The sequence below is a fragment of the Peromyscus californicus genome, unplaced genomic scaffold (genome assembly GCF_007827085.1).
Source record: "Peromyscus californicus insignis strain IS unplaced genomic scaffold, ASM782708v3 Scaffold_19__1_contigs__length_69161282, whole genome shotgun sequence".
Taxonomy (NCBI): domain Eukaryota; kingdom Metazoa; phylum Chordata; class Mammalia; order Rodentia; family Cricetidae; genus Peromyscus; species Peromyscus californicus.
Genome location: NW_026294491.1, coordinates 6,526,933 through 6,668,585, shown reverse-complemented (window position 1 = coordinate 6,668,585; position 141,653 = coordinate 6,526,933). Strand labels below are relative to the sequence as shown.

Below are 141,653 nucleotides of genomic sequence, written 5' to 3'. Positions count from 1 at the left end.
GACTGGAGGGGAATCTCCCAGCATCTGTGTCCCCCTGGTGATAAAGCACAGCACTCTTTCTCAGGCTCACAGCCAATCAGATGGCAAATTTGGGAAGTTATCTGTGCCAACCCTTTGTTAGTTTTTCTAGTGGTTTATCTGCCTTTTTCTTGTTGATTTGTAGTGGTTTCTTTTTTATATTCCGTGTTTATCCCAAGATGTCATCTAACCTTCTTCAATTATTTGTGCAAATGAGTATATCAGATCCCAGGAGGCAGCGGGGAAGCGGGTAAGTTCCCCTTAGCGGAAAGCTGAATCTGAAGGAGTCTGTGAATCAGCTGTCATGGCTTGTCTTCATTCACACTACCATGCTTTTCTTAAAAATCGGTGGGGAACATGGATGATCAGAAATGATACATTGAGGGTGGCCTTAATAAACTGGGTGAGGCAGGATGGCAGGGAAGGCTATCACAGTGTTGTTGAGGACTGTGAAGTTGATTATGAGCAAACCTAAGTGTGAGCATTGGCCACCCCACTTCTGGGTATGTCATTGTGGACCAACAAGACTTTCTAAGCATCCCTTCTCTCTTTCAGGATCAGAGAGAAATACTCAAGCTGGTGAGATGGTTCTGTGGGTAAAGCTGCCTGCTCTAAGCCGGAAGACCAGGACCAACATGGTGGAAGGAGAGAGCCGACTCCCACGTGCTTGCTAAGGTGTGGGCACATGGCCATACATGCATGTTCAAACACAAATAAATATCATTATAGCTATCTTTAAAAATGATGAATCTCGCCGGGCGGTGGTGGCGCACGCCTTTAGTCCCAGCACTTGGGAGGCAGAGCCAGGCAGATCTCTGTGAGTTTGAGGCCAGCCTGGACTACCAAGTGAGTTCCAGGAAAGGCGCAAAGCTACACAGAGAAACCCTGTCTCGAAAAACCAAAAAAAAAAAAAAAAAAAAAAAAAAATGATGAATCTCCATCTCATCTGAGGTTAGACAAGGTGATGGGGCTTAATATTCATGCAAATGTCAGATACCTCTTGAGTTTGAGAAAACCCCACGAGTCTAGCTTAATGTGGCAGTGGATCAATAAGTATGCATTGTTGAGCACCTAATGTATACCAAGTGAGCAATCAAGGGGTAAAAAACTGATGTAAGACAGTCTGGATTCAAAGGCCCCTTGTGCCACCCGCTAGGGCCACGGTAGGCATAGTACCTTATCTATAAAGAACTAGAATAGTGCCTGACCACACAGGGCGGGTGTGAGAACGCAGGGCAGTCATTTATGCAAAGACCTCACCTTAGTTCCATTTCTGTTGCTGTAACAAAAATACGATAAAAAGAAGCTTGTGGGAGAAAGGGGCTTTTTATCTGCTGGCATTTCCAGATTACAGTCCACCATGGAGGGAAAGTCAAGCCAGGAACTTCAAACAGCCAGTCATATCACAGTCGAGGGCAGAGAGAAATAAATGCAGACGGGCTCCCTTGTGGCTCGCTTGTGCTCAGCTCCATTTTTCTACTCTTGACAGTTCAGGACCCCCCTGCTTAGGGAATGGTGCTGCCCACAGTGGGCTGGGTCTTCCTATATCAATTCAGACAACCTCCCACCGACATGCCCGGAGGCCAACCCGATGTATATCATCCCTCATTGAGACTCTTACCAGGGACTCTCAGTTGTTTCAAATTGACAATTAAAACGAAGTATAACAGCCCCAGCGGAGGTGATGGCATATGCTTTTAATCCCAGCGCTCAGGAGGCAGAGGCAGGCGGATCTCAGTGAGTTCGAGACTAGCCTGATCTACAAAACGAGTTCCAGGACAGCCAGGGGTACATAGAGAAACCCTGTCTCAAACAAACAAAAAACAAAAAACCTAAGTATAATGGACTCATGCTAGGCTCACAGAAGGCACACACATGTTAACTGATATGTTATGAGGAGGCTTGTGTGAATGCATATACATATTTCATATTACATTTTCAACTTTGTAAGGTGATGTTAATGCTGGCTCCACTTAGAAAATAAGGAAATAGGTTGTGCATACTGCCAAGACCACATGTCCGTGTAAGTAGCAGAGCCAGACTTGTACCCAGACCCCCATGGATATGTTGCAACCTAGCATAGCTAATCCAACTGCCGCCAGGTTCGTATGTGTCCAGCTTATTTTTAAGAACACCGGGAAAACCCTTATCAGAAACCGTCCTACATTTCTCAGGGGTTAGAGGGTCAAGAGAGGCCTGAATCTTTTGATACCGTGACAGATAGAGTGGGTATACATGGCCTGGCATGAAGGAAGGGGGCTGCTAAGAGTGAGGGCAGTGAGCACTGAGCCCTGAGCTGCAGACCCATCAGGAGCCCCACACCAGAGGCCCTCTGGAGTCCCAGGACCCACAGCCTGGGATGGCCCTTGGGCTTTCTGTAATGAGCCTGCCATACGGTTGGACAGAGACTTATGACTTCTGGTGTCTGGGCCGCCTCCTCCCGCTTGTCCTCCCTGGTTATTTATCACATTTGTCCCTCTGGAGAGGCAGGGCCATCGCTTACACTGTCCAGAACGGGGAATGCAATAAAGCTGGTTCTACGCAAGTCCTGAGCCCTGCCCTCCCCACACCAGTGGTTCGTCTGGTGGGGGTGGGGCAGGGCCCCGCGGCAATGTTGACCCCCCCCCCACCCGTTCAGCTTCCCTGGAGATCTCTGGCAGGACCGCCACGCACAGTGACAAATGTCACTCACCTTGCCAAGCTACCATAGCACAAGCAGAGTCACATACAGCATCCCAACATCCACTCATTCAATTACCTCTTACACCACCCGCCCCCCAGCCATCAAACTGTTCCAGTATCACCCCTGGGAAGGTAATGTCAGGCTGAATGAATATATTCCTAATCATAAAATCCCAAAGTCAAGATGCCTTGAAATCTGAAACAGTTTGAGTGATGACATAATGGTGTGAAGTGGAAAACTCTACACCTGACCTCGTGTGACAGGTCCCAGTCAAAACACAGGTGCTCTAAAGATATTGTCTAAAATTATACTGTCAGCCTGGGTGCCTAAGGCGTACATGAAACACTAATGAATTACATGTTTAGACTTGGGTCTCCTTCCCAAGATATCTCATGAATCTTTAAAAATAATTAGATTTGTTATTATTTCTAGGTATATGAGTTTTTTGCTTGCATGTATGTCTGTGTACCACGTGCACGCCTGACGCTCATGGAGGTCAAAAGAGGGCGGCAGACCCTCTGGAACTGGAGTTATGGATGACTGCAAACCACCACGCGGGTGCTGGGACTCGAACCCTGGTCCTCTGCAAGAGCATCCAGTGCTCTTAACCACTGAGCCATCTCTCTAGCCCCCATATTGTTCCTTTTAGTTTAGCTTGCAGAAACAGGAGAATGAGAGTTGTCACAGCTGGTCTGCCTCTTGTGTCATCTCTCAGAGGCTCCTGGAGAAAGCAGGGTCCTTCTCCCATGACTCCCCTTGGTTCCTTGGCTGATGGCATCATCGGGAGAGCTTGGCTCTAGACAGGCCTGACCTTGGACTTGTCTGTACCATTCACATCTCCCCAGGGTCTTAGTGGTGTCATTGCATAAAAATGGGAATAGTTCAGATCATCTTCATGAGGTCACAGGAGGGAAATGTGTTGCGTGCGTCTTGTAGGCAGTAGGTGCTTCGTAAGCATCACATAGAACAGTTACCAACAATACTGTTATTCTCTAGCCTCCTTGCCTCTGCCTAGAGAACTTGCCTCCTTCCATCCTGGTCCCCTAGCCCAGGACAGTAGCTTCTGTCTTTATCTCCCCTGCCTGACCCAGTTTCTGTGAAAACCGGAGATGCTCACGGGGTGGAGATGACAGTCACATCTACAGGTCTCCCCGTCCTATTAGGGACAACATCAGTGTAAACATTAGTTATTCACAAACCCAATTACATTTTGATTGCTCTGACCCAAGTGAGATTGGGGTTGCTCTCAATCCACATTTCTCTTTTGGCACAGGCTTCCTAAGGTTCGGAGAGACGAAAACAACCCCCCTCCCTCCCTCCCTTCCCTCCCCTCGGCTGGACCCTGGCAGGAGTCTTTTCCAGACTTCATTTCTTCTCTTTCCCAGTTCCCAGATGCAGCCATTCCTGGGCACTCTGCCATTCAAGGGGAACGGATCTTGGTTAGAGTGAAGTGAGAACTTCCATCAGGGAACCAGGGAGGAAGGGACTGAATACGGGGGATTTCGAGTCTTTACCCAATTAAGGAGACCTGGAGGAGCTCCCTGCTTTTGGAGCACAGCTGGAGGGCTAGCCTGCATTTGGAGTGCAGGTGGAGGGCTAGCCTCCCCCTCGCCAGAGACTCAGTTCTAGTCTGTGCCTCTACTAAACCACGTTCAACTTCAATTTCCCTGAGAAGCCGCTTCTCCCCAAATCTTTCCCGGTAAGTCTTTGCTCCCACAATTCCTCTCTCTCTTTCACTCCAGTCCATCAGCACCCTCACCCTTCCCACTGCAGCCCCTGTGTTAGTCCCTTCTCTCGATGCTATAACCAAGTAGCTGACAAGAAGCAATTTAAGAGGGAGGGTTTAAGCTGGGCATGGTGGTCCGTGCCTTCAATCCTAGCACTCGGGAGGAGAGACAGGTGGACCTCTGAGTTCGAGGCCAGCCTGGTCTACAGGGTGGGTTCCAGGACAGCCAGGGCTACAGAGTGAAACCCTGTCCCAAAAAACAACAAAACAACAACAACAAAAAAGGAGGGTTTATTTTGGCACACAGCGTAAAGGGATAGATCCTGGCAGGAAGGGATAAAGGCAGAGACATGAGGCAGCTGGTGTCACACATCTGTGGCCAGGAAGAAGAGAGTAGGCAGGAAATGGAGCGAATCTATAAAACCTCAATGCCCTCCCCCTCCCTCTGACAAGGCTCTAACTCCTAAAGGCACCATAACCTTCCCCACATTTGGAGACCAAGTATTCGAACTTGTGAGCCTATGGGGGACATTTTACATTCGAACCACCACACCCACTCTGGGCCCAGGCACCGCCATCTTCTGCCTCCATGTCTACAGCTGACTCCTAACCGACCTCCTCGCTCCTCATAGCTCACTCCCATGGAGCCTCTGCCACCTTTTTGCAGTGTGCCCAACCAGCGCTCAGACGCGGCTGCAAAGGCTGGCCGTGGTGGCACACCCCTGTTATCTCAGCACGTGGGAACTGGAAACAGGAGGATCTGGAATTTGAGGCCAGCCTGGGCTATGTAGTAAGACCTTGACCCCAAAACAAAACAAACTAACAAAGCCAGGGGCTGGAGAGGTGGCTCAGCAGTTAAGAACACTTGTTCTTGCAGAGGCCCGGGGTTCAGTTTCCAGCACCCACATGGAAGCCAACAATTGCCTGTAACTCTAGGTAATCTGATGCCTCTTCTGACTTCTGTGGGCACAAGACATAGTACACAGACATACATGCAGGTAAACACTCATGCAGGTAAACTATATAAATTGAAAAAAAAAAAACTAAAACAAAATCTAAAACCATCTCCATGGGTTCCTGTTTCTCCCAAAGTGAAAGATGAAGTCCTTAAGATGACGCTGAGGGGCCTTGGCGAGGTGGGTCATTGGTTAAGAGAACTGGAGTTTTGTGGGAGCCCGTTTTCAGGTTCCTCGTGGCTTTACCCAGCATGTCCTCATAGAGGATGATTAGGACCACGGGCCTGAGTGCAGGTGTCTGGGATGGTCTGCACTTGGCTGTGCTGGGGGAGGAGGTCTTTTGCGCCACTCCTTGGCGTCTCTATAAAAACCCTGGGGCAGAGCCAGTCGGGGGCCATTGGAAAAGGTTCCAGGCCCTCTCGAGGCTATCCTTTATTTTCTATCTGTTTATCTCCGTAATATAAATCCTTCTGTCTAATATTTCCTGCTGCTCACACTCAAGAAAACTCTGGGGACCTGTGGGGTTGGTGGGTAAATGCCCCACAGAGTTTGGTTCTCCATGTCATTTGATATGTATCGGTTCAGTTTATATGCATCAGTGTTTTGTCTGCATGTATGTATGTGCACCATGTGCATGTAGTACTGGGGGAGGCCAGAAGAGGGCATTAGACCTCCCTGGAGCTGGAGTTACAGTTGGTTTTGAGCCACCATGTATGTGCTGGGAATCAAATCTGGGTCCTCTTAGAAAACCAGTCACTGAACCCCCTGCCAGGCCCATAAAATAAATCTTTATAGTCACTTAATAAAAGTCTATCAGGCTGGCCTTGAGCTCTACGTAGCCAAGGACGACCTTGGACTTCAGAATCTCCTGCCGCTGCCTCTTGATTGCTGGGATTACAGAGGAGTACCGCCACAGGTGTTTTACGTGGCGCTAGGGAAGGAACCCAGGGCTCGGTGGATGCAAGGCGAGCACTGTGAACTGAGCCACACGTCCTGCCCTCTGTCACTTTTGCCATCACTCACAAGGCTCTAGTTCACGGGGACTCAGGCACTGTCTCGTCTCTGGCTTCCCTCGGCCCTTGATGCTTTCTTCCAGATGTCCACGTTGTTTTACTCACCTGCTTCACATCTCTGCTCAAACGTCACTTTACCAAAGAGGCCATCTCTACTTGCCAGAACCCAGAAGACAACAGATGGCACTCCCAAATCCAGATCCTTTGATGAGCAGTTAGAATTAGATTAGATCGTGCAGTTAGAATCTCTGGGAACCATGGGGACAGTGCTGGGACCCCCAGGCTATTAATGGCAGCATTATGAGGAGAGCTGTGACCATCCGAGGCCAGACTGGGTAGGCAGAGGCAGCTGTTACAGCATCTAAGATGCAGGAAAAAAAAAAAAACAAAATAAAACTGCACGATGCTGGTTCAAGACCAGCCTTGGCTAGATGAGAGGCTATCTCAAAAATAAGAAGGGCTTGGGGTTCAAGAGATGGCTCAGCAGTTAAGAACACTTACTGCTCTTATAGACTTGAGTCCAGTTCCCAGTACCCATGTTTGGCAGCTCACAAATGCATGTAACCCCAGCTCTAGGAGATCCAACACCCTCTTCTGGCCTCTGAGAGCACTTCACTTATGTGCACATACGCATACACAGACATACGTGCATATACATTAGTACAAATAAATCTTTAAAAAAATAAATAAAATGGGGAAGGTGTTATGTGGAAAGGACAGCCCGGGGGCTGAGAACGTTGAGAACCAGTTGCAGTCAGCCCACATCCTCTCTTGTCTCTGCTCTTCTTGAAGTCTCCACCCACTGACCAGACTCACAGAAGTCAAAAGTCAGGGGGTTCAGGTGACGCTTTGCCTGCAAAGCAGCGTCCTAGAACACAGATCTGGGTGAAGCAAGGCGTGAAGGTTCAAGGAGAGGGTGCCCTTGTCACCTAGTGCCCCGGAGTATTTCGGTCACCACCTGACTCCACACCCATCTGCCTTTCCTGCCTGTTTTTCTGTTTCCCATTTACCATCTTTTAAAGTGCCCAACATTTTTTTCCCTCATCCTCCACTGTATTGTGAGTCCTACAAGAACCAGATTTTATCTCTTTAGTCTACAGATGCATCTTTGGTGCCCAGCCCAGAGCCCGGTGTACTATAATAAATATGTGACAAACTGAGTCACCGTTCCAAGGTGGGCAGTGGGGGAGAGCCAAGAGAGCATGAATGTGTCATGAGGTTGCTTCCTACAGCTGAGGTCTCTGGGCTTGGCCCTGGAAATTGCCATCTGTAATGGAGAAAGAATGCATTTGTTGTTCGGGTAATTGGTAGTAACTGATGGTAATTTCGAGTAATTAAACACTAATTAATTCAATGAGTCAGTAATGTATTTATTTATGGTCTCCGTGTTTGTTCCCTTATAAATATTGGTGTTACTTTTGTCAGGCAATTAAAATCCACTGGTGGGGACTGGCTGAGGTCCCAGGAGAGTCTGGAAGCTTGGCCTGGCCTGAGCCAAGAATGAGTCACGGAGGGCCTGGAGAGATGGCTGAGCAGTTAAGAGTACTCACTGTCCTTGCGGAGGGCCTGGGTTTGGTTCTCAGCACCCACAGGGACTCACAACTGCCTGTAACTCCCATTACAGGAGATCTGACGCCTTCTTCTGGCATCTCTGGGCACCTGCAAGCATGTGGTAATCACACACACACACACACACACACACACACACACACACACACACACAGAATCTTTTTTTTTTTATTTTTCGAGACAGGGTTTCTCTGTGTAGTTTTGGTGCCTGTCCTGGATCTCGCTCTGTAGACCAGGCTGGCCTCGAACTCACAGAGATCTGCCTGGCTCTGCTTCCTGAGCGCTGGTATCAAAGGCATGTGCCACCACTGCCCGGCTCACACACAACCTTTTAAAGAGAAAAAAAAAAGGGTGAACAAGGGAGTGATGGAACCAAGGTGACACAGTGTTGGGTATGCACTGGGGGTGCTGAGGAGTCCTGTGTGCGTGTTAGGCTGGTGCAGGTTTGGGGCTGGGGTGTAAGATGCTCATTCACAAAACCCTAGCCTCCACTTCCTCATTCATGGCCCTCCCCAATTCAAAAGCACTGTTTTTAGGTTGATCATACAGGAAGTCTGTGGGGGACACCAGGGATGGGGGGGCTCTTTGACTTCTCTTCTATTTGAGGTCTGATCCCTTTGGCACATGACCAGACAGATCTTGATGGATCTAAGACGGAGTAAGAAAGGGAAGGGGGACCCTGGGAGCCAGAGCAGGCTGAGGACCTGTGGATGCAGGAGGGGCAAGGCCCAGACTTTGGATTCTTGATGACTTTGAATCAAGGAGGAACAAGTCTCCAGGTCCCCTAGAGAGGCTGACACGGAAGGACAGACCCACCCCACCCTTAGGAGGTCCCAACCTTCTGTCTAGGTCCCCAGTTCACATTCCCTCAGTACCCACGAGTCTTAGGATTTCTCAGTGGCTGCAGTGGGTGGGTGGCCTCTGTCTTCTGGATTCTCCTCGCCCCAAACTACCATTCCCCTTGTGCTTTGTCACGGTTACTCTTCTGCTGCTGTGATATAATATCCCGACAAAAACAACTTAAGGGAGAAAGGGTTTGCTTTGCCTCCTGCTTCCAGGGACACAATGGAAGGATGTCCACGATGGCAGGACAGCAGGAGCCCGAGGCAGCTGGTGACATCGTGTCTGCAGTCAGGAAGCGAGGAACAAGGAGTTCTTGTGCTCACTTTCTCCTTTAAAAAAATTGTATGTATTAGGGACTGGAGGGCCAGCTCAGTGCTTAAGAGTGCTTGTGGCGGCCGGGCGGTGGTGGCGCACGCCTTTAATCCCAGCACTCGGGAGGCAGAGGCAGGCGGATCTCTGTAAATTCGAGGCCAGCCTGGGCTACAGAATGAGTTTCAGGAAAGGTGCAAAGCTACACAGAAAAACCCTGTCTCAAAAAACCAAAATAAAACAAAAAAAGAGTGCTTGTGGCTCTTTCAGAGGACCTGAGTTCGGTTCCCAGCACCCACATCAGGCAGTTCACAGCAGCCTGTAACTCCAGCTCCAAGGAACCCAACACCTCTGGTCTCTAAGGGAACTGGCATACCGATATACAGACACACATAGACCTGATTAAAAATAAAAAATAAATCTTTCAAACATTTTTAATAATTCTTTGAGAATTTCATAGCATGTATTTTGATCATATTCACTATTCACCCCCACTCCTTCCCTTGAATTCTGCTGGATCCACCCCCCCCCCACACACACCGCTTTTCCCTCCCTGAAACTTTGTCTCCTCTTTTTTTTTTTTTCTGAGACGGTGTTTTTCTGTGTAGTTTTGTTGCCTGTCCTGGATCTCGCTCCTTAGACCAGGCTGGCCTCGAACTCACAGAGATCTGCCTGGCTCTGCCTCCCAGCTTGTCTCCTCTTTTTAAAATAGTCCATTAATTCCAGTCTGTGCTGCCTGTGTACTCCTGGGTATGGGGACATTTACTGGAGGGAGCATAGTCAACCTACCAGGAGTCAAGACCCTTTAAGAAAACTGACTCCAGGCCGGGCGGTGGTGGCGCACGCCTTTAATCCCAGCACTTGGGAGGCAGAGCCAGGCGGATCTCTGTGAGTTCGAGGCCAGCCTGGTCTCCAAAGCGAGTTCCAGGAAAGGCGCAAAGCTACACAGAGAAACCCTGTCTCGAAAAACCAAAAAAAAAAAAAAAAAAAAAAAAGAAAACTGACTCTAACCCCCACCCCCACCCCCATTCCTGTAGCTGTTGACGCTCCATAGCGCCTCACGTAGGGGGTGAGGGCTTGAGAATCCCTCCCACTCCGTGCTAGAATGCTGACTGGCTCAGTTTTGTATAGCTCTCGGTCAGGCAGCCACAGGTGCTGTGAGCTCTTGAGGGCGGCGGCGGTCCTGTCATGTTTCCCTCTGGTCCTCCCCGACCTCTGACAGGACCTCTTCCTCGGAGATGGTCCCTGAGCCTTAGGAAAGGGGTGTGATACAGGTGTGTCCCTTGGTGTCTGGACACTCGACGGCCACTTATTCTCTGCACTTTGGACACTTACGTCTTCCTATAGAGTCCAGGATCCCAGCCCAGGGAATAGTGCCACCCACAGTGGGGACATCTTCCCACCTCAATTAACCTAAATGAGACAGTCCCTCACAGCCATGTCCAGAAGCCATAGGTATTTCTAGATGTCACCAAACTGACGCTTGAGATGAACCGAGGCAGGAGGAGAGCTTCTGACTGGTGTTCTCCAGAACTATCCTTTCCCCGTGCGGCAGTTCCAAAGTGGCCACAGGGAGGCATGGGGCATGGGGTTTGGACTCAGATGGCATGGTTGTGATGAGCTGGGGATTTCCGTGACACCTCTGAACCTGTTCACTTTTACCTGTCTGCGCTGTAGCGCTGTCACAACCCCGAAAACAGGCCCAAGCACATGAAGCCCTCCGTCTGTGCGGCTAGCAGGTAGGAACTGTTCTGCACTGTTACTAAAATGACGAATGTGGGTGCCTGGCCCAACTGTGACTCACTTTCTCCCCCCGGTTTTTCCTTGTCTTTTCCTTTTTTCTTTTTATTTAAATAGTTTATTTACAAGCCGGGAGGTGGTGGCGCACGCCTTTAATCCCAGCACTCGGGAGGCAGAGGCAGGTGGATCTCTGTGAGTCCGAGGTCAGCCTGGGCTACCAAGCGAGTTCCAGGAAAGGCGCAAAGCTACACAGAGAAACCCTGTCTTGAGAAAAAAAAAAAATTTATTTATTTCATTTTATGTGTGTATGTGTTTTGTTCGAGTATGTGTATATGCACCACATGTCTGCCTGGTGCCCTCAGAGGTCAGAGGAGGGCGTGCAACCCCCCTGGAACTGGAGTTATAATGGTTGTGAGCAGCCATGTGGGTGCTGGGAACCGAACCTGGGTCCTCTGCAAGAGCAGCTGGTGCTCTTAACCGCTGAGCCACCTCCCCATCCTGCCAGTCTCACCCATTTTAACTTCAGAGATTCTTCTTCCTCCACGGGTCCAGACCAGCCGTGGGAATTTTCCCTCCATGGACTCCAAAGGCTTCCCCGCTTCTCTCCTTCAGCACATAAAGGGGTTATCTTTTCCTCGAGGTGTCCAGCTGTCGGCAGGGAATTCTGTCTGCACTGTCTCCCCAGCCTCCGCTAGGATAAACACAGGGTAACCTCCTCTTGCATGTCCCAGCGGCCTCTGGCCCATGTGCTCATCTCTCTGTCCCTGTCTTCCTGCCCTTCATTCTGTTGCCTTGTCTCCCATCTCTCCCCCTCTCTCTCTCCCTTTGTTCTTTCTGTCTCCCTTAATTAGCGACACTCAGGGACTGAGGTGTTTTTATTATGTTTTATTTATTGAATGGCTTTACTGTTTCCTGTTCTTAATTTAAAAGGCAGATCGATAAAATGCTTTATATTCCCTGCTCAAAACAAAGCTAAGTCAAGTTGTTTTTTTTTTTTCTTTCATCCATGCGGCTCTTCCTTGTGTCTTTCTTTCTCCCCAGGAAGAAAAGATTCCTCATCTCTGTTCTTGTCATCGACAAGAGCATTTAATTCATTGGCTCCATTCATCCCCCGTTAATTATTCAGTAAGTAGTGATTATGTGCCCGGCACTGTGCTGGACCCAGGAACCCCAGAGATAATTCAAAGCCATGTCCCTGCCCTCCAGAGACTCCTGGCTAGCTGGGGAAGCTGGACACCAACATGTGACAGAGAATGCTCCAGGTGCCATGTTAATGTGTGATGATAATGTATGTAGTGTTACATGCAGCCCAGGGAGGGAGTGGGAAGGCTTCTGGGGGGAGGCAAATTGGGCCAAGAATCAAAGGCAACTGTTTTTTTGTTGTTGTTTTTGTTTTTTGTTTTTTTTTTTTCCTTTTTCAAGACAGGGTTTCTCTGTGTAGTTTTGGTGCCTGTCCTGGATCTCGCTCTGTAGACCAGGCTGGCCTTGAACTGTGTCTTGATGCAGGCTCACAGAGGCAGACCGACCCTAGGACAATGAGATGTGTGCAAGCCGTTGACTTAGGCGGGTCTCCGGGGACTACGGTAACAAGTGTCAGTTCCCTTCTCGCTGCTGTGGCGAGACCCCTGAGACAGACCACTTGGAGGAAGAAAGATTCACCACTCCGTTTCCGAGAGTCAGTCCGCAGGTGGCTGACTCCACGTTGCTGGGCCTGTGCTGAGGCAGAATGTCACGGTGGAGGCGTGTGATGAAACAGACGGCCTCGTGCCGTGGTGGCCAGGGAGCAGAAGGAGAAACAGGAAGGAGCCAGGACCGAGATTCCCCCCCTCAAAGGCACACCCTCAGCGGCACTTCAGTCTAATGAGCCCCCCCCCACAGCTGCACCCCTCCCAATAGTCTTTTCAATTTTTAAAAACGTTTCAATTAGTTGATTTACTTATTGTGTGTATGGACGGGGTGCGCGTGTGGACGGGGTGCGCGTGTGGAGGTTAGAGGACATCTTGTGGGAGCTGAATCTCCCCATCTGCCATGTGGCTGCCCGGGGATCAAACTCAGGTTGTCAGGCTTTGCCGCAAGCCCCCTTGCCTGCTGAGCCATCTCACTGGCCCGCTCTGTTCAACTTCAAATCGGCCAATGGATTAAAGTACTGGTTAGGGCAGAGCCTCACAGACCCCCAGAGGTGTGCTGTGGTAATTGCCTCTGTGTCTCTCAGGCCAGTCTCAGGAATCAAGACTAACAATCGTGGGGAAAGGCAGAAGAGAAGGCCTGGTAGGATGAAGTTAGCAGAGCAGGTCATGCCTGCGGAGAGCTGGGCTTCATCCCCTCTGGAGGTCTGGGGGAGCCTGCAGAGCATGCATTAGAGTTGTCCCAAGTAGTCAGAGAGGTAGCTGTCACCTGTCACCCATCATTGGTGATGCTACCAAAGAGATGGGGTGCCCCCACAGCTCTGGCCCGCCACGCAGACGGCCAGAGAGCCTTCATGCAGAGAAATGAGGGGTCTGGTGGTTTGGCGTGCACCAAAGTAACCAGAATGAAGGAATGCCTGTGGTCACCAACACCTCTGCTCCCACAGGCGTTGAGAAAAGGGAGGAATGTTCCAGATAGAACTCTAGAGAGTGCCCCTTGCAGTTTCAGGAGGTCCCAAAATTCAAGTTCAGGAGACTTGACTCACTCATTTATAGAAAAATGATAAAACACCTTCTCCACTCATCCGAGGTGATGTGCAGGGAGCCCCTGCTCGCCCAGGGCCCTGCAGAACAGAGCCCCATTCAGCCCGTTCTTTGAATCCCTCAACCGCACCTCCTGCCAGCCTATGCGGGGCTATTTATGATGTCCTGTCGATATCTGTCTTGGCGCGGGAGCGTGGAGGGGACGGATGGAGCCTGGGGTCCTATCCATCAGTCACTTGGCCGCAATCTCTAAAGAGATTTTAATTGTGAGCTCAGATTTACTCCAGCCATCAGCTGCGCCCGCCCGCCTCTTTACCAGCGAGAGCAGGGCCTGCAGGCCCGCTGCGCTTTGCCAAACGCACGTCTTTGTAGCAACGCTGAGGAAATATTTGCTGCAGTGAAACAGTGTGCCCTGTGGAAAGCAATCGCCCTAAATCGCCCCCTGACAGCCGCCCGGGCTCCTTGCTGCACATAACTACTTTCTTTCCTGCCTTCCACCCTGCTCCCTGCCACCAGGGACAGTGGCCTCTAACCTGGGGGAAGTTGAGGCAGGGGCCACAGCGCGCCCTCTCCCAGACCATGAGGTAGAGAGGATTACAGTACACGAGGAAGCAGGATGGTGGGGGTGGGGGGGAAGACCCGGTGGAGTGAGGCAGGCCAAAAGGCAATACCCTACGGCCCATTTACAGCTGGGGTCGGTGCCCAGAGAAAGGGACATCCACCTAACCTGTGTGGCTGGTTAGGCTTTGCTGATTTGGGAGTTGCCAGAAGGTTTGGTCTTTGGACCTCCCCGGCATCGGCATCCTATTTTCCAGGGACTAGGAACCCCTTCGCTGCAGGGCTGTCTCTGGGGACACCACCATCTGCTTCTAGTGTGTGCCTCCCAGTGGCTCCTCTCCTAGATCTCTCTCTCTCTCTCTCTCTCTCTCTCTCTCTCTCTCTCTCTCACTCCCCCCCCCCGTGTGTGTGTGTGTGTGTGTGTGTGTGTGTGTGTGTGTGTGTGTGTGTGTGTTGAGCATGCTCAAAATACATAATATGATGTTCTCAGAGAATTAATAAAAACAATATTTTAAACAATGCTTATCCTGATAAGAGGAAAGGAGGGAAATGGGGAAGGGGAAGAAAAGGAGAAGGAAGAGGAGGGGGAAGTAAGGAAGGGAAAGAAGGAGAGAGAGGAGGTAGATTTGGAAGAGGGGGGGAGGGAGGAGGAAGATGAGAGAGAGAGGGAGGGAGAGAATAGAAGGAGGGGAAAGAGGAAGAGGAGGAGAAGAAGGGATAGGAGAGGGAAAGAGGAGAAGAGGAGGAGGGGAGGAAGGCGAGGAGGAGGGGGAGGAAGGAGAAGAGGAGGGGGAGGAGAGGGGAGGAAGGAGAGGAGGAGGGGGAAGAGAGAGGAGGGGGGAAGAGAGGGGAGGAAGGAGAGGAGAGAGGGGTGGAGAGGGAGGAAGGAGAGGACTTCCCAATCTGTGAGGTCATTCAAATGAGAGCCTCCCATTCTGCCTCCAAAGCTCACAACTTGCCCGGCCCCAAAGGTCCCATTTGGCCTAAACACACACTCTCTTGGCCCCAGCAGGCCTGTTTGTGAAATTCATCCTACCTGGCCACAAGAGCTGGTGCTGCTGATAACAAAACTCTGGAAATGGATCTTTTAGTAGGGGCACCGCTCCCTTGGTTGGACATCCCCCACTACCACCACCAAAGAGCAGGGGACACCATGCATAGGAGCAATAGGGTTGGTGGGAGATTGAGGCCTGAGCATGGGGACCCTGTGTACCCAGCTGTGGAGGGGGTGGTCCACAGGTCTCTGCTACTCTCCTGAGGGGTCAGAGACCACCAAACCCTCTCCCCATAGCTTTGCCAAATTAGGCCACTAGGAGAGAAGTGGCTGTCCCTCCCTCCCTCCTTGTCCCCTGGCTTCTGCAGTGCCGGCCAGCCCCCCCCCCCCGTCCCCTCCCCCCCCATTCAGCGGCATCTGTTGGGCTGAGTGGGCAGTCGGAATGCTGTTGAGCAGGCTCCAGTCCCAGATGGGTTTCACCGCCACACAGGTCAACCATCTGAGAGAGAGGAAGTCGGTAGGTGCACACAAGGGGTTGGGGAGCACCCATGAGGCCTCTCCACACTGGGCTTGTGAGGGTGGAGACCTCTGAGATCACCTCCCTTCAGTTCCCTCATGTGAGGAGGAGGGGAGCCAGTGAGGAGGGGTATCGGAGAGGGCCAGGTGGACTCCTCCCTCTCCTTATCTCTTACTTCCCTGCTTCCGAGCCTGTCTTAATGACCATACCAGACTGTGCCTGCAGCCTTCTCTGTGGAAGGGTAGATGCCCACCCTACCCCACCCCCGCCTTTCCTTCTCCATCAGACCTGGCCTCCTGAAGGCCGGAGCCCACAGAACCCACAGAACCCACATTCTCTGGTAGATGGGGATACACCTCGCCCCTGCAAAGGCTGGAAAAGCACAACCCCTCTGTCACCCTGCCTGGGCCCGGCTTCCTTCAGTGGCCTGGACACCCAGCTGTGGCCTCAGGGACGACTTGTAGGGAGTAGGAAAGTAGGGGGTTGGGCAAGAAGAGGTCGCTTGTCACTGCCCTCAGTCTCCAGCCAGATAGCCTGCCTCACCTTCCCCAGGTTGTTTACCTTGGCCCGCTCCCTCTGCCCTGCTCTCCCAGCCGATCTGATTGCCGTAATTAGTTAATCAGTAACTGGCATAATTTCCCCCTGATTAATGCAGGAATAATCACCCGCCAGGGCTGCCAGCAATTTGCTTATCAGAGTCACTTTGAAACAGCTTTGAAAATGAACGATTGGCACCTTCCTCAGGGTTAAAATTAGAGTCGGGGAGGCCGCCCTCTGCCGTGGGCGGCTGGGAGTGGCAGGCTGGGCTGGCAGGGGAGCCTCCACCCCAATGTCTGGGGCAATTGGCGTGGGTGACTACTACACTTCTGTGTCTGGCTGATCCCAAATGGGTGCTGAAGGGAGGGGAATATGGGTGCTGGTGCAGCACCCCAGGACAGGGGAGACAGGTTGGGGTGCTGTGGCTGCCTCTGGAATGAAGCTGGCCCACTGGGATCCGGACAGAGGCCTTGGACAGCACAGGACAGGGGGACATGCTTTACATAGTAGAGTAGTAATAATAACAGCATCCACAATAGCAAACCAGTCACATTCAATTTATTTATTCGTGTTTTTGTGGTTCTGGGGATGAAACCCAGGGCCTTGCATAATACCCGTAAGCCATACATATACACATCCTCAGTAGAGAAACTACTCCATTCTTTATATGCGTTATCTCATTTAATCTGTGCGAGATGAAACTATCCACAGAGTGAGCTCAGCTACTGAACCAGTATCTGACTCTCTCTTTTTCATAATTTTACTTTTAATTAAGGAAAATTTCCCACGTGGGCAGAGAGCATTGGGATAATGAGCTCCTGTGAGCTCAGCGCCCACTTTCTCCACATCACCACCCCATGTCCTCCCCATCTGGTTCCACCTGCTCCACCCTCTGCTCTTGTCAGTGCTGGTGTCTAAGTCTTTAAACCAGCCCTGATACAGCAGTGTTCTCCCTGTAAAATGAGGTGCAGTAATCAGAGGCTCTGCCTCTTGGGGTTCTCGGGGAGTTTAATGAGATCCTTTGTGGAGGTGTGAGGTAGATATCCTGTATCATTATTTTCAGAGTGGAAGGTAGTTTGGTTGGGTGTTGAAATCTGTGGGGTCCAGAGGAGAAGCATCAGATAGAGTTGGGGAATGAAGGAGGGTCGTGGTCCGCTGGTCTGTGCGCCAGTCAGTTGAGTCGGAACACACACACACACACACACACACACACACACACACACACACACACACACACACACATACACAGAGTTACCAAGTAGGTTTATTACTCACAGACAAGCAGCAGGGGTAAAAGAGGCCTGGCCTTATGGGGAGCTGGTCCCCCAAGACTCAGGAAAGCTGCCCGGAGGGATAGTCTCCTCTATGCATGGCTTACCTGCAGGGTAACAGGGGGGCCCTGGGAAATAGACTGCAGGGATAATACTCCATGGGCTAGAGCCTTGATGGACATCTGCCCCTGGGAGGACCTAGAAGAGAACTCACACTGTGCTGGGAGACTACAGAGGTGAGAAGGGAAGCTTTGCCCAGACCACAGGGCACGCGGGCTGCTGCGACTGGGTGGGTTAAACAACCAATTGTAACAAGTCAAGCATTACCACTAAGTAGTGTGGGGCCTGACCCTTTGCACTTGCGTGTCTACATACACGTGTGTGTGTGTGTGTGTGTGTGTGTGTGTGTGTGTGTACACGCACATGGCCTCACTCCTGACTTGCAAACGAGCTGTTTTGTGCACTCGGGCCATAGCAGGAGGATGCAGGCACGTGTCCTGCACGCATGCATTCTTGAGAGCTACAAGGAAGAAAGTGTGGCAGAGACTGGGTGGATCGAGGGGTGTATGAGGATCTTGCTGGTGCAAGCTTACACGCCGAAGTCTTGCAGGAATGGGGCGCAAGGCTGGTGTGATTGTTTTGTTTTATTTGGATTGACCCCGGGGCATCATTCATTCACCACTGCTGACTGTTGGATTAACTTTTCCGAGGGAGGCGGGAACAAATGTCTGCTCACCCCAGACATTTGTTCTGTGAATGGGTGACCAAGCCAAAAAGACCAAAGCAATAACCACACCACAGTTCAGCATGGCGAGCCAATGAGATCACAGGTGACCCCGAAACAGCTGCACCGTCAGGAAGTCCCACCCCAACATGCAGGACTTTCCCCATAGCTGCATAGATGGAATGTGCCCCTACTTCAATTAACCTCCCACACTCTGTATCAAGACCCCAGGGCACATGCAGCGAGGGCTGAATTGCAGCTGGGAGGGAGGTCCACGCACAAGGTATAGGAAGACACAGTTGGAATCCCAGATACCGGCGGCCTAACAACACACCCTCCCTCGCTAGCCCTGCTGCCGAGGGAAGGCAACAGACCAGAATTTGAGGGTCTCTTGTGGGTCGTCAAATTGCTTTAAGATGGGGATGGCTGCTACACTCAGAAGACAACCCGGCCCCTGGGTATTGGTCTTTCCCCTCTATGTGAATCGCCTGGGGACCTACATGTGGGTTCTGAAGGGATGGGGGGGCGGGCCAGTGTTCCTGAAGCTGAGCAGAGGCTCCACGGTTGCTGTTTGGCTCCCGGCCTCTGTTTCCAGTTTTCTTCCATCTGCTTGCAGAGCTGGGGCTCTTGTTCAAATTTCGAAAGGTCTTATCATAAAAAACCCGGAGCCAGAAACTGGGGTAAATATTGAAAGATCAGAGAGGCAAAGGAACAAGCCACGTCTTACCTCTAGGACTCCTCAGCCTGAAAAGCTTTCCTCAGACGAAACACTTTAGTTCCTGTCTCCTCACGCCTTGTATACCTTACTCCGCCCACCCATATCATTTCCTGTCTCAACTTTCCTAGTGCTGGGATTAAAGGCGTGTGACTCCCAAGTATTGGGATTAAAGGTGTGTGCCACCACTGCCTGGCTCTGTTTCTCTCCTAGACTGAGTCAATCTCATGCAGTCCAGGGTAGCTTTGAACTCACAGAGATCCAGACGGATCTCTGCCTCCTGAGTGCTAGGATTAAAGGTGTGTGCCACCCCTGCCTGGCCTCTATGTTTTATCTAGTGGCTTCTTCTGTTCTCTGATCTTCAGGCAAATTTATTAGGGTACAAAATATATCACCACATGGGACAAAACACAGGCAGGTGACAAGGGACCCCGAAGGAGTTCTCATTTTCTCACAGCCTTAAGTTTGTGAGAAGCTCTAAAATCACCCAAGTACCCTGCCTGAGCTGGGAGTGCAGGGGCTTCTGCACGCTCAGAGCTGCAGGGGGCGCTGCTGAGTGAGTTGGGAGGAGAAAACCAAAACAAAACAAAAACCCAAAGGACAGAGGCTCTGGCCCTGACCACAAGGTTCTCACCGCCTGGTGGGGATGGGAGGAATTAAACAATGATGTAGAACAAGACAAGCATTGCCAAGAAGTGATGCGCTTTCGAACATATCAGAGCCCTGACCTGGCCTGCTGGGGCCCGGGCCGTCCGCACATGCACGCTGATGCATACACGTGGCCTCACGCTCCTGGCTTGCAAATGAGCGGTCCTGTGCGCACATTGTCAAGGAACACCTGTCATAGAGAAGTCTTTGTTAGGGTGAGAAATAATGAGAAGTTAATTTAGAAAGATTTCTGTCAAAGAGGTGAGACTGTGTGACTAGCGGCATTAAAAAAAAATCATTTAAACGCCACAAAAGAATTTAAAAATGGACTTTAGTATGAAAAGAATTAAGCTCTTTGTGTTCAACTGCTCCCATCGGCCAATTTCCCGGGAGTAGATGGGGCGCCCCACCCCCACCGTGGGGCGATGTCACTTTTGGTGTGTGGCGCTGGTCTGGCCTGCTCCCACGGTTTGCAACCAACTCCTGCCTTCCTGAAGCTCTGTCTTCAGGTGCTGGCAGGTTCATCTCCTGCCTTTTGGGCTCCTCCTTCGTCTCCTCCACCAGCTGCTTCTTCTGTCTCCTCTCTTAGCTGCTGGCGCCCCTGACACTGAACCCACTGCTTACTTCTCCCGTGAACTCCTTCATTCTCTTGGCTTCTTGTTTGCGTGTTCATTTTTCTCCCTGCCTGGGTCTATCTTTTTTTCAGACCGTCTCATGTAGGCCAGGCCAAACTCACTGAGTAACTGAGGCTGGCCCTGAACTCCTGATCCACACGCCTCTGCCTCCCAAGGGCTGGGGTCACAGGTGTGGGCCACCATGCCTGACTTCCCTCCTAGGCTTTTTATCACCGGCTTCCAAACCATTGCTCTCTCCATCCGTTCTCCCCCGCCAAAGGATTCCTGGCTGCCGTTCTCCGTGGGTCCCGGACACCTTCCTCAAGGTTCCCTTGCGGGAAATTCTAATTCAATTTGTCTTTTTCAATTTGTCAGTCTTCTTCTGCAGATTGAATTATCCTTCTTTGATCTCTACACCTTCATCGGGTACCACCATTATCTTAGAACTTCAATCCAGAAATGTGGCCCCCACACACCCTGTGATTCCAAGGGCTTCCAGCTCCCGACTGGCTCTGCCTCTCCCACATCCTAAATACACCATAACCCTGCTGGTCTCTCACATCCTGAATACACCATGACCCTGCTGGATCCTCATCCCCTGCAGGATCTCTGTCTCTCCGGGTCCCCTACCTATCTATCTTCCAAATCCTGATCCGGGATCTTAAGTCCAGACAACTCAGGAGTGCTCCATGATGGGTTTCAGCCAGCTCCCTCCTTCTCTCCTGAGCCATCTACCTAACCATTGCTGGGGAAGCTGGGGGACAGAGGGGTGCAAGTACCTGCTCCTCAGTACTTGGGAACATGGTCCTCACCACTCATCTCTACCTACTTTATTTATTTATTTACTTATTTGTTTATTTATTTATTTATTTGCGCTTTACTGCTGAGCCACACCGCTGTCCCTACCCAGTTTTATTAGGTGGTATTAGTTTGGGCTTCAATACTAGAGATTCCACATCATGGTAACTTAAAGAAGATGTTGTTTCTTATCCATGTGGATGTCCAGCTGGAGCTCTCATACTTAAAATCCTTAGGGCCCAGGATCATTTTAGTTTACTCCTTTGTCTACTGATGTTCATGGTCCAGGATGCTAGCTGGGGCTCCAGCTGTTACCTCTGTGTTCTAAGTATTAAAGAGGACAGGGCACGCACAGCCTTTTCAAGACATCTGTCTGGAGTTCCGTGATGCATTTCCTCTTGAATGCTGCTGGCCAGCTGCAAGGAGGAGGTGTGACGTTTCATCTTTGTGCTGAGCTGCGTACCTGGTTGAAAACCCCGCTTGTAGTAGTAGTCAAGAAGGGGAGAGGGTTTTGTGGGGGGATATCTAGAAGTATCTGACGCCATCTGACAGTGGCCCACTCAAACGTCTCTTCCTTCAAGTGCCTTCTCAGGTCCCCAGCCAGTTCTTCCCAGGTTCTCACTGGCAGTATTAATTAACCACAGCCGGTGCTGGTTGCTTCCTCCGGGACTCTAAGGCCCTGGGAGATGTGTCACAACCCTGAGCTGCCCTGTGGCTGATCACTTGTAGGGCAGAAAATGTGGTGCTGGTGGAAGTGACCCAGCCCTTGACCACCCAGGTCCTTCCTCCATGGCTAGCAGGGCTCTGCAGCCTTGGCAGCTCCTGGCTGCTACCACATAAGGATCTGTCCCTTGTGTCTGACCCCTTGGTTTGATTTAATAGCACTGTATTGAAGTATAATTTACACATCACTTTTTTTTTTTTTTTGAGACAGGGTCTCACTATGTAGAGCAGACTGGCTTGGAACTCAGAGATCCGCTTCCTTAGCTGTCCTTGGACTTACTATGTAGTTTGGGTAGGCTTACCTTGAGCTTGTGGCAATCCTCCTGCCTCAGCTTCCCAAGTGTTGGGATTTCATCTGTGAGGTCACATAGCCAACTCTTACTATACTTAGCTCTTACTTATCTCTGTGTGTGTGAGAGAGAGAGGGAGAGAGAAGGGGAGGGAGAGGGGGAAGGCCTCATGTAGCCCTGTTTTCCCTCAAGCTCCTTATGAAGCTGAGGAAGACCTTGAACTTCTTATCCTTGCCCCTCCATGCTAGGATTACAAAATCTTGCACCGCCAAACTCAGTTTGTGACGTGTTGGGGATTGAACCCAAGGCTTCAGCACACCAGGCACTAATTTACATATCTTAAGTTTTGCTAATCATATCTAAGCTCAATGGATTTTTTAATAAATGTTCTACTTAGCCACTCCTCTGAGCCTGAGAGAACTGTCTCCTTCCCTGCAGAGGTAACCACGGTTCATTCCCTGCAGAGGTAACCACCGTTCATTCCCTGCATTCACCTGGATCTTACTGATGCTTACATATTAACAGCATGGATAGCTGGTTGCTTGGGGGTGTGAAGGAAACAGGAACTGGGATGGGGAAGCATCTCCCTCTCTCAGTTCTGAGTCTTCCCCAGCTTTCTACGTGTCAGTCAAACCTGTCTGTAAGTCCCTCTAACTCACTCAGCTTCCTCCAGCCCCAGGGCCTTTGCACTGGGCATTCTATCTTCCAGGCTCGCTGGGCCTCCCCACAAGACCCCAGGCCTCCCCGTGACCTTCAGATCTCAGTTCAAACATTGCTTCTTTGTGAGGCCGCGCCTAATCCCACCTGAGCGTCCTCCCGTCCCACGGAACCTGGGACTCTGCCTGTGAAACAGCCATCCCACCTGTGTTTGCACAATCCCTGCTGTGGTGGGTGCACTCGAGGGCAGCCCCTCAAGGGGTCATGCCCATGCAGAACCCCTCGTTAATGGTGAGACCCTTTCCCCCCACACCCCCGATGGTGTCAGCAGATTATGTTAAACAGGAAGACTCTAATGAAGGTTCACAGCCAGTCAACTTCGAATCAATCAAAGAAGACGGCTCAGAAGGCTCTCAGAGAAGAGCCAAGTTCCTTTCTCAGCACCCACATTCCGATGCTTGGAACCACCTGTCACTCCCACTGCGGCAGATTCGATGTCCTCTTCTGGCCTCCTCAGGCCCCTGAGGGAGGTGCACATGTTGTATACATGCACATACCCATGTGTGTGCACACAATTAAAAATAAATAACTAGGTGTGGTGGCTCACACCTGTGATCCCAGCCCTCAGAAGGCAGTGGGGGGGGGGGGGGCGGGGGGGGGGGCAGGCAGATCTCTGTGGGTTCCAGGACAGCCTGGTCTACATTAGTGAGTTTCAGGACAGCCAGAGCTACATCGTGAGACCCTGTCTTAAAAATATATAAATGCGCCGGGCGGTGGTGGCGCACGCCTTTAATCCCAGCACTCGGGAGGCAGAGCCAGGCGGATCTCTGTGAGTTCGAGGCCAGCCTGGGCTACCAAGTGAGTTCCAGGAGAGTCGCAAAGCTACACAGAGAAACCCTGTCTCGAAAAACCAAAAAACAAAACAAAACAAAAAAATATATATATAAATGCATCTATCCCTTGGAGAGCCTGACTTAACTCAGAGAAAAGACTCTGAAAGAGGAGCTGAGACCTTCTTGGAGGCCCATGACTTTTCTGCTAGCCTGGAAGCAAGTCTTCAAGCAAGGAAACGGATTCTGACAGGATTGAGTGGCCATGTGGGGCTCTGAACAGAGGACCTAGAAACTCTGAACATAGAAACTAACATGAGGAACACAGGTTGCTTTTAAGCATCCAAGTATAGGGCCATTTGTTATGCAGCAATGGGTAGCTAATACATCAACCTGACCTTACCTTTAGACTCAGAGCTTCTTAAGGGCTATTCCTTTCATATTTTTTTTTTTGATTGTTTTGAAACAGGGTCTCATTTAGCCCAAACTGGCCTCAGATTCCCTGTGTAGCTGAGTGACCTTGAACTCCTGATATTTCTAAATCTATCTTCCAAGAGTGAGGATTTCAGGTATGCACTACTACATCCAGTTTTATCTCGTTTTTTAGCAGTGCCACTTATTTATTAGCATGTGTGCACACAGCTGCCTTGGCGCACATAGGGTGTTCAGAGGACAACTTGCAGGAGTTGCTTCTCCCTTGCTACCGTAGGGGTCCAGTGATCAAACCCAGGGCATTAGGTTTGGTAGCAGACACCCTTACCCACTGTGCCATCTTGTTGCTGCTTTATGTTTTTTTCTAAGACATTCTGCAGGTGCCTGAAACTGAAGATAGTGCCCAAAATCTATGTATTGTGTGCTTTTCTTCTGTATACATAATTATGATAAAGTATAATTCATAAATCGGGACTGGTAAGAGATTAATAATAACTAAAAACACAAGTTATAACAATATAATAAAAACACTTAAAATTGCATTGGTTTTAGAATTTTCCAATAATATCTTTTAAAAAACTTTCTCTGTGTGTGTGTTTGTGTGTGTGTCTGTGTGTGTGTGTCTGTGTGAGTTTATATGTACCATGTGTATGCAGGAATCCACAGAGGCCAGAAGAGCGCATCAGACCCCCAGAACTGGAATTATAAGTAGTTATGTAAGTGCCGTAATCCAAACCACAGTCCTTTGCAAGAGCAGTAAGTGCTATTAACCCCTGAGCCACCTCCTCAGCCCCACACTTAATATCTTTAGGTACCACAGAAAGTGAAATTGCATGCAGGGGAGGAGGGCCACAGTTTCTCAAGCTCTGGCACCAGATAATCCACTCCATGTCCATCCACCTTTTCTATTCCATGCGGATCTTTGAGATGACTCAGTTCTTAAGAGCATGTACCACTCTTGCCCAGGACCTGAGTTCATGTCCCAGCACCCATGTTGGGTGGCTTACAACTGCCTGTAACTCTAATTCCCAGGGTTCCAATCCCTCTTCTGAACTCTGTGGGCGTCTGCACTCAAATGTGCACATAACTCCCACACACATATGGCCGTGATTAAAATTTTTTTCAATATTTTAAAAATCTTAGAAACTTGTCTTCACAAACATTATCAAAAGAATTCAGCACGTTAATATTGACCATGAATGTGACTCCACCTGATGCTTCTGAGGGGTTGCTGTGTTTCTGTGAACATTTAACATACCTAACGATGCTATGGTGCCCCTTCTGTGAACATTTAACATATCTAACGATGCTATGGTGCCCCAGTGCATATACCTCTGCTCATAGTTTGGGAACCATGGACCTGGTGGGTACATGGAGGGGACACAAGAAGTGAGCATTACCTGAGTGAGTGACAGAAGTGACCGTGCTGGGAAGAGAGCCCAGAGAGAAATGGAAAATGTGGAGGGGAGGGGCCCCCTCCCCCTCCCCTGGCACAGGGACTCTACTGAGCTGCCAGAGAGCATCCAATCAGAAACTGGATGCCACTCCAGATGTCTCAAACAGGAGGAATATAAGACAGACAGCTGGTCGGACAAGGGATGGTGAGATAGCTCGGGCTGGTGGGAGGAAACTGCTAGTCTGTCCCCTTAGACTGTAGAGACAGAGGCAGGAAGTTATTCTATACCCCAAGGTGACTGCAATCACCATCTCTAGGGAGAAGGGAGGACGAAGGTCAGAAAAGGGCCTGAAATCAAACCAGCCCTTGAGAAGGCATGAAGGACCTGGCTATGAGGCAGAGACCAGACGGGGAAGGGCACCTCATCTAGACCCTTTTTGCCTGACTTAGGGCCATGTGGGTATCCTTGGGACCATGTGGGCATCATTCTGGGAAGCTCTGGCTTGTCCTTCAGTGTGTGTGTGTAGGATGATGACGACACCCTGTGTGCTCCCGGACACCAGAAAGACTCTTTGCAACTGGTCATGAGACCAGGCTCAAAGTACAGAGCTTTGGGGATGGGGCCGGCTGTCAGCTGGAAGCATGGCCTCAGGTCACTCTCCCACTCTGAGTCTGGTCCCCACATGCAAAGGACCCACAAGACCCCCTTATTCCTCTGACCTTGACTGTCCTCCAGTGTACCACTAAAGCAGATGCTGGGAATGGGGATGTGTGGCTTGGTTGGTGGAGGGCTTGCCTGGCCTGCACAAAGCCCTGGGTTCAATCTTCAGCATCGCCTAAACTGGGCACAGTGGTGCCTGCCTGTGATATCAGCACTCAAGAGGTGGAGGAAAAGGGGGGGGGGGCAGAAGTTCAAGGTCACTCTTGAGTATGTAGCAAATTCAGGCCAGCTTGGCCACCTACATGAGATCCTGGGTAAAAGCAAAACAAAACAAAACACTTCAAGAAAAAAAATCTGAATGTTGAAACAGGCCACAAGGGTAACTCTTGGGTAGGTGGGAAGGTGGGACCTCAGGGCTGGAGAGATGGCTCAGCAGCTAAGAGCACTGGTTGCTCTTGCAGAGAACCTGGGTTCAGTTCTCAGCACCCACATGTCAGCTCAGAACTGTCTGTAATTCCAGTTTTGGGGGTATGATGCCTTTTTCTAAGCCCTGTGGGAACCAGGCACACACTTGGTACATGTACATGCATGCAGGTGCACATGCATCCACACACACACACAAAATAGAAATAATAAATACTTTAAAAAAGAAAAGAAAAGCCAGGCAGTAGTGGCACACTCCTTTAATCCCAGCACTCGGGAGGCAGAAGCAGACAGATCTCTGTGAGTTCAAGGCCAGCCTGGTCTACACAGTGAGTTCCAGGACAGCCAGGGCTGTTACACAAAGAAACCCTGTCTCAAAAAAGAAAAAAAAAAAAAAGGTGGGGCCAGATTCCATCTACTCAGGGTCTATAGGCACCTGTCAATCAAGCTCCTGTTTTTATTTTTGTATGTATATATGTGTGTGTGTGTGTGTTGTGTGTGACTACAGCCCCTCAACCTGAAAGCCTCGTTTTGGTCACTTCTCACCCGGTAATTTGGTCACAGTAACATGAACAGTGACAGCATTAGAAAACTTTCGCATAGACTCCCAGGTCAACAGAATACAAACATGTGCTCCAGGCATTGGGTTCTCAGCACGGTGCCAACCTTGATTCCTCTGTGCCCCTGTTTTTTCCTTTCCCCTAGTGGACAGACAGTTTACTTAATAATCAAACTGATTTACACAAGCAGAGAGCTTGTTCCAGCATAGGGTCACTTTGGCTCCATGTGGCCTTGGGATAGTAGTGGTTGCCCCTTGTAAATGAATTTCTAAACAGTTTTACTAAATAAGAAACACAGAGCCAAATACAGGGGTGCAAGCCGTAGAGATCAGAGCAATAGCCACCAACTAACCTTAGCTTACCACCTCGCTGTAGCTTCCCAAGAGAGCTTCTTCCTGTCTACCTGTCTTCCTGTTCTGCCTTCTCATTGGCTCTAAGTCCAGCCACATCACTTCCTCATCACTGCCTGTCTATACAGATCTCCAGGTCTCTATGGTTGGTACTGGGATTAAAGGCGTGTGCCACCACACTTGGCTGTGTCCTTGACCACACAGAGTCCTGACCACAGACTCTGCCTGCCATGTGATCGGATTAAGGGCATGTGCCACCACCATCTGACTTCTGTTTAATGGCTGGCTATGACCTCTGATCTGCAGGCAAATTTTATTTATTAACATACAAATAAAATATCACATTTCAGCACAAATAAAATATCACCACAGCCCCTCTCTGTTCTGTAGTGAAGACCAGGTCATGACCCCTGCCCAATGACCTCCCATAAGATACTGACCATGGGCCTCCTCTAGGAATGGCCATGTGTTGACTGGAGATGGTGAAGGCGGCAGGTGGTAACTATATAACAGAGCATGGGTAGATGGGGGTGTGTCTGGTACATCTCGTGGATGGGCCTGGATGCTGCGCTGGTGGGATGCGATGGATGTGGTGTGGAGAGCGAGGTGTGTGGAGGTGCGTGGCGCTCCTGTGTGGAATGGCAACCTGATAGCTTCCCCTGTGTCTCCTTCCCACTGGCTGCCCACGTCTCATACATACCAAGTTCTTACCACATCAAGAATTCATAATCATCCCAAAATATTCAATGGGGATATGAAATATTTACACACAAGGCACCAGACGATGAAACGAGTGTGTCCCCGGCCCTGACAGAAACCTCTCTCCTGCAGGGACAGGACGGTGGTCTCCCTCAGAGCGCTGGGCTCCTGGGGCAGGCTTCGGTGTAAGGTGCGGGGACAGCATTAGCTCTCAGCCTCCTCCCTGCTCCCCATATGGGAGCCTGGCGGGGGGTGGGGGGGGCAGGTTAGCCTCAGATTGGCAGGGGACATCTGCGAGAGTGACAGGAACCCAGGGGCTTCTTATCCATCACTGGAAACTCAAATCCACTGCTCCCCCTACCCCAAGTGTTTTGGGGAAACTCGTCTGCCTGCTTGCTTGCCGCCCCCCCCCCCCACCACCAAGGACCTTACTATCATCATTTAAAAACTTACATTCAAAAGCTCTTCTTTGCAAGGCAGGCATGGTAGCACATGCCTGCAGTCCCGACACACACACATGGAGGATCCCATGTCCAAAGGCAGCTGTAGTGAGTTCAAGACCAGTCTAAGCTACATAGAGAGGTCCTGGCAGCATCCTTCTCTCCCTTAAAAAAAAAAAAAAAAAAGGGAGGAGAGGGCAAGAAAGTAAGCAGTCCCTGGCTTTAAAATGGCTCCACAGCCGGGCGGTGGTGGCGCACGCCTTTAATCCTAGCACTCGGGAGGCAGAGCCAGGCGGATCTCTGTGAGTTCGAGGCCAGCCTGGTCTCCAAAGTGAGTTCCAGGAGAGGCGCAAAGCTACACAGAGAAACCCTGTCTCGAAAAACCAAAAAAAAAAAAATAAATAAATAAAATGGCTCCACATTCCACCCACCAACCCTGCTCGGCTTGGCATCCCCGCAGCTTGCTCAAAGGTCACCTTTGCCCATCCCCCCGGCAGCCTGGGTCTCCAGTGTCTGCAGACCCCAGCTCTGTCAGCACACTGGGACACACCAGAGCACAGATGGGCCCCCAAGCAGCCCTAATGGCCTCGTCTGTCTAATTAGCATGCAATTAGCCTAATGCATATTTTAACATCACATCAGAGTTGCTCATCAATCATCCCCCAGCCAGGCATAGACGGACAGACAGACAGTTGGCCTGCAGAGCTGGGAGGAAAAAGATCTTGCTGGTGACTTTTTGGGGGGCCTGTCCCCACTCCCAAGGAGCTACAGGGCGGCCTGGGGGCCGTGCCAAGTCAAAAGATCAAAAGTCTTTCCTTCTCGCTCCCATGGCAGGAAAGAGATGCCCAGGTCTGTTTCTCGGCTGCAGCTTAACTGCCACTTGGGCTAGCAGAATTGGCTGCATCTTCCTGCTAGTTAAAGCAGCTGCCCAGGACACCATCAGGCTGGGAATCCCTTGATGACAGACTCTCTTTTCTCCACCTTTCCCAGGATTCCCAGCTCAGGACTATGATCCCAGACAGAAAGAGCACTGGTCTAGGAGTCACTGAATACATGTGTCACACAGAGTAGAGAAGATGGAGGCTTAAAAACTGAAGGTGTGATCCAGTGCAGGCCCACTGTGGGCTAGCTGGGTGACCCTGAGACGCTGTCTCAATCTCTCTTGAGCCTCCATTTTCTCAAATGCAAAGGAGTTCTCTCTGTCTCCTTTATGGGGTGGGTAGAGAATTCGTTAGTTGGCATTATACTCGCCCACTCTGCCTTCAGTTCTCAGGCTCCTTCTTGGACTCTGGCCACTTGGCTGCTGGTGCCAAGACAACCCTTGACACCAGAGCTGAGTAGAGGCCTAAGGAGGGTAGAAGGGCTTTGTGAGGAGAAGTGGGGTGCAGTCACGAGTGGGAGAGGGAGAGCCTTCCTCCTCCATGGGGATGGAGTGGAATGTGACATTGTTCCCACCAGACCCTGAGCGGCAGAACACAGAGGCGCCTAAATATTTCATGGTCAAATTCATCAATAATGGAGACCGAGACTAAATTACATAACTGTCACCTTTCTGTTAAATAATATTTTCTGCAGGGGGGCTGGGAGGGGGCCAGGGAGGCCTTTATTGCAAGTCATGAATGATTTAAGAAGCAAATAAAGGGGATCTGGAAGAGAAGACAGGGACTTCTAGAATCATCTAACACATTGCCCTGCCGTGGGGGACAGCTGGACAGACTTGGAGTACAGGTGGAGAGGGTCCTGGCATCTCCACAGAGTGTGTTAGACAGACCTCTGTCACTGTAACAAAACACTGGAGATAAATCAATGTAGAAAGAGGGAAGCGGAAACCTGGAGACGTAGCTTGGCTGGTAGAGTGTCTGCCTAGCAGAAAGCCGTGGATTCCATGTCCCCACTGCCAGAACCTGGATGTGGTGGCACATGCCTGTGACCCCAGCTCTCGAGAGGACCAGAACTTCAAGGTTATCCTCTACTACATAGTTTGGGGCCATCCTAGGCTACATAAAATCTTGTCTCAAACAGAAAATAACAAACCCAAAGTAAACAAAGAGGGCTAGTGGAATTGTTTAGCAGCAAGTAGAATGGTCTGAGTCAAACTCCTAGGACCCAAACAAAGGAGAAAGGAGAAAATCGAAGCCACAAAGCTGTCCTCTGGTTTCTACACATGTGCTTTGGCACATACTTGCCCCACCCTCAACATCATACACACACACACACACACACACGCACACACACACACACACACACACAAAGCCAAAATAAATTTAAATTTTTGTTTGTTTGTTTTTGAGACAAGATTTCTCTGTGTATCCCTGGGTGTACTGGAACAGGCTCTGCAGACTAGGCTGTCCTCAAACTCAGATCCTCCTGCCTCTGCCTCCCAAGTGCTGGGATTAAATGTGTATCACTACCAACTAGCTTATAAATTTTACTTTTTTTTTTTTGGTTTTTTTTTGTTTTTTTTTTTTTTTTGTTTTTTTTTTTGGTTTTTTTTTTTTTTTTTTTTGGTTTTTCGAGACAGGGTTTCTCTGTGTAGCTTTGCGCCTTTCCTGGAACTCGCTTTGGAGACCAGGCTGGCCTCGAACTCACAGAGATCCACCTGGCTCTGCCTCCCGAGTGCTGGGATTAAAGGCATGCGCCACCACCGCCCGGCTTTTTTTTTTTTTTTTTATGGTTTTTTTGGTTTTTTGAGACACGGTTTCTCTGTGTAGTTTTGGTGCCTGTCCTGGATCTTGCTCTGCAGACCAGGCTAGCCTCAAACTCGCAGAGATCCGCCTGGTTCTGCCTCCCGAGTGCTGGGATCAAAGGCGTGTGCTACCACCACCCCACAAACTTTACATTTTTTTTTTTTTAGAAAAGAAAGAAAGAAAACCTGATATGGTGATCCATTCTTGTAATCCCAGCTCTTGAGAGGCTGAGGCAGGGGAATTGCTGCAATAGTGTCTTCAACCTGAGCTACATACTGAGTTCCAACTATATAGTAAGACTTTGCATCAAAAGTAAGAAAAGGGTCTAGGGAGTTGGCTCAGTGTTTAAGAGCACTGGTTGCAGAGGACCCGAGTTTGATTCTCAGCATCCACACAGAAACTCTCTAACTCCAGTTCCAGGGGATCAGATGCTCTTTTCTGGCTTATATAGGTATCAGGCATCCATGTGGTACACATACATACACGTAAGCAGAACACCCATGTACATACAATAATAAAATAAGTAAATCTAAAAGAATTTTAAATGTAAAAAAATAGGAGAATAGCTTCATTTAGGGTGACAGTTTGTGACTTGCAGGTGGCTGGCCCCAGAGTGTGCACAGTAGAAGCAGCCGATCACTTCATGGCAGCCAGTGCTGGGAGAGGATGGGGTTCCACTATCCGCTTCTACAGTGTGTCCCCAGCAACTGGAGGCCTTTTGCTTTATTTTGTTTTGTTTTGTTTTTTTCAAGACAAGGTTTCTCTGTGTAGTTTTGGTGCCTGTCCTGGAGCTTGCTCTGCAGACCAGGCTGGCCTTGAACTCACAGAGATCCAACTGCCTCTGCTTCCCCAGTGCTGGGGTTAAAGGCACGCACCACCACCGCCTGGCTTTATTTATTTGTGTGTTTGTTTAATTTCATGTGCATTGGTGTTTTGCTTGCATGTATATCTGTGTGAGGGTGTCAGATCCTCTAGAACTAGAGTTACAGACAGCCGTGATCTGTCGTGTGGGTGTTGGGAATTGAACCTGGATCCTCTGGAAGAACAGCCAGTGCTCTTAACTGCTGAGCATTCTCGCTGGAGGCCTTGAAATAGGTCCCACCTCCTGAAGGTTCCACTGCCTCCAGAGAGGCCCGGGTCTCTTGTCTATGCGCCTTAAGAACAGTCCAGAGTCCATCCACAGCAGGTGGGCTTTGGAAGCAGCCGTGATTGGAGGGTAAAATGTCCTCCCTAGGCCCGTGTGTTGGAACAATTAGCCTCCAGATGGTGGCGCTGTTCGTGGAGGCTGTGGAACCTTTGGGAAGTGAGGCCCGCCCGGCTGGAGGAAGTGGGTCACTGTGGGCAGATCTTGAGGCTTTGGAACAGAACCCCACTTCTGTTCTCTCCCTTTTTCCTGATGGCCGATGCAATGCAAACAGAGGTCTCCCACAGCGGCCGCCACGCCTTCCCTGCGACCATATTCCTTCACACCGAGCCGAAAGAAACCTTTGCTCGGTATTTTATCACAGCGATGAGCAAAGTCACTTAATATATGGACGTACCTCCCATAACAGGTTTGAGCGGAGAGCGCATCGACCTTCAGTCTGCATGGTCGAGCTGTCCATTTTACATGGGGAGAAAGATACCCAGGAGACAGCCAGAGACCAGGGCACCAGCTTCCTATCCCACCGAGGGGTGCTGTATGTGGGGAGGCTCCCCCCAAAGGGCACCTTGGGCGGGTTTGTCTCCTGTAACCTGGGGCTGTCAAGGGCAGGACTTTTTTCATCAGTGAGCTCCCCCCTTGTAACACCCCTCCTCAGCCTCCCCGCCCCGCCACCTCCATCCCTCCTCCATCAGACCCACAACTCCGGGGAGTCCGCAACAGTGTGGTATGGTCCTATTAGGGACTCCTGGAAGGCTGGTGTCCGTTCCACCAATCACAGTGGGGGCCCAAGAGGCCAGAACCACATCTCCTCTGTCAGGATGTCACTAAGGGCATCTTGAGGTCTAGACTGCAAGTCTGTGACACCTGAGGGAGGCGCCCAAGACCTACGGCACCTCACCTCCGTCTGGAAGGGATGCGGAGAGTGTGGCCGGGGCTCACTGTGGCTCCCAGGCTTCACAGCGGGTGAGCCCTCCCCTCCCGGGGAAGGAGTCTCTGTGGGCGTGTGTGCAAACTCACCCTGCACCGTCAGCCCATGTGGGAAGGGTGAGGGTTGGGAGTGCTGTGCCCGCTAAGTGTATAATTACACGGTACTTGGGGTAATTTCCCTGTTCCTCAAGAAGCGCACGTTGGCCCTGATTTTCCTATCTGCAGATTGTAAGCTCGTAATTAGTAGCAAATTACCCACACAAGTGACAAATTTTTGTGCTTTCAAGTAAACAGACAAAATACCCACAGTTCATAAATTGCCTCTCGGTGCAGCAGGCACCTGGCTCCTGGCAATGCCCAGCCTGCCCACACATGGCAGAGAAGAGGCCGGAGTCAGTGAGAGGTGCCTGGCTACAGAGAGAGGGGAGAAGGCGGCTGGTTCTTCTTTACACCTGACCCTTCCAGTTTGCAGACCAACAGGACGCCAGCAGGTGTCATGGTCCCTGGCAAGGGCTGGGGACGCTAGGGTGTCGGCCTCAGCCTCAGTATTAAGTGGGTGCCTGTAACCCATCTGTCGCTCTGAATTTCATTGGTGTTCGCCCAGCTAGTCCCGCCTCTCTGGGTATCACAGACCGACTGACCCTCTTACAGGTTTTTGCTTTGTTTTGTTTAAGGCAGGGTCTCATGTAGCCCAGGTTGGCCTCAAACTTGCTGTGTAGCTGAGGCTGGCCTTGAACTCTAAATGCTCTTTGCCTTCACCTCCCAATGCTGGGATTACAGGCGTACACCACCACACCAGCTTTATTACAGGTCTTTGAATATTAGTCTTTTTTTGAGTATTATTCTTAGCCCACTCTGGGCCACGGGCCTTTGGAAGTCTGTCGGCGCCTCTGGATTCCACGTCAGTTGACAGAGTCCTTGCGTGACATGCACAAAGCCCCGAGTCCGTCCCCAGCACTTCATAAACTGAGCAAGACGGTGCGTGTCTGTCATCCCAGCGCTTGGGAGGTGGAGGCAGGAGGAACAGAAGTTCAAAGTCATCCTTGGCTATACAGCAAGTTTGAGGCCAGCCTGAACTACATGAGGCGATGTCTCAAAAATATACAAAAAAAAAAAAAAAAAAAAAAGAATAGACAGGCAGACAAACAAACAAATAAGAAAAACAAAACCCAGGCAGTTTGGAGTTCAAATCTTGGCTCCACTCTGTTTCAGCTGTGTGACCCTGAGAATCTGCTAACTTCTCTGTGCCCAATTCCTTATAGCAGTGGTTCTCAACCTGTGGGTTGTGACCCCGGGGTGTGTGTGTCAAATATCCGATCTCCTACAGATCAGATATTTACAGTATGATCCAAAGCAGTAGCAAAATTACAGTTAGGAGATAGCAATGAAATAATTTTATGGTTGGGGGGGGTCACCACAACATGAGGAACTGTATTAAAGGGTCGCAGCATCAGGAAGGTTGAGAACCGCTGCCTGATGGGTTACTGTCTTACACAGGGTTGTAAGGATTAGACGACATGATGTGCGCACACTTCTTATCAGTCCCTTGCACACAGCAAGTGCTCAACGGACGCTGTGATTCATTTATCACTGTTAATCCTCAGTGGGTGTGAGTCAGTTCTTAATCCCCGCGCTTGTCTTCTGCGGCGCGTGCGTGCGTGCGTGCGTGCGTGCGTGCGTGCGTGCGTGCGTGCGTGCGTGCGGTCATGGCTCCCACAGCCCGTGTTTGACAAGCACTCCTTCAACAAACACCGACGGTCCCTGTTCCCCTGGAGTTCCCTAGTGCCATCTGAATGTACGGTGTCCCTCCCCTCCTGGCTCACACGTGCTCTGCCACCCTGCCTGACCCCAGGGTCATTATTTTCAAAATGGGAGCTCTGGCTCCGTCAGGCTGACAAGTGGTAATATTGTGACATGCTGTCACTGGTTCTGTTGTGTGTGGAAATCTGCTCCATTGATGGGTCCTAACGAAGCACACCTCGTCACCGCTGTACATGCTCCCATCTCACGGGACTCTGAGCTAGCTTTTACATCCTGCTTTAACTGAGACTGGGGCGGGAGTCTTGTGGCAATTCCCGCCTGGGTCTTCGGAAGGCCTGGCAGCCTGGTGAGCTGTGGCTGGCTGGCTGTGGTACCAACTGGCCAGAGCCAATTGGTACATCTGAAGGAATTTTATGGACTGACTGATAATGAGTTGGTAGCTCACAAGGAGTCTTTTGTGTTCTTTTTGTTTTTATTTTTGGAGACAGGGTTTCTCTGTGCAGCCCTGCCTGTCCTGGAACTTACTTTGTAGACCAGCCTGGCCTCGAACCCACAGAGATCCGCCGGCCTATACTTCCTGAGTGCTGGGATTAAAGGCATGTGCCACCACCACCACCACCATCACCACCACCACCACCACCACCACGTGGCCCTTGTTGTTGTTTTTGAGATAGGGTCTCATGTAGCTTAAGTTTGCCTCCAATTCACTGTGTAGCCAAGGCTGGCCTTGAACCCCTGACCCTCCGAATCTCTGCCTTTGGAATGAGCCTTGATAAGAGAATTTATACCATAGAAACTGGCAAATACTCCAAACCAAAGGCTCCTCCTTCTTTTCCTCCATTGTTTGTTACTCAGTCTCTCTCTAGCCCCAGCTGACCCGGAACACACTCGATAGCCCACGCCAACTTCAAATTCACAGAGATCTTCCTCTCTGAGCCATTACAGGAGTGAGCTGCCATACCCAGCTCTTTTTCTTTTCTTTCCCGAAAGGCCCATCACCCCTGCTAGTAGCTCCCACTTTGAGTTCCAGTGAGGCTGACCCACCATCTGAACAGTTCTGTGCTAACCTTTCCTCTGCTGTGGAAAAGGTCTTCAGCAAAGACCCTGCCCCCACCCCTGTGGAGAGCCCAGGGCACAGAGAGAGGGCCCTGGGATTCCCAAGGCCACAACTAGGAATCCAGCTATCTGAAGTGAACCTTTCCAGCTGGCTGTAACCCAGTGGTCCTCCTACCCGGGGCGTCACCTGGGAAAGAAACATCCATAGACACTGAGCCCCAGGAGTCAGCTCATCCTTGCTGTAATCCTGCAGGGTTATGATTCAACTAAAACACTCTTGGTTTAAACCAGGAAGTTTGGGGCACGTTGTTGTATCACAGCAACAGATAATTGAACCAACTGTCCCATGTCCCTAAGACAAAGAACCAGACAGCCCCCTGCCACCCTGCTTTCTTCATTTTGTGACCTTCCGTACCTTTCTGTAGTTCCTGAGGGTCCAGGAAGCCCAAAGAAAGGTTGCCCTGAACAGGACAGTGTGGCTTGTCCCGGAGCCACGCCTGTCTTGCAGAGATCCCAGGCAGCATCCAGCTCACCCTCCTCCACAGGACACACAAGGTGAAGGGATGTGGAGCGTGGGCTTCCACTGGGGATCTGAGACAGGCGCAGAGTCCCCTCCCTTCCCTGTTGACATTTGCAAAGGACTAAATTAGGAGACAGGTAAATGCTATTCTTTTCTTCTCCCAGGGACCAGCGAAGAGGGGGGGCAGGCTCTCATGATTCTGACTGCTTGAAGCTTAGTAAGTGTGTTAGGGTCCAGGATGATGCCAGCATCGCGGGGCATTGGACTGTTACCCTCAGCCAACACTACTAGGGTTGGTGTGGGGCAATGACCCTCAGCCTAAACCGGCATCCCAAACAGGCATCCCAGTGTTTGGATAAACCCGAGGCCCCCTGTCTCAGGCGTCATTACCCATCAGTGATCAGTGTTTCTAATTCTCTGGTGGAGCCTCATTTGGGAATGGGGACATGGAATTCCTGAGGATTCCTGGAAATTTCTGTTGTACATTATTGTGTATTTCTTTCCACCGCACTGTTTTTAAATAATGATGCGTGACTGTAAATAATAAACAGTCCGTCAAGTAATGTTCAAAATCTCAGAGCTCGTTTTTTTTTTTTAGAAGACATAATATAAAATGCATGGACTGTTATTACTAAGAGCCACTCTATTTTCACAAGATTATATATTTTAATAAAATATAAGGTAGTTCTCTACCTGGTGTAGATGTTGGACAAGCAAAAGCATCAGAATAAGGAAACATAAAAATCACAACTAATAGCTGGGAGTGATGGTGCACGCCTCTCTGTGTAGCCCAGGCTATCCTGAAACTCTCTTTGTAGACCAGGCTGGCCTCGAACTCACATAGATACTACTGCCTGCTTCTGCCTCTTGAGTGCTAAAATTCACACCAGGCTAATGATTATTTTTTTTATTGTAAAACGAAAACTTTAAAATCCACAGAGCACTCACTAGCTGGCCTGGCGGTCACGATCTTCGTTTTGAAACAAATATTCCAAACATGGAAAGCAAAAATTGTGGTGGTGGCTCGGGGTGGCGTGGTGGGATGGGTAGTGGGGGTGGCGTTGACCTCGCGGAAAGGACCAAGCCTGTGTCTGTGAGCACCTTTAATGTGGGAATCCGGATACTCAAGACTCTTCCCAAACGATGAAGCTCTTTGTCTGTCAGCGAAGGTCTCATTTCTGTCACTAAAATTGATGCTGCTTCTGTTCATTCACATATTGAATCCACTTCTGAGTTTGCAGCCGAGAATTCCACAACATTCCCAGTTTTTTCTCTTTGCATTTCGTTCATAGTTAATATTCAATCACCGGAAAAAAGGCAGCGCCCGTGACAGGATGGTATTTGAAGAATGGTAACATTTGGGTCTCCCCGCAAGGTTAGCAGTACTATGCATACAAAAATTGCCAATTTAGGGGCTTATTCTGCTTCTAAAACTTATTTCTTGAAATATTGCCCACAGGATCTGCATAATGTATGCTATGCAAATAAACTTATTAATATTTATTTTATTTGGAAGATTGACTCGCCGTCGGCAGTAGACGGGGCCCACAAACACGCACTGATATAAAGCAAGGGTGGTAAGGAGGGCCCCCGATGAAATGGCCACTTCCTCCCCCCAGGGACTCTTGTCCCCCAAATTCCCGGAATATCGCATTAACCTTCAACTCCGTGTTTCCAGGATTCTGTCTCCTGTTTTCAACTTGACAGAAAAGGATTCCTTTGAATTGTAAACATTCCTGTGTGGATTGTGAGGCCCAAGTCCTCGAGAACTTTTAATACCTCTCCTTGGTTTTCAGAATTTGGGGGATTTGAGATTGAGGAAGAGATAACTTCCTGAGCAATGCATTGCAGCATTGGGATAATTAGGGTGGTGGTTAAGAGAGCCATGGGGGCAGGAAACGTTCAGGGAGCTCCCTTGGGGGCAGGAAATGTTCAGGGAGCTTCCTTGTGTTTCTAGGTCTGTAGCATGGCTTCAGGATGTGGATTTCCTCTGGGGAGAGTGAATTCAGCATGCCTGTCTCCCGACAGGAAGGGTGGCGGTGGTCCAGGACCGGGAAAGGTAGCCAAGAGAAGGTGAGACTCAGGGAGAAGACCCTCTGACGTCAATGGTGCCCCTGTTCCCACCTAGACTGCTAGGCTCACCTAAAACGACACTGTTTCTCAAGGACTTGTTTTAGCCTGTTTACCTTCTTCTCCGTGACCTCTGGGGCATCCATGAGCTTGGCTGCCCTGTATTGGAGAACCCTAAGGTCAGGTTTCAGTCTAGACCTGCGATGGCCCATCTTCATGGTCAGGTGGAGTGGCTTTAGAGACACCTAGGAGACACACCTGCTGCATGTCTGAGAGGGTGTTTCTAGAGAGGCTTAACTAAGTCAGGAAGACCCACGGAAGAGTCAGAGGTGCCGTCCCATGAGCTAGGGTCCTGAGCTGAATAAAAAAGGGAAAAAGAGGAACCCAGCTGGGCACCGAATCTAGCTTCCTGGTGGCAGATGCAGTAAAGCCAGTCACCTGACAGTTCCGCTACCATGATGGTCTGTATCCCCTCAAACTGCAAGCCAAAACAAATCCTTCCTTCCTTAAGTTGCTTGGTCAAGTACAAGTTGTTTTTGTTGTTGGTGGTGGTTTTTTGTTTTGTTTTGTTTTTTTTTTTTTTTTTTCTTGCTTTTCGAGACAGGGTTTCTCCGTGTAGTTTTGGTGCCTGTCCTGGAACTCACTCTGTAGACCAGGCTGGCCTTGAACTCACAGAAATCCACCTGCCTCTGCCTCCCGAGTACTGGGATTAAAGGCGCGCGCCACCACTGCCCGGCTTGGTCAAGTATTTTGTCACAACAAGGAGGAAAGTGCTAACACGTGGAGCGAAGGTTAGTGGGAGACTTCGGCAACCCCCAAGGGGCAAAGCCATCCGAGGCTCAGCCTTCCCCAGACCAAAGGTTAAAATTGCCCTGCCGGAGGAAGAGCTGACGAGCTGCGGTACTTATGAAGATAAACGGGACAGAGGATGAAAGGACAGGTAAATGACAATTACCGACCCGCAGTCTGCGGCGGAAATGAGAACTATTGGGCGCACCCGCCTTGCACTCCTGGCCTTCCTGTGGGGATTTATCTATTTTAATGAAGTTTCCTTTGCCCCCTCCCCCACACCTGGTCCTCACTGCTCATTGTGCTCATATGGGGATGCTTTTGACGGCCATCTTTAGAACCTACTACATAGATTATAGGATGAGAGATGCGACCATGGTGGATTAAGGAGAGAATGAACTTCCTTTGTCATCCTGCGGCAGTGACCTGCAGGGATTTGGCTGGTTCCTTTTGGGGAAAAGGAAGAGGAGATTTTCACCAGGAGGGAAATTGTATTATGTCAGGTAGCAGCAGGTGGTGGTGGTGGTGGTGGTGATGGTGGTGGTGGTGATGGTGGTGGTGGTGATGGTGGTAGTGGTGGTAGTGGTGGTGGTGATGGTGGTAGTGGTGTGGTGGTGATGGTGGTAGTGGTGTGGTGGTGGTGTGGTGGTGGTGATGGTGGTGGTGGTGGTGATGGTGGTGGTGGTGGTGGTGGTGGTGGTGTGGTGGTGGTGATGGTGGTAGTGGTGGTGGTGATGGTGGTAGTGGTGGTGGTGGTGGTGGTGGTCATGACAGGCAAGTTGAAGAATGGACTATAGGGGCTGAAGGTGTGGCTCAGCGGTTAGAAGCCCTTGCTGCTCTCTCTGAGGACCTGGGTTCAGTTCCCAGCTCCCACATGGCAGCTCACTCCAGTTCCAAGAAACCCAATGCCTTCTTCTGGCCTCCACAGGTACTTTCTCTGCTTCTCAAATGTTGAGGTTACAGGTATGAGTTACCATGGCTGGCCTCTGCCTAGGTCTTCTAAAAAAAAGTATTTAATTTGGTTTTATGAATATGAGTGTTCTGTCTGCATGTATGTCTGTGTACCAAGTGTATGCCTGGTGCCCTCAGAGGCCAAAAGAAGGCATCAGATGCCCTGGAACTGGAGTTACAGACAGTTGTGAGCCACCATGTGGGTGCTGGGAACTGAACCCAGATCCTCTGCAAGAGCAGCCAGTGCTGGTAACCATGGAGCCATCTCTCCAGCCTCTCTGCCTAGGACTTTAAAACACTCTTCCTTTATGGAGAACCCCCATGTGCTTTATTTGTCTGCTTGGACACCAAGTTCCCTGTCCAGATGGCCACACACGCTCTTTCAGGATGGGGATGGACCTTGTTCTTGGGCCTGTCTTCCAAGGGAAGACATCGGACTGATAAAAGGAGAAGGTCCATGCTGGCTCACCCTTTCAGGTCACGCTCAGCTGGTTCCATTGTTTCTGGGCCTGTGATGGAGTTGAACACCACAGAGGGGACTGTGTGGTAAAGCAAAGCAGTTTACCTCAAGGCGGACAGGAAGCCAAGAGACAAACCCAAGAAAAGACCTGGGCAAGATAGAGCCCCCAAGGACAGCAGCCCCAAGTGACCTGCTTCCTCCACTTAGACCCTGCTTCCTACAGTTTCTAGCACCTTCCAAAACAGTACCACCAACCGAGAAACAAGGCTTCAACACATGAACCTGTGGGGTGTTTTGTTTTGGCTTTGTTTTTCTAAGACAGGGTTTTTCTGTGTAGCCCGGACTGTCCTGGAACTCACTCTGTAGACCAGGCTGGCCTTGAACCCAGAGATCCACCTGCCTCTGCCTCCTGAGTGCTTTGGTTAAAGACATGCACTGCCACCCTGACAAGCCTGAGGGATATTTTATATTCAAACCACAGCGTGTTGTTGCTGCCTCCCAAAGGCTCCTATCTACTTCATCATGCAAAATCGGTTTCGCTCATCTCCAACGGGCCCCCAGATTTGAACTGTTCCAACATCGCTCCAAAGTTCAAGTCCAAAGTCTCCGTTGAGATTCAAGGCCAACTCTTTGTGGGAGCCTTTGTTACGCGTGAAATGAAACAGAGGCGGAGAGACGGTGCCTCGGTTAAGAGCACTGATTGCTTTTGCAGAGGGCTCAGATTGGCTCCCAGCACCTATCCCGGGCAGCCCGCAACTGTCTGCAACGCCAGTTCCAGGGCCTCTGAAGCCCCCTTCTGTGGGCACTTCATGTACACTGCGTGCACAGATACATGGAAGAAAAACACTCACACACATAAAATAAAAATAAACAAATAAAATTTCAAAATCAAGTTCTGTTCTTCTATGAACAAAAGCACAGAGTAAACCTATTCTTTTATTTATTTTTTTTTTTTTAGACAGAGTCTCACTATGTAAGCCTTGGTTGACCTGGAACTGGCTATGTAGACCAAGCTGGCTTTGAACTCAGAGATCTGCCTGCCTCTGCCTCCTGAGTGTGAAATTAAAGGCATGCACCGCACACCTGGTTATGTTCCCAGCACCTCTTCAAACAGCACCCCCAGCTGGGGACCAGGGCCAGGACACATAGCCTGTGAGGGACATTTCATTAAAACTATAACAATAAGCAGGGTGGTGGTAGCGCACACGTTTAATCCCAGCACTTGGGAGGCAGAGCCAGGCGGATCTCTGTGAGTTTGAGGCCAGCCTGGTCTACAGAGTGAGATCCAGGACAGGCACCAAAACAACACCGAGAAACCCTGTCTCGAAAAAACAAAACAAAACAAAAAACAAAAGAAAAAAACCATAACAACAAAGTCTATTTATTAAAATGTAAACAAGAAATCTACAATGACATTGTAGTTCCAGAAGATTCTCTGTAAGAATCCTGTTTGTGCTTCTAAATTCTGTTACATCTTGCTATTCAGGCATCATGATTAGAACAGATTTCAATGCATTTTATTTCATAGATTGCTGGCTCTAGAACCATAAACTATGTATTTTTAGCACGTGAGATTCCATTTGCATTCTTGCCCTGCGTCTTGCCAGTGTCAGGAACTAGCCCCAGTGTGTGGGACTCAGTGGCATTAGCATGTGTCTAGTTGCAGGTGGAGAAGGCTGCCTGGTCTAGTTCTCATTTGGACACAGCTCCTACCTGGGACATTTCTAGGCCTTAACCTCTGGTTTCCCCAGAGACTCCACACATTACCTAATCCCCCTTGTGAATTCCTCTGTTGTGTCTGTGTGTTTGTTAGTGGGTAGTCATATGTGTGTGGGTGCAAAATACATGTTCATCTGGGTGTGTGCATTTGTGCATGTAGGGACACGTGGAGGCCAGAGGTCAACGTCTGGCATCTTCTCAAGGATGGCTTTCCATATTATTTTGAGACAGTGTCTCTCAGAGCCTGGGGTCCCACTGAATCTGGCTAGACTGGCTAGAACTGGGCTAGACTGGCTGGAACCAGGCTAGGCTGGCTGGCCAGTGAGTTCCAGGCATCTGTCTGTCTATGCCTCAACAGAGCTGGGATTTCAGGCCCATGTTGCCAAGTCCGGAGTTTTTATATGCTTGCTGGGGAGTCAAACTCAGTACCTCATGCTTGTGTGGCCCAGCACTTAACCAGCTGAGCCATCTCCCCGGTGCCTGTGGATTCCTCTTCTGCAGAAAGCAGCAGCCGCAGTGATCTCTGTTGCTGGCAGCTTAGCGAGCCTGATCAAACTCAACTGGCTCCAGGTTATCTCATTGGAGTCAGTTCAGCGCACACTGAGTCCTTGCCCCATGGCCGGCTGGCTCGCAGGCAACAGTGAGACAGAGATGGACCAGACGGATTCATATTATGAGATAATCGTAGCTGACGCTGCTGGGCATGGTGGCCAATGCCTGTCATCACAGAGCTTGGGAAGTGGAGGTAGAGAGATGAGGAGGAGCTCAAGGTCTTTCTTGGCTACATAGGGGTTTGAGGCCAGCCTGGCCTACACAAGACGAAATGAAACAAAATGGTAGGACTGTAGCAATGGCTCAGCCGTTAGAAGATTTGCCTCCCAAGCGTGAGGACCGGGACCTGGAAGTGCAGAACCCATGTAAACACCACAGGAGTATGGTGGCCCACCTCAGAAGATGGAGACAGGATCTTCAGCGCTTGCTGACTAAGGAGTTTGGCTGTATGAGCTAGCTCTGGGTTTGATTGAGAGATCCTGATTCAATGAATGACGTGGCTGAGTACAGGCACACATGCACGCATACATGCATACCGCAGATACAAGAAAAAAATTAAATAAATACCCCTGAGGCTGGAGAGATGGTTCAGAGGGTTAGGGCACTGGCTGCTCCTCCAGAGGACCTGGGTCCGGTTCCCAGCCCTCACATGGTGGCTCACAGCCATCTCTAACTCCAGTTCCAGGGGACTCAACACCCTCTTCCAGTCGCCATAGGCACCAGGTATGCATATGGTGCACATACGTACATGTAGGCAAAGCACTTATACTCATGAAATAAAAATAAAGAATAAATCTTTAAAAAATAAAAGCCAATAGATTAAAAAAGAGAACTATTAGCTGACATTTAATGAGCACACGTACTGAGACAGACATTATGTTGTAAACCCCAACTCCCCCCCACCCCAATATTTTGGTTCTCACAACCACTTCTTGTGGTAATTGCTGTCGTTGACCTCACGTTGGGGACAGGGAAATCAAGACTCAGAGAAGGTTAAGTAACCTGAGACACACAGCAGGCCTCTGACTACAATGAGGAGATGATCCTGTGCACTATGGAACTGGTTGGCCAGAGGCAGGGCGGGGCACTTCAGACTGTGGAATATGTTCCCAAAGGACCAGAGGCACTAGGTTACACAGACAGAGTGGCCTGTGGCAGTGTAGGGGCAGGGAGGGGAGAGCAGGAAGGCAGGGCCCAGACCTCACCCTCCTCATCACCAAGCACTGAACTGAGCTCTGGCGCACTGAGCCTGAGAAGCCGAACTTGATCCTGGAGGCTGTGGAGCCATGAAGGGATTTTCAGTGGATTTACAATTCGGAAATCTCTTGCATGTTTGCAGGGTGTGTGGGCTGGAAGGAGGACGGTATTGGGAGGCCTTTATGTAATCCAGGTGAGAAACGAGCAGGGCCAGGGTGAAACCCCGCTCGTGGGAAGAGGAAATGGACGGAGGACCGGAGATGGGAGAGGGAGGCAGAGAGCCGCAGGCCTGGGCCGTGCATACTAAGAGGAAGGGAAGCACTCTGGGTGAGGTCCCCTGAGTCTGCCTGGGAGGTGGGGGTGCTGCTGAGCCTAGGCTGAGATGAGAGCTACAGGAGAAAGAATGAGGCTGTGTTCTAAGCAGCGAGGTGGCAGCCCCGGGGAGCTGGGCTGAAGATACAGCTAATGATGGCGGACAATTACGAAGGCAGGCAGCAGAAAGGGCGACCTCCCAGGGATGCAGGAAGATTAAATGAATTAATACACACAGTGGGCTGAGAATCGCGCCTCTCACAAAGCAAGCATGCTAAAAGAATTTGCTATTAATTTTACTATTGTTAGCCTTGTTTCTCAGTGCAGGAAACTGGGGCAGAGTGCTCGTGGAGCTGGTCAGGATCACGCGGCCACAGGACAGCTACAGTCTCACCCAGGGCACTGTCCTGGCCCCACACCATGCTGCCTGCAGCAAACGGAGTGTGGAGAGTGACCAGAGATTGGGAGGGGGTAGCTCACACAGGGGGAGCAGGAAAGGGGTCAAGAGAGAGGCCAAGAGAAACCCTTCTTTCGCTAAAGTGTGTGTCCTGTAGGCCTCTCTGGAGCCCAGATTTCAGCTACATACACTGCTCATCCCTGAAGTTTAAGAGATAAACTCGGGGCTGGAGAGATGGCTCAGAGGTTAAGAGCACTGGCTGTGCTTCCAGAGGTCCTGAGTTCAATTCCCAGCAACCACATGGTGGCTCACAACCTTCTGTAGTGAGATCTGGTGCCCTTTTCTGGTGTACATACATACATGCACACAAAGCAAAAACACTGTATACATAATAAATAAATAAATAAATCTTAAAAAAAAAAAGAGAGATAAACTCACCATCTTCTTGCCTCCTACCCATGAGCCTCTGCTTCAATCATTCTGGAAGGGTCAAGGTCCTGGCATAAGTCTGAGAGACCTTGGACACAGGAGCGAGGCTGAGCACCCAGGACTGAGATGTAAGGGTAGACATGGTACCAGTCTGTTTGTTTGTTTCTCTTGAGACAGAGGCTCATGCATCCCAGGCTGACCTCCAACTCAATAAAGAGTGACCTTCAACTTCTGATCTTCCACCTCCTGGCATGCACCACCACGGTGCATGGGGATGCAAGCCAGAGCTTTTCGAACTTTAGGCAGGTGCCCTACCAACTGAGTTACATGCCAGCCCCGCAGCGTGGTCCCTGTTATGTGCTGGAATGAAGACTCAGTGAGGCAACACTGATGGCGGCCGGCCGGGCTGGGGGCCGGGGGGTAGGGTGAACCCAACGTGGCAGCCTTGAAACTCCAAAGCAGAATGCCTCGGTTTGGGTTCGGCGTCCCCCTGGAAAGTCCCTTAGAACCCGTTTCCTCCTTGTGAGACTGGACCCCCGAATCGCTGCCTTTGCAGGGCTCCCGTGATTAAATGACAGGATGTGATGCTCCTTCGAGGGCTGTAGGGAGGGTGCGCGTGTCTCCAAACAGCGCTCTGTCACAATCCTGTTGCTTCCACCTCTGGAGGTGGCTGGTGACAGACTGGGAAAAGAGCGTGGGGGAAGCTGTCTGGGACTCGTGGGCAGCTCAGTGGCTTGGCAGACAAGCGGAGCGAGGTCAGTGTGGCTGCACTGAAGAGGAGCGGGCGTGGGCTGGCTCATCAGACCCAGGTGGGGACTGTCGAGGCTGATGGACTGTGACCTCCTCCATGCTTATCCTGGAGAATGCCTGCTGGTGTGTTGCTCAGGAGGGCTGCGGGGTGGGGGTGGGGGTGGGAGTGAGGGGGGGGGGCGTTGGGGCATGCCTGAGTGCAAGCATGTGGTGCGAGGGAGAGTGTGTATGTGTTTGTGCACCAGTGCATGTGTGCATATACCCAGCTTGGCTCCACACTCAAAAGGACACCCCCAGAGAGGTGGTAGGTAGGATGACTTCTCTGAGAAGCAAGCCTCTCCAGTGGGTGACTTTTCTGCTGACCTCCTCTTCCGAGCAGTGGGGATAATTGGAGTGCTTGCAGTGTTTGGTTTGTTTGGGTGTCAATGCACATGTGCACGTGTGTCCGGTGCCAGCCAGCCAGCCACCCACGGAGCAACCACGGGTCAGTGGTTGTTTACCAAGGTGTGCCCTGGTGGTATTGAGATCGGCCGGATGGTGGCCTCTTGGCTGCTCCTTCTGCACGTGGCAGCCCCCCTTGCCCCCCCCCCCCCCCCCCCCCCCCCCCCGTGGATCAGAATTTACTTTGAGAAGGGAAGGTGATGAGTGAGGGACTGGGAGAAGAAGGGAGAGGAGAGGCGCTGTGATGTCTCAACATGCCCTGGCTCAATAAACAGCCCCCCGGAGAGGCCCACTCTTGTCGTATCGATGTCATCCTCCAAAAGCCAGCTTCCTGCCACAGCTGTGACTGGAGAGCTGTGCACTTTGACCCTGATGTGATTTGTGTGTGTTGTGTGTGACAGTCCTCTGAGCTAAGCACAGGGAGTTCAGTTATGCCTGTTTGCAAAAGACTGTCCCAGCGGGGCCTGCTGACTGTTCACACACACACCCCAGGGTCACAAGGGTCACAAGGCCCTCACCCGTGGATCTAGCACCCCATACCACCTGTTGTATGCAGTTCTGCCTAATTGAACATGGCCTGGAGAGGAGCTAGAGTACCTAGACCAGGGAAGATTAGGGGACTGTCCTTCAATGCCCCATTCTTAGGGTACATCCATCCTGATGACCTTTGACATGATGTAATCATGTAGGTAGTCTCCACAGAGTTTATACTGGAGAATCACTCAATAGTTACACACACACACACACACACACACACACACACACACACACACACACACCTCATTTTAAGTACATTTATGATTTTGTGTTGGGTCACATTCGCAGCTATCCCATGGGCCGCCAGTTGGACGTGTCTGGTAGAAGTCTCTTGGGGCTCTGGGTGGGTCAAAGAGAGGGTAAATGTGATCTCCACCTAGACTGGGTCCCTCCTATGGGGCTAGCATCCCAGGACCCATGCAGGCATGTTGTGGTAAGTTTAACAACAGGCTTTCTCGGGGAAGGGTCCCCTTGCTATCCCGGTGTGTAGGGTTGTGTCAAGAAGCCCGCCAGTTTGGGAGGGGATATGCTAGTTTAAGGACACAATTGTGGTGGCATCTCTATAAGCTGTAAAAGCTGGGGTCAGCTAGTACCTGGTGCATCGCAGGCCTTCAAGCACAACCTGTTTAAATGAATAAGTGAATGGACAGATAACAAATGAATAAGCACGTGAGCGAACTAACGAATGAATGAATGATGAGCTGGCTGGCTAGGAGCTGAGTCAAGAGGCTTGCTGCAGGTTGGGCTGCTGTTGTTGAGGGACAGAGCAAGGAGACAGAAACCTCAGAAATCAGGACCCGGCTGACCCAAGGGGTCCCAGCCCCAGCTTCCCCAGCTTCCCCAGCTCTGGCCACGGCTTAGCGTTCTCTCCTAAATAACCCGGGTGCTGATGAATGCAGGGTTGGGACAAAAACCGTATTAATGAATTACTGGAAATACCAAGCCCTGCTCCAGGCCAGAGAAGCAGCAAACACAGAGGGGTGCTGCCAGGAGGCAGGGGGAGGGGGGGGGTCTCTGAAGAGTGAGAAAGAGAATTTAAATGTTCCCTTCGCTGTTGGAGAGCTTCAGTTCACACAGACTGAGGGAATCCCTCACAGCCTGAACGGGTTGGGGCCAAGCTACCTCAGGACCATTGCTCTTGCAATTGCCCCTAGACACCCCCCAACTCCCCCCACCATCCTCCCCACCCCCACCCCGTCACACCCTCACTTTGCCTTGACTGAAGGCCGCTTCCTCTTTGATACCTTCCCTGATGACCTTGCCTAACATGACATTGTTCTCCGCTCCCACCCTCCCACCCTCTATTTTAATAATTTCTAGATTTTTCTAGAAGCAGACCCAGATGAAAATTTGAAAGTGAACAGGATTTGTTGGCTCTAGGAAATAGTTAAAAGGGGGGGAGTGAGGAAGGCACGGGCAATGAGTTGCCACTGTGGGGGGTGTTGAGCTCAGGAACACTTTCTCAGAGACACCTTCCAGAGGGTCGAGGGAACTAGGAGGGTAGGCCCTAGGCTCTGTGAGTCAAAGGTTAGGAGCCGGTTCCTAAGGAACGTCTTCCTGGTGAGAACGGTGTGGCTGGAGCTAATGAGAAAACTCAGTGGGTAAAGGAGTGTGACACTAATCCTGAGTTTGACCCCCATGATGGGATGGAGAGGGAAGTGACTCCTGAAGGTGTCCTCTGACCTCCACGTGCACATTGTGTGGCATGTGTTCCTAAAACACACACACACACACACACACACACACACACACACACACACACACACCCCACATCTAAATAAAAAATATATAAATATAAAGAATGACATAGTTTTGAGATCAGAACCAGTCATTCAGGAAGTAGGTCTTTGGGTACAGCACTTCCGGTCTCTCTGACTCCTCCCCCCTAGGTTTCCTCCAATCACTGTCCTGAGCCAGGGCATTCTATACCCGGAAGTCCGGCTTGTGCTGGTTTGGCTTAGCCCACAGAGGCCTGCAAAGCCCCCTTCAGGGAAGAGCATTCTCCCAGGACCTTTGCTGGAGTGTTGGGCTTTCCTGCCTCAGCTGGAGTAACCAGCGCTTTAGGCGTTGTTGCGTGAGCAGCAGAATGCCCCACAGGTGGGGTAGGGGGCGACTGGGGGTCTTCTGGTGTGCGGAGAGGCGCTTGGGCACACTGATCTGAGATGAACCCACCTCTGCTTGTCCGCAGTGCTGGATGATGGGGAAGCGTGCAGACGCAGGAACTAAGTAGCCAGACCCTCCCTGGGTCTGCAGGCCACTTGCGGTCATGAGGATGCCGTGGTGGGTGCCTCTCAATGTGCGTCCAGGGCAGTGCAGCCTGACATAACCTTCAGGAGCCACGGTGACAAGACTCGGGCACATGGCAACACAAGGCTTCTTTTCCTGGACCCTAGAGAATCAAACATAACGAAGGCTGGTTTCTCAGCATTGCGGCGATTGGAGACTTGGGATCCGAATTTATTTGACTTGGAAAAATAAAACAGGATGACATTTATTGCAGGAGGATGTGGCGGTGTAAATTCAAGCCCACTCCAGTGCAGGAGGCCCTTGGGGCCTCTAGGAGGAAGGGTCTGGGTTGAAAGGCTCGCCCTGGCCAAGTGGGAGGTGGGGGGTGGGGGTGGGGGAGCAGGGAGGCCGCTAGGGAGACAGCCGAGGGATGTAATGTTTTGTTTTGTTTTTAATGTTCTTGAAAAACAACATTTCTTTATTTCTGATTGTAAAAATAACACAGGCTGCTTGTGGAAAATTGGGGAGTAACCATAATACATGAAGTCAGAGTTGCAAATCACCCCTAATTCCATCACCCACGATAGTCATTAAAACAGTATTATCCAACCTTCTCATCTTTATTCCATGCCCAGCTCTTCCCATAATTGAGGCCATATTAATATTATTTATATAATTTATATTCCATCTACAGAGGACAGCGGATCCCTGAGCTCTACGCAGTAAACAAATGAGAAGCCCGCACACACAGTCCCTTGCCCATCCACACTCACGTCTTAATTTGCAGGGCGGTGGAGCGCAGAAGGGGAAAAAATGACAGGTCCCCACCCTGCCAACAAACAGAATGGTGACCCCGAAGTAGCGGCCTCACACCCTCCATGCCTCAAAGTCAGAATCTGTACCTCACAGCATTTTGAGGAGGGTCATATAGCAGTGCCCTTTCATAACTCTCACGGCGCTATCCAGCCACGGTGGAGCAAGAACAATCTGCATAGCTTTGGCATTTGATTTGCTATATGACTTTTAAGACTTCTTCTTCTTCTCCTCCTCCTCCTCCTCCTCCTCTTCCTCCTCCTCCTTCAGTTTTTTTGAGACACGGTTTCTCTGTAAAGCAGTCCTAGCTGTCCTGGAACTCACTCTGTAGACCAGGCTGGCCTCTAACTCACAGAGATCCACCTGCCTCTGCCTCCCAAGTGCTGGGGTTAAAGGCGTGCGCCACTGGAGAGGTGGCTTGCTGGTTAAGAGCACTGGCTACTTTTCCAGAGGACCTGGGTTCAGTTTCCAGCGGCTCACAACACTCTGTAACTCCAGTTCCAGGGGATCAAATGTCTTCTTTTGGCTATGTTATCACCAGGCATGCCTGTAGTGCACTTACATCCATGCAGGCAACACACACACATAAAATGAAATCTATCAAGCCATCTTTTTAAAAAGACCTCAGTGAAACGGAGAAAAGGCATTCAGTAGTCTCTGGTTTGAATGCCAGCTTTGCAGCATGATGACTATCTGTGCGGCACCGGGGCTGTGACTAAATGTCTCTGTTCCTCAGTATCCTCATCTCCCAAGCAGTTGAGGAAGGGGGTCTGTGGAGGCAAGTGGTTTTTAGTCTGGGCTGTGAAATTTTAAACCACAGCCTCGCCTCCCCAGAAAGCCCCGGAGTAGAGGGATGAAAAGGACGTGTAATAAACAGGCTGGATTATCTTCAAAGGATTGAGAGGTTGGTCCTTTCCATCCCTGCAGCCATGCCTGAATCCTGATGCTGCGCCATCCCCTCGCTGGTAGGCTCTGGAGGTCCCCGTAAGAGCCAAACAATGAGACTAGTTAATCAAAAGGACAGCGAATCCCCTGGGCTCTGGGTTTTCTGAACTGCTTGCCCTGTGGCGGCGGGTGTGGGGGAGACCCCAGCATTTGCAACCCTCCCTGGATGCTCAGAGCAATCAGAATACATCCTGTGGAGTCACCGGACAGGCCAGGGTAACCAGGGGGAGGGGCACAGGCCCACATGGCCCTAGGGTTGGTGTAGGGTGGAGAGAGGAAGAGAAATAAGGCCCTACATAGGGTGATGCCAGCCCGGGGTCACATCAGAGCAGAGGGAGCAGGGCCCATACTCTCAATGCTCAGTGGGGCCGGAGATGGCTCTGGTCCTGTGGAATCTGTGTGAATGGTGCCCCCTGCAGGAAATGCCATACCTTCCCCCTCACCGTGTGTGTGTGTGTGTGTGTGTGTGTGTGTGTGTGTGTGTGTGTGTGTGTGTGTGTGTGTGTGTCCCTCCACATTGATGCAAATTTCCATGTCTCCCAACCCCATACTCACATCACAAACGAGTCATGGCCTGCCTGGCCTACAGAGATAGTTCAAGGCTAGCCTGGACCACTTTAGAAGATCCTGTCTTGAAATAAGGAAAAAAGGGCCTGGGTGTGGCTCAGCAGGAGACTGCTTGCACAGTGTGAGTGAGACCCCCGGGGTTCAGTTGTGTATGTGTGTGTTGCGGGAGGGGGGTGGTGAGGAGGGATGTTGGTGACAAAAACGATTGGTAGAAGGTTAAACCGAAAGAAGCTAGGAGAACTCAGGGCCTGTCCTTGAGCCCCCAGGCTATGACCTCAGCTTCACTGGTCCCCTTCCTGGGCCGTCTCTGCAAGCTGGGGAACATTTGATCCTGCTTCTGGCAGAGCCTGCTGGGAGAGTGAGAAAAGCCAGCTCAGCGGAACAGGATACTTCCACTGGGGCCCCAGCAGCCAGAGGACAGCCTACTCTAAGCCTACTCTAGCAGGAAGAGCACCTGGCCTGACCTCTGGCCCAGCCACATCTCAGAAGCAGGAGGCAATGGGGACACTGTCTACAACCTGCTTCTACAGGGACTTCCTGTGGCCACCTGCCCCTCACCTGGTTGCTTCCTTTCTCCAAGAATCAGCCCCCAGGCTGCATGTGACTCAGATCTATCTTCTGAAAACCTGGGCATTTGCATTTGCCCGTAATCCAGCTATCGACGGGGTGATTCAGGCCTCATCCAAAGCCAATTTTTGTTGGTCAGTGTGGTCAGCTTGGCTCACGAGCACACAGGTGACTGCTGGGTGTTCAGCCATGCCCTGGGTGCTGTGAATGCCCCCCCCCCCCATGAGCAGGACATATAGAAGGTATATAGGTCAAGACACTGACGCCTGTTCTAGGCCAGGGACACGGGTGACATCTGAGACTGAGTGGCAGCTGGGACTCCAGAAGTAGCTGATCTGCAGATGCCGGGCAGTCCCGGGGGCTGAGGTGGCTCCCCTGGAAAGGCTATTGGAGGTGTCTTGCCTGAGTGGAGCCTGGCACCACAGAGAGAACGGGTTCTCTTCCCTGTGTATGTTACCAGCTGCCAGCGTCAAAGACTCGCCATCAAACAGGCCCAGTTCCCAGGAGCCTCGAGAGACATTGGCATTGAGAGGAAATGTCCAAATAACACACCAGACTGCTTTCCTGGGGTGCTAAAACTGGGAAGCTGTTGCCAGCCAGGCAGAGGGGGCAAGAAGCAATCTTGCATTAGGAGCATAGAGTCAGACACCAGTCTAGGGCCTTTCCCTTTACTGTTAGGGTCCATCTCTAAATCTGTATTTGTATTCATTTCTATCTACACCAGGATCGGAACCCATCTCCCCTCGCAGGCAAGGGACAGGGCCCAGGGTTGTGTCTCTTCCCTCAGACCTAGGCTCCCTGTGGACAGGTTGTGTCTCCTCAGATGGGGCTCCCTGTGGACAGGTTTTGCCCCCCTCAGACTGGGCTTCCCTGGGGACTGGCCAAGTCTCCACTTGCTGCTGCCTTCTGGGCTGTCCACTATGATACAGGTAAGAAACTGGACTGACTAAATTGTTCAGTTCTTCCACCCGCTGTCTGCCCTGACCTGCTCAGTGGGGACGCAGAGCCTGGCATCCCACTGTCCCCTTATGCCCGCTCAGAGTACGGAGACCATCTATTTTTTAAAGTCGGTGTTAAAACAAAATTACTTCCGATCTCCTGAGCCATCAGTTCAAAAGAGGTTAAACAAAGCCTCCCCTGTTCCAACAAGAGTGCGAGCGAAGCGGGGCTGGGACCGCGCAGGTGACTCTCCGGTGGGAAATGGTGTGTTTTAGATGGCAGGCCTCGGCCACAGCTCACAGGCCTTGGAGTCTGATGCTGTGGGGAACTTCAAGAAGTGGCCCAGCAACATTGATGTATAGCAGAAAATTCTGGAGAGAGAGGAAGGTCACACCGTGAGGCGGGGTGCAATCACGGCACGGTGGTAAGCTAGTCAGGGAGTAGTAGCTCATGGCCTCATTGGTCACATCTGTAAAACGGGCAGGCCACTTGTCTTACCTGACAAGAAGAAGGTGAGGATAAAACAGTATAGTCTATGTGGAATTCACTGGAAAGTTCAAACGTGAGGGAGCTGTCTCAGGGTTTCTAGTGCTGTGACCAAAAGCAACTTGGGGAAGAAAAGGTTTTTTTCATCTTCCTCTTCCACCTCATAGTCCATCATTGAAGGAAGTTGGGCAGGAACTCAAGGCAGGAGCCTGGAGGCAGGAACTGAAGCACTGTTCTTCCAGGGTCTCTGCTTTAGTTCCTGCCGTGAGTTCCTGCCCGCTTGTACTCCAGAGGGGTAAGAGTCTATCATGGTAGAGAGGTGTGGTAGCAGCAGCAGGTGTGACGATGGTGGCCAGAGCAGGGAGCTGAGAGATCTGAGTGAACTGGAAGAGACTGAAGCCTTTTTTTTTTTTTTTTTTTTTTTTTTTGGTTTTTCCAGACAGGATTTCTCTCTGTACCTTTGGAGCCTGTCCTGGATCTCGCTCTGTAGACCAGGCTGGCCTTGAACTCACAGAGATCTGCCTGCCTCTGCCTCTCGAGTCCTCACCTTCACTGACACACCTCTTGCAGCAAGGCCACACCTCCTCAACCTTCTCAAACAGCGCATCAACTGGGAACCTATTATTCAAATACGCGATTCCGTAGGAGACCTTCTCATCCAAACCCCTACAACCCTCTTCGGTCTCAGGGCTCCTCCCCGCTTAGCTTCTCAGTTGCTCTGGTGGCTCCCTCACCACACGGGACCTTTGCGCTGGCTCTCTCATCCTGGCAGTACTCTTCTCCACAGATATTTGTGTGATTCAGTTCTTCGACTCTACTGTCATGGCTCCAGCATTGATAAGAATCTAGATTCTTTCTCTGATCATCCAGCCCTCGTGCTTCCTATGCCTCTCTCTAGCTTTAGCATCCTCCTTGTTATCTAAACACTAGAGATTTTCCTTATGTGTGTGGCTTATTGTGTGTCTCTTTACACCTCCACAAAGAAGATATTTGGGGGCTGGAGAGATGGCTCAGCAGTTAAGAGCACGGTTCTTCCAGAGGTCCTGAGTTCAATTCCCAGTAACCACATGGTGGCTCACAACCATCTGTAGTGAGATCTGGTGCCCTCTTCTGGCCTGCAGGGACACATGCAGACAGCACACTGTATGCATAATAAATAAATAAATCTTAAAAAAAAGGTGTTTTGTCGTTTTTTAAAAAAGTTTCACAAGCTGGGCAGTGGTGGCACACGCCTTTAATCCCAACGCTCAGGAAGCAGAGGCAGGAGGATCTCTGTGAGTTCGATGCCAGCCTGGTCTACAGAGCAAATTCCAGAACAGCCAGGGCTACACAGAGAAACCCTGTCTTGAAAAATCAAAAATAAGAATAATTTTTTTTTTTACATGAGTGCTGGGTTTATGGTGTGTGTGTGTCAGGGCAGCTTTTGGGAGTCGGTTCTCTCCTTCCACTGTGTGAGTCCTGGGGATGGCACTTAGGTCTTCAGGCTTGGTAGCAGGCACCTTTACCTGGTGAACCATCTCACTGGCTGCAGAAGGGATCTTGTCTCTGTCTATACTGGGTCCACAGCACCCAGGGCAGCCAGTGGTGCACATAAAGATGAGTGTGTTCATGGGAAACCTGCATTCTGTCAGCGGGGCCTACCTGGGTGTAGAGGGGACAGGGAGTGAGTGGCAGGTTGACAGCCTTGGTGACAAAATTTGGTAGGTTTCCCCCTCGCTGAGACTGTCATGGGAAGATTGCATTGTCCTTAGTCTTGAGCTGTACAATTTATAACAGAAGTTAACTGCTTACTAATTAGCAGCTGGAACCATTAATTGGCTATTTGTTAGAGCTCGAATTAATAAACTGGTCTTTCAGCAGGGTCATAACTCTCCCCGTTCCTTGCCCCCCTCCCAGCCAGCCTCCTCCCCGTGACCAGAACTCAGGCTGCTGTGTGATCCAATCAATACCTGCCACCGTATGATTTTCAGACGCAATCTACCTCGCAAGGCGACGACACCATCGGGGCCAGGCCGAGTCTCCCTTCACTCCCCCTCTCTTCCCTTCCAGGCTCTGACTCACAGGAGGAGAGCAAGAGGCTGGAAGAGATGGAGGGCTGTCTAGCAACAGTGAGGTCATTAGAGCCTGCAGCTAGCTGCCCTGGCTGAGCCCTGCCCTGGGAGCCTGCGTCCCTGGCCCATCTTAGTCACACAACCAGCATTAGCTAGTTCTGGGTACTTGCTGGAGCCCAACTGCTGTGCTTTCTCCGAGAGAAAGGAAGGAGGGCTTTCTTCAACAAGGAGTGACGGTGGGCCCCAAGTAGCCTGCCACACTCTGATCCTAGGCTCCATGGCTCCCCTCGGGGGTTCCCAAAGATCGTGGGGGTCTAGCTCTCATGCCCCACACTCTTCGCAGCCCCACATGGGGTCTAGAGCGCTGTTCTGGTGCGTGTAGAGAACAGGAGCTGCTTCTCATGAAAATGTGGTGAGTCGCCTCTGGGCTTGCGTACCTGCGGGTAGGTAGCTAGCTCAGGGGAAAAGAGCTAGGCCCTTCAGCCTGGCTACTTACCTCGGGAGCCTCTGACCATTGAGCAGCTTGTGAGACAGGCCAGACAGGGCCTGTCACGTGACACGAAGCCTCTGCCCCTGTGGCAGGTACCCAGTTCTCTCAACCACTCTGCTGGGTAGGGATCCCACCTACTTGACAACTGGGGAGATCGAGGCCCAGACAGATTAGGGCTGGAACACAAGACTGACGGCATTTTGCTTTCTCTGGGGTTGCCTGCCGCTGTCAGTTCTGGGGCTCGGTCCCAGGCAGCAGGCCTGGAACACTGGGGGAGGAAATGGCTGAGCTGACAGGCGTTCATGAACAGACTGTCGAGGTGTTTACACTACACACAGCGAGTATTCACAAGTGGATTAGCACAGCAAATGTTCAATCCCAGCCTGCCAGGCTCCGGACTTCTGCTCCCCCTCCCTCCCCAACCCTCCTCCATCACAAGGCCTCTTTCTTCTCCAGGGCCGGTGTGTGTTCAGACAATATCTCGGTCCTCTCTGCTATGCCAAAGAGGAGCAATTTGATGCTGTTTGGGGTTGGGGTGGCTAACTGGAAAAGAAGACAACAGCTTCCCAGAATAGGCAAAGCCAGGGAGAGCCTGAGTCATCGGGATGACTCCCTGGGAGCTTCCTGGGGGGTTCTGGAAGCTTTCCAATAATGGCAACACCACAGTAAACCGAGTTACTCACCGCCACCCTCTCAGTTGGTACCCACTTCCCTTTCAGACCGGTGGGAGAGGTGGGTGGGAAGACATTGGATATCTATGGAGCAGATCATTCAGACTGGTGGGAGAGGTGGGTGGGAAGACACTGGATATCTATAGAGCAGATCATGCATTGTTTCCTTTGGGTTAATAGGAGGCTGTGAGTAGAGGGGATGGCTTGTGGAAGGTTGCTTTGGGCTGCTGGATCTAGCCCATGGTGGGCATCATTCATTCGTTCAGTCAACAAAGCTCCAGTTGCTGAGTTGGGCTTGGACACCCTTCACTGAACCTTGGACCCCCACAGTAGAAGGAGGGAAGAAATGAAGAGCGCAGGAACAAGTGTGGACAGCCTGGATGAATCAAAAGGAAGCTGAGAAAGGGTAGGCTGATGGCGCCCCTCCCCACCTACCAGACGCCTCATGCTCTCCACTACTCCTTAGCAGGTCAGGTCTGCCCAGGAGGGCCAGAGGAGAAAGATCCCGGTGGAAAATGGATTTGGAGGAGGGGTTTATTATTAATTTTTTTTTAATTTATGTGTGAATTTAAACGCCAGAGAATCAACTCTTTGGGTGAACAGGTCTTTGAGTTTGGACAGATGCCTGGAGTCATGGATCCACCATCGCAGCAGATCCTGAACAGGATCCAATCTCCGAGCTTGTTAGCTGCGGCGGGTGTCGCGCTCCCACGGGTCGCTCTAGTAGAATCCCTGCGCTCACGCAGATAAATAACGGCAGCGACAGGTGGAACAGGTGAGATTAGCAGGACCCGGGTGGGAGGACGCGATCGGAGGCGCCGGGGAGGTGGCGCGCCTCGCTCCCCAGCCCACGCCCCTCCCCAAGGGCGTCTGGAAGGAACTACGTCTTGGTCGCGGTTTCGAGGAGGGCCGGGTTGAGGTGACGGGGAGACCCGGAGTGCTGGACTCAGGGCCCGGCTTGGCTGCGGGAAGGGCGAGCACCCTTAGCGCCCTTGGCCACGCCTGAAGTCCCGCGGGGAGACAGGGCGCCAGAGAAGCGGGCTAAAGGAGGCACTTGGTGTCCCCGTGGCACTGGGGTCTTGCTGGCAAACCTGTTGGCAACCTGTGGGCCAGGGCTAGGACGCGAGCTGCAAGCGCGTCCTCCTCAGCGGCTCTAGCAGTGGCTCGGCGCCCGACCCGGGGAGAGGCCGAGGCGGCTTGGAAAGGGGCCGGGGCTCTGCCAGGGGCGGGTGGTGGTGGAGGTGGCGGGATTCCCAAGCCGAGCCGACATCCCTGCAGAGCGACAGCAGGCAACCGGCTCTCGCGCCAGCACTGGTCTAGGAGAAAGCAGACGTCTCGGCCTTTCCCTCCGATCCTAGGCTCCAGTCCCGCCTTCTCCAAAGTACAAAACATTCCTAAGTGCCCAGTGCCCTGCAGGCTTGGGTCCCCGCAACGAGCCGCCCGTGCCCGGCCCGCGAGCGTGCGGCGACCGTTTGCACCCGGCCCGGGCTTTGCCAGCCTGGGCTGTGCAAGGGCGGGCGGAGAGCGTGTGCGAGTGCGCGGCTGCAGAGCCCGCGCCGAACCCACGTTCCCGCTACTGTCCTCGGGATAGATGGATCCGTTGCTGCTTTCTGACATTTTTCTGCCAGGGGGCTGGTGGGGGAGGCGGAGATAGCGAGAGAGGGAGAGAGGGATGGGGGCAGGAGAGAAGGAGAGAGAGAGAGAGAGAGAGAGAGAGAGAGAGAGAGAGAGAGAGAGAGAGAGAGAGAGAGAGAGAGAGAGAGAGAGAGAGAGAGAGAGAGAGAGAGAGACTGCTTCCCCCCAGCCCTGTTTTGTTTTCTCTAATTGGTCCTGGGGGAAGCAAGGAAATTGGACAGAGGCTGGGCCGGGCGAGCTGGGCTGCCTTTAATTGGCTCCTTTTTTTAACTGGAGGGGAATCAAACAGGAGAGCGAGCGACAAAGGGTGGGAGAGCGAGAGACCGATCGCGGAGATGGGAGGAGGGAGAGAGGGAGGAGGGAGAGAGGGAGGCGGGGTGGTGGTGGTGGTGGGGAGGAGGAGGTGGAGGAAGCGCGGAATGAAAAGCTCGGAGGGACCAGAAAGCAGCACAGCGAAGCCCAAGTTGCCGAGCGAGCGGAGCGCTCTCGCGGCCCCGGAGCCCGAGTGGCCGCCGTGCCCGGGAGCCCGGCCCGGCCCCGCCCGCTTGGGCCCCCTCGGGCCCAGGCCCCCGGGAGGGGGGCGGGGACGCCCAACTTGGGGCGCGGCGCAGCCCCGCTCTCCCGAGATCGCAGAGCCCGGGAGCGCCACGGCCGCAGCCAGACGGCGGGAGCGGAGCACGGAGACAGGAGGCGGCCGGCGGCTCCCGAGCTGCTGCCCCGGCCTCGGCAAGAGCGCGAATTATTTTCAAAGGACTCAAACTTTCCTCCTTCCCCTGCTGGCTGCGGTCCCTCTTGCTTTGGAATCGTTCTCCGGATTCCCGCGGGGGCGCCGGGACGCGATCGCCTCCCTCGGATTCCTCGGCGGCGGCTCAGCCAACTTCGTGGACCCGGGGACCCGGAGTGCTCGCCCCGGGGCCGAATCCGGTCCTCGCTGCTCCCGCTCTCGACAAGACCGGGACCCCGGGCGCCCCAGCCTCCGGAAAGGGCGCCTAGCCCCGCTCCCGTGGGTCTGGCTGCCGAGCCCTCCGCACCCACTGCAGGACTGGAGCCAGCGGGTTAACCTCCCGGCCTGGCTCCACCGAGGGGCGTCCCCTGGGCGGGGAACGACAAGTTTGTCAGGCATCGGTGGCCTGTTGGATCCGAGCGCGGCCGCCGCAGCAGAGAGGTCCCCCGCGCTCAGCACCCTCGGCAGACAGCCCTGGGGACCCGGGGCTGCTAGGTGGCCGAGCTTTCAGGACCAGGGAGCTGGCTGCTGCGCCCGGTGCGCAGAGGCACCAGGGTCTGGGCCAGCGCCCCCAGCGTCCCCACCCGGGCAGCCGCCCTGTGGGAAGAGGACAGAGCCCAGTTGCCTCCTGCTCAGACTCCTGCTCTCGGTCGCTGCGCTCTCTGTCGCGTCTCAGGGAAAAGGAGGGAAGGCAGAGGGCATCGCGGTGCCCCGGCGGATGCGCCCCCCCGCCGCCTTTCAGGCTGCGCCGCCTCGCGGGGATGAAGCACTGGCCGTGAAGATGGAGGTGACCTGCCTTCTACTTCTGGCGCTGATCCCCTTCCAGTGTCGGGGACAAGGAGTCTACGGTAAGAGCCCGCGTCCAGCTCCACCCTGGCGGAGCCGCGCGGAAACTTTGCAAGATCTTGCTCAAAGTGCGCGCTGCCGGGCCTTGGTGAAGCCCTGGGCTTGCACTCTGGAGTAGATGACCGCGTCCCCGCCCTCACCCGGGCGCCAGGAGACCGAGCAGCCTGCTCCCGAGCCCAGGAGCCGGTCCTAGGGTATGGCATGAAGCTGGGGGTGCCAGGGTGAGGTCTCGGCTTTCTGAAACCTTGCCAGGGGCTGGAGTGATCTGGAAGTCTTGGGAGAATCCAATGGGCTCGGGAGACCCGGAAAGAGCCCAAGCTCTGGGCTGGAGCAGCGGTTTCCACCGAATCTTCTTCCTTCCCTGGCTCAGCCTCCCGAGTGGAAGCAAGCGATCCGGAGTTGTGCGCGGCTGGCTGGCGGGCGAGATGCTCGCCAGCACCGCGGCCGGGCGGCTGGCTCGCATTCCCGGCAGTGGCCACGGCTCGGCCGCCTCTTCTCGCTTCTTAACGGTCTGAGCCGATGCTGGGCATCCCCTAGCCCAGGCGCCTACCGTTCACAGCATCCCTTTTCAGACCTCTCCCGAGCCAGCTCTTGCTCTCCCTGGTTCCCAACCTCAGAACCCCAGCCCTAGCTTCCTTCTGCCTGCTTGCACACACAGACACGTTCAGTCACCGTCCTCAGGAAACGCAAACACCGCTAGCACCCATCCGGCTACGTGTCTAAACTCTGCCTCCCGCCACGCAGCTCTACTCCCGCATCACCAAGCCAACGCTCCGTAGCGCCAAGGGGTATTCTGGCCACATTTTCTCCACTTCATGCCGTGGGTTTTCCCAGCGAAGGCTCCTTGGTTCAATACTACCCAGCCAGGGTCGTCCTCCCAACGTGCACCGCACAGAGAGTCAATTCCTAGAGCCTATGGCCCTGACTTTGCCTTCTCCTGACCGCAGGGTCGGCTTTGTAGTTACTTTTTAATGATGTGTGGCTGGGGAGGGGGGCGCAGGATTCTCCCTCTTTCTCTGGGGCCAAGAATCTAATTATTCCCTTTGAGAGTGGAGGGAGTTGGACCTGTACTGTGTGGGTGACAGAGTCCATGTCCCCCCGACTACTCGCTTTAGGTCCTGGGTCTCTGCCTGTTCCTGGCAAGAGAAAGAAGCGTCCTGGGGAGCGGGTATCTGGAAAGTATACATCCCTGGGCTCCAAGAGCTAGCTGGCTTGGGCTTAATTCCCTGGTGAGGCCAGCCCAGGCATCCAGCCAAACTCCTTTTCTTAATTAGTTTGTGTGTCTCTTACTGCCTGGCCCCTGGCATAGGCCAGACAAGGCAGCCAGGAGGGAGGGCTGCTGCAAGAGGCGGGGTTGTATGTATTGTGGGGGGGAGGGTATGAAACGGGTCCTCCCTGTCTAGGACAGAGGAAGATACCAGAGGCCTCAGAGTTCTCCTTTCTCCAGCATCACCAAAGATACCGGCAGCTTAGCCTCGGCTCCCTTGAAGGGAGTACCCCCAAACGGTCTACTGCAACCTGCTCACACACCCTCTTGAGGTCTCAGCCTACTACCACCAGCCCCTTCCTCCGGCGCTCTGACGACCCCATCTCATGGCTATCTGGTTTGGGGTTCTCCATGAAGTCTTTCTTCATCGGGGTGGCCCCATGTGCATTTAAGGAAAGTTCTCCGGGCCTGCGTAGGAGCCCCGACAATGGGGACAGAGGTCAGGGAACACAGGCCGTGGTCTCTGGAGACCTGTCCTTTCCCTTCTCTGCGCCCTCCCCTTTTCTTTAGTTTCTCCCATCTCTCACGTGCCCCGGTCCCAGCTGCTCTTGTTACAAATCAAAGAAAGGTAGGTCCACTGGGTCCACCCTTGGCTCTTCAGTGGCGTTCTTTGCATCTGCTTTTTGGAGAGCTTGGCTCCAGGGGGGGAGGCTGGGCTGCAGGGAGATTGCTGCTGCGTGGGAAATCTTCTTGGAGTTGGATGGGAAGCAGGAGAAAGGGAAGCTGGGGGGACACTGTGCCTCGTGGTGTTCCAGGCACTGGCGACACCCCCAGCAGGGTTGGGACTGGCCCAAGAAGCAGGGTGGTAGAGCTAGGGCTTGTTCTGCCCCACCCATTCCTCTGCACCCCACAGCAGATGAAGCAAGTGAATGGTAGTGTGCAGGAACGGAGATGTCCATCCACCGCAGCCTCCAGCCCCAGCGTGGTACCTGGCACCCCGCAGGAGCTCCGATGAGGTTCATGGAGTAGATGAAGAGCTGCAGGTTGAAGATGCTTCATGAAATTCTCAGGTGTCTCCAGAGCTTGTCACTCACCAAGACAGAGAGAGGCCTTTTAGTTGAAGCTTTCTGCTCAAGAGAGCCATGGGGCCCTAGGCTTGCAGCCCTAAAAGAGAGAAGAGACCCAAGTGCTGGGTTTCGCTAGCGCTAGCGTGGAGGAGGGAGGCAGTGTGTTAGTATGTGCTGGGGATAGACTTCAGTCGCTGCTGTCATTCTGCCCCAGGCCTGGGCTGAGGATGAAGGGTAGTCTCATAAGAGGGTGAGGGCAAGGCAGAGGGAGGGACCGGAATGGAGGCCTTTGGTGTGGGCGAGGGTCAGTACATCCTGGTGGGAGACAGATGCTCGGAGCCCCAGGCCGTGCATCCTGCTGGGGTCCACCCTCCAGCTCTAAAGCCTGCCATCAGCAGCCTAGGACTGGGGAGGCCCTCTCAGTCTGGCCAAGTGGCTTTGCTCTTCTTTAGGGCCACAGATGCTACAGTGGGCCGCGTGTGGGACCAGATGGTCCATTTGGAGCGGGGCCTCCTCCTTCCCCGATTCTCAATCTCTAGCCCAGTTTTGTTGTTTACAGGGTGGATCCTGTAATCTGCTTTCTGCCAGGCCTGTGTGTGTGTGTGTGTGTGTGTGTGTGTGTGTGTGTGTGTGTGTCTGAGGCTGGCCCCAGAGGTCTAGTTCTGTGACAAAGACAGTAGGCAGGTAAAGGAGGGGTGACTGACGCTCTATCAAGGCGGAGTTAGAAGCTTCCCATCCTCTATCCTGGCTTCCTGTCCCCCTATCAGAGCAGTCAGACTTCCAGGCAGGGGCCGGTGAGCAGGATTCAGCTCCTTACAAAAACACAACAAACCCCTGGATTATTTAATATGCAGGAGTGGGAAGTGACATTATCCTTAAGACAGGTTGTTTGCAACTTACTGGGGGAAGTCAAAATATTTCACCAAAGGTGTCATCAGAAACTACTATCCTATGCTAATTTTTGTGGGAACATGAAGACAGATGTTGAATAATTTGACAAGAGCAACATCGCTTACAGAATTATCACCAAGTCAGCCCACCCCCCCTCTTCCTCGGGGGAGTGTGGGGAAGGAATTTCGGGAAGTGAATTTCCCAGTGTGGGGCTTCTGAGTGTTGCTGTGGGTGGGGGGCGCTTGGGACTTTTCCCTCTGAGTTCCACACCCCTGCCTTGAAAATGGCTGTCTGTCTAGGGTCTTCCCTGGAGAAGGCCTCACCTCCAGAAGCGGGTTGTCCCTAGAGTCAGCAGCAGCCTTGGGTTTTCCTAAATCCCCAAGAAGGTCCTCTCCTACTTTCCTTCCTTTTTCTTCTCCGTTATAGTCATTGCCCGAGGGAAAGATTGTCTTGTGTCTACAAACCCAGGCTACTTTGCCTGGGCTGCCTTTGACAACCCCCCAACCCTGCCTGGGGACTCCCCACGGGGTCATTCTCTAGATCTCTTCCTGGTTTGCCTCCCCACCCCACTTCAAGCAAATGTGCCTTCCTACCCTGCAGGCTGGGCATCTGGGCATCATCCCTGGGTGAAGTTCTAGGATCGGGAAGCGAGATTGGAAGGGATTGTAGGAGCCAGGAGAGCACCCTCGAGGGGTGGGCTGGGACTGTCGGAGGGGCCTACATGTAATTGGCCAGGTCTGTCTCTGAGCTGCTGCTGCTGCCGGGTGGTAAAGCCTCATTTAGAGCCCCGTATTAGCTTTGCTTTGCTGGAACATGGAGGGATGGGCGGGGAGCTCCGTGGGGAGGTGGAGGGAGCTAATCACAGCCGCCAAGGCCTGGCAAATGAATGATGCAGAAGATCGATACCTGGGGTGGGAGTGGAAATCAGGCCATGGTAGCAGGGCTGGCTTCTCCTGGTTGCCCAAGAGGCACGGAGGGGGCCTTGGAGTAGGAAAGCCAAGGTAGGACACGGGAGGATCCCTCCTTCTCAACCCTTTCCCCACAGCCACGTTGATGCCTCTTTCTGTGACTGGGTTCAGAGAGATTGGACCAGAAGGTACCCCACCCAGGAAAGTTTGGGAGACTGGAGATGGCATCTCGGTCTCTCATTCTAGCAAGAGCTCCGCTTCACCTTCTCCCTGTCCAGACACCCCAATCTGAGTCGGTCCCCATGCCTGTGTGTCCGAGAGGTCGGGGTGTAAATCCCTGTGGGCCCTGCGGTGGAAAGCGTGTGCTGCTCTTCCGGACATTGCCAGCAGGGGGCGGGCTTGGCCACCACATCGCTGCCTCCCCTTGCTGGCCTCCTTGCCCTATCCCAGAAGAAGGGGACTGATTCCCCAGCCTTAGGTGGAAGGGGGCTCTCTCCAACTCCCACATACCTGCCTCGGAATCCAAGGGCGCCCACCACGGATAAAGCCACACTTTCTGCGTTTTCAAGATAACTCAATTCTTCTGTAGGTCAGGTGAGAACTTTGTAGGGGCTCAGCTGAGCTTGTGGGGCTGCGACTCTAGGGGGTTGTGTCGCGGGAGGGGTTTGACGCCCCTGCACAATTGCCCCACAGGGTCCCAGGGCAGCATCTCCTTTCCCCCTGAAGACTAAGGGCCCACGTGGCATTTAATAGCTGATGCAGAAGGCTGTCAAGAGCCATGCTTAGCTCAGAAGAATGAATCTTTTTCTATTTTTTTTAAACAATGGATTCTTCTTTTCCCTAAGACTGGATAACACATGCAAAACAAAGTATAAAAAAAGGGAGATTCAGCCTCCACGCGTTGGGTATGGCTCTTCCTGTGTCTTTTAGTACATAGGAGAGAGTGACCCCTTTCAGGGAGGATGCTTGGTGAAGCTGATGGTCCCTCACCAGCATGGTGGTACCCCATGCCCTGCCAAGTCTTGGCCTGACTATGGCTAAGACTTAATATTTCCCATGATATTCTGAGAAGGCAGTCCATGGTGGGGACTGTCTTCGTCATTGAACCGAGGTTCCAAGGATGTAGGTGACCTGCTCAGTGCGGCACAGTTGGTAAGAAGGGGGACCCCCAGCGTTGGTCCCGTGGGCCTTCTGGGTAGGAGTAAGGATAATGAGAGGTGAATCTTTTCGGCATCTACCGCGTCTTACCTCTGGTAAAGCTGGTTTGGGGCACCATGGGGCTGCTGGACATGAGTCAGGAGAGGGAGGGAATAGTTCCACAGAGATTCGATAAATCCCTCAAGGCAAGGACAACGTGAGGCATGCAGGAGAATGGAAAAGTCACCTCTCAGGGCTTGTGGAAGACAGAGATTGGACCAGCCTTGGTCATCAGGCCTGGGGAGGCTGTCTCTGGCAGAGGGTATACAGAGCTGAAGACCCTGGGCATGGGGAGGGTTTGTCTGTTGGTTAGGTATTGGTTGACAGGAAGTCAAGGTTGTGAGGATTGGAAATGCCAAAGGATAGTAATAATAATAATAGTGACAGAGATCATGAATATGCATTACTGTCTCTAGCTTGTACCAAGCCTCCCGGAAAGACAGACTCCTCAGTCCATTTCACCCTTGAGGAAGCCAAGAGGTTGGGAGAGACGAAGTTGCAGGCCCTGGAAGGGGCCCAGAGATGTGGACTGCAAAGCCTGTGATGGAGGCCGCGCTGGAATGACGGGTTGGGGAAATGGGCAGGAGAGTCTTGGCTGGGGAGACGGTGGTGTTTAGTGTTCTTGAGGGGGCGGTGTGGAGAGACTTTCTGGACCCTTGGGGGCGGGGGGCAGAGATGGCGTGAGTTTTGGCCTGACTCAGTTGCTGGGAGAAGGGACCGGCTTTGTAGCAGGATTGGGGATGGTGGTCAGCTCTTGTTTCTCCTAAGGTTTACATGCCCGTGGAGGGAGCAACTGTCCGCAAACATGAGAACGTGAATACAATGCACCTTACTGACAGGTGTGTCGTGCAGACAAGGGGACTGAGTGGAGACACTGTGGGTCAAGTTCGTACATGGTGGCTGGGGTCGGGGGCTTCCCCCTGGAGGTGTCCCCAAAGCAGAGGCTTCATGGGTATCTCCAGGAAATATTCCAGGCAGAGGAACAGCCAGGGCGATGGCCCTGGGGTAAGGACGGGCCTGGCTTGTTAGAACAAAAATCGAGGAGTCCGTTGTGGGGACGAGAATGAACCGGAGGAGGTGGGTATGTAGCAGACGGGGTCAACAATTAGTTTGAAGTATTGAAGGATGAGTGTTTGAAGTATTCAAGGCTGTGTAAGGACTTCCGAGTGTAAAGTGGGATTGGGCACGATGGAAGGGGTTTGAGCATATGAGGAACACAGTGGGCAGTGTCCTAACAGAGTCCTAACAGAACACAGGAGGGGAGGCGGGTGAGTTAGAGATATTGCAGATCTCCATCATGAACCCCAGAGCCGGGCCGGGAAAGAGATCCCGTGGGGACAGGAGCTGACGGCGGCAGCCTACAGTTGGCAGTTGGGGATCGGGCTCACAGTGGGAAGAATAAAAAAAGCTGTTGCCGGGCGGTGGTGGCGCACGCCTTTAATCCCAGCACTCGGGAGGCAGAGCCAGGCGGATCTCTATGAGTTCAAGGCCAGCCTGGGCTACCAAGTGAGTCCCAGGAAAGGCGCAAAGCTACACAGAGAAACCCTGTCTCGAAAAACCAAAAAAAAAAAAAAAAAAAAAAAAAAAGCTGTTGATTAGGCAGATTTGGGGCAGGAGAGTGAAGAGGGTAAGGGCCCGGGCTTCTGAATTGCTGCTCGATCCTGCCCCAGAATGAAGCCCGAGAAGAGGCTCTGCCCTGGGCCAGCCTTCTGTCAGGGCAGACAGCAAACAAAGCCTGACAAAGAGCTTTAATGACTGGGGGGCGGGGGTGGGGGGGCGGGGGCGGGGTGGTTTTGAGACAGGCTGGCTATATAGCCAGGAATGACCTTGAACTTCTGCTTTTCCCACCTTTACCTGCCAAGCGCTGGGAGTACTGGGGTTACCGTCGTATCCCATCATGCCGCATTTATGCTGGGGACTGAACTCGGGCTTCGGGCTTCGTGCAAGCTAGGCAAGGCCTCCACCAGCTGAGCTGTGTGCCCAGCCACTGAGTGTGGTTTTGAAGGTCGGCTTTGTGTATAGGCTGTGTGGCAGGGAGGCTGATGTGAGGAGATCGCAGCTCAGAAGAGGTGACTGTGCACCTTGGTCTATGTCCACCAAACAAGATGGACTTCACCAGGGAAAGGTACGCGTCTGCGGGGGGGCCCTGGGCTGAGGCCAGGGTCCCATGTCCGGAGAGAGGGGAGAGGGAAGAGAAAGTGGATGTCAGGAGGGAGGGGATGTCAGAGAGGGACTGAGAAGAGATGGGAAGCCAGGGACAGGGTTGAGGGGGGCACTGTGGGAGGGAGAAGAGGAGGTGCTTCAGAGCCCACGGAGGGATGGGGGCTCCCCAACTCTCCCGGGGAGGCTCTGGGGGGAAATGTAGATCTAGGCTGTGTTTCTATCAGAGCCCTCATGACAGTGACAGACGCTGGTGGCACATGGATTGGTCTTGGCGTTACAGGGGCAATAAGGAGGAAGGCAGGGCCTCTCTTCAAGGAGAGCCTCCGTTTCCCTGTCTGGAAGGTACTGGGGTCACGGGGAAGCATCAATGTAATGCCGGTATTTTGCCAGCTCCTGAGGTGAATTATAGGGTTTTGCAGGAGCAGAGGCGGTGGCAGCATTCTGGGGGAGGTCCCTGTGTGTGTGCTGTGTGGAAGCAGCAGTGTTCGTTTGAGAAATTTGGAAGACCTGAAGTGGCTGCGTCTCTAACCTGAGCTCAGCTTGTATCTAGTAGAAGTTGAGGCTTTGGGATGGGTGGTGACCTTGTGGTTTGGGAGAGGGTACCCCAAGCTCTCTTTGGTTCCCTTCCAGCACCAGAGTCAGCCAAGATGCTGGGATTATCTGGTGGGTTGGAAGCCGTGAGGTGGCATATTAAAGCCATCCGGGAGTTTACCCCCAGTGCAGGCCGCGCTCTGCCTGGACTCTCCCCTGCAGGAGCTCCGCAGATGGAAGCTGTGGCTGGGAGCCCTGTAATTGGTGCTTTGACAGAGAGGCTGGCTGGAGCAGCCCAGTGGGTGTAGACACATTAGGCTAAGTCAGGCCAAACCGCATCTTCTCCCTGGGATGCCTCCAGGGCATTGTCCAGGCCACCGCCCAAGCTGGGTTTCAGCCAAGCTCCGCTGGACCCTGGGGGCTTTCATGCAGGCCACTTATTACCCCTGAAGCCACCAGCTGGATGGAGCCTTTCTGCTTGCATGATTCTCACAGAAGGCTCAGGCCAGGGCATCAGGATAGCACCTTATCCCTGCTCTTAACCACATCCCAAACCAGCTAAGGGCTGAAAGGTTGATGAGTGCTGCATGTCCCTAAGAATCTCCCCCACAGGCCTCATTTTCCAAGTGCAAAGGTTGGGGGTCAGGCTGAGTGACATACCAAGGTCCTACAGTTGGCAGGTAGATGGTAGAGCTGGGATTTGAACTCAAAGTCACCTAATGCCAAACTTCGTACACCCCAAGTGCCAGGCAGTTTGAGCAGTGCTGAGGTGGTTTGTTCCCTAGTTTTTCTTTGGGGTGGGGTGGGGGTGGGGGTGGGGGTGGGGTTGATTCTTGAAGCAGCATGAGGAGCCCTCCAGTCCTCCAGGGACCACATTTGGCTATGAAACACTGAGGCTTCTGTCTCTGGCTCCTCAGGTCCAGAGGTCCTCCAGGCTCCTCCCACCTTGGGGCCCTGCCTAAACAGTAGTCCTTGGATTTGATTGCACATGAGATAACCCAGGACACTTCAGCAATTCCCAGTGCCTGAGTTGCATTACTCACAGTTAAATCATCACATCTGATGATTTTGGCCCAACTTCCTTTAAGGAGACTTCCCAGAAGCTCCTGGGTGGCTTCTGTTTACATTGGGCATCCTTGAGTGCCCTGGCCATTTTAACTGTAAGGGAGGCTGAGGTGGGCGCATTCCTGTCTGCAGAAGTACAGGAGTTCCATAGAAAGACACACATGGGGTCAGTGAGGTGGCTCAGCAGGTAAAGACACTTGCCACCAAGCCTGAGTTCAACCCGCAGGTCCCACGTGATGGAAGGAGAGAACTCACTCAAAGTTACCCTTTGACCTCCACAAGCTCACCTTGGAATGAGTGTACACACACACACACACACACACACACACACACACGACAGGATGGAGGTGGATAGGTGACCAGCTAGACACCAATCTGTGGTGGTATTGTGTTCCCTGAAATATTGTGCACGCTAATAAACTTATCCGGGGTCAGAGAACGGGAACAGCCACGATATTAAACATAGAGGATAGGCAGTGGTAGCACACGCCTTTAATCCTAGCATTCCAGAGGCAGAGATCCACCTGGATCTCTGTGTGTTCAAGGATACAGCCAGGCATGATGACACACACCTTTAATCCCAGAAAGCGAGCCTTTAATCCCAGGGAGTGATGGCAGAAAGCAGAAAGGTATATAAGGCGTGAAGACCAGAAACTAGAAGCTTTTGGCTGGTTAAGCTTTCAGGCTTTCGAGCAGTGGTTCAGCTGAGACCCATTCTGGATGAGGACTCAGAGGCTTCCAGTCTGAGGAAACAGGATCAGCTGAGGAACTGGCGAGACCATCTAAGATTCCTGCTACATCGATCTCCACTTAGTCGCCTGCCTGTCCTATAACTGGATTCCTGTGCGTTGGAGTCCAGAGGCCAATGTCAGGTGCCCTCTGCTGCTCTCCACTTTAACTTTTGAGACAGGGTCTCTCCTGGACCCACTGGGCACTGGGCACTGGGCACACTGACTGGCTAGACAGGCTGGCCGGCAAGCCCCGAGGACCTGCCTGTCTCTGCCTCCCCAGGGCTGTGACTATAGGCATGTCTGGCTTTATCTTTTTAAATGATTTTATTTTTTGGCTATGTGTCTGTGTGTATACACACACAAGGACAGGCACCTTTGGAAGCTGGGATAGGGGTTCCACATGCCCTGGAGCTGGAGTTATAGGTGGTTGTGAGCTGCCCGATGTGGGTGCTGGGAACTGAACTTGGTCCTCTGCTAGGGCAGCCAGTACTCTTAACCACTGAGCCCTCTTCCCCTCACAAGCCTGGCTTTTCCAAGTAGTGTAGAGGGTCCCAACAGGGTGTGGCGGGGCAGGACTTAGCCATCCCCCTGTGGCCTCCTGTGACCCCCTGTGACCCAGATGGGGATCTCTGAGATTCAGTGTAGGAGGAGACTTGAGGCCATTGAACCATCTTTTCCCCACCTGCCATTTCCTGACTGAGGAGGTCTGAATGGTGTGAGTGGGCATTTCCTGACTGCGGAGGTCTGAATGGTGTGAGTGGGCATTTCCTGACTGCGGAGGTCTGAATGGTGTGAGTGGGCACACTGGGCCCTCTTTCACCCACTCTGCCAACCTCACTCAGGAGAAGACCGAGACCAGAGTGGGCAAGTGACTTGCCCGGAGTCACCCAAACATTCCTGTGGGAGTCTCTCCTGGTCTCCTACCTGCCTGAGGCTGTGACCCCTCCCCTCCCAGACCCCCACCCCCACCCCCACCCCCACTCCCAGGCTCGGAGGCTCTCCAGGGAGTCCATTTCAGCCTGAACCCTGTGGCCTGGGGAGTAGCAGCCTCCTGGCTTTCAGACACTGAAGGCTATGGGCTGGGAAGTTCTTCTGAGGTGACCAAATTCATTTGCCGACTTCTGGGGGAGCCCGCTGTCTTGTGAGATCATGAAGCCCCGCTACAATTTGCCGTGTCTTTCTTTGGGCCTTCATTTGGGGAAGTTCTTCTCACTGTCTGACTTTATATCGGCTTGCTGTGCTGAACTTGAATCTGTCCTTGGCCCCGAACCTCTTCTTGCCTAGACGGAGGCTCATTTCTCTGTCTCCGAGTAGAATCCTGGGAGGGCAGAACGGGAGGGAACTGAATTCCAGCGGCCTGATCCCTTGGGTCTGATTCTAATGCTCCAGTAAAATGCAGGGGACCTTGGGGGAAGGTCGGGTTAGCTTCCTGCACCAGTGAGGCCTGGCTCCCCATGGGGCAGGTGCAGAAGCGCCGGAGGGTGTGGCAGGCAGGACTCAGCCACACTACTATGGCCTCATGTGACCCAGGCCCTGAGGCTCAGGCCTAATGGGTAGGTGGATTCAGGCATGAGGGTATCCAGGGGCAATGTTTAGGGTAAAGGAGGGAGTGGTTAGGGCAGAGTGTCAACTCTGGGTTAAGGTCATGGTGCTTTAGTGGGGGGGTGAGGGGACACCCACCCACCGTAGGAGCTGTGGCTTTAGGTGGCCTGGGTCGAGAAGCAGAGAAGTATGCTAGGGAAACGAGGGGCCCCCTCCCCCTTGAGGAGTCTGATTAAACCGGTTGCCCTGTGTCGTCCTGGAGAGCTCTGGTTCATATCTGCCTCTGCTCCTGGGGTGGGGACACACCCACTCCTGCTCCATTGGCCAAGCTGTTCCACCACGGTAGGACTTGCACTCTGAGCCCACTGGGCACCTAGGAACACTGGCTGTAGTGGCCAGGATGGTGTCAGACGCCCCGGGACGGCAGGTGCTAGCAGCTAGGAGCTAGATGGATGGCCACTGAAATGGCTAGGGAGACGTGGGGGACTGACAGCAGGTACCTCTCCATCGCCCTTGGTGGATGGAGCCAGTTTAGTGGTATTTGCTCCGCCCGTGACCTTTTAAGAGGTCACAGCAAGCAAGAAGCACCGCCTCCTTTGGGCCCTATAGCCCAAGGTCATGGACGGAGCAAATACCACTACATTTCCCGTTTTTTTTTGTCTTGGCGCCCAATGTGGGGCACGAACCCATGACCTTGAGATTAAGAGTCTCATGCTCTATTGACTGAGCTAGCTGGGCTGGAGTTGTGAGGCTGGCTAGAGTGGGCCATGCCTTTGTCGCTACTCTCCTCTGTGTTCTCAGACCTGGTCGTGGGCCTGGTGGGCACCCTGTCCAGTAGGAGCTCAGTGGCCGTTACCTGTGGGCCGCGCTGGTGCTGGTGCTGCTGGGTCTGGCTGACCTCCCACCTCACCAAGTTGCATGGGTCACAGCCCTCAAGTAGTTTCCTGGCGCTGCTGCATCTGTTGCAGCTGGGCTATCTGTACAGAGTTTAGCATCAGCTCATCCTCCCTGGGCATCTCATGGGCACTGCTGGACTACCACCGGGCCTTGTGTACTTGTCTTCGCTCTAAGCCTCGCCCGGGCTGGAGCTCCTCTGCCATCTGCTTCCTGTGGAACCTGCTGCTGTTGGGGCCCCGAATCTTTGCCATTGCCCTCTTCTCAGCTCCTTTCCCCTGCTACGTAGCCCTGCATTTCCTCAGCCTGTGGCCGGTACTGTTGTTCCGGGTCTGGCTTTAAAGCACAACATTTATGCCAAACCCCAACTCTGAGTGGCTGTACCGGGGGAGGGTGGCAATCATCCTTTATTTCTCCTGGTTCAGTGTGGCTGGGGGCCGCACCCGAGGCCGGTCCATCATCCACCTGATCTTCATCCTCAGTGACAGTATGCTGCTGGTCAGCACCTGGGTGACACAGAGCACCTGGCTGCCTAGTGGGACCTTCTTGCCGATGTGGTTGATTATCGGAGGAGCCTGCTTCCTCCTGGGACTGACCTACTGCCTCTGGCTGCACCCTCCCTGCCACTGGGAGCCTAACCATGTGGATGGGGTCCGAAGTCTCCTTCCTTCAAAACAGCCTAAGCTGCTTTGTTAACAGGCGGGCCACTCCGTTAGCACACAACTTCTTCCCCAAGGTCAAAGTGGAGGCTTCTCTGCCCGAGGTTGGAGAGGTGGAGTCCTTCGAGGCAGGTTCTGACTCAGCCAGTAAGGAAGATGTGGAAAGCTGGGCCTTGGAAGGGCCAAAGGCCAATCATATACAAGTCAGCCTGGTTTGCTGAGCTGGAGGGCCCTAGGCTCAAGACTCTCTCCAGAGTGAGCTACTCATTAAATCCCAGTGTGTGGGTTTCCCCTAAACCAGTGGTTCTCAACCTTCCTGACGCTGCGACCCTTTAATAAGAGTTCATCGTGTTGTGGTGACCCCAACCATAAAACTGTTTTCCTTGCTACTTCATAACTGTAATTTTGCTACTGTTCTGAATCATGACGTAAGTATCTGATATGCAGATGGTCTTAGGCCACTCCTGTGAAAGGGTTGTCTGCCCAAAGGGGTCAAGACCTATAGGTTGAGAACTACTGTCCTAGACCTTTCTGGAAGATGGAGGCGGGGCTTGTCCCTGAAGGACACAGGTTAAGAGAATAGTGAGGACAAGCAGGGATTTCCAGGGTACTTTTTTCTGTCCATGCCCTCGAGGAGTTTGCTGCCCTGTAGCCCTTACAACTGGAGCATTTCCAAGGACCACAGAGGAACACCTCTGGCCTTTTGGGGTGCTTGCAACTGGGACCCGAGATGAATTTAGCATTTAGTGAGCACGTGCTGGGTAACACCCAGCAAGTGCTAGACCCAGCTCAAACCCACAGAGGTTAGAGGTCGACGGCTGGGAGGTGAGCTGGTCTTTTAACTCCATCCTTCAGAAGCAGAAACTGGTGGCTAGGTGTAAGCCTGTGGCCTGCTCTGTCTCCTCAGTGGGACCTGGGCCAACACTGACTGAGATGTGATGGGTGTGCGTGTGTGTACGTGTGCATGTACGTGCTTGATATGGCAGAATAGCCAGCAGGTGAGTGGCTTGTCAAACCACCTCACTCCTGGGACATTTAGAGGCTACCTCAAGCTCCACCCTACCTTCTCCAGACAATGTGGTCCCCGGGCGCAAGCCTCATGGTGGGGCCAGTAGGTTCTGGCTCCTGGGTCTCCTAATCAGAACACCCTGGGTGGGTCACTTCTTTCCTGTCACTGTGGGAGGAGCTGAGGGAGGGAGCTAGCACAGGAGCTGGCCATCTCCCTCCCCCATTCTGTTGGAGATGAACTTGCGATGGGCAAGTGTTTCTCACTGTGGACCCTGACAGGATCTTGCTACCTCACACCAGAGCCTCTTATCTCTCTCTCTCACACACATGAAAATCTGGCGGGCATGTGTGAGTAGGTGCACTGGTGCTGCACACAGATGAATGCGTGTGTGCACTGGGTGTGCCCTGGGGACCTCCTCAGGGGTTCTGAGCAGCCACCTTTGTCCCCAGCCCTCCAACAGACCTGTGTGGTTCCTGGCAGCCACCAGGCTCAGCCCCAGCACCCCGGGTTCAGTCTGTCTGTTCCTGGCTTTGGTCCCTGCTGGACCGAGGCCCCCTCCTCTCTCCCCTCCAAGAGGCCTGGAGTGGGGGGGCAGGGGCAGGCCGAGGCTGGCCCGGAGCTCATGGCTAATTTTCCCGGCCACAATCGATCCAGCAGCTTCTCCTGAGTCTATTAGCAGTCGGCAAGTGAAAATATCCCCCATTGCGAGCCCTGACCTGAGACAGGGAGGGATCCATAGCAATTTGTTCAAACAGAGGAGAGCGATTCCCTCTCATTTCTATTCCAGTTTATTCCAGGGAGAAGGGGGTCAGGCTGGGAGGCCAGAGCTGGACCCAGGCCTTGTCCACTGGGTCTCCTGTGCCAGCCAGGGTGGCAGCTGGTGCCATCCGTAGTTCCTGGGGGGGGGCTTTCTGGGGGGGGGGGCTGGGAGGGAGGCCTGCCAGCCTTCCCGGCAGGCTTTGCTTGGCTGCCTGGCTTGGTTGTGGGTTTGGTTTCCACAAAAACACAAAGCCACCCGCCAGAGCCTCATTCCCAGGCACCGGGCCCTGTGCCCGGCCCCCGGCGTGTGCTCACCCAGGACACCCTTGCCAGGAAAGAGGCTGGGCTGGTGCAGGACCACAGTGCCCCCAGCTGGGCCCAGCAGTAGGCGATATAGGGCTGGGGTGGGGGTGGGGCTGCCTTCTGAAGTTCCGTGGCCAACAACTGTTTGGGAATAGTCATGGCTCAAAGGGCACCTTAGGCCTCCTCTGCACCTAATTTCCTGACTTAGGCTCCTACTTTGGGCCTGGTCAGAGCAAAGGTTTTGCTGGTGACCTAGCCAGGGAGTCTCAAGCCCCTTCAATAATCTCTGCTTCCAGGGCTGGGGATGTAGGGTAGTTGGTGGAATGCTTGCCTGCTTAGCTCCCCAAAAGGGCACAAACGGGGTGTATGGTCATGCCTGTGATTTCACCACTTGGGAGGTAGAAGCAGGAGATTCAGGAGTTCAGTCATCTTGGCTCCTTAGTGAGTTCAAGGCCAGCCGGGCTACCTGAGACCTGCCTCAAGAGAGAAAAAAAACCTTCTTCCCCCAACATTTGTTAAGCGCCTACTGTTTTCTGGTCACTGGGCCAGAGAAGCCAAATTCCCACTTTCCCCCATCTACCTCAGTTTCTCCCCATCGTTCCTTTTGCTCTTGTACACACCTTGTCCCCTCAGCCTTGTCCCCTCAGCCGTCTGCCTGGTCCTCTCCCGGCCCCCACGGCCCCAGAGAGCAGCATCTTTCTTCTGAATGAGGAGACCCTGACGACTGAAGTTTCAGGACTGGGGCCACTGCAGCCCCTTCTCCAGAGACTCCACGCACCGGCCCTGTCAGACTGGGGCCTCCCAGGAGTGGTGCCATGGCAACCAGAGAGGAGGCTTCTGGGAAGAGTTGACCAAGTGGCCCCACAGGCAGGGTGCTCCCTCCCTCCTCCACTGCTTACTTCCTCCTTCAGGGCCCCAGGGAGGGCACGATGGGAGAAGATCTTCACACTGAGGTGTCAGCGGCTCGCAACTCTGAGGTCAGCTGTCACACATGACTTGCCAGGCTCAGGTGACACCACCAGGGCCTAATTTCAGCACCACATAACTAAATATACCCACAGTGGGTGAATGATGTTTCTCTTGCTCAGGGTGGGGAGTGCGGTGGGGCCGTGTGGGCTGAAGGGAAGCTGCAGAACCTTCTGGAAATGGAGCCTGAGTTCCGGTCCCGCCTCAGCCATGTGAAAACTTGGGCAGGATTTTAGTTCCCCTGTGCCTCAGTTTCCCTACCCATGAGGAGAATTGATGTGTGCTGAGCTGTCGTCAGCCCAGTGCCTGGTCCAGGGAGGTTTAATGAGAGAGAGAGAGAGAGAATAGAAAGCAGCCACAGTTCCCATTTGCTCGGTGGCCCTGGAAGGGAGAAAGGTGGCAGGGTTCCTGCTACCATCCTCATGTCTAAACATAACCCTCAGCATTCCCGTTCCTCTGCCTCACCCAGACCCACCAGCCACCTCTCTGTCACCGTAAACGCCACCCTTCACCTTTCCTTCCTGAAAGCTGGCCCGCTCCATGTCATATCCACAGCCGTCCCCTGTGGAGCCCTCAGCCCTCAGGAGCAAATCCTTCACCCTTCGCCCACCCACCCAGTCATTTACAGGTTGTTTTGAAGCATAGCATTATAATCAGATCCCACGGTTTGTGCCATTTACAGCCAGAAAAAGGGAAAGAAACCTTTCAGTAATGGAGGAAGGAAAAAATAAAACACAACCAATAAGAGCATGCTTAAAGAGGAGGGCAGGTATTGTATTTCTGGATTTATAAATATACTGGATGCTAAAGAGAATACATTCCTAGACTCTGGGTTTTTGAACTGACTCTTGGAAGAAGATGGCATGTCCTTTTAGATATTTAACGTATGTTCCCTCCCTGGGAGTGTTTGCTTTGAAAGGATACAGAGAGAGAACAAAAAAAAATAGTTGGGTGCGGATGGATTTTATTTCTTTTTAAAATATTATGTGCATGTATTTGTGTCTCTCTGTGTGTATGTGTGTGTGAGTATAGGTATCCATGGAGGCCAGAAGAGGGTGCAGATCCCCTGGAACTGGGGTTCCAGGCAGTTGTGAGCCACCTGATGTGAGTGCTAGGTATTGAACTTGGGTCCTCTGCAAGATCATCAAGCGCTCTTAGCTGCTGAGCCAGCTCTCCAACCCCTGGTGAGCTATATACAAAAAAAAACCCAACCCACAAAGTCAGGGAAGGGCTGTGGCTGTAAATGGGGTACCCAGGGAAGGCCCCTTGGAAGGAAGTGCTGGAGAGGGCTCTGGAAAGTCGGGGATACCTCCCCCAGCAGAGCAATGACAGGGCAGAGGTCGAGAGGTAAGAGTGACTTGGCCTGCTTGAAGAACGGTGTGGTTGGGCTCAGAAGGGCAGTAGATGGCGAGGTAAGAGGGAGCAGAGGACAGGACACGACTCCCACGGTGGCTGACCTCCGGTGTCAGCCGGCATTGGAGCACCGAGGAGGCGCGCCTCTTGGCTGTGTCAGGAGATAGTTCCAGAAAGGCTTAACTGAGGAGGAAGACCCCGGCCTGAAGACAGGCAGCACTAACAGGGGCTGGAATCCAGAGTGAACGAAAGGCAGGAAGGGTGCACCTCTCTCTGCTCTGACTGTGGACGTCGTGTGACCAGCTGCCCCACGCTCCCACCGCCGTGACTTTCCCCACCAAAATGGACTGTGAGCCGGAATAAACCCTTCCTTGTCAGACGATCCGGCCGGTGGTTGAAAGCACTGTTCAAGTGAGACAGGAACAGGGGGTGAGCGAAGGAAAAGGGAGTGTCGTTAAAGGTCTCTTCTGCTGCTGTGGTGCAGGCTAGGGGGTGAGAGAAGAGGCCGGACAGACCTGTCAGGAGGCTGCTTTAACCATCCAGGCGGGAGCTGGTGATCGGGACCAAGAACAGGGCGGCACACAGGAGGCAGCTGGGGCGGCTCACTGGTGGGCTGTGTGGGGGATACGGGAGAAGGAGAGGTCTCAGGTGGCTCCCAGCTTCCTGACGGACAGTGGTCATCAGGAGACAGTGTGTCCCACTCACGTGTGGGTGCTGGCTCCAGAGGCCAGCGGCTGGAGTGGTGCAAGAGTTGGTAACCTTGGAGTGACCCACCCATGGGGCCAGGGTGACATACATCCTGGCCTCCAGGAACCCCACCCCCCGGTGACTCCACATGTAGACAGTCTTAGGGAGGTTCTGGAAGCATGACGGTGGTTCCTCCCTGGAGCTGGCTCAGAGCATCCCAAGAGTGGAAGCTCCCCCCCCCCCCCCCCCCCCCCCCCGGGGACTCACAACCCGGGATAGGGGAAAGGGATCGCCAGAGCTGCTTCCTCCCTTCCTTTCCTCTCTTCCATCCTAGGAGTTGGGGCCCTGCCAGCTCCCAGGCTGGTGGATTGATTTTGCTTTCAGTGTTGTTATTGTTATTATCAGCCACTTAAACAACTTCACAGGAAGCAGCCGGCCCCTGTGCCCATCAAACATTAACCGTTCATTCGAGCTCTCTGCCCATACCTGTCGATACATTTTTACATAGCGGTAAACAGTCTTCCCTTCCGCTCTCTGCTGACTTTATCTCCCACACACGTCTCTCGCTATTGACAGAGTCCTCAGACCTGCCACTTTAATGGGCAGGTAGCACCCTCTGCATTGATGGGCCGGGCTTGAGTCACCGTTTCTCTGTAGCCAGCTCCTGGGCAGGTGCCAATTTGCCTCTCTCTTGAATAATGCCACTAGGAATATCCTTACGTGAGTGCTTTTTCCCTTTGCAATAATTTCTTCAGAGGCCTCTGCCCCAAAGTGAGATCACCTGTAGCCTCTGGCACTGAGACAGTCGGATGGGTTCATCATGCATGGCCTGGCTGTGGCGGTCTGATCATTTCTGTGTGTTTGTCTGCCCTGGTTTCATAGACGTATGGTCTCATGCCTTTTAATTTCCGACTTTTCACATCCCCAGGCCGTGTTTGGACCTCTCAGCACCTGATGATCATAGCAAGAGTAGATGTGCACCGGGCTTTACAGTTTACACAGCACTTTGCTAGATGTTGCACTTAGCAAGACACTGTGAGCCTAATGTTATTTTGTGGGGGTTTAGTCAAGGGAAGAGCTGGCATGGAGCCTTCCCTCAACGCCCACTTCCAGCAAATTCGAAGGAAAGGATTCCCATCCAACCATCGCCGTCACCTTCTGTCTGAGGGCTCAGGATCTCAGACACCCGCCAGAAGCCCAAGTGGAGCCCTATGCCTTGGGGTTGGGTATGGTGATATTTTATTTGTATTAAAATGTTATTTGTATGTTAATAAATAAAGTTGCCCGGGGGTCAGAGCTATTAGCAAGCCATAGGAAAGCAGGGCAGTGGTAGCTTACGCTTGTAATTCCAGCACTTGGTAGGCAGAGCTGGGTAAGTCTCTGTGTGTTCAGGGATACAGCCATTATTGGATACACATGACTTTAATCTTAATACCAATCATGGAAAACCTGGAGGCCTATACAGACAGGCCGTGAGGAGGCGGTCATGTGGTTGGGTTTACAACCAATGAGAAGGCAGGACAGGAACTCTATATAAAGACTTTAACACAGGGGTAGCTCTGGTTCGGAGAGGTAGGACCACCGCAGGAGGAAGGGTAAGGTTTTAGCTCTTAGCTCTGACCTCTTGGCTTTCTTCTTTGCATTGGTTCTGTGTTTCTTATTTAATAAGAAGGTTGGATACATCTACAGTTGGGTATTGGATCCATGGGCTCAGATGGAGCCCCATTAACCCTTCATCTCCCTGGGCTTTTTGGTCAAAGTCTTCAGGGCCCCTTGGCTTCAGCACAGTACTGCTTTGCCTGTTCCTGGCCAGGGCCTGACCCAGGCTCCGCCTTCTAGGATGGGGATCTGGATTTGTGCAGTAAGTAGGAGGAGCCTGATTCCTAGGACCTGTGTCCAAGGCTTACAGGGACAGCGGTACTCAGGGGGATGTGAGCATCCACATTGGAATAGCCAGGCCTGCAGTGCGGATCTGGTTTATTCTGCACCCTCCTGGCTATCCTTCTGGAGTGTCTGTCAGGCGTCCAGTGCTGAGCCTGGGGCATCTCATCCTTACATGCTTAACACTATTTATAGCTAGCCCATTCTATAGTCAAAAAACTGAGGCTTCAAATGAGAGTATTATGATTTGCCTCAAGTCACATAGCAATTATTGTCACAGTTGGGACAGGAAGCTTGTCCCCTGAGACACCCGGGGCAGATCTGTATATGTATAAGGGCAGGGGCCTGGATTATAATCAGACTCTGGGCTATTGGCTGAGACCAGGGCTGAAGGAACAGTGAGAATGGGAGAGCATGTTGGGGCTAGATGATGAGGACCCAAGTTAGGCTACTGAATGAGTGAACCAGTGAGCATGGCCCCAAGCCCCTGAGCCAAGCCAATAGGCAGCAACCTCAGTCCCCCACCAGCAGGGGGAGCTCTTTCATTGGTGATCAGGCTCAGCCTCCTTTGCTGCTCTGGTTTTTGTATCCTGCTAAAGTGTCCCCCACTCAGTTTTATTGACTCTTCTTGTGGGACTTTGGTACTATTTCCTAGGGAATCCTGGGCACTATTACCAACTGGAAATGGAGCAGAAATTAGTGCCTACCAGGGACCAATCCCTGTGCTGGGTGCCCAAGGCTCAATCCTCAAGTGGCAGTTGAGAGGTGGAGTATGAGGAATAGTGCAGATAAAGAAGCTGAGGCTCAGAGGTTTATTAACTTGCCCAAGGTCACATGACTGTGGAGTCCTGTCTCTGTCTCTCAGACCCACCTTATACAGCCCACAACTCACAGCCTCAATTTAGCAGGCTCCTGCCTGAGGTTGGGTGGGGCCTTCCTGCTTTCTCTTCCCTGAGCAACTGCCCTGTGTGGGCTCCTGCTGTTCTCTGTCTTCCTCAAGTTTGGACTGGTGTCCCCACACCCACAGAAACCTACAGGTTCTCACATAGAGGTCTTCCCCAGTGGCCTACGGAGTCTTGCCAGAGCCTCATGAACAGGTGTGCAGCCTTGGTGGATGGCTGCTTACTGGCAGTTGACAAATGAGAGCTTCACCTGGCCCACCCCCAATGAGGCACAGATGTGGTGAGAGGTGCCGAACATCCCCAGGGCCTGGGGGAACAGAGGAGCTGGCCATCACTTTCAGAAAGATGGGGTTCATAAGAGGGCCAGCCTCTTCCAGAAGCTTCCAGCTCTGCCAACAAGCTGTGCATCTGCTATGTAAAAAGCGGCTTATTTCTGGGCTCAGTGGTGGTGATGGGACAGCAGACTTCTCATCCTTAGCTATGGACCTGTGCCTTGCTCAGCGGTGGTACCCTTTCACTTAGAGGTGAGGGATCCTTGTCTCGGAAGGGGGAGATTGGCTGGATGTGTGATCGGTCTTTAATTATTTACTTAGCACGTGCATGTGACTGCATATGTATATGCAGATGCATGTGTGTGGAGGCCAGAGGTCAACTTTGGGTGTTGTTCCTCGGGAGCCGTCCACCTTGATGTATTGAGACAGAGTCTCTCACTGGGCAGTGGCTCACTGATTTGGCTGGCCAGCAAGCCCCAGGGACCTGCCTGCCTCTTGTTTCTCAGCACTCACCGCCATGTTCTGGCTTTTTACGCTGGTGGTGGGGGTGGGACTCAGGTCATTGTGCTTGCAAGGCAAGCGCTTCCCTGACTGAGCTATTCCTTCTGTCCTGTGGGTTGGGTTTTGATCAGCACAAAAGGCCTTGGGGTGGAGAACAAATTTTACCGTGGTCTGAGCTGAGGAGCCCCAAGGCTCCTCGCAGAAGAGGCTTTCTGTCTGTGAGGTTCTGTATCCTGGCTCCGAGGGCAGAGATCGCTCATTTTGGAGGCTCAAGAAGTGTTACAGAACCAATCAACACATAAGTGGAAAATTCAAAGGTGATTGTCTGTGCCCTAGGAAGGCTTGGAGTACAGGCAGAGAGGGGGGATGAAGAGCAGCGAGCGTGGCCTTGGGGTGATCTGCCTGGGAGAGAGAACCAGGGGTGGATGGGCCAAAAGTCGGCTGGAATTTCTCTGAAGATGGCTTGCGCTGCGGTGAGGCCTGAGGACATAGGCAGGGAGAAGTGAGATTGTTTCAAACTGGTTTCCCAGCGTGGAACTGGAGGTATCTCTAGCCCTGGCAGGTTCCCGGAAGGTCTGGGTCACCCTGGCCGGCAGTGCACACATGACAGGCTTTCGGCAGCGTGTAGATATCTGGGCTACGTGAAGGTTAGACCGGCCCCATCTCAGAGACCATGAGGGATAAGGCCCACGTCCGCCTGGCAAAAGCTGGTTCGGGAGGGCCGCCTGCCACCTGCCCCAGGAAGCCTTCTCCCAGGCATTGGCCGCCATTCTCTGAGCTACTAATTAAGGGAGGAAAGCTTGCTAACATTTTAGCACTGTTAACTCCACTAAGTTACATTACATGCATAAAAGGATCAATAAACATGTTCGTACCCAGAGACAGGAGGGCAAGAGAGAGGGATAGCAGTGAAGGATGCTGCCCACGTGACCTGACCAGAGACAGTGCCCTCAGCCCAGTCTTAGCACTGCACTGGGTACCCAGCAAATGAAATTCAGGAAGTGCGGTAGCTTCCAGACCAGAGCGGTTTTCGGGGGCTTATGGAATGTTGCTGAGCCTCATCTTTCTTATCTGAAAGATGGGAGCATTGATAGGCTTGTTAAGGCAACACCTAAGTTCCTGTCTGAGATGAAACACTCGGTAGAACACTGCAGAATCAATGTGTTTCTTCCGCACACTCTTGTGGTGAGGGTGTGGGGAGACCCGAGGTATGACCCAGGTCCCCAGCTCACAGAAGTCCCTCTCTGACTCTCTGAAGCAGGCCTTCACTCACAGCTGGTGGCCTCCTGGGGAAACAAAGTCGTCGGGGATTCCACAGGGCAGTGAGTGAGCAGAGTGGCAAGGTAGCAAGCCTGGGTTCTAGTCCCAGCTGTGCTATGGTCTCAGTGAGTGACCCAATCAAAGTGTTTCTTCTCCGTGCCTCAGTTTCCCTCTTTGAGAAGGAGGCTAAATAAGAGACTTGCCCTTCCAGTCTTAGAACAGAGATAAGGAGCTTGAACACAGACAGGGGACACCAGGACCGTGCCACTACTCAGCACACGTGGCAGGGGTGGTGGGCTCTTCAGTCAAATGTGTACCACCCCCTAGAGAGGCCAGTGCCGAGAGCTCGTGTTTGTGTTAGCCGCAGTGTGGCGGCCAGTGGCTTAGGTGGCTCGCTGCGTGTCCGACGCCTTTGAATTTTATTTATTTAGTGTGTGCGTGCATGTTTATATCTGAGAGTATGAGCATGCTGTATATGCGGGACATCTGCACAGGTGTATGTGTGTTCCTGCGAGCATGCTGTATATGCGGGACATCTGCACAGGTGTATGTGTGTTCCTGCGAGCATGCTGTATATGCAGGACATCTGCATAGGTGTATGTGTGTTCCTGCGAGCATGCTGTATATGCAGGACATCTGCATATGTGTATGTGTGTTCCTGCGAGCATGCTTATGTGGGACATCTGCATATGTGTATGTGTGTTCCTGCGAGCATGCTTATGTGGGACAGCTGCACATGTGTATGTGTGTTCCTGTGAGCGTGCTGTATATGCAGGACAGCTGCACATGTGTATGTGTGTTCCTGTGAGCATGCTGTATATGCAGGACAGCTGCACAGGTGTATGTGTGTTCCTGCGAGCATGCTTATGTGGGACAGCTGCACATGTGTACGTGTGTTCCTGCGAGCATGCTGTATATGCGGGACAGCTGCATATGTGTATGTGTGTTCCTGCGAACATGCTGTATATGCGGGACAGCTGCACATGTGTATGTGTGTTCCTGCGAGCATGCTGTATATGTGGGACAGCTGCACATGTGTATGTGTGTTCCTGAGAGCATGCTGTTTATGCGGGACAGCTGCACATGTGTATGTGTGTTCCTGCGAGCATGCTGTATATGCAGGACAGCTGCACATATGTATGTGTGTTCCTGCGAGCATGCTGTATATGCAGGACAGCTGCACATGTGTATGTGTGTTCCTGCGAGCGTGCTTATGGAAGCCAGAGGAGGCGTGTGTGAGGCGTCCTGCTGTGTTACTGATTCAGAAAGAGCCTCTGAGCCTGGAGCTGGGCTGGCAGCTAGCAAGCCCCAATACCGAGGTCAGGCTCTAGGTTTTCACATGGGTGCTGAGGACTTGAAATCAGGTCCTCCTGATCACACAGCAAGCACCCTTGCGCTCTGAGCCATCTCCCCCAGATGTTTTAACCACTCAGATGTTTTAACCGCTCACATGGGTTTGCTTAGGCATTCCTCACAGTCACAGCATTTTTTTGAGTAAGAAGACTGAGACTCCCAAGGCTTGAGGGACACACCTCCCGGGTCCTCAGTCCCTGCACGACCCCCAGCATGAGTTTCCAGTGTGTTTATGAGACATCCCTTCCAGTTTCCTGTCCACCCAGGGACGGAAGAGGACCAGAGTGGGCGGTCTCCTGTCCCTCATCTTGCACCTGTTTCATTGTCCTGGGAGCAGTCATCGGTCACGAGAGCTTGTGTTATTTGGGCCAGTGTTTCACACATATTTCACACATGATCCTTTGAAGGATCATGCTGGGTCTAAGGGAATCGGCGGTCTCATTTACGAGCCAAGATGCTAAAGCTCAGAAAGGTTAAGAAAATTGAGCAGTGTCTCCTAGCAGGTGGGCGACAGACCCGGTGACGGTGACGTCAGAAGTCTGCCCCCTTCTCCCGCTGTTCTTTGTTCCATCCCCTACTTTAGAGCGTGTTCGCGCCACTCCCGGAAGTCACCTTGGTCCCTCTTCAATTCCCTGCTTGGTCACGGGCTCTGTTTACTTTTGGTGACAGTACCCAGCAGAGCACCTCAGACCCTAGCATTTGTTGTTGGCCCGATGGCAGAGGGGATCCTGACAGGCCCTGGCTTAGTGGCCTTTTGAAGCAGATGCTGTTCCTTGAGGCTTCCCAGGACGTGCAGAGCTGGGGGCTGAAGAGAATTGTCAGGAACAGAAGCATTGCACACCGAGCCAGCAGAGTCTGCGGTGTGACCTGGAGAGGGCAGTGCACCAATCCGCATGCCAAGGCCAGGGGGCACGAGGTATGTGATGCCAGGAGGAAAATGTGAGGCTGGAACCAAATTAACTCTTTTTTTTTGTTTGTTTTTCAAGTTTTTCTCTGTAGTCTTGGCTGTCCTGGAACTCACTGTGTAGACCAGGCTGGCCTCAGACTCACAGAGATCCACCTGCCTCAGTCTCCCGAGTGCTGGGATTAAAGACATGTGCCACCACCGCCCAACCCAAATCACCTCTTAACACGTGATTTTTCCTGGGGAGATGTGGATGAATGTCTGTCCACCCACATAAGGTACCTGGTGACACTGAATTTGTGGGAGTTACTTACAGAAGACTTGTGGACTCAAAGGCAGGCATCCCCGGAGCTCCCTGTACAACATGCAGGCACCTCCACCAAAGAGTCCTCACTCCAGCAATGTTCCTGCCTGTATGGCCTTGCCCAGGGGTCCTGTGACCCCTGAACCCCTATGAATTGCCTGGTAGTCTTCTGGAGCCTCCCTCCTCCCTCAGGGAAGAGGTGTTCCAGTTCCCCGGAAACGGCTACACAACCATCTCCAACGTGGGGATTACATGATGGTTCTGGGTTCTCTGGGATAATTACAATGATTAATTCCGGCAGAGAGAGGTAAATAGATGTTTTGTTTCTTTTTTTATTGTTTCTTAAATTGAAGTATAGCTTAGTATGTTAGTCACTGTGACAAAATACTTGAGAAACTCAACCTAAGAGTTGAAGAAAGATTTGTTTTGGTTCACGGTTGTTACAAATGCATACTCCCATGTCCGGCTTTTTTTTTTTTTCCAAACGAGAGTTCTTTGTTAAACTCAAATCCTCACACGTACAAGCACTTTCCCGACTGATGTATGTACTTAGCCATACCCAGCTCACTTTGAGACAGGATCTCACACAGCCCAGGCTAGCCTCAAAGTCTACGTAGCCAAGAATGACCTTGAAGCGATCCTCCTGCTTCAGCCTCATAAATGCTGGGATTACGGGTGTGTGCCAGCATGCCTGGTTTTATGCAGTGACTGGGATCAAATCCAGGGTTACATGCTTGCCAAGCAAGCACCCTACAAATGGAACTACAGCCTGAGCCCTCTTTATCAAAGGCCTCTGATTGACTAAGTTAATATCCTCATGATCCAATCTCCTCTTACCACAGCTGGGGACCACGCTTCCAACACATGAGCCTTTGGGGGAGGGGTATGTCATATACAGACTCTATCAGACAGGGTGAACGCCCAAACACATACCTGGGTGCATGGACCACGCCACCATTGAATGGGCACTCAGATGGCAGTTCTTCTGTCCCACCTCCCTCGGACATTCTGGTATTCCCTTCTTAGTTATTAACACCCTGTCTACCCAAGGCAGTCACTGCCACGCCTCTGTCACTACAAGGCTGGCTTTTACAGTTCTGAATTTTGAACAAATGAAATCATGCATTATAGACACTCTCGTGTCTAGGTTCTGTCAAATCGTGCCTGGGAGGTTCGGCGGCATTGGCCGGGCTATCGTTCATTTCCTTCACTTAGGCTGACGTCGCACCGGGTAAAGACACCAGCGGGGGCTGGGGAAATGGCTCAGTGGGTTAAAACACGTGCCGTGAAAGCCTGACGACTTGGGCTGGAGGCTTGAAACCCGTGGAGGATCTGGGCACAGTGATGGAAGCGTCTGTAATCCCAACACACCCTGAGAGATGGTGAGTAGAGCCAGGAGAGCCACCAGGAGCTCACAGCCAGCAAGCCTGCAGCCTGGAGCTGAGCCACCCTGCCTTTTGTTTTGTTTTTGTTTTTTGTTTTGTGACAGAGTCTCCTTGTGTAGCTCTGCCTGGCACAGAACTTCCTATGTAGACCAGGCTGGCCTTGAACTCACTTACCAAGCGCTGCCTCTTTCTGCCTTTCCATTGCTGTATACAAGCACATGTCGCCACACGGGGTTCACCTCTACCACTCTTGACAGGCGCATGGGTTGCTTCGGAGTTTTCGTTATTGGAAGGAAAGCCACTCAGAAGATTCTTTTTTAAAAGGTTTATTTGTGATTATGTGTATGTGTGTGAAGGGGGCAGGTATGTGCGTGTGGGTGCCGGGAACTGGACTCAGGTTCTCTGCAAGATCAATACGTGCTCTTCTTAACCACTGAGCATCTCTCTGGCCACTTGGAGGATTCTTGGACCCGCCATGTCATTACCTTAAGTGCTCATTTCCGTTGTAACTGTCCCCCAAGAGAGGAACAGGCATCATGGAGCACATGTATGTTTAGCATTCAGAGATAAGGCTCAGATCTCTTCCAGTGTATTCTACCATGTTAGGGTAGGGTCATCTTAATAGCTAATATCAGCAGAGGGAGGTGGGCAATCTTAATGATGTCATTGTGGTAGCCGCTCCCTGCCCACCTCCACTGAGGAAGCCGCAGGCCCTGCCTGTCTCTGCTGGCCAGGCCCCCCTCACCCTGGCCCAGGCTCGCTGTACCCGGAGCGTGTGAAGCTTTGTAGCTCTTTTCCATCATTCCTTATCAGTCACCAGAGCTGTCATTACAACATTGCCTTGCTGTGGGCAAGCCACAGCGTCCAAGATTATAGCTTATCTTCCATTGAGGCCTGTTCAACCGATGTCTTCCTTGTCAAGAGGCACCCCGGGCTTCCTGCAGACATCCATGCAGCCTTCTGGTCTTATCAGCAACCAGCATGCATGACATCTCTTGGTAGCTTGTTGCTTGATGAGGTTCCTGGAGACCCGGGCCAAAGATGCCTATCTCTTCTGTGTATGGTGACGTGCGTGCATTTTTATGGCACGGTGACAGTGACGGGCCCAGTCCCTGAAGTGTGGCGTGCATTTTATACGGACACTGTGCGCTGATTACAAAATCAATAGCAAGTTGAAAGACCTCAGAGATCATCAATCCACTTTCCTCCCACAGATGGGGGCACAGGCTCAGAGTGGTGACTCAAATTGTGCAAAGACACACAGCTTATCTTTGAATAACTGCTCAACCCCCGGGTTCATTCCTCTGTAATAGACATGCAGCCAGGATGGCCACCTGGACACTGTTTGCCTTGTTAGGCGTGGCCAGGGTCATGCCGAGTGGCCGTACCACAAGTTTTTCAGCCTATCTGGGGTTGATGGCACGTGCCTATCATCCCAGCACTTTGAAGGTGGAGGCAGGAGGATCAGTCAAGTTCATCCTTGCTGCAGAGTGTCCTGGAAGCCAGCCTGGGCTTGGTTGACACCCTGTTTCAAAGAGTTTCTTGAACCGCTGGCTGGTTGAGCTGCTGGCTGGTTGCCTTTTGGGACAGTGTTCTGGTTGCAACATTCTTGTCCCTTCAGTGATGACGGCGGGCCCTCCTTTGGAACACCTGGCAATTCTCTTTTCACTCATCATGTTCATGCCCCCACCAGGTAAGTTCTAGGAGTTGGCTGCATCCCCATTTCAGAGACACGTAAAGTAAGGCCCAGACATCACTGCTGTTCCTCCTTGGATGACATGCGATGTGGGACTCAGCTCCGGCCACTAGCATGGGTCTTCCTTGTGCTTTGAAGGGCAGATGCTGCTCCTCCATGGAGCCTCCTAGGATCCCCCTGCAGCTGCTACTGCTTTCCCCTCCCAGGACCACCCTTAGTAACCTCTCTTTGTGAATTCACCCCTCAACATGGGGCCTTGTGTAGGGACCACATTGAGGCCTACAGACCACTATCCTGAACCTGACAGACACAGTCTGATGTGTGTACACTCTGGATGCAGGATGCTGGAAGGCCCCAGATGGGATGCTCCCCACTTACCGCATCTGCTCCCCTAATCCCTGTACTCTCAGTCTTGAGCAAGCAGGTGTGAAGCTGTGGCCTGCCCCCCCCCTTTTCAGAGCTCAGACTCTGGTCAGGGGGTAGGGGACAGAGTGTGTTAGGAGGATGGGACTAGACTTTAATCAGTTTCTCCATGGGCCCCTCTAGCCCCACCCTTGGCTTATACCTCTGGACACTGGGTAGAAGGGGTCCACAGTCTTTTGAGGGCTCCTAGCCTCCTGTTAAAACTTCTGTCCCTTGGAGGAGAAGCTATGCGCAGCTTGGGGACAACGTGAACGGATGATCTGGTGCTGAGAGGGAGCTATGCTGAATTACCTTCTCTAAAAGCTGAGGCTGGAGGGGCTGGGGAGGTGCCTTAGTGGATAAAGCACGAGCTTTAATATGTAGGACTGGAATTCGGATGCACAGAACTCACGTAAATACCATGTGGGTGTGCGGTATACCATTCACCCTGGTGCTTGCTTGGAAGGGGGAAGAGCTGGATCTCCCAAGCAAGTTGGCTATCTAGTTAGCGCTCTGAGGAAGATCTGGGTTCACTTGAGAGCCTCTGACTCAATGAGTAGAATGGAGAGTGACCAAGGAAGACTCCTACCATCAACTTCAGGCCTCCACACACGTTTGCGCACACACGTTCACATATGTACTCACACACAAGCACCACACACACACACATATGCGAAACAAAATCTAGAAGGCAGAAGCTGAGAGGGTCAGAGTGAGTGGTGTGTAGGCATAGATTTGCTAGGCACGTGTGTGGTCTCAAGAGGAACCGAGATGGGCAGCCAAGCGGAGATGAGGTTTAGGAAGTTTAGCCTCAGCCTGTCTTTAGGGGGAGTCCGAAAGCCTGAGCAGCCACGATCACCCCTCCCTCTGAGTGTATGTGTGTGTGTGTGTGTGTGTGTGTGTGTGTGTGTGTGTGTGTGTACGTACGCACACATGCATGCTGGGTAATGGGTCACCTGCGTGCTGTGAGCCATTAGTGGCAGAGGGAGATGGGCACACCTGTCGTATTGTAGATCTGGACGTAGCACCAAGAGCACCCAAGACTGGGAGCCAAGCTAACAGCAACTGGCCACCCAGCCTGCAGTGTTTTCAGACTTGGGTGTCACAACCTGCGACCCAAGTCATGTCTGTCCACTGTCCTCAAAAAGCCAATTAAAAGAGACAAATCAATAGTAGGATGTAGAAAAAGATTTATTCAACATGGCCACATTGGGAAGAAGGACAGAGATCCAGTGAACCCCAAAAGTCCATCTTAGGGGGTCCTGAAATAAGACTAATGACATGCACATCCAAGCAGTCCCTGTGACGGTGCGGCCCCGCTCACCACTGACCCATCATCCCCTGGGCTTCGGTCTCTTCCTGTGAGGTGACTGTTGTTGGAATTATGTGAAACCTCTTGCTGGAGACAAAATCCTCTTCTTTCTGGTCCTTTTCCTTCTCCCATGATATTCCTGGGGAAAATTCCCATTCCTCAGGATCTTTTGTTTTAATAGTCTGATAGAATAGATTGAAAGACAGCATCTCTTTAGAATTTCTTCATTTCTGCCATGCCTGTTTCAGCAGAGTATTCAAAACACCCCCCACCCCACTGTCCTTCTCCCTCACTGAAAAGCAAATTTGGTGCCACCTCTTTCCCAAATCCTGAGGTCTCCTGACTCTGGCCTGGGCCCCGGGAAGAGCCCATCCTGGCCCAGTGTGGGTGAAGTCTGGACTCTCCCCAGACGCACTGAGAGGCAGTACCTAGCCCCTGAGCTCCCTGAGTCCTCCCTACCCCTCCTCTGTCCTCTCTCCACAGCCCCAGCCCAGGCCCAGATCGTGCACGCAGGGCAGGCCTGTGTGGTGAAGGAGGATAACATCAGTGAGCGGGTCTACACCATCCGGGAGAGCGACACCCTGGTGCTGCAGTGCCTAGTCACCGGGCACCCCCGGCCCCAGGTAAGCTGGGCCCCGGCCTTGCTGGGCTCCTGTCCTGCCCACACACTGTTGCCTGGGATCAGAGTCTGAGAGGAAGCAGGAGGTGAGGAACTACACTCCACAGGACTAGCAACAAGACAGGACAAGATAGACTGGGACCGGACGACTAGCCTGGAGATGGACTCTTTAGGGAAATGCTGGATGCTGAGGACAGCAGAGAGAGAAATGGAACGCCAGGTGTTCCATTCCACTCCATCCTCTGTGGAGCAGACACGTCTTTACACACACCCTCAAAAATGCTGGCGGGCAGACCGTATGCCAAGGAGGACCCTTGCCCAGTGTTCTCTCTCTCTCTCTGTGTCTCTGTGTCTCTGTGTCTCTGTGTCTCTGTCTCTGTCTCTGTCTCTCTCTGTCTCTCTGTCTCTGTCTCTCTCTCTCTCTCTCTCTCTCTCTCTCTCTCTCTCTCTCTCTCTGGCTCCTCCAAAGGCCTCATTTTACAGCTAAGAGAAAGCAAGGCCCTGGGAGTCTGGGCAAACTCCCAAGGTCCCACAACACTTCCAACAGCAGAAGCAGAGTCTGAGTCTAGAGGCTGCCCTCTCTCTGGCTTGGCACGCTGCCCTCCTCTTTGGGTGAGGAGCCGCAAGCGGCAGCACTTTGGGCTTTCGGCAGGCCAGAGCAAACTCTGGAGGTTCAAAGACACAAAGCAATTAGAAGGGGACAGAAGACAAGTGTCTGGAAATACCAGATGAGTTTTGCCATAGATCAAGTGCTCAGGTTCAGGCAGGAGGTAGGAGCTGGCTATTGCTGAAGGCTGGTGGAGGAGGCAGGTGGGGAAGGAGGGCTGGAGGAACTGGCCGCCTGGCGAGCTGCTGTGACCTTTAATACTTGAATAGCAGTAACAAAAGTGGCAATTGGATTCTAGGAAGGACGTTGAAATACAGAATCTTTTTTTTTTTCCTTCCCTGATAATTTGGGGGAACGGAGACCGCTTTCATAGCTTTGGCTTTGAGATAAGCAGATGTGCAAGGAAACCCCTAAAGATTTCTTCATCTAAAGCCTCCGTCACAGCTCACTCCTGCTCAAAGGTTTGTTTGGCATTGCCCACAGTGCAGCTGCGTTTCTGTGGACCTTGGTGTCACGTGCGGTGACGGCAGTGGGGATGTGGCCGGTGAGGCTAGGGAGGAAGCTGCCAGGCTACGCTGACCATCTGTGTATGTGTCCCATAGGTGACCACTGGAGGCCATGGCTGGGTGACAGGGTCTCAGGGGACCCAGACAGGCCTCAGATCTGCCACATAGACAAGGATAACTGAACTTCTGAGCTTCCTGCTTGTCCGTATGCCATGCTGGCATCACAGACATGAGTTACCACACCCAGTTTGTGCGGGGCTGGGGCTCGAACCCGGGCTTTGGTGCATGCTGAGCTAGGCAAGCACCCCCTGTCTTCCTGTTTTTGTTAATGGTTTCATTGCTCGCCCTGTCGGACAAGCTCGCATATTTGATTTTGCCTTGTCTCCTCCACAGTTGGCCAGACTCTTGTCTCCAGTCCTGTCCCTGGACCACTGTAGTAGATTGAAATTGATCTCCCAGGCTCTTTGCTTCCACTGGAATGAACACCCCCAAATCTGCTCCATTACCTCTCTCCCCCTAACTTAGCAACTACCAATGGCTCCCCACTGTTTACTCAAGCCCCTGGGGTGCAACTGGAGACTTTTTGTATCCTGGCCCCCACTTGCCCCTGCACACCCGTGTCCTGGCCATATGGGGCCCCTGTCATTCTCCAGATACGCCCTATCCATTCTGCTTCTGTCACTACGGTGTCCTCTCCCCAGCTGCCTCCTTCCCTGCCTGCTTCCTTACAGTGACACTGAGCATCTGTCATGTTCCAAACATAGTTGATGGGTGTCCAAGATGCTGGGGCACCTAACCATCGGGGGAGCAAGGAGTGAGCCTCAAGGCCCTTGCCTGCCAAGGTCGGGACAGAGGAGTGGGCAGACACAGAGCTCATGGGTTCAAAGAAGAAGCAAGAGCATGGGCGCGCTAGGGCCTGCGACCCAGAGGGAGTCTACACAGAAGGGGAAGCCGCAAACCCAAGTTTTTGTTGCCACTCAAGCAACCAGTGACTTGAGGATAAGTTGTTGGGCAGGGGGGAAGGGGTGATTTAGAGAGCTAGCCAGCTGAAAAAAGATGCAGGTCTAGGGATATAGCTCAGCAAATGGAACTCTTATCTAGCGTGGGCTCTGGGTTCTATCCCCAGTGCTACAAAATAAGGCGTGGAGGTGCACACCTATTAACCCAGAGCTTTGGAGATGGAGTCCAGAGGATCTGGAGTTCAAAGTCATCCTCGGGAATATATCAAGTTCATGGCCAGCCAGGGCTGTACCTGAGATCCTGTTCAAAAATAAAAAAGAGGCTCTCTCCAGGTGGTGATATCTGGCTTCTGTAGGGAGCTGTGGAACAGACAGATGGGAGCCAAGCAGTTTGAGTCCTCAGGGTGGTCACAGACTTTGGGTGCTCTGCCTTTCTGATGTGCAGATGCTGTCCACTATAGGCCCCCGGAATATTCTGGGTTCTTTAAATCTAAGCAAAAGTTATGAATGAGCAAGCCTCTGTTCTTTGTGCTTTTGGTTTGCTTTCCAAGGAATAATTAATCCTGTAGCTAATTACTAGGATACAAAAGTCTCCTCTGGGAACAAGAAGAAATGGAAAGCTGCTTTCCCCCAGAGTATGGGAGAAACAGAGAAAGGCATCTGAAGAACATTTGAGGGGGTGGGGGGGCAGTTTTAAAGCTGTCAGGTGTCATCTACTAGAAAGCCAGTGGAAGACACTGTATATTATATGGCCCAGCTGTGTGACCTCCCAAATTAGTGGGATTTTAAGTCAACTAAGAAGAACAAATGAATCGAGAGGGGTTTTTAAAAGGGATTTTTCCCCCCTGGGTGCCAGCCACAGTGAGCAGAAGCTGAGGAGCCTGGGTTTACACACACCTCAGGAGGAGGTGTGTGCCCATATACACACAGCAAGTAGGCCCAAGGCCCACGGGAAGCCCACGGAGGCCGTGTTGCCATCGCTGCGACAAAATGCCTGAGAAAGTCTCCCAAAGCATGCCCCTACTGTGACAAACTTCTTCAAACTAGTTCCCGTAAGCTGCATGCCATCAAATCTGAACCCATCGATAATCCACCTCCCCAAAGCCCATTGACGAGCAGCAAAGCCTTGAACACGCGAACCTTCTGAGGACACTATATATCCAAACCACAGCAAGGCTACAGCCCCGTCCAGGACTAGGAGCTGATGTGGCTACAGAACAGGAGCTTCTGCCTATGACGGGGACCAGAAGCCTGTGCCCAGAGTCACAGCAGGGTACCGACACCCAAGAGAAAGCAGAACCCTTCTTGCTCCACGTCTTGATCAGTTTGATGTGGGAAAGAACAAACAGAAATCATAGGATTAAAAGCAGTAGTCTTTTCTTAAAAAAAAAAAAAAAAAAAAAAAAAGCCTTAATACCTCAGAGATAGCTAAAGAGAAAATGAGTAAATTGGGTGATAGATCTGAGGACGTTAGACACAAGTCTGGAGAAGCAATAGAAATTATGAAAGAGGGGTTTGAGGATGTAGCACAATTAGTAGCATGCCTAGCACATGTGAGGCCCAGGGTTTGACCCCAGCACTGTATTAAGGGACATGGTGCTACACTCACGTGATACCGGCCACTGTGGAGGTAGAGGCAGAAGAATCAGGAGTTCAAAGTTATCTGTCAGTTACATAGCATTTGAACCCAACCTGAGATAAGAAAAAAAAATCTCTAACTCCAGTTCCAGTGGATCCAACAATCCTCTTCTGGCTTCCAAAGGAGGCATGCACATTGTACACAGAAATAAACGAGACAAACAAAACAAAACAAAAAAAACCTACCCAAACAAAAAATCCAAGTTTTGAATAGTATGCTAAGATCCACATAGACAAATTAAGATAAAGGCATAGAGCATCAACGATTAACCAAGAGCACTATTAATAATAGAAATTGTTGAGTGACTAATGTATCCGAGGCACCGCATTTAAGTGCTTCCCTTCCTAAGCCTCATAACTTGCAAAGTAGGCATTATGCTATATTAGTTATTGTTGACTGGCAAACACTTCAAAACTCAGGGGCTTGGAGCCTGGAACCCTTCCTGTCTCCCGGTGCCAGCGGCAGGAATCCAGCAGCGACTGATTCCGGCGCAGGGTCTCTCACAAGACTGTGTGGTTGGGTGCCAGTCATCAGCGCATGCCTGAGGCTGGAGAACTCTCTGCAGAGGGAAGAGGGCGGCTGACCGCTTCTCCTGGGCTCCTCTCCACAGGACTGCTTAGGGCAGAAGAGCAGATCGAGGCCATGGTGGAAATCAGTTTTCATTCGCTCTCGTAGACCCTCTCCTGCTGAAGTCCATGGGCCACACAGACCCTCCCTAGAACAGTGGGCGGGGCCTACAGAAGAGAGTGAAGCCCATCTTTGGAGACTGGCTTCCGGTACAGCTCTTTCAAATCCAAGAGTGTGAGCTTGAGGTTTGAGTAACCTATGAGGTCACTAAGCTAAGAAGTGGATTAACACACATCGTTTATTCAGTTAACAGGCTTCCCAGCGCTGAGTATACACTTACCGAACCCTCGGTTAACTCTAGGCAACTTAGTTGGGCAGGCTCCTGACTTAGAGTCTCCTCCCTCTGATCTTGACCTCTGCCCAGAAACTCTCCTCACTGTGGTGTCCTGAGGGAGCTCATCTGTGCCTTCCTGCCACTTGTTTGGGTCAGGCCTGGGTTCACTCTCTCCTGTGCCTTGGAAAGCATGGGGCACGCAGGGGACGCCTGTGCAGGGCCCTCAGGCCTCTACACCAACCTCAAGGCGGTGACTCGCCCCCCCCTCCCCAGGTGCGGTGGACCAAGACTGCTGGCAGCGCCTCTGACAAGTTCCAGGAGACGTCCGTGTTCAACGAGACGCTGCGGATCGAGCGCATTGCCCGCACGCAGGGCGGCCGCTACTACTGCAAGGCGGAGAACGGGGTGGGAGTGCCGGCCATCAAGTCCATCCGCGTGGATGTGCAGTGTGAGTGGAGGCCCTGTACCCTGACAGTCCGGACCCCGACAGGGGACAGCTCCCGATCCCTCAGGGGTGGGGAAAGGGTAGGATGGGGAAGTGGAGGACCAAGGAGGCTTCTCTTTGGGAATGCACCGCTGTATCTCCCTAAACCTTTTTCTCATTCCCATGTCGCCCTCCTCCCATGGACCTTGATGGCACCCTTTAAAGTGGACAGGGCATGCTGGATTATATTTCTTCCACGGAAGAGGAAAAGCAAGGTACCAGAGCAGGACAGTTTTCTATGTGAATTGAGGACACAAGGAGAGTTCTGGGCTTTTCCTCTCCACCACCCTGTGCAACTGTGGACCCCCAGTCACAGCCCTGGCAGGACACTAGACTCTCTGAGGACAGTTTAGGATTGTATTTATTTATGTAGTGTGTGTGTGTGTGTGTGTGTGTGTGTGTGTGTGTGTGTGTGTGTGTGTGTGTGTCAGAGAGGGTCTCAGGACAGCTTGCAGGAGCGTGTTCTCCCCTACCTCCTGGGTCTTGGGGACCAGTGGGAGGTGCTTTTACCCACTGAGCCATGAGGCAGGCAGGATCCCTGTGAGTTCGAGGCCAGCCTGGTCTACAAAACAAGTTCCAGGACAGCCAGGGCTACATAGAGAAACCCTGTCTCAAAAGACCAGAAACAAACAAAGAAACCCTGCTGATCCCTGGGCTCAACTTCCACTTGCAGAAGTTCTTACGTGTGTGACAGGGAATGTGGCCTGACATCAAGGATGCTCTTAAGCCACCAGTCAATAACTGTTTCCATCTGCACATGAGTAAGCATCACTGGTTTCAAGGCGTAGTGTGCTTTGAAGGAGCTAGGCTAGGGCCGGTCCAGCCTGTGGTCCAGAGACCATACGCACCCTACAATGGCCGTAAATACAGCCTGGCACAAAATACCAAACTCGCTCAAAACACTAGTAGATTTGTTTTTTTCTTTCCTGTCACTTGATTTTGCAGTTCTTAGTTATGAATTATCTAGATGAAAACATCATGTTCCACTGTCAAAATGTAGGCAATTCCCTTACACCCTTTTCCAGACAGTAACACCCCAGAGACAATCACCACCCACGAGGGGTTCCAGGCATTGCGTTAAAAAGAAATTTCAGGTTGAGATGTGGCCCAGTGGGTAGAGTGCTTGCTGAGCATGCCAAAGGCCCTGGGTGTGATGTCCCACACTGCATAAATTGATGTGGTGGTGTACGCCTGTGAGACCCAAGCGTGGGCAGTGGAGGCAAGAGTATCACAAGTTCAAGGTCAGCCTCAACTCCATGGTGAGTTCCAGGCCAGCCTGGGATAGGTGAGACCCTGTCTCAAAACCAAAACTAAAACAAAACAAAACTCAAAAAAGCAACCACAGGAAAAAAAAATCTCCATATCGTTTAACTGGAGCTGAATGCCGCCCATCTGGTCTGATTCGTCAGTGAGGAAACTGAGGCCCAGAAAGAAAAGGAACTTAGGCAGTCACTCTATAAACTCACAGCCAATGAGGGAGCTGAGCTTAGCTTTCAGTTTGTCTCCAGTGTATGGCTGCCTGTTCCATCCTGTGAGAGGTGTAGAGCTAGAGGCCCCACTCAGGTCCCTGGGAAAGAAGGACAGATGCTAGGGAGCCCTGGAAGCCATTAGATCCAGTCCCCTGCGTCCAACAGCGTGGTTGAGCTTGCGGAAGTGAAGGCAGGCATCAGCTTCCGGTGTCTTTTGAGAGTGGCTCTGCTCTCCCCAAGGGCTACAAGGCGCCTGAGTCCCTGGGGGCGCCTCATCTTGACTTAGGGCTGCTGTCCTTGCAGACTTGGATGAGCCCGTGCTGACGGTACACCAGACAGTGAGCGACGTCCGAGGCAACTTCTACCAGGAGAAGACGGTGTTCCTACGCTGCACCGTCAGCTCCAACCCACCCGCCCGCTTCATCTGGAAGAGGGGCTCCGACACCCTCTCCCACAGCCAGGACAATGGGGTTGACATCTACGAGCCTCTCTACACCCAGGTCAGGATGGGCAAGCTGGCTTCTCACACTCTCGTACCCCACGAGGGTACCCCAAAAAGGGGCTGAAGCCTGGCGGCCCAGACTCCTGGAGACTGGCGCCTGATCTCAACAATTCAGTGCCTTGGTGGGAGACACCTGTTCTAGAGTTCACATAGCCTGGGGTGAAAGGTCAGAGAGCAGAGAGGTCAGAGGCCAGAGGGAGTTCCAGACAGGGGAGTCCCCAAAGGCAACATATTCCCCCAGAGCATGGCTGGATAGGAAAAAACATCCAAAGGACAAGCAGACCATCTGTGCCTGCTGCTGTGGCTGAGATGGGGACCCATGAGCGGATGCTACAGGAGTTGGGGTGGAAAGGCCTCTCGGTCCTATACCTCCCCGCATGCGGTTCCAAGGGATGGAGATAAAGCCATTCTGCCAGGGAGGGCTTTCCAAAGTGACTGTCAGCCAAGGCCTTATGTGGCCTGTGGGCCGGTCCCGTGCTGTGTGGGTTACAAGCCACAACGGTATTCCCTGCTCACGCCTCCTCTTCCCCAGAAGGAAATAACACGGAGGCCTAATCCTGGACAGTGTGCGCCAGGGCTGCCTCTGCCCCGGAGAGGCCCGTGGAAGCACTGCCAGGGGCATGGCGGCTTCCTAGGGGAAGAGGTACGGGTAGGGATTGAGGCGGTAAGAATTAGAGTAGGTATTGCCTGTGGACTGTGGTGTAGATGAATGAATGTGGGGGACCCCATGAGACCCAAGCAAGTCCTTACTCCAGTGATCCACTGCCACCCAGGGGGAAACAAAGGTCTTGAAGCTGAAGAACCTGCGGCCCCAAGACTACGCCAGCTACACCTGCCAGGTGTCCGTGCGTAACGTGTGTGGCATCCCCGATAAGGCCATCACCTTCCGGCTCACCAACACCACAGGTACTGGCGCAGCCCCGCCCGCACCTACTTGGACCCGCTCCCCACCCTACTGCCCAGATCTTCCTCTCCAACATCCGTGCCTGGGTTTCTCTCGTCCCTGCCAGAGTGTCCCTGGCCTCTCCCCCTACCCAGGTTTCTCTGTCCCCTCATCCCCCTCTCATTTAGCCCTGGAAGTCTCCTGAGACCCAACCTCCTTGTCCCCTCAGCACCGCCAGCCTTGAAGCTGTCTGTGAACGAAACTCTGGTGGTGAACCCCGGGGAGAACGTGACAGTGCGGTGTCTACTGACGGGCGGCGACCCTCTGCCCCAGCTGCACTGGTCCCACGGACCCGGCCCGCTGCCCCTGGGTGCTCTGGCTCAGGGTGGGACCCTCAGCATCCCTTCGGTGCAGGCCCGGGACTCTGGCTACTACAACTGTACAGCCACCAACAACGTAGGCAACCCAGCCAAGAAGACGGTCAACCTGCTGGTGCGATGTACGTGACGTGACCCGGAGGGGTTGGTGGGAAGTTGTGCGGTGAACGGGGTCTCTGTCCTTTCTTCTTCTTCTTCTTCTTCTTCTTCTTCTTCTTCTTCTTCTTCTTCTTCTTCTTCTTCTTCTTCTTCTTCTTCTTCCTCCTCCTCCTCCTCCTCCTCCTCCTCCTCCTCCTCCTCCTCCTCCTCCTCTTCATCTCCTCCTCCTCTTCTTCTTTGATTGTGCAGTGCTAGGGTCTTCTTTTTTTTTTAAGACCCAAACTTTCAGGTCATGATGGCACAGGCCTGACATCCCAGCACTTGAGAGGTGGAGGCAGAAAGATTCAAGATGAAAGGTCATCCTTGGCTACATAGGAAGTCCAAGGCTAGCCTGGGCTGCCTGAGACCCAGTCTCAAAAAACAAAAACATGGACTGGAAAGATGGCTCAGCAGTTAAGAGCACTTGCTACTCTTACAGAGGACCTGAATTCAGTTCCAAGCACCCACACTGTGGCTTACAAACACCTGTAATTCCAGTTCCAAGGGAGAAGACCTTCTTCTGGCTTCCATGGGCACTGTGCACACACTTGGAGCACATATATACATGTAGGCAAATGCTCATACACATTTAAAATAAATTTTTAAAAGAACAAACAAGAAAAAAAAAGAAAAAGAAAAAGACCCAGGCTTATTCCCAGCCCTTGAGGCTTGAAAGTCAAGTACAGGTGTTGACAAACATGACTGAGCTCCTCAGACTGGCCTCCGAGCTCGTCTCTCGATGACCAGTCTCTTCCCGAGTCTCCCCTCAGCAAGAAGCCGGTTCTCTTCAATTTGACTCGGATTGAGAAATAGATGAACAAGACTGGAGTTCTCTGACCCCAGCTTTCTCTTCCGCAGCACACTCCCCATCAAAGATGAGCTGTCTCCACCTGATCCCACTTGACCTTGAACCCCTGGGGTGGTGAGATCTTCCTGGACATTTGTAGCTGTGGTGTCGCCTCTCAGGGTGGCTCTGCAGCCTGCCTTGTCCAGCCCAGTGCTGATCTCCAAGTCACTGTACCAGTGCCCTGCCAAGTTAGCGCCTCACTTAGTAAGGGACTTTAACTGACTTCAAACAAGACCCACATTTTAAAAAACATCCAGACCCTTGTTCTCTGAGCCACGTGATGTTGTGCAATTGCATGCAAGATCATCGTGTTGGCTTTTTATGATCAAAAAAAAAAAATCACAGTCTTGTAAAAAATCAGACAGTACAAAAGGTGGGGAAAGTGATGAATTGCTCCTCTGTTTCCTTATGATCTATGCTGGATGGAGCAGCTATCAAGTCTCATGTTTCCCTTCTTTATCAGTACTTTGTATACGCAAGGTTGAAAACACAAATGAAAACAAAGCAGTGTGTGGTCAAGAAGGCTTTGAGGGTACAAGTCAGACCGGCTGAGCCCCAGTTCCGTCCAGAGACAGTGGGATGGGTTAGATGCACTGGTCCATGTGTGACGCCTGGGCCAGCCCCTCTCACTGATGGAGTGTGCTCATTAATAATGCCTGGAGTCAGCTCCCATCTCGCTTTTCTGCAGAGAGCTCTTCAGAGCTACTGAAACACCTCTGGGCCATTGCAACCATTTCCAGACAGGGCTGGGGTATCGCCAATATGAGAGGAGAAGCTGGGGTGGGACACGGACGCCCATCCTTGGGTCAGCCCCAGCCCTTCCTCCGCTCCCCATCTCCTTGCAGCCTTGAAGAATGCCACATTCCAGATCACCCCCGACGTGATCAAAGAGAGCGAGAACATTCAACTCGGCCAGGACCTGAAGCTTTCATGCCACGTGGATGCGGTGCCCCAGGAGAAGGTGGCCTACCAGTGGTTCAAAAACGGAAAGCCGGCACGCATGTCCAAGCGGCTGTTGGTGACCCGCAATGACCCTGAGCTGCCCGCCGTCACCAGCAGCCTGGAGCTCATCGACCTGCACTTCAGTGACTATGGCACTTATTTGTGCTTGGCTTCTTTCCCGGGATCACCGGTGCCTGACCTCAGCGTTGAGGTCAACATCTCCTCCGAGACAGGTGGGGCCATTGGGAGCTGGGGGGATGCTGGGAAGGCCCAAAATGGGGGGAGGTGTGGGGGGACCCAGCAATTTGCAAGTGGATGTCTAATGGGAAGAGGACACCATTTGTTCATGCCACACACACACATGTTGGGTCCCTGTCATAGCCAGGCTCCGTGACAGGCCTTCGGGCAGAGTGCTGGGAAGAGGAGATGCTGTGTTCCTTGAACGTGATGGGAAGATGAACTTATTCCAGACAGTTCATGAAGAAACGTATCACTGAAAACTGTAATGTGGATGAGATCTGAGGGAGGAGCAAGATTTTGCTAAGCAAAAGAAAGCCAGGGAGACCACAGAACGAGCATATGCAAAATCACCACAGTGGGAGAGCACACTGGTCATCTGGAGGGTGGAAGAGAGACAGTAGCTAGGAGAGCGGAATGGTACAAGCTCAGAGAGGCCACCCCGCGGACCTCTCAGCCATGGAGGTCAGGTGCCAGCAGGGTTGGGCTCCCTGGCTGGCTGGTGGCATCTTCTCCCTGTTCATATCTGTGTCCTAGACCGGATTAGGGGAGATCCCACTGACTTCAGCCTTCAGAGGCCTGCCTCCAATACAGTCACATTTTGTTCGTACACTGGCATTAGGATGACAATATATGGATTTTGAGGGGACAGAATGCATCTTATGACGGGCCATGGTGAAGAGTCAGGTCTTTATTCTTATAATAATTATGATAATACTATGAGTTGATAATAGGAAATCGAGCATTCACTGTGTGTTCTTATGAGCGTATGATTTCTTCATTCACCTCTGTGACTCATTTTATGGGGTGGCAGGGTTTTGGGTTTTTTTTTTTTCATTATTTTACTCATTTATTTTGTGTGACTATGCATGTGTAGACATGTTCTGTGGTACACGTGGGAAGCCAGAGGACAGCTTGCCGGAGTTGGTTCTTTCCACCATGTGGGTCCCAGAGATCAAACCCAGGTGGTCAGGTTTGGCAGCAAGTGCCTTTACCGCGGAGTTACCTCACCGGCCGGTTGGGGGTAGCAATTTATCTTCTCATTTTACTGAGGAAGAAGCGTGCCTTAGAAACTTGAGTTTGAGAAACTTAGCAAGCAGTGGAGCTGGGGTGAGAGCCCAGGCAGGGGCACTGTAGGAGGACATGAGGCTGGAGGATGGTTTTTGGGAGAGGGCTCCAGGACCTTCTCCTGAGAAGCCAGCTGAACTTGGCTGGCGAGCCGCGTGACCAACCAATACAATGACAACTCTAATCGTTATGAATATTTCCTCCCTTGGCACTTAAGCTCTGTCCTCAATTTCTCTCGGCGGGCAATTAGACCCAGTGGCCTCAGAGGACCCTCTGCACACAGGGAAACCCAGTGCGTGGAGAGCCCAGAAGAGGCTTCTAAAAGGAGATGGCCTTCAGTAGGACCTCAGAGTGGATCGGAACTCCACCAAGACCACAGAATCATTTTGCAGAGTACCTTGTGCAAAGCTGTGGGAAGCTAAGACCCAGACTCCAGCACGGGCAGCCCCTTCCTCAGAACTGGCTGTCTGGACAGGGGACCTAGGGCTGTTAGGAGAAGGGAGAAGGCAGGGAAAATGCTGGAACTCTTGCCTAGGAGGCAAAAGAGGGGTCTGTACAGGAGATGCTAGTGAAGGAAAGCCAGGCTGCCTAGGAAGCCAGAGGCAGCTTTCTCCAGGAGGTGTGTTCCACGTGAGTCTTGGAGGGGGCTGTGGGCTCTGCCAGGTGAGGACATAAACCCAGAAGGGGTACAGCAAGAAGAAAGAACACAGGGTTGCACAGTGTAGGAGACTAGGTGTGTCTCGGGGTAGGTGAGAGGATTCCTCACAAAGTTGAGTCATGCAGCTGGGACACGACAGGGCACAGATGGGAGTTGAGGCTGGGGAATGATGGAGGCCAGAGTCTGAGGGCCCTCTCCCCAGAGCCCGAGTACAGAGCTTTAACCTGAGGGCACATGGGAAGGGGGTCTCTTCATCCTGGGGGGCCTGGAAGGCTTCAGAGCTAGGAAGTTTCTGACCGAGGGAAGAGGCCTTCGGCTGATTCTGCATTTGGCTCACAGGTCGGATGCCTGGAGCACAGAAGCCTTGTAAACGCCTCTGGGAACGATTTAAACCCGAGGTGGGGGGGGGGGGGGGAATGAATGAACCGGCTCCAAAATACAAAGAGAAAGCCGTGGAACAGAGGCCAATAGATGAGCAAATGTTGGCAGGGCACGATGTATATAAACTGGATAACTGGACCCTCGCCTGGTTTCTATAGTTATTTACAAATAATTGCTCCATATTTAATTATATTTAATGTTCAATATTTGACATTTAATGATGAAATGTTTGATGTGGGTTAAGACCCAGGGAGGTCTTCTCAAAACCCTTCATTTGGCAGTGTGTTGGGGTGGAGTGGGTTCAGCTGTGAATAAGAGAACTCTAATTAACAGTGAATTAAGCGTGTGGGGTGTGTGTGTGTGTGACTCAGTCACTGTGCCACTGGCTGAGCATGTATACGGCCCAGGCTCCGGCTCCGGCTCCATCCTGAGCGCCGCCACACACAGGCTACACGTCTGTGGCTTCATCATGTGAAGGTCGGCTGGTGAGTCGGCTGGTTTAGGATAGCGGTCTCCGAAAGTCCTCAGGACTCCAGGTGCCAAGTCCTTCTTGTCACCTCCTCCATGATGGCAGTTCCACCTGCAGCCAGTGATCTGCCTTATGACCTGCAGCCCGTTATTTTCTTTAATATCCCATTGGTCGGTATTTATTCAGAGGCATGCTGGGAAATGTAGTCTTTAGTCTGGATGGCGCGCCCTTCTGAAACCAAGTGTCCTTATTATTTTGGAAGAAGGGCTGCAGGATGTCGGGAGATAGACTTAACGTGGTGTGCTGATACTGTAGGCAAGAAAAGCTGGAGAGATGGCTCAGTGGTGAAAGGCACTTGCTGCTCTTGTAAAGGACGGAAGTTTGATTCCCAACATCCCTGTTGGAAATCCAGGGTGGCTCACAACCCTCTGTAACTGCAGTTCCCACGGATCCGGTGCCCTTGATCTTTGGGCAGTGCATGCACGTGTACACACACATGCATATACACATAAATACATATCCAAATAAATCTCAAAGGGACGAAGGGCTAGAAGTAGAAGGGCTGGGAAGGGAGAGGTTCAAAGTGCTTGAGAGTTTGAAGCAGGAGGATGAGTTTAAAGCTAGCCTCGGCTACATAGCAAGTTCAAGGCCAGCTACAAGGGTGGCCTACAAGAGATCCTTTCTCACCCTCTCGCACGTGCAAGAAAAAAAAAAAAAGAAAAGAAAAAGAAAAGGCAGGACACCCCTGTATGAATGTTAGGGAAGTGGAATGGTTAGGCTGACTGCATGGCTCTTTCTGAACGGGAGAGCCTGAAGTGGAGATGATTGGGGAAGGCCACTGCACACTGTGCTCTGGACATTCCGAGGGACCGTGGGACCCACGGGCTGGACACGGGGGATAGGCAGAGCCCCACTTCGGAGACCAGGGGTCCCTAACTCCGTCCACCCCTCTCCACCCTCCTCCAGTGCCGCCCACCATCAGTGTGCCCAAGGGCCGCTCCGTGGTGACGGTGCGCGAGGGCTCTCCTGCCGAGCTCCAGTGTGAAGTGCGCGGCAAGCCCCGGCCGCCGGTGCTGTGGTCTCGCGTGGACAAGGAGGCCGCCCTGCTGCCCTCAGGGCTGGCCCTGGAAGAGACTCCGGATGGGAAGCTGCGGCTGGAGCGCGTGAGCCGCGACATGAGCGGCACCTACCGCTGCCAGACGGCTCGCTACAATGGCTTCAACGTACGATCCCGGGAGGCTCAGGTGCAGCTGACGGTGCACTGTGAGTCCCCTCCCCAGACACCCAGCCCAGGCCAACCCCACCCCTCCACCTACTGCTTGCACACCCCAAAAACTCTTTGACGATCTCTCCGCGAGGCCCAGAGAAGTTAAGTAATTTGCCTCAGTTTGCATAACAAGGCTTGGATCTGAACTAGGTCTGGAGACAGTTCTCCAAGCTCCGTGGCTGTGCGGTCTTTGGTTACAGTGTTGGTCGAGGGACCCACTGAGGCACAACCAGCGGCCCAGTCTGGGAAGCATGGCTGAAGGGGACGGCCCGCAGGCAGTCTGAGCCTGGCTGTTGTATGAATGAGTTGCGCGTGTGTATCAGGTCCTGAGATGCTCCCAGGCCAGGGTCACGGGACTAGGGGGGACAAATAAGCCTCCTCCTCCACGGTCCTACTGACCGCAGCCCTGGTCCCCAGTCCCGCCAGAGGTGGAGCCCAGTTCCCAGGACGTGCGCCAGGCGCTGGGCCGGCCGGTGCTCCTGCGCTGCTCGCTCCTGCGCGGCAGCCCCCAGCGCATCGCCTCGGCCGTGTGGCGCTTCAAAGGACAGCTGCTGCCCCCGCCGCCTGTCGTCCCCGCCGCCGCCGCCGCCGCCGCCGAGGCCACCGATCACGCCGAGCTGCGCCTGGACGCCCTGACCCGTGACAGCAGCGGCAGCTACGAGTGCAGCGTCTCCAACGACGTGGGCTCAGCTACCTGCCTCTTCCAGGTCTCCGGTGAGCGTCCGGTCGGCCCCGCCCCCGCCTCCCCGACCCCGCCCACCTGGGGCCAGGCTCCGGCCCCTGCGGCCCTGCCACGCCTGGCTGGGCATCTCTTCCCATCTAGTTCCTGCAGTCTTAGGCATTCGTCCTTCCAAGACCTGCCCGTGCCAGGTGTAGACCTCGCCCCGTGGAGCCCAGATCCAATCTTTGACCGCCTCACGAAGGCCTGTCCCCTCAAGATCACGCCCCCCCCACCCCAAGGCTCCTGGCTGGTGACCGGTCCCTTTCTCTGGCCTCCTACAGCCATGCCCCTTTCAAATCCAGTCTCTGCAAACACCAGACTTAGACCCCTTCAGCTTCATCCAGCCCTGTGCTCCTGTCCCTCTAACCCTGCTTACACTCAAAACTTAGGTCCAGTCCCATCCCAGCCATAACTCTAGCCCTTCCTCCATGGTCCTTGGCCTCAGAGATTGTGAATGGGGACAACCACTGGGTACCCCGCTTATAGCTTGGGGGTAGAAGATGCCCCTAAAAAGCTGGGGAATGTAGGGGTGAGGCTGGGCTAGCCAGAGCACAAGTGCCCCAGCCCTCCTCCCCCTCCTCCCCCTCCTCCCCCTCCTCCCCCTCCTCCCCCTCCTCCCAGCCAGCTGCCACCCTAGAGACGCAGGCTGTCGGGTGCTCAGACATCCTTCTCAACCGCTCTTTTGCATCAGGCCTCTCCTTAGGAGCCCACAGGGCTGCTGATGGGCCAGGACGGGGGACAGAAAGGCATGGCGGGGGTTGCTGAAAGGGTGGAGGGCAATAGCCAGGCTGTCTGCGTGGCCAGCGGTCTCTCATTTCTCCTCTCCATTTTGAGGGCCTCCTTCCTGCCAGATCTGGTGGCCGTGAGCCTGGGAGACCTGTGTGCCGGTTCCCTGGCACCCCCAGTTTCCTCAATAGCGCCTCCGAGGCACTGGGCTGCCCCCTACGACTCTCGCACTACTCGGTCCCCTCAAATGGCAGGGCCAGACCTCCCGGGCCTCTCCCCACCCACTCAACTTTGCCAGCCAGAGGCCCCGGTGACATTTCCCACCTCCTTCCCTCCCCCTGTTCTCCCGTTCTCCCTGTCTCCTCACCTTCTGACCTCCACCTACCATTTCTTCCTTTCCTCTCTATATGCCTGACCCTTATCTCTACCAACCTTCTTCCTCTGTTTCTTCCTTGGCCTTTCCTCGATATTCTCACCAACATCCCCTCTTGGGATTTACAATCGCCCCTCCCCCTCCATCGCCACCCCCCACCTCACCTGCATCCTCCCCATCCCCTCTCCTCCCAACGCCAACTCTCCTCACACAACCCCTTTCTCTTTGTTGCCCCCCCCACCTCTGACCCCCCCCTTTCCCATGGTTCCTCTCTCCGTGTCTCTCCCCCCTCCACCCTCCACGGCCCCATGCCCCCTCCCTGCCCTCTCAGCCAAAGCCTACAGCCCGGAGTTTTACTTCGACACCCCCAACCCCACCCGCAGCCACAAGCTGTCCAAGAACTACTCCTATGTGCTACAGTGGACGCAGAGGGAGCCGGACGCCGTGGACCCCGTGCTCAACTACAGACTCAGCATCCGCCAGGTGGGCCAGGGCTTGAGGCATGGGCAAGGGGGTGTGGTACGGTGGCGGGTCCTAGAAATAGGGACAGGGAGGAGTTCCCGGACACAGCCCCTCCTGTCTGGGTAACTTTTCTGAGGCAGAGGAAGAGTCCAGATGTAGCAGGCAGAGCTGGGAGCCTCTGAGCACACTGTGCCCTCTATACTGTCCCTGGGTACGCCTGAGAACCAGACACAAGATGGCTGGGTGCAGGGCAAGGCCAGTGTGGCTCATAGAACGAGCATCCACTCTGGTGTCCAGGGGAGGGCAGGGTCTCTGTGGAGCAGAGCCTGGGTCCGTGAGCTCCTCTCATGCTGCCTGGTCCAATCTATGTGGTCCAGCCAAGAGGCAGTAGTGGGAGGGGAAGACAGGCCCTTGGGAACAGGGCCTGGGGTCGGGGGCAGCTTCTAAAGAGTTTAGTAAGCTTACAGCTCTTTTGACCCTCATTTGCTTATCTGTGAAGTGGGATAATGTTACTATTTTATCTTAGAGGATTGTTGTTTTGAGTATTAGGTGAGTTGTGATGCGTAAGCACGTTATAGTGCCCAGGACACACTAATTGTCCCTTACCTGTTGCTATGGTATACCGCGATATATCCTTGTTAGTACAGTGGCATCCTGGTTGGGGGCCTGGAACAGCAAACTGTTCCATCTCAAAGACGGGGAAACCCAGGGCCTGATGTCCCCAGCTCTTGGCTCTTTCTGCTCCCCGGAAGTATTCCAGGGCCTGTGCTGCCCCTCCAGGGGAGGCTATGGCCTGCTGAGCATCTGGGAATTCTCCTGTATCCACAGTTGAACCAGCACAATGCCATGGTCAAGGCCATCCCTGTGCGGCGTGTGGAGAAGGGGCAGCTGCTGGAGTACATCCTGACTGACCTTCGTGTGCCCCACAGCTATGAGATCCGCCTCACACCCTACACCACCTTTGGGGCTGGAGACATGGCGTCCCGAATCATCCACTACACAGAGCGTAGGTGGTGGTGGTGGCGGCAGACCTGGCGGTGGCAGGGTGGGCCCATCGCCTATACCCCTCCTACACAGCCCTTGAGCTTGGAGCACCCCGTTGGTCCCCAGTCCTGGCTCCGAAGACCCTTCCCCACTGACCCCCAGCCTGGGCACACTTTGCACAGCCATACACCTCAGTTCTCACTTGGTTTTTTTGCTTTTTCAGCCATCAACTCGCCCAACCTATCAGGTGAGACCCCGGTCCTTCACTTCCCCCACCCTTTAGGGACACAGAGGCTCTCCTGATGGGATATAGAGACCTTAAGAGATACTCAGAGAAAGAATAACTTCTTCCAGTGTTTCCCTGGAGAAGGGCCAGCAACAGAGGATGGGGCTGGAGACGCTTTGCAATCAGAGTTTATTCCGGGGCTCAAAGACTGCACGCTGGTGGAGGGCACTGTCCGCCAAAGTAATGGGAAAGTCGGGCTTCCTGGTTTCATCTGTTTCTGCAGTAAAATTCCCTAAACAAAAAGCACCTTAGGGTAGACAGGGAGCAAGGGTGCTAACCTGTGCTGCTGGGCTTCTGCAAGGGACCTCTGTAGAGAACCAAGGGTGTCTGAGTCTGAAGAGGTGCATTGTTATTTCTTTATTTTCCCAGCTTCTGACAGAAATATGCTCTTTAATGATGAACGTAGACAACAAGCCACAGCAGAATAATCAGCACCTGTTACTCTGTCATCCGCAGACACCCCGTGTTTCCCCGTCGCCTTACAGTTGTTGCAGACATCTGTAAATGTCATTTCCATTCATTAGTATTGCAGAACCACGGTAGTTATTAGACCTAACACTAGATCTTGTGATTTAATTATATAATAAAGAGGCCCTGTTATTATAGAACAGATTACAAGAATATTTTGACAACTGTATTTCAATATAATTGATTTCCTTTGAAGTCCCTGTGCATTTTATTTTATGTGTCTAGAATCATTATTCTGGAAGGAACTCTTAAACCAGAAGGCTGAAGTTCTGTTCCTGAATAAATTTGGTCCTGCCCCCACTGCCTGATCTCTCTGGCCCAGAAGTCCAGGACCCATTGTTTAGCTGATTTAAAGTTGGCTTAGGGATGTTAAGGGGAGGGCAAAGATAGACAAGGGGGGTATTTGTCTCACCCCCTGTGCCCTCCACACAGACAACACCTGTCACTTCGAGGATGAGAAGATCTGTGGTTACACCCAGGATCTGACAGACAACTTTGACTGGACTCGGCAGAATGCTCTTACCCAGAATCCCAAGCGTTCTCCTAATACTGGCCCCCCTACTGATATCAGTGGCACCCCTGAAGGTGAGGACATGGCCTGTCGTTAGGAATAGAGGATGGCCTCTGGGAAGAATCTAGGCCTGTGGAGCCCCAGTCTGAGAGTGGAGGGAGACACATACGATCCTCGGGGACCCTCTGAGGGAGACATGCCCTGTCTGAAGGATCCCCAGTCTGAGGGCAACAGAACTCTGGCCTGATTGAAGATCAGAAAGGAAGAAATTGTCCGCAGAGCTGGGGACTTCTGAACTCAGTGGGGATGGGCTTGGCAGCTTGTGCTAGGTCTAAAGACCAAGCAGGGAGGAAATCAGCTAGACGGAGGCTGGGTGGCTGAGGAGAGGTTGCTAGCACACACACACACCCACTTTCACTGCAGGCTATTACATGTTCATTGAGACGTCCAGGCCCCGGGAGCTGGGGGACCGTGCCCGGTTGGTGAGTCCCCTGTACAATGCCAGCGCCAAGTTCTACTGCGTCTCTTTCTTCTACCACATGTATGGGAAACACATCGGTGAGTTGGAGACCACGATATTGACTGTGTGAGCTGGCTGGGGAGGGTAAGGGAGCCACAGAGAGCTCAGAGGACTTCCCAAGGAGGCCTACGCTTCTCAAGTTGGTTAACCTGGGAGTAGGGGTGGGGGAATTGTGGGCAAGTGGTGCTGAGGACGGAGACTGCAACTTAGCTGTTTTGGTTGTGTATCGACTGCTTGCCAGGTACTGGGGCCCATACAATTCAGAGAGCTTAAGCATTTCCTCAAGAATCTTAAAACACAGCGTTGGAAGGGTGTGTCTTCCAGAGCCGCGAGGGGAAGTACTGCTTCCTAAGTATGAGAGTGATGTAAGGACCACCAGATGGGGAGAGAGGGCAGGGAGAAGCATCACTTTTCATCCCTGGGCTCACCAGCACAGCCACCGCCGCCATGTGCCAGCATCAGTTGCTTTGATGCAGGAGACGGACAAGTCCCTGTCCTTCAGTCTAGGGGAACAGGCCAATCTGACCGCTAATGGCACCTGATAGGAGTGAGTGACCACTGTGGTAGTGGGAGGACAGTGCCAGGGCAGCAGATGACAAGGAACACCGGGTCTGTCTGGAGGCTGGGCCTGGGAGACCGCCGAGAACATGAAGACTGTTTCATGTGCTGTTTGACGCAGGGTGCGTGGCCATGCGTGCCTTTGATCCCAGCCCTGTTTGAGGCCTGGTCTACATAGCCAGTTCCAAGCCAGCCAGGACTAAATAGTGAGACCCTGTCTTAAAAAAAAAAAAAAAAAAAAGTTTTGTTTTGTTGTTGTTTTAACCTGCAGCAGAGCTAATGCATTTTACAGGGACCGAAAGTTATAAGAGTGCAGTAAATACCTCCCGCTCTTCCTGGTCCCGCCACCACCACGGAAGGCAGTGCACGGCGTCTCTCTCTCTCCCCACTGTTTTATACTCTGTTTTTATACTCAGCATCTCCCTCTGGACCATCCATCATCCTGGCAATTCTTCCTTATCAGTCCACCAAAGCTGCTTCGTTGCCCCTGTATGCCGCCCCCGCCCCTCCCGCCCCGCCCCGCACAGCAGAGGGAGTGACTTGAAGTTTCACCCAGGAGAAGTTCCCACATTGAGAGAGGAGGGTCATGCCGAATGGATGAGCCAGGATGGGGTGGGATAGGAGATTCCGCACTCCCGGAGCCCCCCCCACCCCCCACCCCAACCATCTGCACAGACCAGCACTGTGGCTGGGTCTGGACTCTGTGAGACGTTTCCCCTGGGGTGAGAAAGACGGGGACCCTGGCTGTGTGCCCCTGTTGGCACTGAGTTTCAGAGCAGTCAGTTCCTTCTGGATTCCCCAATCTTAGTGCTGAGCCACCCCAGCCCCCGGCAAATGGAGATGGTGGGTCACCGTCACCCCACCGTCAGAGTGGTCCTGGGCGTCCAGGTGTCCGGGGAGCAGATAGGGTATAAATCTAGGGGATTAGGGAGACAGACAGCCTGAGAGGACAGACACACAGACCTTGCTCTGGGCTTCCCAGGAGTGGAGCAGACACTAGCAGTAAAGTGATCGGGAGGCAGCTTTGAGGCCAGCTAAGGGGGACTCTCGTTGTCAGACCTATGGGTCAGGAGTGGGTTATTCCAGAGGTGAAACGCATCCCGCCCACAGACAGACAATCCAGCTGTGGAGAGACTCCATCCTGGATCATGCTTCTCCTCTGCCCGGGACCCTCTGACCCTTCCTGTAGCCATTTTCAGCTCTCCCATGCCGCGGACACAGCTCTGACCCCTCTCTGGCCCTGTTTGCTGCCAGCTGACACGGGCACCCCATCCCTTGCCTGACTACTCCAGGCACATTCCTGCCTCTGAGGGCTTTGCTCAGAGTGGTCTCTGGCCTGGAATGGCACTCCTTCCTTCGCTCAGGTCTCCGGGGGCAATCCTGACACAGCTGCCCTTCCCGTTCCTCGAAGTGGTTTTTGCTTTGCATGTGTGTGACTGTGGGGGACGGGGGTTGCGTGTGTATGAGGATTGCGTGTGTGCGGGTCTGTGTGTGTGCACCTGCCTATGGAGTTCGGAGATCAACCTCAGACATCCACCCTCTGTCAAGTTCCATCTTATTTGCTTTTTGTTTTGTTTTGTTTTGAGGCAGAGTCTTTTTAAGTAGCCCTGGCTGGCCTGGAGCTCACTGTGTAGACCAGGCTGGCCTCAAACTCCCGGAGATCCACCTTCCTTTGCCTTCTGTGTGTTGGAATTAAAGGCCTGTGCCACCACATCCAGCCAACCTTAATTTTTGAGAAAGGGTCTGTCACTGAACCTGGAGCTCACTGATTCCACTAATGAGATGGCGTAGCAGTTTAAAAAATGCTTGCTGTTCTTGAAGAGGAACTGAGTTCAATTCCTGACACCCACATGATGGCTCAAAATGGTCTGTAACTCCTGTTTGGGGGCATCTGATGCCCTCTTCTGACCTCTGTTGGCATCAGACACACGTGTGGTGCACATACATACATGCAGGCCAACACTCATACACGTAAATTACAAATGAATAAATCCTTTTAAAAGATTGTTTTTGAGACAGGGTTCCATGTAGCCCAAGCTAAACAAAATTGTTTTGTAGTTGAGTGCTTATAAGGACCCTAAAAAATATTAGATCTGAGCCCTGCTGAAGCCAGGGTGGTCATTTCCTGTTCTGCTGGAACAAGTAGCCGCCCTCTTAGGGGCCCATGCCAGTCTGATGAGGCCCTGCCAGCCCTGAGCCTTTAGCATGTCCCCCAGGCCTGGCTCTGCTATGTCCCCCCCGCCAACACACACGCACTGTGCCTGGCAGCTTTGGGCACCAGCTGTCCCTAAACTTTGTGTCTCGTCGGCTCTCCTTGGTCTCAGCCAACTCCTTTCATCCAAGGCAGGTAACATTTGGTGACTCTCCCCGCAATGGGGGGAGGGAGGTGTCTGTCTAACTGGCGTCCCAGATGGTGCAGCTTTGTCTGTGGGCAACTCCATGGAAATGCCAGCCACCAGGCGCCTCTGAAGATGGATTTCCCTTTCCCGCAGAGCGAGGTCTCTTGTGCCATGGGAGTGGTGGAGAAGGGCTGAAGGGGACATTCAGGGGACACTTAGAGCATCTGTGTGACTTTCAGTAAGCTGCAACCCGCTGTTCTCCGAGCGCCCCTCAGCCCTCCTAGGGTCCAGATCCCCGGGGCTGCACCCATAGGCTACCGCCCTCTGAATCTTACCCTAACTGTATTCACCATAGCCATGGAGCCCCCAGACTGACGTCTTTAAATAAGCTCATCCTATGTTTCAGGGTTGTTTTTTCAGCTTCGTCCTACCATCAGTATCAGAGAGAGCGTGACTCGGAAGGCTAGCTTTACCCGATACGTAAGACCTCCAAATAGGGAGCTGGGGAGAGGGCTCAGCGGGTAAAGTGTTTTGCTGCTCAAGCATGAGGACCTGAGTTCAGATCCCCAGCACCCATGGAAAAGCTGAGTGGCAGTGCACATCTGTAACCCGATGGGGATGGGGAGGTGGGGACCAAGACAGGCAAATCCCAGGGGCTGTCAATCAGTGAGCTCCAGGGTCAGTGTCCAAAAAGATGCCAGGAAGATACCCAATGCTGACCTCTGGCCTACACACACACACACACACACACACACACACACACACACATAAATCTCTCTGTATATAATTTTAAAAACTTTACAATAAATTAAAAATGGTAAGCCCCTTTCTGCTCCCCAGTAACCACGTACCGTGTGGGTGTGCGTGCGCCTGTGCTCTGAGAATCCTGTCTGAACTGAGGTGAGGGATGTACCTGTTCTGGGATGGCGGTGTGTGTGTGTGTGTGTGTGTGTGTGTGTGTGTGTGTGTGTGTGTGTGTCCCCACCATGCACCTGGCCTGATTCATTGATTACATGGAAAAGAAAGAAAAAAAAGGAAGGAACTCTGCAAGCTGGTCTGGGGACAGGAACTGGCCCCATTATGCTGTGGGCAGTGGTGAGTGGGGGGGGGGAAGCCAGCTTAAGGGAGACAGGAAGGCCAGGATGTCAATGCCAGCCTCACCACGCTCTCCCATCTCCTGCCACAGGTTCCCTCAACCTTCTGGTGCGGTCCAGGAACAAAGGCACACTAGATACACACGCCTGGTCCCTCAGTGGCAATAAGGGCAATGTGTGGCAGCAGGCCCATGTGCCCATCAACCCCAGTGGGCCCTTCCAGGTGAGTTACTTGGTGAAAGCTGTTCCTAAGGCAGGTGGCTGCCCTGGACAGAAGCTCTTAGGGAGGTCCTGAGCAGGTTCCTGGGGGGTTAAGACAGGGGGTGAGGGGCTTCCAGGTAGCCTGAGGTGAAGGTGTGGGGAGGCTCTGGTGCCAGGCCCAACCTCCCCAACCCTTCCCCCTGCTCTCTGACCCCACCCCAGATTATTTTTGAGGGGGTTCGAGGCTCGGGCTACCTGGGGGATATTGCCATAGATGATGTCACACTGAAGAAGGGAGAATGTCCCCGGAGGCAGATGGATCCCAACAAAGGTATGTGACTTGAAGTGGGTTGGGGGATGGGGGGGCTGCTAGCGAGGGGTTTAGGATGCCTGGGTAACGAGGACTGCTCATAAGTGCCCACTTGGGCACTACCCTGAGTCAGGCTGTGAGGAAAATGGAGGACTGGCGGAGGCCACTGGCCCTGCCTAGCTTACTGCCTTGTCCATAGTATGTCCCGTGGCTCCAGTTGTCTGAGCAACGACTGTGTGCCGGGCACAGGGCAGAAACCTGCAGAGCAGGCTTCTCTTAATGCTCCTGGCAGCTCCCCGGGATATCAAATACTATCAGACCCATTTTGTAGGTGAAGAAACTGAGGCCCACTGAGGTCAAGTCCTTTGCTCTATCTTAGTGAGCATGAACAGCAGCACACCCAGTTAACCCTCATGAGTGTGTCTGCGTGAGCTAACTGTGTGAACTCCTGCCTTCAGGCTTCCTTCATCCCCTGAAGAGAAGCAGCGAAGTCGTGGGGCCTCTCACGGCCTATCTCTCTGTCCCCTCCCTACCCCTGCTGGAGCTAACCAGAGCCCTGGCCTGTTTCCTCTCTGTCTTGTGTCGCAGTGGTGGTGATGCCCGGCAGCGGAGCCCCCAGCCTGTCCAGCCGGCAGCTCTGGGGATCCATGGCCATCTTCCTCTTGGCCTTGCAGAGATGATGAGAGCTGTGTGGCCCCCTACCCCACCCCGCCCCCGGAACACCAAAGTGTCCACATCGTACCAAAGACTGACCCCCTGCCAGCCGGGGTGCCCAGGGGCGGGGCCGGCCCGCCAGGGAGGGGGCCTTCATTGGCTGCAAGGATGAACGGAGAACACGGACAGAGGCCAGGCCAGGCTCTGATGGTTGTTCAACACACGCACACACACACACTCACACACACACACACTCACACACACAGATCTATTAAAGCACAAGTTTCTATCCGACCTGCCAGCACCTTCTTTACTCTGGAGACAAGGGACGGACCTGGACGGCGTCTGACACCTCCGAGGACCTTGGTGCGACGCTGGCCTCGTCTGGACTGCACTGCACTGTTTCTGACCTTGCCCTGTCCCCTGACTGACTCAAGGTCGAACTCCAGCCCAGAGGCTTGCCAGAAGGGAGCCGGATGTGGGCACACACATCAGACTTGTGCTGCTCGGATGGAGGTCGCAGGGGTCAGAGGCAGGCCAGGTGGGACCTCTCTGAGAAAGGAAGGGGCACCTGCTGCATGCAGGCAACTGTCCCCAGAGTGTGGAGACAGGCTGGATGGTTGAGGTACCAGTCAACTCAGATCAACCTGTCCCTGAGATGTCACACTCCCCTCCCCACTGTGCCCACTTGGAAGGGACCCAGCACAGGACTTAGGGTATGTGCAGTGTGAGGACTGCACCTCCCATCCTGCCCCACTCCAGAGAGTCCCAGCTTGGGACTTCTGGAGAAACTGGTGGTGTGAGGAGTGTCCACGCCATGCTCCCTGGTAGGGCTTGGCTTTGAGAGGATCACAGAGTCTTCCCCTCCCCTCCTGCCTCTGTGATTCCATGTTCCCACAGAGAACCATGAACTCATGAGTGGAGTGGACCCCCTGTTTCTTAGGTATTTAGTCTGACAGGGAGTTCTGGAAGGAGGGGGCCATGGAGGATAGGACACTGTCTAGTCAGCTCTGGAGCTCTGGGGTGATGGATGGAGATGGCTGTGTCTTCTTATTCCCTGGGAGCTGGGAAGAGCTTTGTCCTTGGAGCTTGAAATTGATGGGATAGGATCTAGAATTTTCCTCTTTGTTCCTCTTTACCCCCTGCCCAGCTTCCATGGGAGAGCAGAATCCTAGCCCCTTCTTGAATGAGTCTATATACGCGCGTGTGATGTGTCTGTGTATCAGTGTCCACGTGTGTCTGTGTGTCTCTGAGTGTGTAAGAGTGTGTGTGCCCATCTGTGTCCGTGTGCCGCTGTGCACATCCCTGGACGGGAGTGTACAGGAGTATGAGGTTGAGCATAATAAGCCCAGTCCCCTCGGGTGACTGTCAGTGTGCATTTTCACCTTAGTGACATGGTACGTTTGTGGGGTGCTGGCCTTATTTACAGTCTTAGACTGCCTGCTGCAGCCTAAATCTTTCCTCTCCTGTGGATGACAAAGAACTTAGAGATGACCCTAGTGAAGGCTAGCCCCTTGGCCGGGGGTGCGGTACAGGGCTCTCCCCTGTGAATTTTGGGGGGACAGCCGCAGAGAAGAGGCTGGGACCCCAGCAGCACCACAGCACCAGGAGGTACCGTGAGGATCAGGATCCTTGCTGCCCAGCCCCCAACTCCACCTGGCCTACGTCATCATCGTCATCATCCTCCTCCTCATTATCACGGGCTGCTGGGTAGTCAGGCCAGGCTACAGCGGGACCTTCTGGTACCCAACCAGCGTGGCTGCCTTCCTGGCCCTTTGGAGGCCTCTGTCTGAAGTGAGTTTCTCTGGTCTCCAGGACACGCTTCCGTGGCATCTGCAGGTATTGCTCCTTAACTGTCCCATCTGTGAGGAGTCTGTTGCCCCAGCTAGACTGCGAGCCCCTCCCCCTGTGAGCCCCTCCTAAATTCTTGCTGGTGTAAGGGAGACTAAGGTGGGAACCAGGTGGAACGGATTCCATAAGCCAACGGTCCCTGGCCCTGAACCGACTATAGAACCGACTCTCCAGGGGTCTTTTAAAAGTACCAAGGCAGCCGGGCGGTGGTGGCGCACGCCTTTAATCCCAGCACTCGGGAGGCAGAGCCAGGCGGATCTCTGTGAGTTCAAGGCCAGCCTGGGCTACCAAGTGAGTTCCAGGAAAAGGCACAAAGCTACACAGAGAAACCCTGTCTCGAAAAACCAAAAAAAAAAAAAAAGTACCAATGCTTGGGCCTCAGCCCGGGGGTGAGGGTGAGATTTAATGGTGTGGGAATGCAGCCTGGCAGTAGAAACACTGAGAAGTCTCTTAGGACTCCCCAAGAGGGGAAGCTCGCATCCTCTCAACTCCAGGGCCCCTGGGCCAGTGCCATGCTGGAGAAAGAGCTCCACTTCTTCCTCCTTAGGGTTCCCACCCCACCCTAAACCTGCTCCCCCACATCTGTCCATTGTCCTGACTGTTCTGTTATGGTAACTCTGTATCTCAGAGCCAGACACAGGAAAGGTTCACAGTATGCATTGGTCCCATCCATATTCCAGAATCTTCCCTGTGGTGAGAGCAGCCATGCCTGAGGAGGTGTGGCCTGAGATCACAAAGCCTGTCTGCTAAGAAGCCTACCCTTGTGTGTGAGTGTGTAAGGCTGGGGTGTGCACGTCTATGTGAGGCCGTGGTGTGCAGGAGCTGTGATGTCAATGTGCGTGTGTACTGGAAGCACTTAGATGTGTGTAGGGCTGAGAACCTAATTATAGCTGTAGGGTAGGAACTGTGTGCACACGGATGCCTGTGATTCAGCATTCCTGTATGTATCCCTTGTGGGTCAGTGTTGGGACAGGTGACCTGTGAACACCCCAGTCCCGGGAGACCAGGCTGACGGGATCTAGCGTATCTCTTCAGTGGCAGCCTCACCCTCTGTGTTGAGGGAACTGAGGAAAATTGTGGCCTTAAAACAGGGATCCCAGAGCCAACTCTCAGGGTTCTGGGGCCCTTTTACCCCTGGCCCCTGCAGGTTAGTGTCTGGGGGGGAGAAAGGGATTCTTGGGACCAGGTACTGAATAGCAACCGCAGTCTCAGCTTGACTGTGCTGCTGCTGGGACCGCAGGGAAGCTCCCGGGGTTGCGTCATTCATCTGAAAAGCAAGCCTGCTCCTCCTGGCACATTCCTCCCATCACCCCCCTCCCCTTTCCCAGTCACTGTCTTTCTCCTGTTCTGTGGAAGTACCTGTTCAGGCTAGCAGAGCCAGGATGAGTCTTAGACATGCCGGCCTCTCATGGCGCAGATGCAGAAGCTGGAACGGAGAGGGGCGGGGCCGGTTCAAGCCTTGGAAGTCTAGCTACAGCCCTGGGGGCACCGTGCCATGGCCGCTGCTCCTGGGAACCGCTCACCTGACTGAATAGCCACAGGCGGCTGAGCGGAACTGACCCTTCTCGGGGCGCCATCGATGCTGCTGGGCCTGTCACACACGTGACAGGTGTCACGAGGATTTTTTTGAGAGAGAAACCGTCTCCCTGTCCTATTCTGGCCTCTTCTCCCAGGCCACAGTCACTCCAAGCCCGTGGACAGCACGCTGCCATTCTCTGTCAACACTGGTGGCTGCAGCCACTGCTCCTCCTCCAGGCTCCAGACAGAGGAGACTTTGTTTCCCCACTGCTGTCTGCACAGGAGGCTGGGCTGGGAACCAAGGCTAGCAGATGCTGGTGTCCTCATCCTCCTGACATCCTCCCCAGGACCAGAAAGGCTGCAGAGGACGTGCAGTGTCCTTGGGTTTTCCTCTGCATGGACAGCTCCATGGGGCTGGTGGGGGGTGGGGAGGGGGTGCCCAGGGAATGTCCTAGGAGTGTGATGAGTGAACCTGTGCTTGAGAGTTCCCACAGGCCATTGGCTGAGCTCAGATTCTGGCTGCCTTCTGTTCTGTCAGTGCTGTGTGTGTGCATGTGTGCGTGTGTGTGTGTGTGTGTGTGTGTGTGTGTGTGGTGTGTATGGGCAGAAGGACCACTCTTTTCTGGAGACCTCTTGACCCTTAGCACTGGAAGGGACCTTAGAGGCATCTAACCCGGTGTGCCCATTGTACAGGTGAGAAAGCTGAGGTTCAGAGAGAAGGCACCACCTGCCTATCCCCATCCCTCTCCCTTCCATGTGTGGCCAGCCTTCATTGCCCAGGGGCCCTGTTAGAAATGCTCTCCCTCCTAGCACCTTCTTGCTCTCCATCCAGACACCCCCATTCCCCACCCCCATCTCAGCCCAGTTGGACAGGAGGGGGACGGCTCCAGGGCATCCCCAAGCACCACCACTCCCTGCCCCAGGGCAGCCTGCTCATCAAGTCCTTATCCCCAGCCCATAAGGGACAGGAAAGAGGGGACTGTTCCAGCCCTGGGGCCTCATAGATGGGAGGAAAGCCAACCCCTCCCTATATGCCCGGGCCCATATGTCTGCCCCGCCTACCCTGCTACTGAGGTAAAAGCACAACAGGAGACCCCCACTCACGGGTGACATGCCTTGGGGTCGTCTTGGGTCTCACGACCTTGCCTCACCCCTTCGCCTTGTTCTCTGTCTCCACCCAGCCTCTGTTCCCCCCATTGCCCACCTTTCTCTCTCCCATGAACCCCAAAATGTAACCTCTAGCTGCGGCCGCGGTTGTTTCAATCAATAAAGATGCAGTGTTCTAGAACTCAGGGCCAGCCTGCGTGTGTTGGGCTTCAGGGAGGGAGGGCGAGGTGACAGGCTGGGCAGGGGCAGCCTTGCTTCTCTTTGCCGCCCGTCACCCGTGACCTAGACAGAGGGTACCTATGTCCTGTCCGCCCACAGTGAGTCCTTGTTCCTGTTCCTTCATCACACGGACACAAGCACCATGGTGATGGCACGGAGTCTCCCATCTGGCGGGAGAGGTAGACATGGAGCTCTAAGACTGACGCCAGGAAGTAGATCGTGGAAGCAGGGGGCTGGCGAAGAGAATGGGGGTCCGGGGCTTCGGACATTTAGTTAAGCGTGGAGCATGCTTGCAATCCCAGAACGCAGGAAGCTGAAGCAGGAGGATCTTGAGTTCGAGGCCAGTCTGGCCTACATCAGAATGAATTCATGGCCAACCTGAGCAGTTTAGTGAGACCCTGTCTTTTTTTTTTTTTTTTTTTGAGCTGAGGACCAAACCCAGGGCCTTGTGCTTGCTAGGCAAGCACTCTGCCACTGAGCTAAATCCCCAGCCCCAGAGACCCTGTCTTAAAATAAAATGTTTTTTTAAAAAAAAATAGCATGTGTTGGGGGGGCCGCTGAGAGAAGGTTCAGGTGCAAGACCTCGCACTGCTCTTGCCGAGGACCCAGGTTCAATTCCCAAGCATGGGATGGCTGATAACCACCAGGAACTCTAGCTCCAAGGGATCTGGTGCCCTCTTCTGGACTCTGCGGGCACCTGCACTCACATGTGCACATACTCACACATAGACTCACACATGTGCATAATTAAAAATAATTTTTTAACACTGGGATATAGCGCGGTGATATTTGGGGGCACTTGCCCCAAATCATTACACGCCTGTCTTTCCTATTGTCCAGGTGCCTCAGATTGCTAGGACTTCAGAGCCGCGAGGTCTGTCACAGTCACTTCTGCTTCTTCCTCAGCTCTCCTCAGGAGAAGTGGGCTTGCTGAGGTCACAGGACAGCCAGTGGCGAGGGGAACCCATACTGCTGGGGGTGTTTGAGGGACAACGGCCACATCTGGATGGGTGTCAGGATGGGGACTGTAGTGAGACGGAGCAAGCGGCTGGAAGATTCTGTTTGTTACTTGGTTGCAATGACTGAGGGGGTTAGAGTCACCAGGCCCACGTTTCACACGGGGAAACTGAGGCTGCGCAAGGCAACAAGCTGAGGACTCTCTGCCTAGACCCCTTCTTATGGACACACCTAGCTAGAGACTTATAGCTTGGGTAGTCTGGCTCACAAGGAACTAGAAGATTTAAACTCTCTAGAGATACACACACACACACACACACACACACACACACACACGCACATGCACACGTGCACACACACACACACACACACACACACACACACACACACACACACACACAGAGCAAGAGAGACAGACTCCGAAATACCAACACGAGTTGAGTTGTGACAGAGATGGTGTGCTGTGCTTCATGGGGTTCTGGGTTCAAGGTTGGACTAAGAGCTGAGTCCATCAGCTATAGAAACCTCTAGCTCCTGCTGTGAGGTAAAGATGGCCGGAAATCCCTCCTTCCGTCTCCAGTGGAGAGGCCGAGCCTGACCCCCTTCTCCTCCAGTCTGCACTGGTCTTAGCGATCTTTTTTCACAACTGAATGCGACTTTCCAAGCTGTCCTATCCCAGGGCCACCATGCACCCGACTCTACTGAGACTACCAGGAAGCAGGAAGTCCCCCCACCCCCACCCCCGGCCATCCCAGCTGGGCCTGGCCTGCTAACCATTTCCACCAAAGCGCCAGAAGATGTGGGCGTGGAGCCATTTGGACTCCAGACCGGCCATTACTCCAGCGGGTGCAGCACAGAACACATCTGCCTGAATTTCTGACCAGCTCATCATGGGACATGAGGTAGGGGCTGGTCCACTTGTTACAAGCGCAAGAGTTAACCTGGCCTGAATGATTCGTCATCTGCATCCCACCACACCCCCAACGGAGCGTATCCCACCCACACAGTTCCTCTCCTGACTCATGTCAGCTCCCTCAGAACTTTAGCCAAGCGGGTACCAGGACCTCGGCTCCCTTTCTCCCGCAGGAGCTTCCCGTGGCAGCTGCCAGCATCCACTGACTCAGCCTCTCAAGAGAAGTGGCTGCTGGCCTGACTCCTGTACTGCTGTACATCCAACCGCACACACACACACACACACACACACACACACACACACACACACACACGAGTTGAGTAACCTGTTGACTAGCTGCCCACTGTCATGTACCACCTCTGAGCTAATCAATTGGGCTGAAGGAAGGGGTCATAGGTATACAACATGGCTAACATGCAGGCTGCCATTTTTAGAGAGCTTGTGGGTAGACCCACTTCAAGAGGCAGGGGGCAGGGGGCTCCCATGAGTCCTTTCTTTTCCACCCTTCCTAAAGTGGCCATCCATTCCAGGGTCACTGTTATGTGGTGTGTGCACCACGAAAGTCCTCCGGTTGACCTTGGCCGAGGGCTCCAGGTCTCGATGTCGGGATCCAGGTAGGTGAGGTCACATGCAGAAGCACAAACAGAAGTCTTCTGTTTGCTCTTGTTAACTGATGAGTGAGAGACTCTGAGGAGGGGCAACCTACATGTCTACTGACCTCAGAAAGGGAGCCCTCAACAGACCAAAGAAGCCATTGGACTAAGATCCAATTTGGAGAGGCAATGAGGTTTTTGTTTGTTTTGGGGGGCTACTAACAGGAGTGTGGGCGAGAGGTTACTTGGAGGAGCAGGCATGACTCAGAAGCAGCTGCATCACCAAAAAGCTCTCCTCCAAACTGCTGATGACTCAAGTAAGTTGCAACCTGGGAGTTCTCGGCACAGCGTACAGGCAGCTCCACGGTCCAAGAAAATCTCCCCTCTGCAGCAGCTGGGTCGAGTCTCCCCCGAGATTGTGTGCTGTTTCTATAAAGCTGGCAAGAGCTGTTGAGAATCTTGCAAGTTTCGCTTTTCCCAGACATGCTCCCTCCCTTTCCTCCTGAACCTCATGGGCCTCCCCATCCCTCCTGGAGGGGATGTTCTAGTTCTGAGGAATGGGCCACACAGCTGACTGTTTTAATTCTGTATTGCAGATAAGGACAACCAGGTTCAGAAAGGTGAGGTGGTCACCAAAGTTCGTAAAAATCAGGAGGGGAGGCTCTGGAGAGACATCCAGAAGTTTGGCTTTCAGTACGGAGTTCCTCCTGTTCCTGGTGGCCTGCTCTGTGCTCCCTCCTGGGGACTGCCATATCTTGCTAACCAGCTCATCCCCAGGCGCCCGGGAAGCCAGTCCTTCCCGTGGGGCTTGGGCTCCAGCCTCTGCGTTGATGGAACTGTCCCCGCTCCTGCTTTTCTTTTTCTAGCATCCTGACCTTTTTGCATACGTCCTTTGTTGAAAGCTCCACTCACACCTTTTTTAGAAAGAGGCTGAGTAAAAATAAATCCAAGGAAAAAGCCGACACACTTCTCCTTGAAGTCACCCCAAACCCAGGCAGAGGCCTCCCTCCAGCCGGCTTCTCACACCTCCAGCTTCCAGATCCATCTTTCCTGGGCATGCAGCCTGTCAGCACCCAGTGTGGCTTCCTGCCCTGAGGTCAACTTGGCAGCTCCCTCAGATGCAAATCCCTGATCCATCATCATCCGGACTCTTCAGCTGTTCAGATCTTCTCTAAAGATGGCGGGGGTGGGGAGTGGGGTCTTCCTGCTCCTCTCAGTTACCCTGTGGCCAGTCGGAGCTCAGGTGCATGGATTCTGCACTTAGGAGCCTCACCCAGTTGTGCCAGCTGCACTGAGCAGGGCTCTGCCCTCAGATCTTATCCCTCACGGCCATCCAGCTACACTCACTCTCACCTGAGAGATGGGGAGAAAAGAGTTGAACATGAATGGGGGGGGGGGGCCGGGGTGCTGAGAGGGCAGCGCCAGTACAGTGGGTATTCTCTGGTCAGAAGCATCCGAAATATAGAAATGAGAGAGAATGGCCAATTGGAAAACAGCATGCTGATTACCACTTCATTCATGTGTGTAAATGTGTTCATGTGTATGCAGGTGCACACGTGTGTGTTGCTACGTGGGTGGGTGGGTGTGCGAGGCCAGAGGACGGCCTCGGGTGTCATTCCTCATGTACTGTCCACTGGTTTGGTTTGGTTTTGAAGATAGGAGCCTGCCCAGAAGGCTAGGTTGGATGGCCAGAGAGCTTAAGAAGTCCTCCTGTCTCTGCCTCCCCGGTGAGAGGGTCACAAACTCATGTCAGCACACGAGGCTGCTGTCACCTGTCTTCTGGGGAGTGAACTCACGTCCTCAGGGTTGAAGAACAGGTACTTAACTCAGCCATCTCCCCAGCTATCATCTCATGTTTATACAAAAATATCTGTGGTGCTGCGTGTGTGTGTGTGTGTGTGTGTGTGTGTGTGTGTGTGTGTGTGTGTGTGTGTCCCAAGTCCTAAGACTCTTCCCTGGCATGTGAACACTGGTTCTCACAATGGTGAAAATTCAGAGACCCTGAGTCAGCCCTAGGCCTTCTGCATTATCTGAACACTTCTAAATGAACATGTATGATTTTTAATAACCAAGAAGAAAGTCTTATTTCCCTGAGAAAACAAAAGTCAGAAGTCATCAAGGACTATAGATTAAAAAGTAAAGGTCACCTTCTGTTCTTCATATTATTTCCATAGCTTAGACATCTCAGAGTTTGGGAAGAGGCTTTGAAATGAGATCTTTTCTTCCTAATTTATTCAAAGAAAAAATACTCATGCAATTGGGAGGGAAGACCAGAAGAAGGGGTATGAGCCAGGTGTTTAATTAATTAATTAACTAATTAATTGTCTGTGTGTATACATATGAGCACAACATGCATGTGGAGATCAGAGGACACCTCTTGGATCAGTCTCCCCTTCCATCATGTGGGATCTGGGGATTGAACTCGGGTCATCACGCTTGGTGGCAAGAACCTTTACGCTCTGAGCCGTCTCATAAACCCCCTTGAGCCAAGTAAGAGAAACCTCAGAAGCCACAAATTCCAGGAGAAATACTAACATGCAATGTTATGTCCAAAGTGGCGTGCATGTGTGTGTGAGAGACAGAGGGAATGCAAAGGTGTGCATGTGCATGTATGCACGAACATGGGTGAGTGTAGTAATGTGCATGTATGCACGAACACGGGAGAGTGTATTGCACACCCACCTATGATGCCTGAAGCTGCATTTCCCCTCCAATCAGTTGTAAAGCACGTGAGTAATTAAATACCCTGGGGTGGTGGTTGCTACCATCAGAGGAGCAGCAGCCCGGGAAGGTGTGGTGTGGGGACTGCAGCTCCTACACTTTCCTCACTCTTCATCTTCCTCATCGGCCTCTAGCATCCTCACCCAGAGTTGAGGCCCCAGTAGGGAGACTGAGGTCTGGTGCCTGGGGAGGAAGACAATGATGTGATCAGCCAGGACTCCTGTACCCTGTCACTTCCTCTAAGCCTCCTTGTACCCTCTCTCTTTTGGCTGACGGGTACCACAGCCCTTAGCCCCAAGAAAGGAATGGGAGGTAAGGATCAGTCAGCTGTTACTCTGGCCCACGAGCCCATAAACTGGACCGCCTGGAAACAGAAGAATCGCCCACCATTCTGCTTTCCTGGGAGGCTGTATTAGGCCCCCTCTCCAGACAGGACTCTCGGAGTGAGAAGAGTCGCTTACAGGGAGGTCACACAGCTGTAGAGGCTGCTGCTGGGATTCTGAGTCAGACTTCGTACCCCACCACCTGTCCATCATTCTTTGGATCACTTTATGCCCAAGTAAACAGGCTTTGAATGTAATAGCTGCCCATGTCAGTGGCTCCCTGAAGGGAGAGAAATGGAAATCACATGCTTGCTGATGGGGGAGGGGTCGGGGGGCATCCTGAGGGAGTTTGGGGATCCGAGGAAGGATGGAGAGCTCTTTGGGAACTTGTGTCCAGTCCAGGGAGAAGGAGCGGGTGGGGACAGCAGGTCCTGTGTAGCTCTCTCTGCCAGACTGAAAGGCTAAGAGGGAGGGCTCATGAAACTCACAAGAAAGTTGTAAGAACTCAAAAAAAAAAAAAAGCCGGGCGGTGGTGGCGCACACCTTTAATCCCAGCACTCGGGAGGCAGGTGGATCTCAGTGAGTTCGAGGCCAGCCTGGTCTACAAAGTGAGTTTTAGGATATCCAGGACTGTTATACAGAGAAACCTTGTCTCGAAAAACCAAAACCAAAAAAAAAAAAAAAAGAACTCAGAAAAAAGTGACAATACTCGTGAGGCCCCTATCTACAGTTACATAAACAATGAACGGTACTGGGGAGAGGAGACTCTTCAGTGGAACTGCCTACAAGTTGGGCAGGGAGCTCCTGTGAGCTGTCACCCTTGCTGGGGTGAGCACCTTTGAGTCACCCATGCTCCAGTTCACCACATAAGACTTGGTGGCATCATTTCTTTGATCTGTTGGCTGTGCCCTACCTGGAGTGAACAGATATTTGTCTCCATCTCCCCAGGGACAGTCAATCATACAACAGCAGGCCTTAGGAGGAGATGGGGAAGTTTCCAGAACATTCCAGGCTTCCACACACATTTATTTTGTCTTATCCTGGTAGGAGGATCTTCTTTTCCATCAACCTCATATCACTGTGTAGCTTGGCCAGATGTTATATCAGGTCAAGCTCCCGCCATAGCTTGGGAAGAAAGTCTGTTAGCCCCTCAACTTTCCCATCCTGTACATGGCAGGCTCCATGCCTGCCGCCGACAGAGCTCTTGCGGCCCACTGCTGGCCTCCGCCTCAAGAGGTTCAGAGAGGGTATCAGGATTTCCTGGAGGAAGACTGGAGAGAGGAGGCCTAGACAAAGACTGGACCCTGAAGGAGTGATATGCACTAAGTTACTTGTCTGGTGTGAAGATGGCTGACTGGTCCCTCAAGGCCCAATTTCCTGTGAATTAGGAAAGAGTCTATAAACTTAAGGATTATTCCTGTTCAAGTGATCAATGAAAGGAGAGAGTGGGGTATTCCTAAGGAATGCTAAGAAAGAGAAGGGACGCTGTAGTTGGTTTTTATTTTTATTTCTTTAACTCTTTGGGGCCCTCCATCCAGCTCCCAAATAAATACATAGAGACTTATTCTTACTTATAAATGCCCGGCCTTAGCTTGGCTTGTTTCTAACCATCTTTTCTAACTTAAATTATCTCATTTCTCTTTAACTATGTTTTGCCTCTAGGCTTTTTGCCTTTATTTTTATATCTTTCTTTCCTCCTTACTCCGTGGCTGGCTGAGTGGCTGGCCCCTGGCTTCCTCCTCTCCTTCTCCTTTTCTTGTTCCTCCCTCTTCTCTCTCAAGCCTGGATTTCTCCTCCTATTTATTCTTTCTGCCTGGCAGCCCTGCCTAGCTTTCTCCTGACTCACTATTGGTCGCTCAGCTCTTTATTAGACCATCAGGTGTTTCAGACAGGCACAGTAACACAGCTTCACAGAGTTAAACAAATGCAACATCGAAGAAGAATGCAACACATCTTTGCATTGTTAAACAAATCTTCCACAGCATAAACAAATGTAACACATCTTAAACTAATATTCCACAACAGGACACCTACTAAAGGTCCAGGAGAACCCCAACATTCATCTCTGTTTCTATTGATATAGCTGAACCTGTTGTCTCCACCCCCATGCTGGGGAGCCCCACTACCCAGGCCTAGGTGGGATACAATTGACCTCCTCCTTCTTCCCACAATCATCCCCTGAAGTGGACCCCACCCTCACTGGTAGGAGGGCAGGTGACTGGACCCAGGGCTTCAGCTGAATTGGTCCAGTGGGAAGGGGGGAGTGGAAGGGGGAAGTGGAGAGGGGGGAATGGAAAGAGGGAGTAGAGACGGGGGAGTAGAGGAGGGAGTGGAAGGGGGGAGTGGAGAGGGGGGATATGGGCCAGAGCAACCAACAGAGTGAAGCTCTGCACTAATCAGGCTTGAGCTCTGGGCTCTGGGCCCGGGGCGGGTATCTGACTCACGCCAGCAGCATCAGGCTAGAGAGGAACAGCCGCCAGAGATCCATCCGGCTGGGGCCTGAGGCAGTGGACCTTGGTGGAGAGGGATTGTAAGGGTTCCTCCGGCTAAGGCAGATATGCCTTCATGATGTCCCAGGGGCAGCAGGCCCTCTGTCCTGAGTGTGTGAGAGGCCTGGATCCTGAAGGTCATTGACCTTGCCCTGGACTCGTTCTTGGAGAAGAAAACAGGATGGGGCTGGGTAGGGTCCATCCTGGGACCCAGTGATGCATGCCAGGCTCACTGCTGTGCCAGGTGGCCTCCAAGCTCCCACCACACTCCCTCCAACCTTCTGCATCCTGAAGATGCTGCAGTCTAGGGCCTGGACTCTGGGAGAATGGTCAGGAGCCTTGCCCTGCCCCTGAATATGCCAGAGGACTCTGAGGAACTCCGGATTGCAGTTCCTGACTCACTCTGTGGAGACCATGATTCTTCCTCGAGATCAATCTCCAATCCAATTTTGGAAACACAGCAGGACAGATAGTAAGGATCAAAAGACACTTGCTGATGGGTAAGTGATTCGGGGGAGTAGCTATGTCCTCAAAATACTCGGGACTCATTATAACTGAGGGAAGGCTCCAAATACAGTATGGGAGATTACAGAGGTGTGTCTTCCGCCCACAGGCCAGGGTGTGCTGAGATCAAACTGTCTCCCTCAGACTGTAGCTCCCTGAAGACTGGCCATGTCCCCCTGGAGCCCTCTGAGGACAGGCCATGTTACCCTCAGCCTGGGTATCTCTGAGGACAATCCGCCAGGGGCTCCCTAATGCCACATCTCCCTCAGATTGAGGATGTGTCTCCCCCAGATTGGGGTCTCCTGAGGATGGGCCATGTCCTCCCCAGAATGAGTCATATCTCCTTGGGGGCCCCCCAAGGACAGGCCATGTTACCCTCAGACTGGGAACCTCGGAGGACAATCTGTGTCCCTTTCGGACTGATGCTCCTGCACGAAACATCTTCTGTGTGCCTTTCAGATGTAGAACATTCTCTTGGGCTCCGGCGTGCGATGCTGGGTAAAGCCTTGTTCTCGCATTCCCCCACCCCCGCCCCCCTCTCCGGAGCACTGGCTGTGGCAGTACTGCAGATGGCATCTCCTAATGCTCGTGGGTGTTTAAGCGCCCTGGGAGTAAAGTTTAGCCTCATTACAGCTTGTTTGAGAGAAGAGCCAATTAGAGAGGCAATTTTCCTTGAGCAGTCTGAAGAATGTGTTGATATGCTAGCCGGTCGGATGGGAAGCCGGTAACCTTCGTCATCTCTGTAGGCCTAATGGTGGCCCTGACTGCTCCCTCACACACCTCTAGGAGTCTCCTAGCCACTGGATTTGGGCCGATGGTAGGAGAGGAACCTTGAGTCCCAGGCCTCCTGAGACCTCTGGTCTCCAGAGGTTACCCTGACCCATCTCTCTCCATTAACTTCACACAGGCTTCTTTCATCCTGGTGTGTTCCTTGCCGTGGGGAAACCTCACTGCTAATTACCTTCTTTGGGGCTAAATGTCTTTCTATTGAATTATTTGTGATGAAGGAAGATGGGAAGTGCCCTTAGGAAGAAGTCGGAGCCCCCTCCCCCACTTCACTGTCCCATCCAGGAAGTTCTGTGCCTTCTGTCGTGGGCAGATGGAGGGAAGACGCTGTTCCAAAGCTCAGTGTTGGCCAGGGTACTCTGAAAAGCAAATGAAAGGAGCCTGACTGGAGCCACCGAGGTAACACAGAGGGAAGGACTCCAGGTCTCTCAGAATCAAAGCCGGGGGAGGGGAGTGAAGCTGGAGCCCAGAGCTCTGCACAAACCAGAAGTTGCTCACTCTTCTCTGGCTTTTGAATTAGTGTGATCTCTAGGCCCCTCTCCCTCACAAGGCAGCCACCTCTCCTCTCTGCCTCTCCACTCACAGCCTTTCCACTCCCAGGGAAGAATGCTGATTGGCCCAACTTTGGGCACCTGATCATACCTCAGGGGGTGGGGATCCCTGAGAAAGGCCCCATGCTGGAATCAGAGCTAGCCTGGTGAGTCCATGCCAGGGAGAGGAGAGCCTGGAAGGACGGCAGGGTGGCCATCCATCATGGGGACAGGTGCCTGCCATCCTGTCACACAATGCATCTTGAAACAGGCACTAAAAAGTCCTTGTCACTATCACCATGATTTATAGGCGAGGCAGCCAGGACTCAGAAAGTTGAAGAGCTTTGCCTAAATGAGAGAGCCAGGACTTGAACCTCAAAACTTTGGGCAACAGGAGTTGGGGAAAGAGGAAGGCATAGTCCATCTGATGCGATAAAGCTTGGGCACAGGACATGGAACTCCCAAACCCAGGCAATCGGCACACAGGATCTGAAGCTGAGTGCGCAGAGCTCACAAGGCTGCTAGAGCTGAGCAGGGCCCCTCAGGACTCGGTGTGGCTTAAATCTGAAGTGTCCCCCATGTGCTCTTGGTCCTCAGAGGGTGGCTCTGTTTGGGAAGGCTGTGCAACCTTTAGAAGGTCGAGCATGGCTGGAGGAAGTAGATCACTGGGCACCATGGGCCTCTATTTCCTGTTTGCTCTCAGCTTGCTGATGGCGGACAGTGTGACCGGCTACCTCTCCCTTCTGCTGCCTTGATGGAGTGTATTCCTTCTCCAACCTCGGACCAAAGTAAGTCTACCCTTTTTTTTTTCAGATTTATTTTGTGTGCATGAGTTCTTTGTCTGCATGTATGTCTGTGCATAACATGCATGCCTGGTACTTAAGGAAGTGGTAAGCCTCTATGTGGGTGCTGGGAATCGAACCTGGGTCCTTTGCAAGAACAACAAATGCTCTTCACCACTGAGCAGACTCTCCAGCCCAAGCCTGACCTTCTTGAGGTTATGGTTAAAGCAATGAACACAGCCGGCAGGCTTCCTAGAGGAGGCAACATCTGCAAACAGCTGGAATCGGGCTGGTGCACCACAAGGATAAACGGGAAGGGAAGGGTAGGCTCCCAGAGCATCCTGACCAGTAACCACAGTGGGAGGTTGGGCAGCTAGGGCCAGAAAGGTGGACATGGAAACCATAAGCAGGGTTGGACTTCACAGTGCTGGCACAAGGGTGTTGGGGAATATTATTTTCAGGTGTGTTACTTTTCTTTATGTTGCATTTGCTTAACTCTGTGAAGCTGTGTTACTGTGACTGTCTAAAACACCCGATGGATCTAATAAAGAACTGAATGGCCAATAGCAAGGCAGGAGAAAGGATAGGCGGGGCTGGCAGGCAGAGAGAATATATAGAAAAAAACTGGGAGGAACAAGGAAAGTAGCCAGAGAAGGAGGAGGACTTCAGGGGCCAGCCACCCAGCTACACAGCCAGACACGAAGTAAGAAATAGAGAAAGGTATACAGAAATAGAGAAAGGTATAAGGTCAAAGGTAAAAGCTAGACATGATAATTTTTTTTTTTTTTTTTTGGTTTTTCGAGACAGGGTTTCTCTGTGTAGCTTTGCGCCTTCCCTGGATCTCGCGCCGTAGACCAGGCTGGCCTCGAACTCACAGAGATCCGCCTGCCTCTGCCTCCCGAGTGCTGGGATTAAAGGCGTGCGCCACCACCGCCCGGCAAGACATGATAATTTAAGAAAAGCTGGCTAGCAACAAGCCAAGCTAAGGCCAGACATTTATAACTAAGAATAAGCCTCTATGTGTGATTTATTTGGGAGCTGGGTGGCAGGCCCCCCAAAAGAGAAAAAAACAATCAACAGCATGAGGACACTGTGCATTTTTAAAAATTAGTTTCTTTAATTTTTGCCAGTGTGTATGTGGGGCCGAGCCTGAAGGTACACACAGGTGCAAGTACCTGCAGAAGCCAGAAGAGGGTGTTGGATCCCCTGGAACTGTGAGCTGCCTGATGTGGGTGTTGGGACCAGAACTCAGGTCCTCTGGAAGAGAAGCCAAGAGCTCCTAACAGCTGAGCCGTCTCTTCAGCACACCCCCTCCGAAATCCTGCAAGCTGTGGGGTTTTAATGGAGGTATTGACAGGAGAGAGAACACTTCCAGAGGGTGAGTCTCAAATGCTTATTGAGCACAACACTCCACAGCCCAGACTAAAAGTAGGGGCAAAGTAGTTGGGGTCAGGCTTTCTGTTGCCCCATCCAAGGCAGAGCAGGGCTCACTACCTTAAGAGAGCTGCATGAACTGCAGAAGTAGGCATACCATGGGTGCTCAGCAAAGAGGGCACCAAAAGCCTGTAGGGGACATTTCAAGTTCAAATCAGAACAAGGAGTGACATTTGATTTACCTGAGCACAAGCGATGTTAGTGCGGTCAGAACTCCTGTGGGTGTGGGTGTGTGTGAACATAGGTGTGTGTGCACATGGAGACCCAAGGTTGATGGCAGAATCATCCTCAAAAGCTCGCTCACTCACAGAGATAGGGTCTCTCAGTCAAACCCAGAGTTCATGGATATAGGTAGTCTTGCTGGCCAGCTTGCTCTGGGACGCCCCTGTCTCCACCTTCCAAGGCTACCACACCCGCCCAGAATTTTATGTGGGTGCTGGGGATTTGAACTCTGGTCCTCACGCTTGCTTTGCAATCGTTTTAACCATTAAGCAATCTTCCCAGCCCTTTGCCACTCTTTGAGAAGACAATTTTGAAGAATGAGCACCTTCTCTGTACCACTGTCATAAAAAAGCAACGTTGTCTGAGTCATCAGTGCGCAGTATGGCTTTCTATATTTTTCGCAAATATGCAAAAGAAGAAGCCAAGACCCTGAGAATTAAGGGGACATGTCCAAGGTCACACAGCCAGAAAACGAGAGAACTTAGTTCTACTTATTTCCTAGAGCCAATGTCTCCAACCCTCAAGCCCTGGGACCCCGCTGGGCATGGACGGATCCCCAGGCAGAGGGTGGGGTGTGGGACTGTGTCTCTACCATTAGACTCACTGATAGGTGTTTCATCCTCCCTTTGCTTTTAGGGGGTCCTTGTTCAGGGTTCAAATCCTTCAGCTCTGCACTGGGTAACAGGAGAGAGAGGCCCTGCATAGGCTGCCTCGGGGGACCTGGGTTCACGCCAGGCACCAGTAGCTTCCTGGGCATCTCTCAGAGGCGACTCCACAGCAGCGGACAGCCTGCTAATTAGGACACGCTCTTTATGACTTTGTATTCCAAGATGTCATTTACTAGACTCGGGGTTGGGGGGGGTGGGAGTGGAGAAGACATACACAGTTGTTTTTAATTACATTTGGTTTGCTAATTTCTGATAGAAAATAAATATTTACCGAGAGCCATATTTCTTCATTTCACGCCGGCTGACTCTCAGAGTTTATCGGGTGCCCAAACAGGCACGCCCGCTCACCTCCCCCCTCGAGTCCCCACCCCCTTGCTGGAGTCACACTCTAGAGCCTGAAGAAGTGGGTAGGGAGGGGGAGAGAGGGGGGAAATAGAAAGGTGGAGACGGGTCAAGTTCAAGTGTGGACAGTACCATGAGTCTGAGGCCGTGGAGATGAGGCCTCCTTCCCAGTCTCTTGTGTGGTGGCCGTAGCAGAGAGGTCGGAAGGCAGGGTGGCCTCAGCCCTGACATGTCTTCCCAGGTCTGTCCACACAATGGGCCACCTCGAAGGATGTGCAGTCTGCCATGTGCTAGGATGCACTCACTCTGGCTTCAAGGTGGTCCTTCTGAGGACCAGGCTCATGACGGGTGGACGGAGTTTAAAAAGTGGTTTTGTCAACTTTCTTCAAATGACCTTTGCAAGGCAATAGGAGGAGAGAGCACAGGGGGAGAGGGAAGGTCTGGGGGAGGGGAGCACCTTGTTGGGGGCGGGGCGTAGGATGTGGCTAAAGAACAAAACAGACACTTCTGTGTGGTTATGTGTTCAAAGGCACATGTGTATGCAGCTAAGTCTACACATGGGCTTGTAGAGGTGAAGGCTGCTGGTCAATTCTTCCAGAACCACTCACCTTGTGTTTTGCTTTTAAATTGTGTGAGTGAGTGCTTACGTACACTAGAGTCCAGAAGAGGCCACTGGATCCCCTGGAGAAGGAGTTACAGGCTGTGTGAGCCACCTTGTAGGTACTGGGAACTGAACTTGGGTCCTCGGCAAGTGCGGTAAAGTGATGCCTATCCCTTCTCCTGAGGTCCCGATGACAAACTCCACCAAAGTTCACCCTGGAGAACCAACGAATTGATTGGGCTTCCTTGCAAAACCTAGATGAGGGGTTAGTTACAGGGATGTGGGCACTCCCTCCTAACTGGCTGCACCTGGAGAGCCTACCCACCAGATGAGAGCTTTCTTGAAACTGCGTAAATGGAGTTCTGTCCTGGGCCTTCTATATGAGCTATCCCTGCCTTCAGGCCACTTGCCAGGTAGTAAGGAGCAGCTGGGTACTTATGGAGGTGGGGAGGGTAAGGAGGCGTGGGAGGTGAAGGGGGGGGTGTAAACTGCCACCCAGCCTTGCTGAGATGATCTTTTGCAAGGGGGCCCCGCTGAACCCCTCAAGCTGTTGGTTTCTTGGCTCAGAGGACAGCACTCAGAACACTTAACCCACTGAATGCTCTCTCCAGGTTCCCACCTCATGTTCTGAGACAGGATCTCTCACTGAAACCTAGGGCTTGGCCCCAGGGATCCTGTCACCATGTCCCCAGCACTGGGACTACAACCAAGCATCACTATACCTGTCTTTTTATGTGGCTTCTGGGGCTTGAACTCAAGTCCTCATGCAATTTACCAACTGAAGCAACACCCCACCCCGCTCCCCACGCCGCCCCCACAGCCCTACACTCTTCCCTCTACCGAGCATTGTGGTCTTGGGGCTGATGCCCATCTTGGTGCTGTACAGAGGGACTAGGCCCCGTAACTAGCTGAGGTAGAGCAGGCTTTAAATCTCAGCAGGACTTATCCAGACTGTCCTGGTACATGCGCTGTCTGGTGGCACCCTGGCGTCTTCACACACACACACACACACACACACACACACACACACACACACACACACACACACACCTTCACGATAGCCTAAGTTGCCTGTGGACAGAGTCAGATGTCCTAAGCCCTTGTGTGCCTAGGGGGCCCTCACTGAGAAGCACTGTTTGAATAGCCAGGTAGGGAGGGGAAGGGAGGAGCCTAGGGGAGACTGGGAAGAGCCTGGCGGCTGAGAGCAGTCTCAATGGTGCCCCCAAAGGGATAGGGGAAGAGATAAGGAGAGCTGAGGGCAGTAGAGTAGAGAGGTCCCTGCCCCCAGCCTGATTTCCAAATCCATGGTAAGCCAAGGCTGTTTTTTTTTTTTTCCAATTACATTTCAATTTAGCTCAATTACTTTTCCATTATTGTTCAAGCGACTCGGTTTTAATTGAAGCTGGTGGTTCTTATCTTCCTCACCCCCCCCCCACTACATACAAGGGAGGAAGGGGAGGAGGGGGAAGAGGAGAGTCGGGAGGGAGACCTACGAGCTGTGGTCCCTTTAGGTGAAAGGTCAAGGCTCACCTGGAGCTTTGGGACACCCCCTGAGTGGCCAAAATAAATCTGCACAGTGACAGGGAGAGACGCAAAGAAGCAAAGTTTGTTGGCCAACTCTGACCAGTACAGTGGGCCAGTCCTATGCCTGGTTTCAGTCCCTGTGGTTTAGAACTGTGGTCTAAAAATATTCACCTGGACTCCTTCAGGAGGGAGCCGCTGGGCTCCAGGACTTTTATTGTGATGTGTCGTTACAATTGTTTTATTTACGATGGTGCATCCCTTCTGTGCCTCCTTCATAAACCCAACTTTATGGTAGTGGGCATGCGCATGTGGGGATACCTGTCCCGGCTTTCAGGGGCCTGAAATGGATTCTGGATGATCCCAGGAGACTTTGGGACCAGACATGGTTACAGCCAAGATTCATTTAATCCTTAGCACAAGCCCACGTGGTGCTTTACAGAGGAGAAAACTGGAGCCCAGAGAAGTGAAGGGATTGGTCCTGAGTCTGACAAAGGAGAAATTGCAGAGGTGGAGGGTATCTCAGCCATGTGGGTCTGAAGCTTGGGTACTACCCCCAGAGCCCTGTATTACACACACAATATTACACCAACTTGCTTTTCCAAACCCCAGCTCCCTGACGCTCCTCCACTTCCAGAGTCTGTTCCTATTAGCTCTCCTCCTCCTCCTCCTCCTCCTCCTCCTCCTCCTCCTCCTCCTCCTCCATTCTTCCTTTCCTCCTCTCTTCAGGGAAATAAAGCTTTGGGGTTGGACGGATCTGAATGAAATGACCTGCAAACTGCAATTCAAGCTCTGAGAGTCTCCATGTCCTTCTTAACTAGATATGAACAACGTCCCCTTCCTGGGGACGGGGCTCCGAGGACAGAACTAATGAGATGAAGGATATTGGGAACCTTCCCCTGCATCATGTTGACCCCGGCACCCAACCACAGCAGAGTTAACCTCCCCGCTTATCAAATCAAACCAGTGAGTCCAGAGATGTGCTCACACCGCAGGGCGAAGGTGCAGAGCCTGACTCTGGGGTCCACGTCTCTCTGAGTCACTTTTCTATCGCTGTGACCGGACACCACGGCAAAGGCAACTTATGGAAGACTTTATTGGGGGTTCACAGTTTCAGAAGGTGAGTCCGTGATCATTACCGCAGAGAGCATGGCGGCAGGCAGAGAGGCATGGTGCTGGAGCAGTAGCTGGGAACTTACAGCCGTATCCAAAAATAGGAGGCAGAGAAGCTAACCCGGACTGGCAGGGAATTTTGAAACCCACGCCCAGTGTGACATGCCTTCTCCAACAAGATCACACCTCCTAATCCTTCCCATACAGTTTCACCAGGGGCAGGACCAAGCATTCAAATTCATGAGCCTACGGGAGGGGGTCATTCTCCTGTGAACCAGCATACCTCCTAACCTTAAATGCCCCCAGCCCTACAGCAGAGGAGGTAAGGGGGGACGTGTAAGTGACTGTCAACTTTGTGAGCCCTTGGGGTAAGCGTATACCTGTGTGCTTCCTCTTTCCACCCTTTGCTTGTTCTGCCCGGTGGAGCTGGAGAGGACCCTGTGACCCTGAGGTGGGTGAGTGGTTAGTAAGCCTCTGGCCCTGTGGCTATGAGGCATACACGTGTTTCTCAAATGAAAGATGCCGTCTACTAGAAATAATGAAATATTAAGCCAAAAAGGCGCTTTAAATGTTTTTTTTTTTCAAGTAGCAAAGCCTGGAGGTGGGTAGTAATGGTGGTTTGAATGAGAATGGACCCTATAAGATTGCTTATTGCTTTTATAGCAGACCTGGGCTCAATTCCCAGCCCCCGCATGGCAGCTAACTATCACCGAGAAGTTCTAGGCTGTATAGTAGGTTGAAGGCTAGCTGGGATACATACGAGGTGTCTGAAAAGAAATGAAGTCAGGTGTGGGGGCACACACCTTCAATCCTAGCAGTTGAGGGCAGAGACAGGTTAAAGTCTGTGAATTCAAGGCCAGCCTAGACTACATATCAAGTTTCTAGTTGGCTCTGTACGGATACACTGTCTCTGTCAAACAATCAATCAGTCAATCAATCAATGCCTAATTACCAAAATGCATGCAGAAAATAAATGAGCAGCCCAACCCTGTATCTCTTAAGTAAATTAAAATTATTTTAAAAACTGAAATACCTCGGCAGTATGGTTTCTCAGGTGAATCTTACCAAACATTAAAAGAGTATATTTATCCTACAATCTCTTCCTAAAAGCAGGAGAGATGGGAATACATCGCAACTAATCTGAGATTGCCTCTATTTTTTTTCTTTCTTTTTTTTTTTTTTCTTTTGGTTTTTTCCGAGACAGGGTTTCTCTGTGTAGTTTTGGTGCCTGTCCTGGATCTCACTCTGTAGCCCAGGCTGGCCTCAAACTCACAGAGATCTGCCTGGCTCTGCCTCCCAAGTCCTGGGATTAAAGGCGTGCACCACCGCCGCCCAGCTCGCCTCTATTTTTAAATAGGAGAAAGACAGGAGAAGAAACCTGCAGAACGCCATTCCTCAGGAATCTAACAACTAAAATATTATGCAAAATACTAGGCAGGTGACTGCATCAGTACACAGAGAGAATTACACACCACGGCCGAATGGGGCTCATCCCAGGAATGTCAGGCTGGTTCAATATTCAAAAGTCAATCAATGTAATCCATCACATTAACAGCCCACATTCTCCTCTCAAACGGAGATAATAAGCACGTGTTGCTGTAAGCTGCTGGGCTGTGTGACAGTTTGATACTCAGCAATGGATTAGGAACCCAGCACAGCTGATGCTCCCTCTCTATTCATTCCTCACTCCCCAGGGGCAATCACTGGCCCAAATGTAGTGTGTGTGTGTGTGTGTGTGTGTGTGTGTGTGTGTGTGTGTGTGTGTGTTCATGTGTTCGTGTTCGTTCGTCCTCCCTCCCTCCCTCCCTCCCTCCCTTCTTCTTTTTCTCTTTCTCTTTCTTTCTTTTTTGAGACAGGATCTCATCTTGAACTCACAGAGTCTTCCTGATTCTGGCACACAATTGCTAGGGTTAAAGGTGTTCACCACCATACCTGCCTATTCTATTTTATGTGTTTATTTATACTTTTACTCGAAATGCTGGGGATTGGACCCAGGGACGTGTGCATGCCAGGCAAGGACTTTGTTACTGAGCTACACTCCAGCCCATATTTACAGGTTTTTAAAACTTACATAAATAAGGCCGGGCGGTGGTGGCGCACACCTTTAATCCCAGCACTTGGGAGGCAGAGCCAGGCGGATCTCTGTGAGTTCGAGGCCAGCCTGGGCTACCAAGTGAGTTCCAGGAAAGGCACAAAGCTACACAGGAAAACCCTGTCTCGAAAAAAGCCAAAAAAAAAAAAAAAAAAAAAAAAAAAAAAAAAAAACTTACATAAATAATATCCACACCGCAGGCAATCTTTCTGTTTGTAAAGTGCCTGGGGCTGACGGTGTAACTCAGTTGGTAGACGCAGCCTGCACGAAGCCCTGGAGTCTATTCCTAGTACTCCACAAGACCGGGCATGATAGCACTTGGGAGGCAGAGGCAAGAGGGCCAGAAGTTCAAGGTCATCCTTAGCTGCACAGTGAACGGAGGCCAGCCTGTGGTGCATGTGACTTGTCAGTAGCAACAGTAGGGTGTCCTGAAATTCACCAGGGTCAGGCAGGGGCTCTAACGGCTGTGTGGCCCTCCACCACTGTGGCTGATTGATCTTCCATGGTGAAAAATTCATTTGTCCCCAGACTTGGCATTTGTCACAGAGTCTTGGCAGGAACCTTCCTGTGAGTGTCCCCAGGTGTGAATGTGTTGGAGTTTCTCTGGGGAGAGAGAGCTCCCTGGTCCTTCTCTGTTCAAAAACTTCTCTACCAGAGCCCATATGAAGGGGCCACAGCCATGGCTCGTGTGTCTGTGCGTTTCCGAAGGTTAGGAGGAAGAGGAATAGCAACAGGGAGATGACCACAGGTCCTGTCTACGTATGACACGAACTGAGTGGAGCCCTCATGCCATCAAGGAGTGTGTCCATTGAAAGGATTTTGGGTGCTTTTTGTGCCCCTCCCATCTGCCCTGATGGTCTCATCCCCTCTCAGCTCCTGCCTGGCCTGGAAAGCTCCTTTCTTCCTCCATCTCCTCACCCAATCCCAGCAACTTGTCAAGGTCTCAGGCAAGGGCATTAGAGAGCATGAGACGACAGGAACCCCTGCCTCGCTACAAGTGAGGGGTTGGGGGCTGCAATGAAAGGGGAAGACAGAGAGGAAAATGGAGAAGAAACAGGAGTCGGGGAAGGACCACTGGAGTGAGTAAAGATGCCCTTGTCTCGGCGAGCTCAAGAGCATCCCTGCCTGGAACAGTGTTACTGGAAGTGTATTTGAGCATCAGGGGTCCCCTGAGACAGTACAACATGTGCATGTTCTCAACGGTGCATGCACATCTATGCAAGCAAGCACACCCCTCACACAACACGCATACGTGAAAGCATATACCTTGCGCACAGCACTACACACACCCCATGTGTGCACACTTACACACTCACTGTTCATGCTCCTTTGTAGCCCAATAGGAGAGCAGGGGATGATTTATGCCCACATTCTCTCTTGCAACTTCTCAGACTCCGCCCAAGGCTTTAGGAAATTCAGCCTTAAAGAATTTCATTTCCAGCCATGAGGGTGGTGGCTCATGCCTGTGACTACAGTACCCAGGAAACGGAGGCAGAAGGATCCGGAGTTCAAGACCAGCCTAGGCTACAAAGTAAGACCCTCTTTACTTTTTTAGTTTTTCGAGACAGGGCTTCTCTGTATGGTTTTGGTGCCTATCTTGGATCTCGCTCTGTAGCCCAGGCTGGCCTCGAACTCACAGAGATCCGCCTGGCTCTGCCTCCCGAGTGCTGGGATTAAAGGTGTGTGCCACCATCGCCCGGCGTAAGACCCTCTTTATTTTTAAAGACAGGAGAGTGTGGCAATGCACACCTATAATCCCAGTATCAGGAGGCTATGCAAGAGAATTACTTTAAGTTCCAGAGGCCAGTCTGGGCTACATAGTGCATTCCAGGTCAGCCTGACTACAAAGTGAGACCCTATCTCAAAAGAAAAAAAAATGTTTTCCTTCTGTTTAGGACTCTGGTTTTGTACCTTTTTTTTTTTTTTTTTCATCTAATTGCACTCTTTGGGCTGTTATTTGTTTTTCAGCAGAGAAATAGTTGCCTTTTTTTTAAGTTAGGAAAATAATCCGGCTGGAGAAAGAACTCAGTGGTTAAGAGCACACACGGCTCTTGCAGAGGACGTGAGTTCAGTTCCCAGCACCTGCACCAGACAGCTCTACACTTACCTGTAACTCCAGGCCCAGGGATCAGACACTATCTTCTGTCCTTTGTGGACATTACACTCATGTGCACAAGCCCACCCACACCTACACACACACACACACACACACACACACACACACACACACACACACACATTTATACAAATACATATTTCTATATATACATACACATAAATAAAACTAAAAATAAATCTTATTTAGATGAAAAAGAATCCTTTGCTGCTCAAGAGTTAGATAATACAAAATAACACGAACAAGATAAAACCCAAAGAGGAAACCTGGTGCCATCTGGAAATGGGCCCTTTTAGAAGCTTCTTTCTTCTAAATAGACACAACTATCCCCCTTTCCTAAATGTCTCCTGATTTGTTTTTATTTGATAATGTTTTTAAGAGCCTCTTTGATAAATAAAACTAGCCAGCTAACCCCGTTTTTTAAAGTCTATTTAAAAAGCGCACAGTGTTCCATGTCCTGGTCTGGGTACACTGTATTTTTTAAGTACAATTGTGACAGTGTCTCACAAGTTCTTCTAGAACCATCTGTGTCCCCTGTCCACCCTGGGCTGACCTTTATGGCTGATTTGACTACTAAATACTATGACTTTGTTTTCACACAAGATCTCATGCAGCATAGCCCAGGCTAGCCTCCAATTCACTATGTAGCCAAAGATGACCTTTGAGCTTCTGGTCCTCCAGTTTCCACCTCCCCGGAATGCGGAGATTATAGACAAGTGCCACCACAGTGGGTTTATGTCCTCTGAATTCTATACAGCTCTATGGGACCCATGCATGTGTGTGCGCATGCACACACCTACACATCCAATCAATCAATCAATCAATGTGATGATAACTTTTAAAATAAATTAGATTTGAAAATCTCTTCTTCATGGGTTGTGGGGATTATCCCATATAAACAAACTACAGAGCATGGGCAGGTGTGTCCCTATGGGCACCCTGGCACTATCTCAGTGAGTTTTTCC

General features: G+C 52.4%; 1 protein-coding gene, 1 long non-coding RNA gene and 1 pseudogene across 4 annotated transcripts; all 3 read left to right on the top strand.

The window, feature by feature from the left end:
- The first annotated feature begins 58,665 nt into the window (after positions 1-58,665).
- On the top strand, positions 58,666-119,943 carry Mdga1 (MAM domain containing glycosylphosphatidylinositol anchor 1). 3 transcript variants are annotated; one of them, XM_052744482.1, is made up of 17 exons: positions 58,666-60,024; positions 90,610-90,749; positions 95,631-95,805; positions 97,614-97,810; positions 98,586-98,718; positions 98,925-99,194; positions 100,903-101,232; positions 104,779-105,075; positions 105,497-105,793; positions 107,231-107,382; positions 108,190-108,367; positions 108,569-108,592; positions 109,532-109,684; positions 110,034-110,168; positions 114,214-114,344; positions 114,597-114,653; positions 115,221-119,943. In XM_052744482.1, exons 1-16 carry the CDS (start codon positions 58,788-58,790, stop codon positions 114,609-114,611), a joined length of 3,864 nt encoding a protein of 1,287 aa, XP_052600442.1. In that variant the 5' UTR covers positions 58,666-58,787; the 3' UTR covers positions 114,612-114,653; positions 115,221-119,943. The 3 variants fall into 3 exon arrangements, with proteins under 3 accessions (XP_052600442.1, XP_052600441.1, XP_052600444.1); XM_052744481.1 differs by having other exon boundaries at positions 114,545-114,653; XM_052744484.1 differs by lacking the exon at positions 58,666-60,024 and adding an exon at positions 61,901-62,299 and having other exon boundaries at positions 114,545-114,653.
- Positions 70,748-74,725, top strand: LOC128114466 (XK-related protein 8-like; annotated as a pseudogene).
- A 7,946-nt stretch (positions 119,944-127,889) lies between the features above and the next one.
- Positions 127,890-133,104, top strand: LOC128114022 (uncharacterized). The gene is made up of 4 exons (XR_008219712.1): positions 127,890-128,477; positions 130,501-130,585; positions 131,710-131,957; positions 132,872-133,104. It is a non-coding gene; the product is annotated as an uncharacterized LOC128114022 (long non-coding RNA).
- The last annotated feature ends 8,549 nt before the right edge of the window (positions 133,105-141,653 follow it).

Bases quoted from the DNA above. Each gene is read 5' to 3' on its own strand.
- Mdga1 (XM_052744481.1), top strand. From the start codon at position 58,788: ATGGGAGGAGGGAGAGAGGGAGGAGGGAGAGAGGGAGGCGGGGTGGTG. The intron at 109,685-110,033 runs GTGAGGACATGG...CTTTCACTGCAG, and splicing joins TATCAGTGGCACCCCTGAAG to GCTATTACATGTTCATTGAG. The intron at 114,654-115,220 runs GTATGTGACTTG...CTTGTGTCGCAG, and splicing joins GCAGATGGATCCCAACAAAG to TGGTGGTGATGCCCGGCAGC.